This window comes from Quercus robur, chromosome 10 (genome assembly GCF_932294415.1).
Source record: "Quercus robur chromosome 10, dhQueRobu3.1, whole genome shotgun sequence".
NCBI lineage: Eukaryota > Viridiplantae > Streptophyta > Magnoliopsida > Fagales > Fagaceae > Quercus > Quercus robur.
The window spans coordinates 37,370,385-37,514,563 of record NC_065543.1 but is presented as its reverse complement, the minus strand read 5'-3'; the positions used below and the strand labels follow the sequence as shown (position 1 = coordinate 37,514,563).

Here is a 144,179-nt window from a genome sequence, read left to right as displayed (position 1 = left end):
TGCAGTAATGGTTAAAAAAACCAATGAGAAATGGAGGATGTGTGTAGACTTCACAGACTTGAACAAGGCGTGCTCCAAGGATAGCTACCCCCTCCCGCAGGTTGACATCCTGGTAAACTTGACAGCAAGACACCAGTTATTGAGCTTAATGGTCGCATTTTCTAGTTACTACCAGATCAAATTGGACGAAGCTAATTAGGAGAAAACTTTGTTTGTCACCAGTCAAGGCCTTTTCTGATATAAGGTGATCTCGTTTAGTCTTAAGAACGTGGGCACAACGTATCAGAGGTTCATAAAAAAATGTTTGCACATTAGATTGGAAGAAACGTCCAAGTTTATGTGGACGACATGCTAGTGAAAAGCCGAAGGGAGGATGATCATTTAGACGACCTCAAGGAGACCTTTGACACCCTCCGCTCTTACAACGTGAAGCTCAATCCAAGCAAATGCACATTTGGGGTGACGGCTAGAAAATTCTTAAGGTTCATGGTGTCTCAGAGAGGTATCAAAGTCAACCCAGACAAGATCCGAGCCATAATGGAGATGACACCACCAAGGAACACAAAAGAAGTGCATTGCCTCAACGGCAAGGTGGCTGCGCTGAATAGGTTCGTTTTAGGGCGATGGACAAGTGTCTACCTTTCTTTCGCACGCTGAAGAAGTCCTTTGAGTGGACGGCTAAATGCCAACAAGCTTTTGATGATCAAAAAGCATACCTCTCTTCCCCACCATTGCTAAGTCCTTCCCAACCAGGGGAAGAGCTATTTCTCTATCTGGCCATCTCCCTAGCTACCGTCAATGAGGCCTTAGTCAGAGAAGAAGACAAGGTGTAGAAGCCCGTGTACTACACTAGCCGGGCACTTCATGGTGCAGAGGAGAGGTAGTCATCAATGGAGAAGTTCACCTTCACTTTAGTTACCGCGGCTTGTAAGCTTAAGCCATACTTCTGCCCACATTATGGTCGTTCTGACAGACAAGCCTCTACGGTAGTCAATGAGTAACCCTAAAGCAGCTGGACAGATGGCGCTATAAGCAATATAATTAAGCAAGTCTAACGTACAATACCACCCGCATACTGCCATAAAGGGACAGGTGGTCACTGACTTCATTGCAAAATTCACCAACATGGAAGGCTAGGGGGTAGAAGAGCATACCTAATGGAGTATTCACATGGACGGATCATCTAATAGGCAGGCTAGTGGAGTAGGTATAGTGCTTCGTTCTCCAGAAGGAGACAAGAATGAGTGTATGATTCGTCTCGACTTCCCTACGACCAACAATGAAGTGGAGTACGAGGCTCTAGTTGCAAGACTGAATATCGCCAAAGTTGTAGGGGCCATGAGTATGGTTGTGTACTACGATTCTTAGGTGGTCACGAGTCAGGTGAATGGTGACTGCGAATGCAAAAGGGAAAAAGAATGAAGAAATACCTTGAGCAAGTAAGGAAATAGGTGGGTGAGTTTCATGCCAAGTTTGTTCAAATCCCTAAGGAAGAGAATGAGCAAGTCGACCATCTTGCGAAAGCTGCATCAGCAGAACACATGCTCATCCCTAGTAAGGTACTTTCTTTTGTTTAGCTCTTACTTTTAATAGATGGCATCGATGTGTAGGGCATAGACTTGGGAAGCAACTGGACTGCATTGATAGTTTCTTATTTGAAAGACAGTACACTACCTAATGGTAAGGAGGCCGCAAGAAAGCTGAAGGTTCAGGTAGCACGATTCCTCCTGATAAAGGATGTCTTGTACAACAGAGATTTCTCCTACCCGTACCTAAGTTGTGTAGGCCCCGAGGAAGCAGACTATGTCTGAGAGAAGTCCATGAAGGGATCTATGGGAACCATTCTGGGTCATGGTCATTGGTGCGCAAGCTGATTCGGGCTAGATACTATTGGCTCACCATGCAAAAGGATGCCCAAGCCTATGTCAATGCCTGCGACAAATGTCAAAGATTCGGCCACATCATCAGATAGCCAACAGAAGAGCTCACTCCAATGGTGGCCCCATGGCCTTTTCCTCAATAAGGGTTGGACATCATGGGCCCATTCCTAATAGCGATGAGACAACTGAAGTTCCTAATGGTAGGCAAAGATTACTTTACCAAATGGGTGGAAGTTGAAGCCCTGACCACCATCACAGAGAAGAACGTACGAAGCTTCGTCTGAAGGAACATCATTTGCAGGTACGGGATCCCTAGAGTCTTGGTCTCAGATAGCAGAAAACAATTCCACAATGACTTGTTCAGAGATTTTTGCTCACAACTGGGAATCAAGAATCACTACTCCTCACTTGCCAACCCTCAGGCCAACGGACAAGTTGAGGTCACAAACTGATCCTTACTCAAGATCATCAAAGCTCGGCTCGAAAGGGCAAAGGGTATATGGCCAGAAAAGTTTCCAAGCATACTATAGGTATATGACGACGACCAGGACACCTACAAGAGAGACACCGTTTTGACTAGCGTATGGGAGCAAGGTCATCATCCTAGCTGAGGTCAGACTCAAAGGCTATAAAGTGGAGAACCATGATGAGGATAGGAATAAAGAAGCCATGCACCTATAGCTCTACCTAATAGATGAAGGCAATAGTCGAACAAAGGTTAGTGCAGTACCAGGATTTCATGGCCAAGCATTACAACTCCAAAGTCAGATGCAGAGATTTCCAAGTTGGAGACCTCGTCCTAAGGAAGGTCACGGGCGCCACGAGAGATCCCTGCCAAGGAAAGCTAGGGCCTAATTGGGAAGGACCTTACAGAATCACTTCACGGTAAAGGAGAGGCACCTACCACCTAGAGACGCTAGACGAATAGAAGTTGCACCACCTATGGAACATAGGGCACCTGAAAAGATACTACCAATAGACAACGGCACAAAGAACAACACTCCTCATTTCCAGTTTACTTCATTTTAGTTAATTTTTACTATCTAGAGTACTTTTTAAACCCAAAGGGCAGCTTTTTATTCTTTCAAGAACAATTTTATAAATTATGCACACATTTATCACAATAAGAAGAGTTATTCAGATATGACATGTGTATGTATATATCTCTACAAACTACATCTTTGATTAAGTCCATAAGTGGATAGGTCCGTCCTAAGGGATGCCTAGAAATTATTAAGTCCACAAGTGGACAAGTTCATTACTACGTCCACAAGTGGACTCATCCCAAGGAATGCATAGAAATTATAAAGTCCATAAGTGGATGGATGTATTAAGTCCACAAGTGGACAAGTTTATCACTATGTCCACAAGTGGACCGATCATCCCAAGGGATGCTTAGAAATTATTAAGTCCACAAGTGGACGAATTCGCTAAAGACCACAAGTGGACAAATTCATTGCTACGTCCACAAGTGGACGGATCATCCCAAGGGATGCTTAGAAATTATAAAGTCCATAATGGACAAGTTTACATCCCAAGGGATGTAGTAAAATTATTAAATAGCTAACGAGTTCAATGCTGGGCCCGTGGGTAGACAGACTCATCCAAAGATACCCAAAAGCTACCAAGTCCTTAAAGGACAGGCACACCCAAATAGGTGGGTGTATCCTAACATGTATGCCAGTCCCAAGGTGGACAAACATACACATATCTCAAAATAAGAATCAACACATAACAAAAGCATACCAAAAGTGATGGATGAGATAACAAAGTGTTAAATAGACGCCATAAATAAAAGGAAGTGTTTACAACAAGGCCCAAAAACAAAAGGGCACTTAAATATTGTCTAAGGATATGATGGGATACATAAAAAGTTAAAAAAATAAAACTAGGTTGAAAAATTCTAGGCGTCATAGAGAGAAGGGTTCTCAGCATCTCTAGTAGAAGGATTCTGGGCATTTGGGGTAGAAGGAAGCATCATTGGTGGGAGGATCTTCAGCAGATGGGACCAAGGGAATGACGAGTCTCTCAAGAGCAGGTTGAGCAAGGACCACACCGTTGTCTTTTGGGTCGTGCTCTATATGAGTAAAGTCATCGATCTCTTCACTGACGGTGTCATCACCTACAGGAGTTTCCAGCACTAGGTCATCCATGGAGATCTTGGACAAGTCAAGGTCTGGATAGATGGACCCAACCTGCTTCAGCAAATCATCAAAACCTTCACCGTAGTAGATAGCGCACGCATCAATAAAAGACTGCGAGGTCCTAAACTCCACCACGACGTCAACTTTGGCCTTTTCCGTTTGCTCACGAAGGGTTGTCAACTCCGTCTCCAAGCTTTCCTTGGCCTTTTGCGCCTTTTCTCAAAGACAGGATTCCTCCTTTAGCTTTTTAGTAACAACCATTAGTTTCTTGTTGAGTGTGCAGATGGCTTCCTTGTACTGATCCATCTCCTTGTTGTGAATATCTTGACACTTTCGGAACCGACAGATCACTCCCTCTTGGGCAACACACTTGTCCTAGAGTGCCTTCATGTGCACCGTCATCTAAAATCAAAAACAACTGTGAGCAAGAGAATAAAACATGAAATGGAACAAAGTATGAGAAAAACATACCCTGGCTAGGTCAAAGAGACTTGATGCCCCTAAGTCTTCCGTTGTTTGCTCGGCACAAGGGTCCAAGTCCGTCTCCTTGATGATTGACTCAACCATCTTAACGGTATGTTCATTATGCGTAAGAAGACGACTAACGGTTACCTGGGTGACGGGACCAGTCGTCGTCATTAGACCTTTACCAGCTCCATGGCCGAGTTTGGGAGGCAACGGCTGCTTTGACTGTTTGTCACTAGCAGGAGTGCCCAGTCCTTTCTTGAGCGAATGGTCATCCTTCCCTTTGCTCTTTTGCTTGGACATTCCCTTACCGACGACCTTGGGAGTTAACGTTAAGGCCCCCTCCTTCTCCTTCTGCTTGCACGCCATAGCTGACACCCTTACCAAAACTCTTTGTTTCGCTACCTCCATTTCTGCAAAGGGTAAAAGTCGAACGTTAGATAAGCTGGCATAAGTATGAAGTAAACGGAAGGAAAGAGCCAAGAAGTAAGAACTTACACCGATGGGAATAAGCATTCAATCTCCAAGTTGCAGGCGTCGACTCAGGACCACCACAATATGCGTGCAACGTGTCGAGGGTAATGAGTTCCTTACACCTCTGTTCATTAAAAGGGATGTCGAGCACCCAACAGATAAAAGCCTCTTGCTTGTTAGTTATCCGCGGACAAACACTAGTTGAAAAAAGAAAGAAACGAACGATGTTAAACACTTAACAAATAAACAAAGAAAAAGTGAGGAGGTAGACGATACTAAACCTAAATCCTTGACAATACCCCAAGTATTGTCAAAGCCATGAGGCATAGTAACCCACTCCTCCCGTCGGTATACCTAGTCCGTCCCTTGGATGAAAAAGTACCTACTTTTCCAATTTCTATTGGAGTTAGGCATGTCCAACACCAACCTAAGTGACTTCTTCCTCACTGCAAAGTGACATATCCCTTTAGATGAGGAGATATGTTGGGGTTTGTAACACCAAAAGAACTCGTTAAGAGTAAGCCGACGATTCCCACCACTAAGATGACTCTAGATGACTTCAGCTCCTGTGAATATTCTCCTAGCATTGGAAGCTATTTGGCTGACGAAAAAACCTAGGAAATTGGCCAACTGACAGTGTAGTTCTTTCAATGGCAATCTCAATCTTACCGAAGACATGGCATCATACATGCAAACGTCAGCAGTCTTCCCAGAGTAGCACTTTTCAAATTTCCTGGGCAGACAGATTGGGACATTATCTGGGATTTGGTAACAATCTTGTAAGTTCTTAAAAATGTTGGTCGTCATCGTCGGCTTGAAATCATTGACGGTCTATATCATGGGAAGGATGAAGGGATGGGTATGACCATCCATTGGGCTTCCTAAATTTCCTCCCACAGGAGCTCTCTCATCGCCCTTACCCTCATCCTTGCCATCCTCTCCCTTATAATCCTCCTCGCTCTCCCTTTCCTCTCCATCCCTTTCTCCCTCCTCGTATTCGTCCCCATGCTCTTCTCCCTCTCCTTCCTCTACTTCCTCTCCGTCATAATTTTCCTCTTCATCAATAGGAGAATGGGCAGACGGTTCCCTCTCTGATGACTAGGATAAGCCCTCCTCGAGCCCATGACCTGACGGGTAGATTTTGTCGTAGCCTGCTCCTTCACGGACTAACAACGACTACTTACTCGTCACTTCTCTATCACCTGACATCTATTCACCTACAAGTGATGGAGGGATATTTGACGAGTCTCTCTATAGAAGTGACAATTGACTAGAAAAACGGAAGTGAAAAAGAAATGAAAGAAGAGGACTTACAGGATTAGTTGACGACTCTGTAGAGGTGATAGGATTTGCAAGTTGACGGCAACAAAGATGATGGAACGACAACTCTCCCTCTTAAAGGCTTGCAAAGATGAAATAAAAGAAAAATGAGAGGAGGAAATGAGCTATTTATAGGACAAAAGAGTGCAGAAAATGAAGAAATGCCTTTGTTAAGAAACGAGGCCAATCAGCCTGTGCCACGTGTCCTAGCATTTAATGACAACTGGTCAAAGAGCCATTAATGAACACCCCTTTTTCCAATGAATAAAAAATAATGGAAAAGCTACATTAAACTCCATGACCCGTCAGCTAAAGCCGATGGAGCCATGAAGTAGGGGGCAGCTGATAAGGGCAATTCTAGAAGAGAGTAAACTCGTTTACATATGAGGAAGCCGACAGGCCCCAATAAACTCGTCAGCTTCACTTGTGCATACATAGGGATGAAAATGATGATACCATAAGCTAACGACTTCATCTCAATACTTGACGACATTTGTTTGAGGTGACAGGTATACTCAAACGAGGCTAACGGAAAGAAGCCGACGGGAAGAAAGAAGCCTATGATGGGTCTAGCGTAGCCTTGCTTGGCCTCCACGAATGTCTATACAATGAAATATCTTGTATCCCACAATTAACCCTAATCACGAGAATCCCTTTTAGGAAAGGATCCCGCAAGATACATGTATTTATGAGGATCTTCCCTACAATAGAAGACCTTCTCCGCCAAGAAACGAATGTTAGCTCTTCGCTACTATAAAAGCCCCAAAGCCTTCACAAACCAAGGTACACATAATTTACCCCAGCTTTGACACTCTAGAGTTGTGAAAGTTTTCTAACTTAACATTCGGAGGGTATTTAGGTGGCACCACACCGGAACTCTCTGCAAGGTCTTCTTTGTTTTTGTTTTGCATATTCTGTCTAGAGCACATGAGGACCGTGTGGCTCACTGACGATTTTTGGCATCATCATTAGCAATCTAATTATAGAAAGCCGAGTTTATAATTGTACATTTCAAGCATTACCTTTTCAAGTTGTCACAAGTTCGTGCTTTTGGGACTCCATCCCCTTTTAATAAGAAAAAGTTAGATTTTAGTCCCTCCCAAAGTTTGATCCCATTCCCATTTGAATGCCATATATCATTTCCTTCAACTATAAAATAAAAAATGTAGATTGAATTGAGATCCCAAATTAGCAATTGTTAAGGCTTTAGACCCCAGTTGTGTCAGATTTAATCAAATATTAACAAAATAATTAATTAGATTAATTATACAACAGATCTAAATAATTATGCATTGAGATTCAACAGGACTACATGAAGTTCAATAGTTAAAAATCAACACATATATTTGTTATACAATTTATACCTAATAGAACGTTCAACACTACTAAAAAAAGTGTAAAATACATTTTTTTTTTAAATGATACTTTATGAAATTTAACAAAAATACGATACCATTTCACTGGCAGTACCAAATTGTGGAATGCAGATTCAAGATTCTATTCTTGTGTTAATCACCAGGCGAATGAATAGGAATAATTGTTATTCAATTCTAGCTTTCTTTATGTCGTGTAATACTTATTCCTATTACACTAAAATCACAATTATAGTGTACTAAACGTTCCCTAAATTTAGAAAAATTACCTTTTTCTAATCAACTCATTTTTCTTCTCAACCAAACAAAATAAATTTACATTTATTTTCTATCCTATCATTTTTTTCATCATATGTAATAAACACGCATGGTGAAAAGCTGAAAAGCTTGAAATCCTTTCTATATATCCTCCCAACATTTTCCATTTACTCACTTTTCTGTCTTCTCAACATAGAGCATGTAGAGTTTAATTTGGTACTTTTGAAATTAGATTACTAATTTGCTACACCCCAAATTATAAGATTTAAAAGGATTTCCAAAAACTAAGAAGACAATAATGAAGCTGTCGGTAAAATATAAACTCGGTCCCTATTCCTAGAGTCCAAATCTTTTGTCCCACTTTTCCTGCTCCATTCTATGCTCCACCAATAAAAATTTGTCACGTGTTCACCTAACTAATTAAATACTACCATTATTGACTTATTAATACTACCATTATTAATTAATGGTAGTAATTAATTAATTAGGTGAACATGTGACAAGTTTTTATTGGTGAAGTATAAAGTGGAGCAGGAAAAGTGGGACTGAAGATTTGGACTCCTATTCCTAACCGCCATAAATAAATAAAAAAAATAAAATAAAAAAAGGTCTGTTTAATAGGAGTGGTTAGATTTGAATCCAAAACACTTGATGCATATGTTTTGCGAGTGGTATTGTGCTCTTAGGTTTTATCGAGACCCAGGTGTGGGTAGTTTATCGTCACAGAAATTAAAATGAAAGAAGCACCATAAATATATATTAGATCTTTCGCTTATTTGAAAAAAACAAAATAGGGAGAAAAAACATAACAAATACTTCGAACAAAGGATCATAAAAAATAAAAAGTGCACACACACGTGAACAGGAATCACTCGTGGGTTTATTCCTGCACACTTTATTAACTACTAATTAACAAGAAGTAGTTCCTAGCTAGATGACAATGGAGCAGATGTTCCTACAAGAGTACAAACCGCCCATGCATCTACCAATTCAAACGTTAGATTAGGCATTAAATGTCAAGCCAGAACTTTTTAGTTTTTGCTCTGTTATCTGGTCAAGACGTGTAGCCATCGTTGGTGTAAGATAATTCTTCCAATCTCCAGTCTCACCTTTTCGGAAAAATAATCTTTTTTCAAACAAGTTTCCATGAAGATGTCCAGTTTTATTCACCTCTAGTTCGGACAAATTCTGAAAACTACACAGGTCTACAATCTTTTGGACCATTCCTTTTTCTTCTTCTTTCAAAGAGAACGGATAACCCATAAATTCAGCCATTTTCTTTACATAAAACAAGGCTTCTTTTTTTAAATCTTCAAATTTTAAAAATAATATCCTCTCAGGAGATTCTAAGCTTGCTTTCCAATACCCTAATACATGATCCCAATATGGTCCATAATAAGTTACCCCATCACAAAATAACTCAAATGCTTTCTCTAAGTCAATAACTTCGCTGGTTGAGGAATCCACACCCTTCAAACTTGCATTACGAGCAAATTGCCATAGAGATACAAATGTATCCTTAGGATCTCTACATATATAAATTATTTTGCACCCAGAATCTATTATAGATTTTGGCAAGGAAGTGTAGGGAACATGTGTACCTATAAGTGGAGTGTCTTGATTCCTGTGAAATGAATTGTGGGCAAGGGCACCCTCTAAGGAGAGTACACACTCATGTGGCATTGTTGTGAGCAAAGGGCTTGCAGAAATATCAAAAGAGGATCTTGTCATGATGGCAAAAGACAATGCCTTAAGCCATGTTGTGCCGGTTTTCGGAAAGCTGCTCAAAATAATGTCGTTGGTTTCTGGCTTGAAATGTTGTTGAGCTGACAAGAGCCCTTCCAAGTTGAAGAAATTGTGCCAAAATCCCTGATAATGGTAGAGTTCATCTGATTTCCATCCTTTTCTTTTTGGGAGGGTTGATATTATCTCGTTGTATAAGTTGAGAGTTTTTAGATCAGACCTATGGTCTTCTTTCTCATTACTTTTGGAAGAAGAGAACTCCATTGTCAGAATTTCTTGGAGGAAAACTATAACAAGGAAAATGCCATGCAAATCTTTCTTATAACCTGAGAGTAGATAGAAAATTTAGCAAAATGAAAAAGTGATACTGACCATCAAAAGCAATAATTTTTAATTGCGTAGCAATCCCACCCCAAAAAAATGGTTTTTTTTTTTTTTTTTACTGTAAAGATAGAAAAATGGTTAATTATTAAGTACTCTCAAAATATCATAAATACGTCAGTTCTTCTCTCACATAACTGTGAGTCTCACTAATTAAATTTATGGTAGATTTCACAATTCATGTGAAAGAAAGAATACACATTTATAGTACTCCAAAACCAAAAGTATTCAATAATTTTTTCAAAAAAAATATACACAGTAATAAGAAATCTATCATTAGCTATTAGTTTTTCTGTTAGGTTTGACTTCTTCTGGATTATGCTCTCTCACGTGGTAGGCTGGGAATTACCCAAATGTGAAAATTAGCAAATTACTCTACTTGGATTCTGCTCTCTCACGTGGTATGTTTGACTCATTATTTTGAAATGATGCTTTTTTTAAAGATAGCAATTTTAATAAATTGCGATATGGAATTGGATTTTTCTGTTAGGATTGACTTCTCTTGGATTATGCTCTCTCACGTGGTGGGCTGGGAATTACCCAAATGTGAAAATTAGCAAATTACTATACTTGGATTCTGCTCTCTCACGTGGTATGTTTGACTCATTATTTTGAAATGATGCTTTTTTAAAAAATAGCAATTTTAATAAATTGCGATATAGAATTGGATTTTATTTTTTTTATTTTTATAAAGCACAACATTTAGTACAAGTCACTTTTCCTTTTTCTTAGTCAAATACTAGTACGTGTGACGGCTTTTGCAGCTTATTATCACTTTTCGAAGTTTGATATTGGCTGAGCTATAAGCAAAAACATAAAAAAGTGGGACGATATATAAGCCCAAGTCTATGCATGTTTCAAGATCAACAAAACTATTGATTAATCATTCATGACAAGTTTGAAAATCGATTTACAACAATCACATAGATGTCAAGATTTTTCTCACAAAGATATAAGTGCATAAAGAACAGGCTAAGCTCGTAAATGCACAAAGCCATTAGTACGGAGATACAAGACTAAACATGCGTGTGACAATACACAATAATGCCAATCAAACTTTTTGGATTTTCTACTTTTTATGTGTTTTTGAACTTTGGACACAAAGCAAGTAAAGATTGATAAAAAAACAAACAAACATTCAAAGCTTTTAAACAACAAAAACTATAAGAACATGGTAGAATGAAAAACATAAGCAAACAACTAACAAAGTCACAACATATCAAAAGAATTAATGCATGGACATGTTATAATGTTTATGCATGAGTACCCTTCTTCACCCACATGGCACATGCATTTGGGGTGATATCTTTAAAGGATTGGGTACTTGAGTGACGGTTCTCAAACCTTAGGGTGAAGTTGGCCAAGCAAGAAGTGATGGTGTCTATCATCTTCATCACATCACCAACACTGGGATCTACTTCTCGCCCTTTTGATTGCTTGTGGTTCCCCTTGCCCTTTCCTTGTCCTCTTGGCCTTTGAGAACCCGCTTCCTTCAATGCTTGAAGCTTTTGGCAATTTGGCCTAGTGTGTCCTCGGATTCCACAATGATGGCAAAAGTGTTAAGTTTAAGGACCTCTTTGTGCCTTCAGAAGAGACTTCCCTTTTGCCTTGAGTATGACCACAAATGGATTTGGAGGCTTTGTCAAAACCTTTTGAATCACCACATTTGGTTTCTTTTCAACCTTCACATTCTCAACAAGTGGAATTGGTACCGATGTTCCTTGGCTTTAACAAACTTCATCTCCTTGGACACATTAGAACTTGAGCTACTTTCTTCGGTATATCCCAAGCCACTTCTATCAGAAGAGGGCTTTTGATAGGCAAACACCTCATCAAGTTTCTTTGAAGCAACATGCTCCACTTTGGCATTAGCTTGAATAACCTCAAGCTCAAGAAACTTTTTCCTAGAATAGGCATTCGTTAGCTCTTCATTCATCGCTTAACTTCACATTTTGTCTCTTTATACCTCATGAGTATGCACTTGTAATCCTATTCTGCTTTCTTCATTTTTCTAATGGTTGCCTTAGCCACTCTAGCATACTCTCTGGTCTTCTCAAGAAGGGAATTGTAGGATTATTGCAATCCCTTTGCTCCTTCATAGATGCATTCTTCATCTTCATCATCAAATTCCTCTCCAAACCCCATAGACTCCACTTTAGTGTGCTCTCCGAGCTCTTTCACTAGAGTGCTCAAATCTTCCGAAGAGTCCAGGGGTGCAATGGTCATAAATACGAAGTAGTTTCCTTCTCCATTACAACTTTCTTTTGAATCGGAGTTAGAGCTATCCGAGTCACTTAGGGTTGTAGCAAAGACTTTACCCTTTGCCTTCAAAAAAGTGGGGCATTCTTTCTTCACATGGCCATGCCCTTTGTACTCATAATAAGTGATTGCTTGAGATAGAGATGAGTCTTTGAATTCTTTCTTCTTGAAATATTTCTTGTCCTTCTTGAAATTTGAGAATTTACCTTTCTAAAAAGATTTCCCATCCTTCTTGAATTTAAGAACTTGCGAAAGTTCTTTGCAAGGTACACCACCTCTTTCTTAACCTCATCCTCATCCGAAGAATCTTGAACTTCAACTCTCTCATTGATCGTCTTAAGAGCAAGAGATTTTCTCTTCCTTTGTTGTATCTTTCACCTGCTTGGTGCCTTCATATGTAGTTTCCAAGATTTCCCATGCCTCCTTGGCAATTGTCACATGAGAGATCCTATGAAATTCATCAGGTGAGACACCATGAAATATAGCATTTAAAGCTTTACTATTAGCATTAGCCGCTACAAGGGCTGCCTTATCCCAAGTAGATTTGGCAGCCTCCAACCTAGTCCAACCATTCTCAACAGCATCCCAAACACTCTCATCAATAGAGTACAAAAATGCATGCATACGCACTTTCCAAAAGGCGTAATTACTCCCATCAAAGAAGAGAGATGCATTAAGGGATTGAGACCTATCCATCCTAGGGTTAAGGATCACACTTAGGATATAGAAATCTGACAAAGTGTACCCGCTCTGATACCAATTGAATGTTCACTTGGTGTGTAAAACACTAGTGAATGTTTAGATCCCCAATTTCAAAATTACCAACACAAGCTTATACTCAAACAATGTATGTGCGGAATGATAAGTACAAGCTATATCCAAACAAGCAAATAACTCTAAGCCATAATTTAATCACAACACAACAGTAATTAAAAGCAAATAGTAAGGGTTAGAGAGATGCAAACACAAGATAACACCGGCACGTGTTATCGAAGAGGAAACCAAAGAACTCGGCGAAAAACCTCCCCGCCGCCCTCCAAGCGGTAAAATGATCCATTAGAAAATTAGTTGGGATACATGAATAGCAATAGACCTTCCAAGCCTAATCTACCCGATGCACCTAAACCCTCCAAGCTTCTTGCTTCAACAAGGTTAAGCCTAACCTTGTCTTCTCTAGCTTACCGGATCCTGTAATAAGCCCATTGCATCAACCAAATGAATTAGTCCTCTCTGAATTGTTTCCCAAGCACCAAATAACCTTCTCACTGATATGAATATGGTGATGTAAGGATTTGGCTAAAGATCCTCTCAAGGGTATGACAATGGAGAGGGTGAGAGTAGAGGAATTTGAAAATCAAAGGTATAAGATTGTGGATGAATCAATCTTATTGTTCTCTAGGGTTTATCTCTCAAAATTCTCTCTAGAAGCTCTCTACATTTCGTGGGTATAAGGGTATTTATAGTAGGGTACGACAAGGAATGTGAAAAATCATTTTTCTGCAAAATAGGAGGCTTTGGCGAGTGACTCACAACTAGGATGAGTCGCAAGTTCCAATTGCCAACTAACATAATGGCCAAATTGTACTTTTTGTCCTGTAGTGATCCAGCTATCATGACCCTTCAACTTCTTGCATGCTCCACACGTGTGACACTTCTGGTGAGTCATCATTCATGAGTCAGTTGCAAGTTCCAGTTGCAAGAATGCTCTTGAATGCACATACTTGATCAATTCTTCACACTCTCTCACACACAACCCTTACATAATTCCCACCTAAATGCTGAGCTTCTAATTGCTGAATTACAAGCAAATTTGGCACAGAATAAAGCTAACACATGGTTGAATAAATTCAACCTTACAACATTTACATACAGAGAAAAATATATATTCATAAAATAATAGCTAAATTACAAATTACACTCTCTAACATAATTCAAATTCAACTTAATCTTGTAACTCTAATTTTGTACAATTTCAGTCTTCTAACTTGTAGCTTTATTCAATTTAGTTCTTCTGTTTAAAGGGGGAGATTGTTAGGACATTTAGGGGCTGTTTGGATTTGTTGTTTTCATTGCTCATAACTCTGTTTCCATCACCTATAACTCAAAAATGGTGGGACCCACAGCTGAGAAATCTGTTTGGTTTTTGTTTCTAGTTTTTGTTTCCATCAATCAATTCTCTGATTTTTGAGTGATGAGTTATGAAAACTGAAAACATATTTTTGTTTCCAATGGCATTTTCGTAATTAAACACACACAGAGGGACCCACTGTTAAAGCAACAGCCGCAACTTTCGACCTTCTTTTTTTTTTTTTGTTCAATGAGTTTTCCTTTCACACTGGTCTTCTTCATCTTCTTCTTTTCTTTTCCCTTTCACACTAGTCTTCTTCTTTTTTTTCTTTTCCCTTTCACGCTTGGCCTGGTCTGGTCTTCTTCATCTTTTTTTTTTTTTCTTCTTTTTTTTCCTTTTCACATTGGGTTTTTGGGTTTGGTTGCATTTTATTTTTTCCATTCCTTTTCACTGGGTTTCTAGGTTCTCTTTTTTCTTTTCTTTTTTCTTTTTTTTTTCCTTCCTTTTCACCTTTCTCATCTCAGACCCATAAAAAAATAAATAAAAATCAACGATTGGGGCAATGAATTGGTCGTTGTGGGTTTGTGAATTTTCTAGGTGCTTCAAGGATGCTAATAAATTTTTTGGGTTTGTGCTTCAAGCTCAAAACCGAAGTGGTTGTTATGGGTATTTGGGGTTGAAGGAAAAAAAAAAAAAAAAAAAGGAATGCCTGGTTTTGAGAGATCGTCACAGGTCCGATCTTTCTTACTTTTCTTTTCTTTTTTTCTTCCTTTTCGCCTTTCTCATCTCAGACCCATAAAAATAAAAAATCAAGGATTGGGGCAACGAATTGGTTGTTGTGGGTTTGTGAATTTTCTGGGTTTGTGCTTCAAGCTCAAAACCGAAGTGGTTGTTGCGGGTATTGGGGGTTGAAGGGAAAAAAAAAAAGGAATGCCTAGGTTGAAGTCTCTGGTTTTGGGAGAGTATTGGGGGCTGAAGGGAAAAGGAATTGAATAGTGAGTGATATGAAATGATGAAATGGTGTGAGGCGGGTAGGCTAACAAGAATGTCTGACATGGTGCTCAGGTATGGTCCCACAAAAAGTAGGAAAAAATTGAGTGATGAGGAGTTGAAAACATGTGCCAAACGGGTGGGTATAGGAAATTGGGGTATTTTAAGTGATGAGTAATGAGTGACGAAAATTGAGTGAGGAGTGAGGAGTGATGAAAAAAAAAAAAAAAAAAAAACCAAACAGGGCCTTAGGTTTTTAGCCAATTCCATGGCAAGTTTGGATGTAATTTTGAATTTCAATTTTACAATGTAATTAATGTAATGTTGTGAGTATAATTTTGTAATCAGTTGAAGATGGTTGAAGTTGAAAGTTGGAATTGAAATCTAAAGGAATTTGCAAGAGCAAACTTGGAGAGTCAGGTGAAGTATCGGGAGAATTCACAAAAATAGTTGAAGAAACAATTTTGCCCCACTTTCAAGTGAAAATGCGCGAACCTTGGCAATTCAATTACGAACTTATCTACAATACTAGACCTCAACTTCTCTTTATAAGCACCATTTTTCATGAATTTTCTAAACCTATTCCCCATATTAAAAAGGTAGAGAAAGTCCTAAAACCCTGGTGCAAATTAAAATCCATTCCATCTCTCTAAATTCTCCCTCTCAAATTGCTAAATTCTATGAGTGGAGATTCATACCATCATGCACATTTAAATACTCAAAGTTCTTGTTGTTGATTGGTGTTGGAGAATCATCGGAGCAATAATCCCATAATTGCCAATGAGACTTGGTCATTGCAATTGGAGGCTCGATTGTGGATCCAAAGACTATTAAGAAGAAATGATTCGAGGAATTGATTGTTAGAAGGAGCTGGAGGCTCGAGTACATAGTCATTCCTTAGCTTAAAGGGTATTGTAAGTGATATGTACCACAACTATTCTTGATTAGTAGATAATTTGCTGCAAGAGGATTTAGAGAGTCTTTTTTCTGCCTACTTATCGAGTTTTTCTCTTCGTACACACTTCAGTATTCTTGTGAGAGCTTGTTTTGTTTAGTGATTTGGATTGTTTTTATGTTTATCTATCCACGCTTATGTCAATTGGTTAATAATAACTTGAACTATTACCTTCTCAAAAAAACCAAAAAAAAAAAAACTTGAACTACTAGGGATAATGTCTCTAAATAGCTTAAAATTTGTTGGAGTATGTGTGTTTCAAACTCTTTAACCATGCTTGTGTCCCACATTGGTTAGAGATGTGTTCTCATGTAGGTTTATAAACCTTTGCACCACTTAAGTGTTAGCTTGAAAGTTAATGGGCTAAGAGTTGGAGTTGGGCTTGGGTTGGACTTAAGTTAGTCTCTATCTCTCTTGGGCCTCATTCTTTTTCCCTTTCTTTTGTTTTTCAGCCCATTTTGGTTCTTGCCGTTGGGCATTAAATAAGCAGCCCGTTGGGGCATTTAATGTGCAGCCCGTTGGCTTGCACAGTGACCGTTACATGCAGCCCTTCAGCCCTCACATTAGTTAGTATATTAAACCCTATATTCCCCTCTTTAGCTCTTCAGTTTTTTAGCTACAGCAGCCACCTCTTCTCTTTGTTTTTGCTCTATTTTTTTGCTCATCTCCACTAAAATTTCAACTTCAATTTTTAGTTTTAAGGAAAGGCAAATTAAGGTTGTTCCTAGTTCTTCTTGCTTGAGTGTGTGATCAACTTGAAGAAATTACTATAATCTAATCTTGGGGGGTTGTTCGGCCAAAAGAGCCACTCACACCGAGTTCTACTCCGGGTGGCATGAATCAACCTTTAAGAACAACGCATTTTGCGTGATTCTATAGTTTGTGAGATTTTTCTAACTCTATCTATTTATTTTTGTCATTGCTAATTTTTTAGGGTTTGTATTGTTGAATCAAAACTTGTTTATTTAGCCATATTTTCCAACAAAATTGACTAAGCCATAAAAGTTGGTTCTAAATCAGTTTCTTTCAGTCACTATTTTGTTTCTAGAAAGCAAACATGGCACAACTATATAATTTTATTTCCAGAAAGCAGATATTGGCAACTCTATAAATTGTTATTTCTAGAAAGCAATCCATAGACAGAAGCGCAATTGTTAAATTTGGACTAGCTATCTTAAGAGAATTTTATACAATGTACCGTTTTTAGAGTAACTTGTTTATAAATGTACGAATTTCAATATTGCCAAAGAAGTGAAGAACTCAAACAGGACAATATGTTTAGTGTCCAATCCAGTAAAAGTAGAGAGATTGACCTTCCTTGGCTGTTGCAAGGTGGCTTACAATAGAACTGTCTTTAGTGTGTATATAAACGGTGAGATGAAATATAAACTTGGTCTCCTTTTCCTAACCACATACAGCAGGCTTCTTCACATGCTTCTGAGGGATTATGTAAATTAACGTAGAGGCCCAGGAAATTGATATGCATGTTAGCTTATATTTTGGCCCAGCTCGCATGATGGAATACAAATCCTCTATATTACATTTTGTTTTCATTTATTTTTCAATAATTATAACTAACTGTGTGTTATTTTTACTTTTTTTTTAAAATAATTGAAGTTCATAATGAAAATAAAAAATTAAACAGATGTCATCCCACAATCTGTGGAACACAAAATACAGCCTAGAGGATTTGTATAATGTATATATGCATATGTTTTGCTAGTAGTATTGTGCTTTCAATTTATCAATTCCTTTTACAATTGGAATTGCCACCATATATCCAATAGATATTTCTTTTATTTGAAAAATGAAGGCGAAATTAGTCAATTACATGCATTAATGTCATGTATTTTCAATAAACAAAAAAGGGAAAACAAGTAACAACACTGAGGTTCAAATAAATATACAATTTCGATCAATAGTGGGCAGAACATCATATTTCGAACAGGGAATTGAAAAAATAAATAAGAGGAAGCTCGCACGAGTGTGCAGTACCCACACTTACAACCATCTACTAGCAGGTAACAGTTTTTCTTAGTTCAACAAAACTCTATGCGTACTAAAACACAATTGGTTCCAATTTGCCACGACAAGATCGGGATTAATCGAATTTCTCGTTACAATTCATGCATCAGATGAGACATTAAATGTCAAGCCAGAACTTCTAAACTTGTGTTCAGTTATCTCGTCAAGACGTGCAACCATCATAGGTTTAAGACAATTTTTCCAATCTCCAATCTCACCTTTCCTAAAAAATGCATTTTTTTCTATCAAGTAAGGTCGACCATGGAGCCACCCACTTTTATTGACCTCCAATTTGGACAAATTCTCAAAGCTACATAGATCAACAATATTTTCAATCATTCCTTAAGTTTCTTCCTCTAAAGAGAATGGATAACCCATAAATTTGGCCATTTCTTTTACATAAAACACAGGCTCATTCTTTAAATTTTCATATTTCAAAAATAGTATCCTTTCAGGAAATTCTAAGCTTGCTCTCCAATACCCTAATACATGATCACAATATGGTCCAAAAACAGAAATTCCTTCACAAAACAACTTAAATGCCTCCTCAAAGTCAAGATTTTCTCTGGCCGAGAGTTCCACACCCTTAGGACTTGCCTTGCAACAAAAGTGCCATAAAGATACAAAAGCATCCTTGGGTTCTCTACATATATAAATAATTTTACACCCATAATCTAGAGCAAGTTGAGTTCATGCATAGCATGGTACACAGGGGGACCAACAAGGCTACCCCCACTGCAATCAAATTTAGATCTCGTCTCAAATTTAGCATTATTCTAATTACATCATTACATGGGGACCATCACTAGTTGTGGCACAATTTGTTTCTGTAAACTTTTTCATAATCTGATTATTTTAGAAGAGACGCTTTTGTAAGGAGTGCGAAAAATTTAGATAATCGATTCTCAGCCTATAATATATATATATATATATATATATATTGCTTGGTTTGCTTGCAAGTGTCCTTTTGAATTAGACTAATTAGTCAGAGTGACTGAAGAAACCATTTGGGTTCGGTGAGGTTCTTTTTTATTGAGGGAAACAAAGTAGTAACAAACACGGTCTATTTCAATTTGGTGCTGTGATGAACCTAATGAACAAACACAGTCTTCATTAGATAAAATATGATGAGGCTAATGAAGCTACTGAATTTGGGGGATTATGTTGTGAGCATTTAATGGTGATGAATCTACCATAAAATGTATAAGCATGAAATATGGAGTGAAATTGGAAAAATTATATTTTACCATCCTAAATTATACTATTGATATTCTGCATCTCACCGTCATTTAGGCTGTTAATTTGGATGAAATAGCATGGCACTACGTGAAAAAATTCAATTGCCTATCTTCTCAAAAATAACGAATGCAAATTGGATTGAGATTTGAGATTTGAGATTTGAGATCCCAAATAAGCAATATCCCAAGAACAGTGACGATATTAATCAAAGGTTAGTCCACTTATCTAACAAATCCAGCCAGGTTGTGAGTGCATCTTCATTCCAGAGGCATGGACCTCTTTTCTCCAAAATTTGTAGAATAACCCTAACATTTTGCTGGAACATACTCTTTGTTGGTTTGGCAAATTTTTTACTCGCTCTCCCGACTTGGAGTCAGTATAATTTAACCCGAAGTTTCAGTATTTTTTTTTCCAGTTCCCTCCATCGGTGCCACCCCAACGACATAATCAATCCTCATATTATTAGGAGTAAGATTGTCTATTATGACATCTCTTCATTCCCACAAAAGTAAGTGTTTGTTCTTCTCAAAAAAAGTAAGTGTTTGTTTGTTTAGATCCCTTAAAACAGATTAGTTTAACCTAATGAATTAGCCAAATAGTTACTTAAGCTAATTATGATATCTAGGTTTAAATAGTGAAAAACCATATCATAAAAATAGCGAAAAAATAAATAACACACAAATATGATCACCCAAGTAAACCAATGAAACGAATTGTTTTAAGGTAAAAATCTAGGGATGACTTGACATAGCTATCTTTAAGGTAAACAAATCTACTAACAGAGAACTGAAGTTTTTACAAAAGATTTAAACCTAAATTTATTACTACCTTCAGTAGTAACTTATTGACACGACCATATACAAGCTCCGAATTCACAGACTCTTCTCTCTTAGATTTGCAGCACACAAGCTCCCACGCTTATGACTTTGAGATCTCACTCAAAGGTTTCAGATCACCACTTGTTGATCTTGCAGCAACTACATTCCACCAACACTTGATTATAGATCTTATTCTAGTAGACACTTGTAGAGTTAGAGGGTATAAAACCTCTCAAATCTCACAGGAATAACTCACAAGTCTTCCAGGAGTCTTTAAAACGTAGTTAGGGTTTTTCTTTTGTACTTAGGGTTTTTCTTTTGTACTTAGGAATGTTAGACTGAAACCCTAAACATTTTCATGAGCTTGGGCCTGATTTAAAATCTACAGAAATTATTTTTCTATGATTTTCAATTGGTCGAGCCTGACCTTCAATCAATCGAGCTTCACTAAAAATTAATTCTTTCTCCTGCAGCATGTTTTTGTTTTTGGTTTGCCAACATATACAAATTAGGACTCTAAACATTTAATCTTAAATCTTTAAAACCTAACGGTAAGAGTTTTGTGCATCCGGTCCATCTGCGACAAATTATTGGGACCAAATAATCAAATGACAGCCATTTTATGTTGTTTCTTTCCTAGGTTTTAGCTTGCCTCTTACTTGAGAATCTTTCTGTTGGGTTAAAATGAATTGACCCCTTGCAAATTAATTAATTACCCAAGTTAATTAATTAGTCAAATTACATGCAATAGCATGGTAGCACAAACAAATTACTAATTATACTAAATGCAACGAAAAATAAATTTGACACGGTGATTTGTTTACGAATGGGGAAAACCTCCGAAGCAAAACCCCACCGGGTGAATTTAAGATCACCACTCCCGTGAATCCACTATTATCAATCACAAGCGATTACAAGTATAAAGAATCTTACCAAACCCTTTGGCCTATCCCGAAATACCAACTTACAATTAAACCCTTACTCCAATACCCAATTGGACTTGTATTGTAGTGGCAATCTCTCCGTTCAATGCACGAATCCCAGTACGTGACTAACTCCACCAACTTGAAGAAAATTATGGGTTGCAAAGTTCTTCAGTTCATCAACAATGAAGATCAAGAAGCTCCTTGGTCACAAAATCCTTGGCGTAAAGACACAGTAGCTTCTACAGAGAGAATAATGAACTAGGCCATTTTTTGAATTCGGTCGCCCAAGCTCTTGTGACAGCCTTTTAAATAATCCTTATATATGTTTAGGGTTGTAAGAAAAGAAACCCTATACAAATACATAGGAATATGCATGTAATCAGATCTGAAAAGTCTGATTTCGTAATTCTCGACAGATACAACTTGTGTCGAGCTTCTGTCAAGTTTCAACATTAAATCTTGATAGAAAGGATTTTGTTGAGACTTCTGTCGAGCTTTAATGAATAGCACTTTATTCACTTCTTTTTCGGTCAGACTTGCATGACTTTAATACTTAACTTGAACACTTGTTTCTTAAAGTACTAAACTCATTCTAAATTTACCCAATTACACGTAAAGTGCATTTTGTTAAAGAATTAGCTAATTACCTAAATATGTCCCTGACACTTTCGTTTCAATATTGCATCTAGTGGAGTTCTATAACTTTAATAATTCTACTATGGAGATGCTTAGTTGAGTGCGATCAAATCTTTAAGATCAGTCAACTTTGCAATATTCTAGAAAGAATAAATTAAAGTCCAGTAATAAACTGACAAAAGCTTGCAATGTGATGCGAAATTATTAAGTTTTGGTGGAGGATAGCTGTTCATAACTTCATATAAAATGCTATGATATTATAAATTATAATGTCTGTAGGGCAGACTGGCAGTGGTGAGTTAGAAATTTCGGTTAATTGTACTTTGTCCCTCTAAACCATTGGGTCAAGTTCATTTCCTCATTAAACTATAAAACTAAGTAATGTCCCTAAACTAAAATAAACAAATTTGAAATACAAATTGTCCCCTACCATTACTAAAATTCACTTAAATACCAGCTTTATAGACACTCAAATACCAACTTTGTCAACTAGGATGCAATAAAGGAAATTAAAATAAAAAATGCTTTAGGCAACTGGTGTAAAGCTAACTAATACTGATGCATCTCAAGCTAATGCAGCTGTGATCAATACGACATGTAGCCTTTAAGTAAAACCCAAAGCTGTGTTTAGTTTAAGAGAAATCAGTCAGTGACAGATTTTGTAAGTGTAAAGCCATGTGTATTGTATGTATTGGTTCATTAAAATGTCTGTTAATATAGGTAGGGATTGAAACTCTTTATTATCATACCAAGACATCAATTGATTTTTAATATAGGCAGGGATTGAACTTTAGATCACTTATTCAACCATCAGAAATTTTACCAGTTGAGCTAACTAGAACCCACATAGAAAGTTTCAATCAATAACGTCCACTCCTTATAATAGCTTTTTATCATCAGATCAAGACACCAACCGGTTTTTGCTAGAGTTTGTTAGCTTATTTTGGTTGTATAAATATATAGCCTAAAGTCTCTTTGTAATCTTATTATAGTTTTAATACATTTCCCATTATTATATTGGAATCTCTTACTTTTCTCTCTAGAATTGCTTTTCCTTTCATGGTACCAAGGTCTTCTTCAATGACTTCCTCTGCAAAATTCAACTTCTTCTACTACAATCTCTAACACAAGCACCAATGCTACTAGCCATGGAGTTAATCCTTCACTCTTTCTCTTTTCTAACATGACGAGCATGATGAAACTGAAATTGGATTACAACAATTACTTATTTTAGAGGCACCAGATCGAAGTTATCTTGGAAGTCTATTCTATGGTCAACTTCATTAAAGATACCACTGGATCTCCAAATCCTAATTTCCTGAAACATAGTTCAGAAAATTACACCACTAACGCTAATCCAAAATTTATCTATTAGAGGAATCGTGAACAAGCTTTGTTCACATTCATCAATTCAACTCTCTTCCAATCTCCGGTCTCACCTTCTCAGAAAAATGCATTTTTTTTTTTCAATCAAGCGTGTCCATGAAGGTGTCCACTTTTATTCACCTGCAAATCATACAAATTCTGAAAACTACACAGTTCTACGAACTTTGGACCATTCCTTTGTCTTTTTCCTCAAAAGAGAAAGGGTAATCCATAAATTCAGCCATTTTCCATAAATTCAACCATTTTCTTTACATAGAGAAAAGGTTTTTTTTTTTTTTTTAAATCTTCATATTTTAAAAATAATACCCTCTCAAGAGATTCTAAGCTTGCTTTCCAATACCCTAATACATAATTCCAAAACGATCCCTGTTGGGTTAAGATAGATTGACCTCAATTAATTAATTCAATTATCAAAATTGATTAATTAGGTCAAATTACATGCAAATCGTGGAGACACCAACAAATCACCAAATAACTAAAATGCAACGGAAAATAAATTGACACGGTGATTTGTTAACAAATGGGGAAAACCTCTCGCAAGGTAAAAACTCCACCAGGTGAATTTAAGGTTACCACCCCTAAGAATCTACTAATCAATGATCAAGCGGTTACAAGTATGAGGAATCTTACCACTACCCTGGCATATCCCAATATATCAACCTACAGTTAAACCTTCACTTTAATACCTAATTGAAGTAGCCTTATTTCCTTTGTTGGACAAATCTCCAATCTGTGACTAACTCTTTTGCACGGATCCCAGTACGTGACTAACTCCATAGCAACCCTTTGATTGTTATAGTTGATTTGCAACAGTTTCACAAAGAAACACCAATAAGTTCTTCAATGTCGGTGCTAGAGACTTTGTTTGATTATAGAACCCAATGGCATACAAGAAACGCAACAATATCTCTTTCTTTTGTTGGAGGAGGCTAGGGTTTCAAAAGGAAAACCTTATGAAGCTTTCTAGGGTTTGGGTTTTCTTTCTCCACCTCCTTATTTAAATAGGAGCTTAATGGACCTTTTAAATAGGCTCTCCTATTCCAATTAGGTTTACACAAACCTTGACTTTCCTAGTCCTATAAGAATTATACAAACCCATAAACAAATAGTTTTTAGGAATCAAAATATTGCATGCTATATCAGAAATCCCGTAAACTCGATAAATCGAGAGGTATCAAGACAGGTATTGAGCTTTAATAAATCTCGATAGATCAACAGATATCGAGGAGGTATCAGGACCTGCATTTTCAACTTTTCTGGACCAGTTCTTGAATAATCTCCATGTCTTTAATGTAACCACTTGTAATGATCGTCTAAAACCTACATAGATTTATCCAAATATAAGTAAATTGTGTTTTGTCATAAGATATGTTAATTACATAAAAATATGAACCTAACAGTCCCTAATAAGACACTCCATTACAAAAGAACTCAAATGCCTTCTCAAAGTCAGTATCGTCGCTAGTTGAGGAATCCATACCCTTAAAACTTGCATTACGAAGAAAGTGCCATAGAGATACAAACGTATCCTTAGGAGCTCTACATATATAAATTATTTTGCACCTAGAATCTATTATAGATTTTGGCAAGGAAGGGTAGGGAACATGTGTACGGTGTACCTATAAGTAGGGTGTTTTGATTCTGGTGAAATGAATTGTGGGCTAGACCGGTTCAATATACCTATAAATCAATGTTATACTAGTTTAATATTTTTTAATTGAATGTGAATTTTAAGAAATTCACTATTAGATTATATTATCTCTTCTTATATCATCTGTACTTGAAAAAATTTAAGGTGGTCAAAAATTAATAGACATGTCATCAATCAATTGTTTAAATTCAAGTTTTCGTAGTTCAAAATAATGCATAAAAGATAACTTTAAGATTTGAATCATAAATAACATCCAATTAACATGTAAATTGGAGTGCATGTTAAGAATATAGAGAATGTGTAATCCAAAAGTGAATTTTTTTTTTAAAATTAATTTGATAAAAAAGTTATTAGGTGGTGTAACTTTGCCTAGAGCTTGTGTTACACCACCTAATAACTTTTTTATCAGATTATTTTTTTTAAAAGTTATCAGATGCATTATCGCTCATATTTCACTAAACAAAAAAGAGGGGGACAAAAAACAACATTGACATTAGATAATGATAATTGAAGGTACATAGTGCTTTATCATATCATAATTATTGGACATTATAGGTGAGGGGGAACTCAAAAAAACACATGAGGAGGGAGTACTCATGTGGTGTGTAGCAGCCACACCTTATTTACTAGAAAATAGAATGTTCTTATGAGGGAAAAAAATACCTAATATTTGTTTTCTTGTCTAAAATTACAATATGAATAGTAAAACGCTTTGTGCACATAGGCCATGAAACGAGTGTAAACTCATATACACTCATTCAAACTAGAACCTCTTAATTTTTGCTTCGTTATTTGGTCAAGACATGATGCCATTATAAGTGTAAGATAATTCTTCCAATCTCTAACCTCACCTTTCCTGGAAAAAAGAATTATTTTGAATTACAACAGGAGGAAGACAAAGCCTTCCATTTTTATTCACCTCCAAATTGCTCAAACTCTCAAACTAGCTAGGTCTACAATCTTTTGGACCATGCTCTTAACTTCTTCATCTAAGGAGAAAGAGTAACCCATAAATTCAGCCATTTTCTTTACATAAAATAGGGTGTTAATCTTCAATTCTTCATATTTCAAAAATAGTACTTTTTCAGGAGAATTCATACTTACTTTCCAATACCCTAATAAATGATCCCAATATGGTCCAAAAGGAGAGACTCCTTCACAAAACAACTCAAATGCATCCTCAAAGCAAAATTGCTCTTCGCCACATTGTTCCTTTCAACAAGAAACCATGACCTTAGGACTCATCTTGCAAATAGTGCCACAGAGATACAAATGCATCCTTTGGATCTCTACATATATAAATAATTTTATAACTAGAATCTCTTATAGATAATGTCACATTTGCATAAATGGCAACGTTTTATTGGTTAGAACGATTGGAAAAACCATTTCAACAATCCTCCTGGTGAACCTAATAATTTCTCAATGTGGTGGGTTTAGCCATTTAGAAAGCAACCCAATGTAAAAATTACTAAATTTGGAATGGAGGGACTACAAGAGTAAAGAGACTACCCCATTAAAATCGAATCCAGATCTCATTTCATCACTCAGTTACTTTGGCGTGTCTACTGACTCTGGTTCCTTACACTGGCAGCTCTACATGCAAGACAAGGTGGTCACAGGACCACCCTGACTTGGAAAAAAAAGCATATATACAATTGCCAAAAAAAAAAAAATTATATGTTAAACTAACCTATTGTGACCACCCTTATAAAAATGTTGAACACCCTGACTTGAAAATTACAAAAAGTTGGGTTCAATAAAAATAAGAATAATACTACATTCACAACATTTTCACAATAATTTTGCAACAAATCATATGTGGTAAGTTGTTACTGATTCTAATTTGGGTTCAATACTGATATTATTTTTTTACCCACCAATAACAGCTTTTTGCATAAGATTTAGGTTGCATTTGGGATCAGATTATAAAAACAGATTTTTACTATTTAGCTTATTTTTGCTACTATTCATGGGTCTCATTACACTCTTTGGTACTATTCATGTGTCTCACTGTACTATTTCAGCCAGTTTTTACTTTTATCTACAATATTTTCAGTTAAAAGTTTTCAGTTTCAACTAAATAAGTTGTTCCCAAACAGACCCTTATTATAAAAATATTGTGGACGTAGTATTACTCCAAAATTAATTCTACCCTCCAAACATAATCCTTAATCTCTTTTATTAAATTAAAAAAAAAATTAAATAACAACAATAAATATTAGCCCAAATAACAACAAACATAAACCAAACAAAAACAAGATAAGACCAAAGAACAACAAGTGATCTAATTATTCAACCAAAAGCCTACTATAAAACAAAAAAATAAAAATCGTTAAACATTCAAATTTGTAGTTCGTTTAACCTATATAATAATAATAATAATAATCTCTAATTTCATTTTTCCCTAAAAAATGGTAACAAGAAAAATATTGTGGTTATCAGTTTTCTTTGATGGTGATGGCAATTATATTCTTTTTGGCTTTGAAGTCACAACAATTTTACTCTCCTTAGTAACTCGACTCACAATTGTAATAAATATTTAAGTTATCACTTTATTAAATTTTGTATAATTTAAATTTCTTAGTGATCACCCCAAAAAAAAAATTCTTAAACTACTACTAGTTCCTTACAAACTAATCAAATCCCAGCCATTTTCTTTTACCCCTTTTCGCCACTTAGCTTGCCTTTTCTCTCACTCACGAATCTTTGGTCTCTGCATTGTGTGTGGTGGATTTTTTAACTCTAATAGATATACTCCTTCACAAAAGAACTCAAACCCCTATTCCAAATCAAGATCTTCCATGATTGAAGGTTCTGTGTATTTGTGGCTGACCTTGCGAGAATAAAGCTATAGAGAAACAAATACTTTATACTGGATTTTGGTAAAGAGGGAATATTTGTAGTCACAAAGTGGATTGTCTAGATTAAAATTTGGAGGGCTAAGTGAGAGAATTTCTACTTTCAAGATCTCGTCATTATCCTTAAGCCATGTTGTGCCAGATTATTGGTAATCTACCCCAGTGAAGAAAGTGCCATAAATATACAAATTCATCCTTAAGATCTCTACATATATAAATAATTTTACACCTAGAATCTATTATAGAGGGAACATGCGCATCTACAAGTGGGGTATCTAGATTCCGGTGTAATGAGTAGTTATGGACTAGATTACTCTCCAAGAAGAGTACGCAATCAGGTGGCATTGTTGTGCATAAAGAATTTGTAGAATCATCAAAACTGGATCATGTTACGATGGTAAAAAACAGGATAAAATGATGTTGTTGGGTTTAGGCTTAAAATGTTGGTAACAAACAGAGCGTTGATGTACCATTGATAAAAGACGATGGAGCGAGCATTAATACTTAACAGCAGGGAGCATATAGATATGCGTGGGATATATATATATATATATATAGTAGCCATTATCTTTCTACTGCTTTCCAAGGTCTTTAAGGAGTTTGAAGACACACCAAAACGGGATCGTGCCATAATAGTAAAACATAGGGCCTTAAGCCAAGTAAGTGGGCTCTTATATCAAACCTATAGCCTTCTTTCTGATTACTTTTTGGACCAAAGTTTATTTTGGAAGGACAGGATTCCATTGGTAGAAGTACTGTAAAAAGCAAAATTAGCTTGAAAGATATTGGAGATGGTATGGCTGGAATTGGATGGGTTTTTGGATGGCTAGTTGAGATCATCATATGGTGCATTTAAGGCCTCACTAATCACTTCACTGGACAAGTGGACTCAAGAGTGGAGACCTCTCATTCTTGGGAATTTAGCTGTCGTTTCATAAATACGCACATGTTCAGCTACCGACATGAAGAACAACTACGGATCACCAAAGGAAAAGGCAAAAAGAAAACAGAGAGAGAGAGAGAGAGCACTAGTCATTGTCGAGCTTTAAGTCATTTCAGAAATAAAACCATGAATCGTGAGACACATTTACAAATTACAAGTCATAGAATTTTTATTTTTATTTTTGGGTAGAAATTCGACTTTCATTGAACTATCTAGAGAAAATAGAGGTTTTTCTCAACCTCTCAAGGTACAAGCCCATATTTTCATAAAATAAATGCATGCAAATGTCCACAAGAACTATAAAAAATAATAAGGTTTTGACAAAGTGTCAATTATTTCCTAGCTAAGGCATCCCTGCACTTGTTAGTTTTATGGTAGCTAGTAGTGATTCATCTTTATTTGAGAAATTTGACTAATAAGAATCCTGCAATCCATACTAAAAAAGGAATTATGTAAATTACAATTGTACTCACTAGAAATCCAATCAAGAACAACTTTAACATCAATTTCAGTCTCCACAACCAAAATTTAAGAGAAATGCATAAGGGTAGCCCATCCCTTAAAGCCTATAATTTCGCATCCACACTAGAAGATATCCCAATATTATGGGTGAAGCCTTTAACCCAAAGTTAATTCGAATCACGAATTAAGCCCCCAGTACTAGCTCTTCCAGGATTACCCAACAATGAGCCATCCAAATTGAGTTTAAACCACTTGCCACCAGGCTTATTCCATCTAGCATTAATCACCAAACTAGATTTTTGTTCCTTCCAGCACAGAACAAGAACTTGCTAGCTGCATGAAATTAAGGATTAGGAATATTTTCATTTTAAACCCTAAAGTTTAAGGGTAGTCCAAGTTAAACCCTATAATTTTAAAGTAAGATTGGGTTCAAGTTATAATTAGTATTGTAGGGCCTTTGGGCCCAGGAGTTCATTATTTACCCATATATTAGGCCTACGGCCCAAGCCGAGAACAAGGATCTGCTCGAGGAGGAGAAGTCTTTGTCAGAGGAGACTGTGCTGATGAATAAAAGGTGGGTTTGGTCATGATAACTCAAGAGAGCTCGCTAAGGATGAAAGAGTCCTCGACTAGACAAAGCCGAGGTCCTATAAGATGGTTTATCAGCAAGGATGACGATCCCGGAAATTCAGTTGGAGCAGACAGGCATTGCAGAGACATTAGATAAGAAGGAGTCCTGAAATATCTTAGAAGAAAGCTACTGTCTTTGCATTAAATGCACTGCAGCTAACTCTCTAGCTGCATTAATGTGGAGGTGATAACTGAACAGTGGTTTTCAGCCTTACAACTACTACATGAGGAATTGTAGGAAGTGCTGATAGGACAAGTATCCAGATCAACCATCTAGAGTGCACGTGGAAGGTGGAAATGGAAGGAGAAGACAGTATAAAATGAGAAAGAGGGAGTAAGACAAGGGATCAAAAAATTCAGGAAAGAAACATTGTATCAATCTGCAATCAAACTTGTAACGTTACCTAAGAACTATACATAAGAACTAGGGTCCTCGGACTTCGCCAAGGAAGTTTTTTCTTCACATTACAGTTGTCTATTTTCATCTTTTTGTCATCAAACCTATCTAACTCGCTGTTCGATCAACCCAAGCCCAGTTTTCTAACCCATGCTCTACAAATTCATTGTTTTGGGCTTTCTAGACCTAAGTCCATTCACGTGTTAGGCTAGGAATTCAACTTTGGTCCTTACAAGTATAATTCTAAGCTATGTTACACTAGTCAATATTTCTTTATTAGATGCAATTTTTTTTTTTTTTTTAAATCAGTGTTAGATTAGATCTTCTTCTTATACTCTACATGGATGCAACATTTCAAGATGATATGAGATCATTATCTATGTCATCCATTAAATGTTAAATTTCAAGTTTTTTGTATTTAAAATTGTGCATAAAAGATGGGTCTCTAAATCAAATAGTAAGTAAAATTTGATATGCATGTTAAGAACACACATACACAAAATTAATGTGGGGACCACAATTCGACTCCTTACAAATACTCTAACAACAGTCCCACAGACACAATATCAAATATTATAAAAGATTTCAGTGTGTCTTTCTCATCACCAATTGGTTTTGAGATGTAATGACACAGCTCAAGGTCTAACAAATAGTATCAAAACCAAGGTTATAGATTCAAGTCATAGGAGTGTCATTGTGAGGGAGTGTCACAATCCGACCTTAAGTTTTTAAGTAGCACATGTGCATGCCCATTTGTATAATCAGTTTCTCATACTCTTCATGAATAACCTTATTAACATATCTACGTCTAATTGGAAAGAATTGAGAAAAATAATGTAAAAATATAAAAGGGGATTGGAGAAAATAACGACTTCATGCATCCCTTTAATACTTTAGCTTAATTATAAACAACCAAATGTGTTTTTTCATGGGTCGCTAGCTGAAATTGGCACAAAAAGATCCCAAGTTTGCAATGTATTTTTTATAGACTATATCCTGTAGTTGTGGTCTTTTGAAATGGCAAGTGAAAAGGAAAGGTAGGGTTACAAACACCTCGAAAAAAGAAAGAGAGAGAAAAGTAGGACTGCGATTCCACTTTATGTACAAGCTTACAATTTCAACAATACACTAGAAAATACATGGACACTTCACATAACAAACTAACAGGAATCAGCCAATTCATCGAAAAAACAGGGAGCAACCAAACCTTATCAAGTAACTTACTGGTGGTTCTTGCACTGAAAACCATTAGTCATGATGTTTGAAATCGTGAAACAAGCACTGGTAGATTCAAACCAATGACCTCCGTAACTCGCAAACGATTGTACCACCTTGGGCTAATGTCGCACTTTATTTAGTTTCCATACTCAACAATTTTGAGACTGAAATATGCCAGGCATGAAAAGAGTATAGAATCCCCCCTCATGCATTAGCTGAGATATGCAAAGTCAAGCCCGAACTACTTAGCTTTTGCTCAGTTATTTGATCAAGTCGTGTCGCCATTTCAGGTGTAAGATGATTCTTCCAGTCTCCAATTTTACCTTTCCTAAAAAAAGCATTATTTTTACCCACCAAGCCCGATAAAAACTGCATAGGTCCACTTTGATTGACCTCCAAACTAGACAAATTCTCAAAACTACATAAGTTTATAATATTTTGCACCACACCATTAACTTCTTCCTCTAAAGAGAAAGGGTAACCCATGAACTCAGCCATTTTCTTTACATAGTATATGGTCTCATTCTTTAGATCTTCATACTTTATAAACAATATCCTTTCGGGTGATTCTAAACTTGCCCTCCAATACCCTAATACATGACTCCAATATGGTCCGGCCATAGATACTCCTTCACAAAACAACTCAAATGCCTCTTTCAAATCAAGATCTTCCGTGGTGGAGGTTTGCACACCTTCAGGACTCAATTTTTGAGAAAAATGCCATAAAGACACAATCACATCCTTTGGATCCCTAAATATGTAAATAATTTTACAGCCAGAACTTATAATAGATTTTGGTAAGGAAGTGTAAGGAATGTGTGTAGCCACAAGTGAAATATTTGAATTGAAATTTTGGGGGTTTGACCCAATTTCCAGCTCTAAAAATGGTACGCAGTCATGTGACAATCTAGAGAGTAAAGGGTTTGTAGACTCACCAAAAGAGGATCGTGTCAAAATGGCAAAAGTCAGAGCCTTAAGCCAAGTTGTGCCAGATTTTGGAAGGCTACTCAGAATCACATCATTGGGCTGAGGCTTGAAATAGTCTTGAGCTAACAAGAGTCCTTCCAAAGGTTGTAAAGGGAACCAAAAACCTTCATACTGGTAGAGATCAACTATCCAATGACGTCTATTACTTCTTGGGAGGGTTGCAATGATCTCTTTGTATTTGTTATGGGTTTCTGGATCAGCCCCATCGTCTCTTTTCTCATTACTTTCTGTACCATGGTTCATTTTGGTAGGATAGGATTCCATTGACAGAAAGCGAAACCAGCTTCAAATAAATTGGGAAAATGGGAATGTATTGAGTTCAACCATTGTGCAAAACTTGATGACATTAATATATACAAGCATGGCCCGCGATGTCTGTCTACTTTTTTTTCTATAATGAAGCCTTGTCCCCACGTTTTCAAGAGGCTTTCATTTTAATAATGTTGCTAGTTGCTACACCAACCACTTGCTAATAATGCGTTACGCATTTGCATATTTATCATTCCATTATTCCACGAAACTTCTATTGCCCACTGTGCCACGAGAAAGTATTTGTTTTTAGGAAAATGCTAATCGATACTCTTAGAGTAATGATTAACAATTTATTTAAAGAAAATTTTCATGGAAAAAGGAAAAAATAAATAATTAATTAACGTTTTAACAGCTTTTTCTATTTCTCATAAAAATAATGTCAAAATTTCCTAAAATGAATTGTTAACCAATATCCTATGAGCACTCGTTAGCAATGGGATGGCAATTTTTCCCCGCCCCGCTTGACCCGCCCCTCCCCGCTTCACCCCGTGCGGGTTTTCCCCGCCCCGCAAAGGTGGTAGGGCGGGGATGGGGCGAGATTTTAGACCCGCACCACGGGGCGGGGCGGGGATGGGTTTACACTTTTTAGACCCACCCCGCCCCATCCCCGCATTAATAAGGGTTAAATTGTAATTTTATCGTACCCTAAAACTCTACTATTTAAACAAAAATATCATTAGCTTATTTTATTCTACCTAACATGACTCTACCTCTTTTTTCTCTCTAGCAAAATTGGAAATAAGGTACCAATTTTAACTTTTTTTTGTCTTTATTAGAAACAAATTTATATACTATTGAATTGCTGATTTCATTCATGATTCATACGATCTTTCTCAACTTACTTTTCATCATGAACATAATATAATTTTTTTTAATGAGGTACGGGTCTATGGCTCTAAATATGTGTCTGTGTCATTGTTTTTGTGATTTTGTGTGGGCATTTGGCTGCTTAACAACACTGCTTCTTTATGCTTGTTAAAATCCATATCTATTTTACAAGCTGGGTTTTTGTTTTTTAATTTTTGGAGAACAAGATGATGAGGGTCAGGGATATTGTCTTGTTAAACATTTAGATAATATTATTTAGTTTTTGCTAAAAATTAGTTTGATTTGATAGGATAAATTTATTTATAATTTCAAGTATATTTTTATTATTGAAATATGTCATTTTATTTGAAAAAATGGTAATAGTTGTAGGGAAAATTAATAAGAAATAAAGTTTTACGGTGTAGGGCGGGGCTTCGTTGGTCTTCGCGGGGCCTTAAGGGGCGGGGATGGGGCAAGAAATTTTCCCCATCATGCGGGGCGGGGCGGGGATGGGGCAAGAAAAATCCATGCGGGGCGGGGGTGAAGATCTCATCCTTCGGCCCCGCCCCGCCCCATTGCCATCCCTAAGCATGACCATTTATTTTATTGAGGTAAATCCATCAATGAACCACACATGATTAATTCATATATATCATGTTATGTTTTGAAGCTTGTCCTTTGTGAGCATTTATTTCGCAAATGGAATCTCATAACCAGACCAAAAGACTGATTTATGAGATACATATATAAGAGTATTCACATTGGAGACTTTATTTTTGCAAAAAAGCTATTTTAGTTCTCAAACAACCAAAATCCATAGGAGATCCCAAATGCTAAATCTATAATTTTTTATTAACTAGCTACAAGTGATACTTAAGAAACTTTATTTCATTCTATTGTCTCCCTCTTCTTTATTAAAAAAAAAAATCACTCTCACTTTTATCTCTTTCTTCTACTAGAAAACAACAAAATAAATAAATAAATAAATATTTAAATTTGGGAAATATTAAGGGTAAATTTTATATTTGTACTAGCAATATAAATTTTACATTGTAGTTGTACAACAATGTAAAATTTACATTGCAAGTATAATGCAAACTATGAATTTTCCAAATATAACTTTACCATTTTCTAAGGTATCAATATGGTTGCTGATAATGTGCTAGACATTTCTATTTCCATTTCCATCATTCCACAAACCTTCTATTGACCACCATGTTACGAGAAAGTATTTGTTAAAGATTTATTTAATTTTATTATTTATTGTATTATACCATAAATAATTTTCCCTAAAAAATATGTAATTTTATTTCCTTAAAATTTAATTTAAAAAAAAAAATATATCGAAATCACTTATCAGGAGATGTGTGTGTGTGTGTTTGCACGTATAAAACCTATCCTTTGTCAAAAAAAAAAAAAGTAAATGCCAAGGCTTGCACATCAAAGGAGACAAATGATTACACAAGGAAATGATAGGCCAAGAAGATGTATTCTATATACAAGGTATTCTCAATATAATTTGATGGTGAAACTAGGGGTAAAAAGTCTAATGACACAGTAATTATCCAAGATATGGACATTTATAAGAGCAATGCCAAAGGCAAGATTTGACTTTGAGATTGAAAAAAATTTCACTAACATACTTAGAGCACTCACCTTAGTCATTGTAATATAGAAAAAATTGTCAATTTTACACATTTTTACTCAAAAACTACCTGCATTAGCGGGTCTATAACATTGCATAAATACAAAAATTGCTACAATAACAATGTATATTTACATGGTTACTGTAGCTTTCTTTTTTAATTTTTTTTCTCTCCTCTCTCACTCTCGTCAATCTCTCTCTCTCTCTCTCTCTCTCTTCCCTTGTCTCCATTCAATCCACAAAAATAAGTAGGAGGAAGAAGAAATCAACCCAAATCAAACCAACTCAAACAAATCTGAAAATTCATCACAAATCCAACTCAAAATCAACCTAATAAAAAACCTATTCAAAAAAATCCCAATCAATCCAAAACTCAAGCTAACGCTATTGTCACCACTGCTATGGAGGCTCGGGTGGAGTACTCGCTATTGCCTTTGAGAAAGAAAGTGAAGATTCAGACCTTAACGTAAAGGACCCTAATCAGGTCTGTGATAGTTGGTTCAAGGGTTGGGTTTGCCTCGGATTTGTCTACAGATGTTGAAAATGGACTCGGATTGATATGGGTTTGTGTCGAAGTGAAGTTTGGAGGTTTGTTTATGGAGTTTTTCGGTGAAAGAAGAGTAGGAAGAAGAAAAAATGACGGGTAGAGAAAGAGAAATAAATTTCAAAATTGAAAGTGATATTGTGAGAGTGAGAGTGTTCTAGAAAATAGTTACTCAGACAGAAAATCTTGATTGTTCGATTCGAGATCCATATATACACTAGTGGTACAAGCATTGTAAAGTGGTAAATGTGGTGCAGTGATGTTAATTTATTGAAAAGTTAATCCTACTTGTTGGTCCGACCACATAATAACAATCATTTGCCTTTATTTTGGATAATACAGCAAGATATAAATACTAGTCATTTGCCAAATACTAAGAGTGAGTGACTCACAGTGAGTCATCTGAAGCAACTTGCTGGACTCAAGTAACTGAAACTCACCTAAAGCACTCAGTTTTGCACAGAAGGCCATATTGCAATCTCTGAATACCCATCTTCAGTAGCACAAGCTCGAAACATGCCTGTTGTATTATAAGCCATCGTGACTTCTCCTTTGGCTGAGACAGCAACCAAGCCAACATTGCCTCTTGGAACACACTCCTCTACAACATAAGCTGCAGCCTCCTTGAGAGAAAGACCTTTGAATTCCATAAGAGCAGCCACATCTCTTGCAACAGTGCCCCGCATTATTGCTTCACCTTTTCCTGTAGCTGAAACTGCACAGAGATTGTTGGCATATGTCCCTGCCCCTATGATGGGCGTGTCCCCAATCCGACCAACCATCTTGTTCACTAATCCACCAGTAGAAGTTGCAGAAGCTAGATTCCCATGACTATCAACAGCCACACATCCAACCGTCCCAATTTGGCTATCACCATTAGCTGTTGGTGTCTCTTTCTTCTCATCTTTTTGAATCGGTTGTGTATAATCAATCTGCCGATTTACAGAAGAAGTTACCAGCTTAAAGTACGAAAAAAAAAAAAAAAAAAAAAAAAAAAAAAAAAAAAAAAAAAACTATCACAGCACACTAATTGTTGGAAAACGGGTTTTAGACACGCAGACATTAGAAACTTGAGCAACGACTCATGTCAAATGATTTGTTAGCTTGCTCAATGTACTGAAAATTTCTAAAGAGCTTTAGGTTGTAGCCAAGAAAAAGAAATTGCTAGCAGTTGGGAAACCAAAATGGTAGAGATATGCACCATGCAAGTAAAAGAGGAAACACAATTTCACAAGCCAATATCAACTCAAAGAGCAAATTCAGCATAGTTATCTACCCTCCCAAAAAAAAGGAGAGAGAAGAAAGTACCTGAACTCTATTCGCTTCCTTTGCCTGCTTTAGCCTCTCAATATTTTCTTGAGTTATAAAATGGCTTGAATCTACAGTTTCAATACCCTGGACAATTTAAGAAGTCACAGTTAAAAGTAATTTGATGAAGATAACCTACAAATATAGGTAAACGCAATTCAAATAACAATGATTATAACAACAACAATACAGTTTCTGCAGTTATAATGGCTTGAACCTACAGTTTCAATATCCTGGACAATTTAAGAACAGTCACAAGAAATTTGATGAAGACAAATCACACATCTAGGTAAATGCAATTAAAATAATAATGATTATAACTAGAATACATACATGTATGCATGGATAAGCAACAACAACACTTCATCATCATCATTATTATTACAACTAGGGGGTGATCAGAGTGAAAGCATCAATGAACCAAACATAATTCCTATATATCACTTGCTCTGTTCCAATCTAGACAAAAAATCAAAAGCAATACCAGGTTTATTTTACTTAAATTCGAAATGTGTTATCCATATAACCATGTTTTGAAAGTTGGCCTTTGGTAGCAATTATTTCACAGAATGAACTTAATGAGATATATAAGGCTACATTCAGGAAATAATTAATTAACCATGTTCTGAGGCATCAACATGGTTGCTGAAAATATGTGCTAGACACTGATCTCAATGTTGATTTCTTTTTCCTCAACTCAACATGCTTAAATAGTAGTCACATGACATAAGAGGCATAGATTTTAAAAAGTCTGCAGTTGATTACAACTTCTCAATTTGAGGAAAATATTGCGCCTACAATAGTTTAGAACATGACCACTATAAACAAATATCACAAAAGATCCAAAAAATTTTCCAAACAGCTCAATAAATCATTTGGGATACATCTCAAGCCCAAAAATGACTAACACAGACAGTAGCACAAGAGACAAGGGGTAGGGAATGCAACAGAGGGTTTTTTCCAAAAATAGTTCAATTTAATATCAGAGTTAGCCAAAATTCAAAATTCCTCATCTTACTTAAGCACCCATTAAATTTGTGAAGTGACAAACTAAATTGAACCCAGCTGTTGAGTTCACAAAAAAGTTGGATTATGTTAACCTTTTTTTTACCCATTCCTTAAATTCAAGTTCTGAAAAGATTGATGGATGTCCAATATAATGACTGCACAGCTACAAAATTGGGTTTTCAGAATGACTGGAAACAAGAGACTCAGTTAAATGCCTATCTCACCCAATTGTTCTGACAAAGAAAAAGGAGAAACTGAAAAGGGAACATTAAAATTAAGTATTGATTCAGTAGCATGCTAGTGTAGCAATTCTAATATTGTGACCAAGAACAGAATAGAGATGCTGACCTCTAGGCAGCAAACCTTGTCAGCATTACAACAGAAGATTCTAAATTTTTGAAACTGCTATCCTTTTGCCATCAAAAAATTATTACTTTTTTCTGAATAAAGAAAATCATGTAATTGACTTCAATTGGAAACAGAAAATTAAGGATGCAACAGAAATAAGTTCAAGGCTAGCAAAAGTACACAGTAAGATTTTCACTCACTTGTTCCCTTGCAAATCTTTCTGCTCCATCAAAAGCAAGATATATATGAGGAGTTTTCTCCATGACAAGTCGTGCCAAGGATATGGGATTAACTACGGTAGTAAGCCCAGAAACTGCTCCACATCTTTTAGTGTTGCCATCCATAATGGAAGCTTCCATTTCAATTGTGCCTTCTCTAGTTAAGACAGATCCCCTACCCGCATTATAATGTGGATTGTTTTCTAGTTCACGAACCTATACATGGCAAATCATCAATGGTAGCATCAGAATGTGAATTAAATCAGGAACAAAGTTTAAAATCCTTCAATGAGAAACATAATACCAAGGACCATATTTAGCCAGAGATTTACTATTTCAACTGTATCTAATACTAAAAGTGCTAATTGAACATTTCTGTTATTCTCATTGCTGTAAGCCGTAATAGAATTATTCTCAGCCACAATGTGCTGAGAATTTGCTTATTTTGAACCATTAGGAGTTAGGACTAATGTAAAATAAATTTTTTTTAACTTTGTGGCTAGCCAATTAGGACTAAGAAACATCTATGAGTCAATTTCCAACAAAAGGAATAAGAATATGCATAACATTAATTAAATATTAGTTCAATTTTTTTTATTGAACAACACCTTCACTAAGAGCTGTTAAGAATATACACGAATTCACGTAGAGAAAATAACACACACACACATAAAAGGCAATCACACGACACAAAAAAATTACTTGGTTCGACAATTTCTCTACGTACAAATTATCATCATATATATTATAATTATATGATATTTGATACTATACAGAGGACTAGAGACATTTGGGCATGTTGGGTTGGGTCAGTGGTTTACGTACCACAAGTTCGACAACGTCGAGGGGAGACTTTTGGGCTTTGAGAGCATTCACACCGACCTTTAGGCAGTCGCGCAACGCTGCTTCACGTGGCTGGCGTCGCTCTGCCGCTAGTGAAACTGGGATATCCCCGGCGCCGCCGTGTAGAGCTATGGCCCACCCCATTATTCTCTCTTTTTGAAAAACGGAGAGAGAATCAGAGAGAGGTGAGTGGAACTGGATTGCGAAGCCAGTGTTGGAAGGAAGTATGTAAATATAGAGAGAAGGAGAGAGTGGGGGGACAAGGGGTATTGTTGTAAATTCTAAAGGTGATTAAGAAAACGCTTCATGGTAGCTGTCAATGTACCTGGTTCCAGGAACTTCGTTTTGTTGTCTTCAGATGCAGGTGTATCTAGTCGAGAGATGTTTCAACAAACATAAACCACTGTACACCCTTGATGCGATGGTCACTTTTCACAAGTGTATAAATACTTATAAAATGTGGAGAACAAGGACCGATTCAAGTCTTCAAGAAAAAGTTTCACACACATATATAATTAGATTAAGTTAGAATAGAATTTCTATCTTGTAAAAAAAAAAAAAACAGAAAAGGTTCTTCCTCCACCCTCTCAAATGAACGACATTTACTTAAATCCTACTTGTAACTCTCTCTACAAAGTACAAACAAAATTAATAATACTTATTAGAATAGATAAATGCTATGATTTTCATAATAAATTTTAAATAGTAGATTATTACTAACTATTATTGGTGAATAAAAAAAAGTGTAATTTTAATAATAAATTTAAATTATTAACAATAATTATTTACCACAATTAATTTGTTGTGAAAAATATTGTAAACTTAATGCTTTCTCATTGGAATAATGATTTGATAAAAATATGAACTTTTCAAATGCTTTACATGTAGCACTTCTTTCATTAGAGCAGTGATTGTGATGAATATGTTGACTTTCAAAAGCTTATGTTGCAGTATTAAGACGGGGTGATTTGAAAGAAAGAGAAAATGAATTTTTTTGAGTATTTGGTTAAAATGATTGTAGATTTGTATTGTAGGTGAAAAGTTGGTGGGAGCAGATATTTTCTCTCAGCGAGCCAAAAGGTCTTCTCCCCAGTTTGGGAAAAAAAATACTTGATTGATTTTGTGGAATGCTGCTTCAGCCGGTACATTTACGTTTTTACCCCCTCTTTGAAACAGCAACTACGCTCCCCTAGCCACACATCTTCTTTCTTATTTTTCTCTCTTTTTCCACTACATTCCACAGCTCTTTCTCTCTCTAGAGTCTTTACCCATTCAAATCTTACATATTTTGTTTTTGGGTTGTGTTAATGGGCACCGTACGGTGCCCGTAAAACACACTTTTTTCTGAGACAATTTTTGTCTTTGTTTTCAATTTAGGTCACTTTTTTAGTTTTATTTTTAATTTAGGTCACTTTTTTAGTTTTGTAGGTACAATTTTCAGATTTTTTTTACTTTTTCTGACAAATTTATAGAGTCCTTAACAATATCAATCTTTTTTTTTATGAGTCAATCTTTAATATTTGAAGCCCACCAGGGAGCTATATGAAATTATGAATAACTAGGAACTAGGAAGTGAAAGTTCAACAGTAACAAAGATTGAGTTTCTTCCTCTCCAGATTCTATAGAAACCAAATCAATTAGATGTTACGCTGCAAATATTTGCTTTTGGAAGTTGAATGTTGGCAACCCTTGTATACCAAGTATTTTGAAAACTCAATATTGAGGGAGAATTACTGGCAAATGCTATGCAAATCCAAAGAAGTATGTAATCTATTTATAAATACAGACACAAGGACATATGCATATGCATGTTTTGGCCCTTTTCAGGAAAAAATAGTAGTTTTTTGTTCTCTTTCCCAAATTAATTAGGAAAATGCCTCTTTTTTTAAACTTGATTTGTGATAAATCGAGTTAAACCCTATAGTGGCATTTTTAAAAACCTATAGTGACGTTTTGTAACTCAACCTCTATGAAATCAAGTTATAGGTAAAAAAAAAAAAAAAATGCCTATAACTTGATTTCATAGGGGTCGAGTTACAAAACGCCACTATAAGTCCTCAAAACGTCACTATAGGTCCTTAAAAACGTCGGGTTTCAGAAACTTTTTTTTTTAAAACTCGATTTATCTCAAATCGAATTACAAAATATGAATATTTCTCTAATTAATTTGAAAAAAATGACAAAACACTGCTTAGTTTGAAAGAAATGGACATTTACCCATTTTCTCCCATGTTTTGCTTATTGAATCTTTTTGGTTATATGATTCTTATTAAAAATAAATAAATAAAAGGTAACCAAAGAATCCTATGCAATCTCTCTTCTGCTCCACCAACCCTACTAATGGAAAAAAACAAAGAGATAAGGACAAGAATACACAGGAGCTTTTATATATATATATATATATCAACCGACCATTCTTAACATATATGCAGCATATGAGACACAGACACCACAATAAATGCAGAACACGTGTGTTTTCGTGGTGGCCGGTATGTATGTGCAGATGTGCTATAGGTAGTGTACTTTTAATCGAAGTTACACTATTTAATAACTTTTTATTAAATTAATATTATAAAATTTTTAGCGATTGAATAAATATTCTTTACCTTCTTTAACACATGCGAAATCAGCTATGCAAGTTCTCGCATGACAATACATAGACACCACTCCAACCCGGTTTCATATGCCATACATATATGATAGCATTCCCAAGTTTCTCTGATGAAGAATGGTGGTTGCAAAGAGCCAAAGATACCCCTCATGGTTTCACATGTTGTGAGATTCCCACAATATTCCACATCCCCCACCACCATACCAGTAAACGAAAAATAAAATACATAGAAAAATCCTTCTAGAAGGTAAGAAGTCTGCAATAAAATAATCTTTGATTATTTGTGCCTCCACCAAGGTCAGTTCCACTTCACATCAGTCAGCCTCCATCTTTCATGAATATTGGAGGTAATTGATTATACACTCTGGACGAGTTATTGAGCCTGATTGAGAATCAAGATCTACAATTCTCGATTGATATCAAAATTGTCTTGATCGAACGAAAAGTGTCAAACTATGTGTTAAGATTATAGTAACTTTTTTATTCTTGAGATATTTAGGACACTAGTCTTAAACTTGAAATTCACTCTAAAACCACACAAAAATTAACTTGTTATTCATATATTGTTTGCTAATCTATATACTATATATGAACCTAACAATTTAAATCCCAAAATTTACAAGTCATAACAATCTAATGAAAAAGTTTCAAATTTTGTTAGTAAAATTAACAAAGGTGCTTTCGGCCTAATAAGAAACCTCCCACATTTTGTCAGTATCTCAACCTTATGGATTCAAGTTGTTCCAGGGTGCAGGGTCTAATTACGTACTAACTCTTCCTACATAATCTGATAATCACACTTGCATTGGCACAAAATTGAATATTTAGGGTCTGTTTGGATAGAACTTATTTTGCTGAAACTGAAAACTGAAAACTGAAAACTGAAAACACTGTAGCAAAATAATTTTTAAATGTGTGAATAGTATTGTGGGACCCATTTTTAATGAAAAAGTTGATAAAAAATGGAGTTTGTGGGACCCGTGAACAGTGCACAAATGCACTGTTCACAGCAGAACTGGTCAACTATTGCGGCTGAAAAGGAAAAAAAAAAAAAAATTGAGGAAACACAGACACAGCATAAGTGCTATCCAAACGAGCACTTAATATGCTAGATATCGATGTAGCTAAAAGCAGTTCCCATAAATTAATTACTTTGCATTGGGCTTTTCTTTAAACATCAGTTGAACAATAATGGTTGGAGCTATGATTTTTTCTTTTTTCTTTTTTTTTGCTCTTGCACAGTATTTCCTCAAGGCTTTCAACCAGAGACTAATCACTGTTCACGCCGGATGGGCCCATGATGGGGTAAAGCGCTGGCCCAAGAAATTCTTTTCAAAGTGCAAGTAGCAGGACTCGAACTGGAGAGCACACCCAGTCGAGCCGAATACAAGCACCTTGAGACCGAGAGCCCAACCAACTCGGCCAACCCCCTGGGTTATATTATTTTCTATCACTATTCTAGATTTCTTACACATCCATCTTCCAATATTCAAAATAATCTCTTCCAAATCAAGAATCCAAGTAGTAAAATCTCACTTGTGCATTATTCCATCAAAGAACGAAATTAGGATTGAAGTAATTAGTTTCTTTTAAGGAACTCAATTCTTCATAATCTTAGTCACCAAAACGCTAGAGTCCTGTTTGTTAGCAATTAGAAGAGAAAAATAAAAGGCTCTAATATTAATTGATGTAGGATGGAATTGTAAGCTACATATTGTTCTAGCTAGATAAAAACCCATAAATCCACAAAGGCTTTTGTGTGGGTCAAATATTCTGTGGTGTGTAAACTCGCGAATCCTCGGTCATCACAATTAATTTAATAAATACAGTTGAACAGTTTACAATGGGAGAGTTATATAAGGAAAAAAAGACACTAAGGATTGATAAATACAAAGAGTTGGATTAAGACTGATATAAATGTTATGCCTCCGAGGATAAGTATTACCACGGACAAATACAAGAATCTATCTTATAATTCCCACAATACTTTCTCTCCTAATTTTCTAAACCCCAAAGGGTTCTATTTATGCTAGTTTCTCCCTCCTTCAGTAGTGGATAGTGACAAGGTCAAAAGATACTTGTCTCATCAGGCCTTTTTTCTCTCCTATTGGGAAGATTGAGGGGTTATTTTTTTTATACAAGGTAAAAATTCTACTTTAGCCTAATCTAAGTATATATGTGTGTGTGAACCCTCTTGGAGACTTGAACTCCGACTTTTACCCCCTCACACTTCACAAGCACTTATACTTGTGGAGTGACCATTGCACCAAGGATATACGGTGGTTGAAGGGTTATTAAGGGCAGGACACTGTTCAAGATGATCATTTAGTAATAAATGCATCTTCTATTAGATGGGAATATCTAATTAATGCAGAAGTGACTATTTTTAAATTTAGGCCTACCTCCTATCCTATGGTTCCTTGGTAGTGATTCTTGCAAGTGTTCCTCAACGTCACCTCGGCAATTTTTTTGGTTAATGAGCACCGAGGTTGATGATTTTGTCTGTCAGGCGTTGGGCTACAGGAAAGGGGCTTCTTGTGATGGCCCTGTCACATGTACAGGTTCAACCTCCTTTTCATACATTTTGGGCCAAACCCGCTCTTTCCCTATTCGCCATTTCCTCCGTGGGCCAATGGTCCACGGCCCATGCATGTCAAGATGTCGGTTACATTACTCCCCCACAGCTTCCTTGAATGTATAATGAAAAACGGTGCAATCCACCAGACAAGAGAAAGTTAATTGAGTAAAATGTTATTGATAATAGATTTCTGATCTTTATTTTTTAACTTAGGTGCCATTTTAAAGGCTTAGACAACTCATTTTTCAATTGAAAAAAAAAAAAAAAAAAGTGTAGATTCCCCGTAACTCTCAAACGATTGTACTGCTGCTAATGCCACACTTTATTTAGTTTCCATACTCAACAATTTTGAGAATGAAATATACAAGGTATGAAAAGAGTGCTGATTCCCCCCTCATGCAATAGATGAGACATGCCAAGTCAAACCAGAACTATTTAGCTTTTGTTTGGTTATTTGATCGAGTTGTGTTGCCATTTCAAGTGTAAGATAATCCTTCTAGTCCCCAACTTTATTCCAAACTAGACAAATTCTCAAACCTACACAGGTTTATAATATTTTGCACCACACCATTAACTTCTTCCTTTAAGGAGGAATGGGTAACCGATGAACTCAGCCATTTTCTTTACATAGTATATAGTCTCATTCTTTAGATCTTTGTACTTTGTAAACAATATCCTTTTAGATGATTCTAAACTTGTTCTCCAGCACCCTAATACATGATTCCAATATGGTCCACCCATAGATACTCCTTTGCAAAACAACTCAAATGCATCCTTCAAATCATGATCTTCCATGATTTGAGAAAAATGCCATAGAGACACAATCATATCCTTTGGATCCCTACATAAGTAAATAATTTTACAACTAGTATTTATTATAGGTTTGGGTAAGGAAGTGTAAGAAATATGTGTAACCACTAGTGTAATATTTAGATTGAAATTTAATATGGGGGTGTTGGGTTAAGATAGCTTGACCCCAGTTAATTAATTCAATTACTCAAGTTGATTAATTAGGTTCAATTGCATGCAAATCTTGGAGACACCAACAAATCACCAATTAAACTAAATGCAACGGAAATTAAATTTACATGATGATTTGTTGACAAATGGGAAAAACCTCTCACAAGGCAAAAACCTCCACCAACTGAATTTAAGATCACCACTTCTAATAATCTACTAATCAATAATTAAGTGGTTACAAGTATAAGAAATCTTATCACTACCCTAACCTATCCTGAAATACCAACCTACAGTTGAACCCTTGCTCCCATACCCAACTAGACTTGATCTTGTAATAGCATTCTTTCCCTTGATGCACAAATCTCCACTCTATAACTAACTTTTTGCACGAATCTCAGTACGTGATTAACTCCAGTAACTTGAATGATGTTGTTGGTTGCAAAATTCTTCACTTCATCAACAAAGAAGATCAGGAAGTTCTTGGTTACAAAACCCTATGTCATTAGTAAAACAACTTTTTTTCACTTGTTTCTTGGATCAATCTTCATGTCTTTAATACAACCACTTGTTGTAAATCAAACCCAACTTAGATCTATCCAATTTACAAGTAAAGTGCATTTTGACAAAAAATTAGCCAATTACATATAAAATATGACCCTAACAGAAGGTTTGACCAAATTTCCAGCTCCAAGAAGGGTACATAGTCATGTGACAATGTAGAGAGTAAAGGGCTTGTAGACTCATCAAAAGAAGATCTTGTCAAAATGGCAAAACTCAGAGCCTTAAGTCAAGTTGTGCCAGATTTTAGAAGGCTACTCAGAATCACATCGTTGGGCTGAGGCCTGAAATAGTCTTGAGCAAACAAGAGTCCTTCCAAAAGTCATAAAGGGAACCAAAAACCTTCAAACTAGTAGAGATCAACTATCCAATTACGTCTATTACTTCTTGGGAGGGTTGCAATGATCTCTTTGTATTTGATATGGGTTTCTGAATCAGCCCTGTCGTCTTTTTTCTGATTACTTTCTGTACCATGGTTCATTTTGGAAGGATAGGATTCCATTGACAGAAAGCAAAACCATCTTAAAATATATTATGAAATGGGAATGCATACAACTGGATGGGAAGGAGACCTATTATATAAACAAGAAGTAGAGTTCATTTCGCATTTCTTGTAAATCTACTTTTTTGATGTTGTTGACCACTTGCTGATAATGTGCTACACATTTCCAATCTTATCATTCCACAAAAATTCTCTATATCCAATTATCCATCAATGAACCAAACAGAATTCCTATATATATATATATATATATATAAACACACACACACAAATTGTAAGGGAAAAAAAATTAAAGAGGCATATAAAGGGGTGAGTTTTGGTGGGGGTCAAGGAGCAATTCGCCCCCATTGAGCCCTCAGCTCCACCTTTGTATAGAAGAGAGATTTCATAAGCAAATGCTACCAACTTGGAATATCTTTCTTCAATCTACTATGAGACAATTGAAGAAACCATCTATTTTTAGTATTAGTCATGTGACTTATTTAAATAATCAACATAAATAGTCTTATAAATAATCGTATAATATAGGTTGGAAAAGATAGCTCCAAACCAGTTTGGATCCAAACTTTGTACAAAAAATAATATCTTCACTATGCATTTGTCACCGTAGGAAAAATTGATCTTAAGACCTGCTAAATGTCAAAGAGAAGCTAAATTTAAACTGATGTCCAGGGTTTATATTTTTTAACTATTTGATTGAAAAAGCCCCTTGGGTTCATCTATGAACGATTTTTTAATTGTGCAATTCAAGATCAAATAGTACGAAGAAAATTTCTTAGATTACTTCACAATAGTTACTCAGACAAAGAGAACATCTTGATTGTACAATTCGAGATCCACATATACACTAGTGGTACAAGCATAGTAAAGTTGGTAAATTTGGTTCGATGATGTTAATTCTATAGAAAAGTTCATCCTACTTGTTGGTCCGACCACATAACAATAATTATCCTTTTTATTTTGGAAAATACAATAAGATATACTAGTCATTTGCCAAATACTAAGTGTGAGTCATCTGAAGCAATTTCCTGCCGGACTCAAGTAACTGAAACTCACCAAAAGCACTCAGTTTTGCACAGAAGGCCATATTCCAATCTCTGAATATCCATCTTCAGTAGCACAAGCTCGATACATGCCTGTTGTATTCAAAGCCATTGTAACTTCTCCTTTGGCTGAGACAGCTACCAAGCCAGCAGTGCCTCTTGGAACAGACTCCTCTATAACATAAGCTGCAGCCTCCTTTAGAGAAAGACCTTTGAATTCCATAAGAGCAGCCACATCTCTTGCAACAGTGGCACGCATTACTGCTTCACCTTTTCCTGTAGCCGAAACCGCACAGAGATTGTTGGCATATGTCCCTGCCCCAATGATAGGCGTGTCCCCAATCCGACCAACCATCTTGTTCACAAATCCACCAGTAGAAGTTGCAGAAGCTAAATTCCCATGACTATCAACAGCCACACATCCAACTGTCCCAATTTGGCTATCACCATCAGCTGTTGGTGTTTCTTTCTTCTCATCTTTTTGAATTGGTTTTGTATAATCAATCTGCAGATTTACAGAAGAAGTTACCAGCTAAAAGTCAATAAAACTTTCACAGCACACTGATGGTTGAAAAAACAGTTTTTACACATGCAAACATTAGAAAGTTGAGCAATCCCTCACTTCAAATAATTTGTTAGCTTGCCCAATGTACTGAAAATTTCTAAAGAGCTTTAGGTTGTAGCCAAGACAAAGGAATTGCTAGCAGTTGGGAAACCAAAATGGTAGTGAAATGCACCTTGTAAGTAATGAGGAAACACAATTTCACAAGCCAAGATCAACTCAAAGAGCAAATTAAGCATTGGTATCATCTAGTTTCCCAAAAAAAGAGAGATAAAAGAAAATACCTGAACTCTATTGGCTTCTTGTACCTGCTTTAGCCTCTCAATGTTTGCTTGAGTTATAAAATGGCTTGAATCTACAGTTTCAACACCCTGGACAATTTAATAAGTCAAAGTTAAGAGAAAAGTTGATGAAAATAACCCACACATATAGGTAAAGGCAGTTCAAATAATAATGATTCTAACAACAACAAAAATATACTTTCTGGAGTTATAATGGCTTGAATCTACAGTTTCAATATTCCAGACAATTTAAGAATTAACAGTCACAAGAAAATTTGATGAAGATAAATCACACATCTAGGTAAATTCAATTAAAAAAATAGTGATCATAACAACTAGAATACATACATGTATGTATGGATAAGTAACAACAACACTTAATCATCATCATCATCATCATTATTACAACTAGAGAGTGAGCATAGTGAAAGCATCAATGAACCAAAAATAATTCCTATATATCACTTGCTCTGTTCCAACCAAGACAAAAAAACCACAAGTTTTTTTTTTTTTTTTTTTTACATTCATTAAATTCAAGTTTTGAAAAGATTGAAGGATGTCCATTGTAATGACCACACAGCAACGAAATAGAATGACTGGAAACAAGAGACTCAATTAAACCTCGTCCACATCACATCATTGTTGCAATTCTAATAATGTGACCAAGAACAGAATAGAGATGCTGAACTCTTGGCAGCAAACGTTGTCCACATTACAACTGAAGACTCTAAATTTTTGGAAGTGCTATCCTTTTGCCATCAAAAAATTATTAATTTTCTGGATAATAAAAATCATAAAAGTGACATGGATGGCATAAATATATCTGAAAAAGAAAAATCATGTGATTTGACTTCCAATTGGAAACAGAAAATTAAGCATTCAATAGAAATAAGCTCAAGGCTAGCAAAAGTGCATAGTAAGATTTTCACTCACTTGCTCCCTTGCAAATCTTTCTGCTCCATCAAAGGCAAGATATATATGAGGAGTTTTCTCCATGACAAGTCGTGCCAAGGATATGGGATTAACTACAGTAGTAAGCCCAGAAACAGCTCCACATCTTTTAGTGTTGCCATCCATAATAGAAGCTTCCATTTCAACTGTGCCTTCTCTAGTTAAGACAGATCCCCTACCCGCATTAAAGTGAGGATTGTTCTCTAGTTCACGAACCTGTATATGGCAAAATCATCAACGGTAGCATCAGAAAGTGAATTAAATCAAGAACAAAGTTTAAGATCCTTCAACTAAAAAGAAAATACCAAGGACCATAATTTAGCCAGAGATTCACTGCTTCCAACCATGTCCATTTGTCACAGGTTTTTCCATTTAGTTTTTAGCTTATTTTGCATATGAACAGCTTTTTAAAAGCTCACTTTTTTCAAGTACAAATATACTTTAAACCTACTAAGCTAATATCAAACGAATACCAATTGGTTAAATTTAATTGCTGCTAAACTTATTTGCTTTAAATGTGAGATGAAAGTGTTAATCAAAAACGTTACTTTACCCTTTTTTTTTCCTTTTTATATACAAGATTACTATCATGCAGTGCCAAACAAGAGTTAGATCTTCCAAAGAACAAGGCTTTTTTCTAATAAGCCAATTCATTTGGGACCCTGCGGATCCACTTTTTTTTTTCCTATTCAAAGATCCAACAAGCGATGTGTACAAGGCCCGGAACGAATTCACAGCCATATGGCTGACCGGCAATTACTAGCGATTCTGGCTTCAACGTTTCGGAACCCCCCGGAAAGGGGGCCTTCTTCGCCCTCCACCTAAGCTGCACATTTTCTTCTATTATCTAATACTAAAAGTGATCATAGAACATTTTCATTATTCTCATTGTTGTAAGCTGTAGCCTGTAGTAGAATTAGTCTCAGCCTCAATGTGCTGAGAATTTGATGCTCCACTGAGCATTTTGGAAGCAATTTCTTAAAGATGATAATAAAGGACCATTAGGAATTAATTAGGCCTAATATAAAATTAAATCTTATAACTTGTGGCTAGCCAATTAGGACTAACAAACATCTATAAGTTAAATTTCCAACAAAACCTATAAGACTACGCAAAATATTAAATATTAATTCCTCAACAACAGAACCATATGAATCAACATATTAAAAAAAAAAAAAAAAAAAAGTAGATAAAACAAGACAACACATGTACAAGTTTACAACGATGTAATAGAATTATATGAAGAAAGGTAATATTAATAATATATATATAGAGAGAGAGAGAGAGAGAGAGAGACATTTGGTTTACGTACCACAAGTTCGACAACGTCGAGAGGAGACTTTTGGGCTTTGAGAGCATCCACGCCGATCTTTAGGCAGTGTCGCATCGCTGCTTCACATGGCTCGCGTCGCTCTGCGGCTAGTGTGACAGGGATATCCCCGGCGCCGCCTTGTACAGCTATGGCCCACCCCATTTCCACTCTCTCTCAGGCTGTTTCTCCTTAGAAAACAGAGAGTGATAAGAGAGCTGATCAATGGTTTGCGAATTTAGTGTTGGAACTTGGAAGTATCTATATATGTATAAAAGGAGAGAGTGGGGGACAGTGGATATGAATATGATATTATTGTAAATTCAAAAGTGATTGATTAAGGAATTGAGTCATGGTAATGGAATAGTTGCTGTCAACTTTTTCCATCAACTTTGATCTGATAGGTTCAGGACTTCATGTATACCTAACCAAGGCTTCTGGTTTATATTTGGTTGGCACTTTTTTATTTTCCTCCTCTTTCAAATCAAATGAATTGACATTTTATTAAATTGTATTTGTAACCCTACAAACAAAATTTAAAGGTGTAAATGCTATTTTCGTCCCTATATTTTTGGGTCATTTTTATTTTGGTCCCTAAATTTTCATTTTACCATTTTTAGTCCCTAAACTAATTAGCGCGTGTAATATCAGTCCTTGCCGTCAACCAACTAAGGGCGTGTTTGGTAGACTGTAATAAGCCTTGTAATGTAATAGTTATTCCTATAGTTTAGTTATTCTTTAGTTTGGTTATGTTTTTATTACAAGGAATAATCATTCCTTATGAATAGCTATTCTTCAAAATGAGGAATAACTATCCCTCTTTAAACTGTTGTATTAGTTATTTCTTAGTAAGTGCAATAATTTCAAAACTTAATATATTTCCAAATAAATAAACTTTCTATATACATCTAACAATTATAAAAATAAAAAATCATAAAAAATAACACATATCTCTCTTAAATTTAAAAATAACAATTTTTAAGGAAATATAATTGTATGAGTAAGAAATTTCCTAAAATAAATGTTAAGTTTTATTTTAATGTTATAACTCACAACCAAACTAATGAATAGGTTTAGTTATTACATTACAACACATTTTATTCATAGTAATAAAGATTACAATTCCTGTCGTAATTCTCATTCAGTGTACCAAACGTACCCTAAGAGAAAAAACTGACGTGGCTGACGGCACTATTAAAATAATAAAAAAAAAAATTATTTTGGCATTAAAAAATGCCACATCAGCATTTAATAAAAAATTAATTTTAACTAAATAAAAAAAAAAGTAAAAACAGAATTAAAAACAAAAAATAACATGAATTGAGATTTAAGAGTGCCTTGAACAAGAACAATAAGAACACAAATCCAAATTTAAGAACATGAAGAAAATTTTCCTTTATTTGACTTTTTTTTTTCTTAGAAAACAAACACAAGATTAAGCAAGAACAAATTCAGATCTAAGAACACAAACCCAAAAATTAAAATCCAAAAATTAAAAAATCTCAAAATTACCATTTTCTCAAACCCAGCAAAATCATCAAATCCCAAAGCACCAAAGTACCAAATCAATCCAAAAAATACAACACAACCAATCCAAACAAAAAAAATCTCAAACTCAGAAAAACCCATCTCTAAACCCAGTAAACCCACCTCACTCTCAAAAACCCAAACTAAAAACAACAAAAACAAAACATAAAAATCGAAATCAAAATGCTGACTCTAAAACACTGTGAAGATTTTTCTGATTCTCTCATTAGCTTCAATCTTATGCTTTTCTCTAAGCAATTCCATTGAAGACGATGTGATGTGCTTGCAAGGCGTGAAGAACTCTCTCTCCGACCCGGCCAACAAACTGAGTTCATGGACCTTCACGAACTCGACCGTCGCTTCAATCTGCAAGCTTCAAGGAGTTATGTGCTGGAACGAGAAGAAGAACCAGCTCATCAGCATTCAACTTCCGACGATGCAGCTTTCCGACGAGGTTCCGGAGAGTCTGTAGTATTGCCGGAGCCTCCAAACCCTATATCTCTCCAACAACTCCATCTCCGGTCCAATCCTTTCTCAAATCTATAACTGGTTGCCACGATCCAATCCCTTCGTGATCCCCTAGATCTGGGGTTTGTGGACCCATTTTTGCTCTTTGATTTTCTGTACTTCAGTTTCATAGATTTGGGGTTTGTGGACTCATTTTTGCTATTTGATTTTCTGTAGGTTTGGGTTGTGGTTTTTGTACTTTGGGTTTTTGATTTTCTCTAAGTTGACTTCTCATGCTTGGGTTTTGATTTTTATGTTCTTCTCGGGTTTGTGTCAATCTTCATTTTCCTGTGTTTACTTTTGTTCATGTTCTTGGATTTGGTGATGTTCATGTTTTTTTTTTTCCTGTAGGTTTTGATGTTCATGTTCTTTGATGTTCATGTTCTTTTATTCTGGATTTGCTCTTTAATTTTGGATTTGATGTCATTGCTGGGTTTATTTCTTGATTCAAGAAGAACATTGAAGAACAAGTTTTTATGTTCTCATGTTCTTAGATCTAACTTCATGTAATTTTTTGTTTTTAATTTTGTTTTTAATTTTTTTATTTAATTAAAATTAATTTAAATGCTGATGTGGCATTTTTTAATGCCAAAATAATTTTTTTATTATTATTTTAATAGTGCTGTCAGCCACGTCAGCTTTTTCTGTTAGTTGGCTAACGGCAAGGACTGATATGACACGCGTTAATTGGTTTAGGGACTAAAAGTAGTAAAATGAAAATGTATGGATCAAAATAGAAATGACCCCAAAATGTAGGGACGAAAAGAGCATTTATGCCAAATTTAAAATAATACATATTACAATAATGATGTTATAAGCATAGTTATCAAAATGTAAATCCGATTTTTTTTTTTTTTTATCTTGTATTGTATGTGTCGTGTATTATAAAATTAATTAATACCTAATAATATTTATATATATATATATATATATGACATATTCATTATAAATTTAAAATTTATTAATAAATTACAAATTTAATCATCACATACTAATATTTTACAAGATAACTAAATAAATCAAATTAACATGTTTTTATAACATTCACATTCAAATTTATTAAACTTAAAAGTGATAATACATTAATACATGAAAATTGACTCAAAATAATAATTTGTTTTCATCATCTTGTCTCATCAAATCCATCTAAATCAATGTTATCCTCATGTTTACCATCTTGCAAATTTATCTCTTCATTGAAATTTTCTTCTTCATCATCAACATTTACTACTTCTTCTTATTCTTTTATTTTAATACTTTTTTGTTGCATATTTCTTCGTGGCATTCCATCTTCTTAGACTTATAACAATAAAAAATAAAAAATAATTATATTGTCATTTAATACCTTATTCATAGTATGGAAAAAAATTTGCAAATATGAAAGTGAAGTGTGTCGAGGGCGGTTTTTGCGCATAGCCATGTGTCTCCTGCTGGAAGTGTGAATTTGCTAAGCCCAGATTTGTTTTATGGAGTTCAACCAGGAACTCGACATTGGGCCGCATAGACCAATGGCTTCCGGTGTATTTTTAAGATTACAAAATAGATGAAACCCAAAGTCTTAGAATCATGATAATGGTTGAAATAAATAAATAATATGCTTAGCATAATAGCTTTGATTAAATGGTGAGTTGATACGTTATTATTATGTATATTAAGTAATGTCCAATATTAGAAAATAATTAATTAGGTGTCAAATTTTCAACAATAGGATGAGTCCAATAGTCCATATCTAGTTGCAATTCATAGTTCATGTTCAACATAATAAGGTATGTCTTGCAATGGTCCATGTCCAAATAATATATGTCCAATGGTAGTTCATTTCCAAAAAGTACGTGTCCAAGGATGGTTCATGTCCAAATAATATATGTGCAACGGTGGTAGATCGATTTATTAATATGTATGTTCATTAATGAAGTATTAGTGAGATCATGTTCATTAAATAGTGAGATGATATTAAAATAGCTTGCATCCAGCGGTAAAATGATAATGAATAAAATATATTTAATAATATAAATTTGAAGATAAAATATAATGACTTATCTTCATATTTTGCAGCTCCAGCCGTAACATCAGTGGACTTAGCATTTCAGCAACCTTCAGACTTTTTCTGCTCTAGCCATACAACACCAGTGGACTCTAACATTTCAGCAGCATGGTGAAGTGAATCCTTTCATGGGGACTTCATGTTTGAAAGGGCAAAATGGGTGTAACCGGAGGGAGAGAGAGCATGTCCAGCTGTGTGCATCGGTTAGTTAAGTTTGTCCCCTTAATCATGCACTTAAATGATTTTTCTCATGTAATGCCCTTTTAGTTTTTAGTCAAACATGAGTGAGTTCGTGTCTTTCATAAGAATAGATTTACGTAGTAGAAATGTATGTCTTCAATGAGAATGATTTTAATATGAAGTCTTTGTGCCTTTTAAGAGAAAGGCCTTAGTATTGATGATCATATGTCTTCCATGAGAAAGGGATATTGTAATGTGTTCTTGGAAGAGTATTTTGATATGTTTTAAGATGTGTAAAGATAGTAAGAAATATATATATATATATATATATATTGTGAGATATGGTGTTTGTAATGTGTATAGGAATTATATATAGATACTTTGTTGGACATAGATCTTGTATATGTGTACTTTGTGAGACATGGAGTTTGAAGATATATGAGAAGTATGTATGGGTGTTTTGTGAGGAATGTGTTTGTAAAATATATGGAAGTGTGAGATAGATAATATGAAGGTTAAATATAGTAAATACATGAGATTATTTGTGTTATGAGTTATGTTGCTTTCTAAGAAGAGAGATTTTGTATGAGAAATAAAGAATGAGATGGAGATGTGTTTTTGGACAACAAAAATGATGAAGTTTTAGAATAATAGAGTGTGGGAAAAATGGATAATGGACAATGGTGTGTTGTAATATGTGTGTTGTGTTATTATCTATGAAGAGGGATTTTGCAAGAAAGATGGGGAAGTATGAAAATGTGTATGTGGCAGCAAAGTGAAGTTTCAGAATAATGGGGTGAGAAAGGGATGGATCGGCCTGTCCTTTTGTGTGTAGCTTAGTCCTCTTTATATAGAGTCAAGCTATGTAACTAGATCAGAACTTAATTGAAAGGAAAATTAGCAAATAAGGAAAAATCATTGACAAGGTAAGTAGTTTCATTAGAGGGATTTTGTTTTTTAGCCAAAAGAAAGCTAAAGACTTTAAGGCTGATGTTATAGCTCTACCTTCTTCAGTAAAAAAAAAAAGTTGATGTTATAGCTGTAACAGCTGTCAATCACAACTATCACAGCTAAATGATATCATCCAAATGACATCTTACTTGGAGGAAAAAATATTTGGCATTAAATTCATGGTTTGGCTAAAAATGGCAAGATAATTTTTATGGGATCCTCTTGTTTCTGGTACCACAGCTGGAGCCATTGCAAAATGTGCTGGAGCTGTTGGCTTCTGTAGAAGCTGTTTGCTTCTGCAGAAACTGTTTCTGCTTCTGAAGGAACTGTTTGTAGCTTCTGCTGGAGCTGTTTTTGCTGTTGGTATTTTTGACTAAGTTTCTTCTTTTGGAAAATTATATGCTTAGTCCATATATAATTTTGGTAAGTAATAGACTAGTTGGTTGATATTTGATGAAATTTTAGAGATGTAATTATGGTCTTTTTGTATTTTAACCAAATCTTGGAGAGTAAGGAGGGCATTTAATGCTAGATATGAGATATTAATATATATTTAGCCATGTGCTTGGAATTGATTTAGATGATAATAATATAATTTATATGCAATACTATAATTACATTTTTAAACTTATATTATATGATGAACATTAATTTTTATGTAAAGAGCATGGAGAGTTTTATCATTTTAAGTGTTATGTGATATGAAAGGCTTACCAAATGTTACTTATTGCACACTGATCTGTCAGAGTTCAGGGAACTGGGGAAGACATGCCAAGTAACATACTTTCCTTTATCAACTTTGAATCACTAGAGCTTTACTGAACATACTTCTTGGCCCTCCAAACCACGACTCCCAAAATTCCCCCGATAAGACTCTTGAGCTTGGATCATGAGCCAAAAAAGAGATAATGTGCTATGAGTTTGAACCATGGGCTTTGACGCCTTTTTTTGTGTAAATATGGGCTATTTTGGGCTTTAGAAGAGATTTTCCCAAAATCCATGATAGTGTTGACGTGGTGCGAGTCACCAATGAAATGAAGTCATGTGATATGAAAAATTTGTCCTCAACACAGTGTCAAGTGTGTAGTCCAAATTTTGTAGAAAAAAAAAATACCTGTGGACATGTTATTTTATTGGGCTCAATTAAGTAACTTAATAATTTTATGTTAAAATCAAGTCTAACAATTTGTTGGACTCAAATAAAAACACATATTTTGACCAAAAAATAAACTCATTTTAAAGTATATGTCTATGTATCGTATGATATGATACGATTCATAAGATATGTACTACTATACCATACGATTTATGAGCACTTCTGATACGTCATTACAATATGAAACTTTTTGTATAAGATACAATACGAATCATATGATACCGACAACTATGGTAATAAATATGTAGACTTTCAAAAGCTTATGTGGCAATATTAAGGCCTTGTTTGGTTGGAGGTGATTTTAGGGTATGGAAAAGGAGGAGAGAAATGAAGAGAAAAAATGATTTGTTTTGGTGTATGGTTGGAAAGATTATAGGAGGAAAACTAGTGGGGCCAAGGTGTTTTCTCCCTAAATCCACCAAAATGTTTGCACTTGGTTGATTTTGTTTTTGTAGAATGTTGCTTCAACCCATACTTTTACATTTCTACCCCTTTATAAAACATTCCACAAAAATATATATAATAACAGGTAAAAGTAATATAATATAATATTTATGATGTGTAAATTGTTATAAAATATTATTTTATTCATTTTAATTGATTATATAATATTTTTTTTGGAAAGGATTATGGGTCTGTTTGGATACCCTTTTTTGTTGAAAACTAAAAATACAATAGCAAAATAATTTTAAATGTATGAATAGTGCCGTGGGACCCAATTTTAAAGAAAAATTTGCTAAAATAAGTACTTGCGGGTCCCATAAACAATGCACGTGACCCACACAAAAGGACCAAACTCCAGCCGTGGGAAAACGCAAACGCTATCCAAACCAACGCTATAAGTAATATTTTTATTACTTAATGAGTATAAAAATTATTTTTTATATATTATATAAAAAGCAAGACTTAGGTACAGTATTTAAGTATTTTTCCTTAGGTTCCTCTTTTAAGATTCTATCATGTGGATTTTTTTCTCATAAGATGAGTGTGTATTTTTAGTTAAGTAGCCACATGGTTGAATCTTAAGAGATGAACCTAAGGAACAATACTTAAGATACTATACCTAAGTTTTGTTCTTATGTAAAATGGGCATAATAGGAAATTGATGTAAACTACATTTTTCATCCTCTCACATTCTCACTTTTCTACTCAACTAAAAAAAAAAAAATCCATATGTCCACTTTTCCACTCCTCAAACCAAACACATGGAGAGAACTAAAATATCTTCTATCTCCTTGCATTTCCATCTCCTCCCTATTTTCTATCTTCCCACATTTTCATCTCCCAACTAACCTAAAAGAAGTCAATAAAAACCAAAGGCTTTCATTTTATTAATGAACTTATTAGCTACTCTATGCATTAGGACGAAACAATAATATACAGAGTTTAGAAGAAAAAGAAACATACATACAAATACATACATGTAAGTACATATTTATGCATATATAGCTGCACAATCTCAACAATGATGCTAAATTGGAATAATTAAAATTCATAAGGCCTTAACTAGATCAATCTTTAATATTTGAAGCCCACCTGAATGCTAGATGAAATTATGAATAAATAGGAGGTGAAAGTTCAAAAGTATCAAAGATTCGGTTTCTTCCTTTCGAGATTCCATAAAAACCGAACCATACTTAGAGCACTCGCACCAATTGGTGCAAAATAGAAAATATTTGCTTTGGCAATTGTTTTTGGAAGTTGAATGTTGGCAGCCCTTTAGTATACCAAAATTTTAGTATTTTGAAAATGACTCTGTTAATTACGCACATTATTTTGCGCACACATCTGCACACACAGATAAGTTTGAACTGAAATCATGAGTTGAAGACAAATTTCAACACAATTTCAAGTTTAAAATTGTGCCTTCAACCCATGATTTCAATTATAAACTTAAAATGCACCTGTGTATAGATGTGTGCAAAATAGTATGTAATAAGTTTTACCTTTTTTGAAAACCTTAGTTTTTATGAGGTAAACAAAAGTAAATCGAAATAATCTTTGAGAGTGTGTCCCCACATAGACCACCATTACACATCTACCACTCACAACTTACCACGTAAACGTAACACTAGCATTACTCTTTCTTTATAGAAGAATGTTTCTTTTAACCGGCCACATTGGTAACAAAACATTCACCACGGTCAGTTCCACTTCACATTGGTCGGCCTCCATCGTACATGAATGGAGGAAGTTGATTCTGATTCATTTTCCAATTGGAGTACGTTAAGGCAATCTTTTGAAGGCGAGAATATAACAGGTCCTACATATATTGGGGAAAAATTATGGTGCCACACCCAATTACACAACTTTGCCCACAACTCGACACATGGGCGACAACTTTGCCCACAACTCGACACATGGGCGAGTTGTGGGCAAAGTTGTGTAATTGGGTGTGGCACTAGAATTTCTCTATAGTGGGAAGCTAGAAGCCTAAAAGTAGCAAAAATTAATAATAAAAATTGGACTTTTATTAAAATTGCCTCAACTGCTTAAACAAACTGATTCAACTATACTGTGATTTCAACCTTAAAGGGTTGCTTCGATTCTCACCCAAAAAAAAAAAACCCTTTTAAGGGTTGCCTTTAGCACACTAAATCAACATAACATTTCCAATTATTTTCAACTCACAATTAAAAAATCATAAATAATAAGTTGTTATCGATTCTAATTTAAACCCACAAATGAAAATGTTTATTGTGAAAATGTTGTGTACATAACATTTCTCTTCTAGTTTAGCTATGGCTCAAACCAAGCTAGAAATTAATCAGCCTCATTGTCAGACTAGAAAACAAGTTTATTTTCGTTGACTTATTAGCCTTAAAACAAATAATAAATAAAATAACAAAAAAACCTTTCACATGAACCAAATAACCCGAAGGAAAAATTATTACACACTATTACACTCCCTTTGAAATCATGTTTTGAAAACAAAATTTTACTTTCTATAACAAAGTGTGCGATAATCATTACCCTACTCAAAAAAAAAATCCACCAAGCTTATTTCATGCTTACAAGCTTATTTCAAGTTTTTTTTTTTTTTTTTTTTACTAACGTGTGCCATTAGGACATACATTAGTATACCATTTTAGAAAACTTTTTATAATAAATAAAAAAAAAAAAAAAAAAAAAAATTAACTATTTTGACAACTTTTTCAATTCTGCATAAAAAACTTTCCAAAAATAAATGGTTAATATATGTCCTAAGTCTTAAGGACATACATTAACCAGACCCTTTTTTTTTTTGGTTGCGTGTGATGCGCGAAGGCTTCCATCTTGGTATATATTCCTCCATTAAGAACAAGTAAAAATCTTTACAGCCCGTCCGTGGAAAAGTGGGCTTTGATTTTACGAATATCTAACTTTGTATATTGGCTACCTACAGTTTGGGCGATTTTTTTTTTTTTTTTTTTTTTTTTTTTGTGAGAACTAAAGAAAAAATTATGCTTTCAAATTTGACTCATGGGTCTAAGGAATGTTGGTTTTAAGAATAAAAGATTGGCACAACAGGATATTAGTTTTAAGATCAAGTGATTGCCACAACAAGATTGAATCGACCCTTTTTGCCCAACCCTCAGAACGTATAGTTAATGTGTTCCACACTTCCACTTATTGAAAAGGTAATACATAGAAAAAGTGAGAGATGGGGAGGGAAGCCAAAAGGCACTTACCAGATGCAGCCTAACAAATCATAATCATAACATCAATATCAGCATAAACCAATGGAGACATGGATAAGGCGAATGGCTCATTAAATTGATCACTTTTTGTCTAAATGCTTTACCCAGAAAAGAAAAGGAGAAGTTGAATTGGTTTCCTATACATGCATCAAACATTTTGGCAATGGTCCTCCACTCTAGAAGAGTCGGCAGATCCCCCAAAATACAATTTCTCCGCATCTAGAACGCCCTGAAAACACAAGAAATCCAATCAATGCCACAACATGATTATAACTAGCCTGAAGAGATCTGGATCCTTGAGATTCAAGTCAAAACCTTAATGATCATAATGGCTGCATCCTTGTGTAAAACCTCATTGTATTCTTGACAAGCAAAACTCTGCAAAATACCAAAACTTTAAAAGTTAAATCTTAAATTGAGAAAGAGGGATAAAGTACAGACAAAAGAACTTGAGGCTGACTTGGACACAATTAGGGCAACCAGCATCTCCAAAGCAGTAGCAAGAGGTAAGAAGTTCCAGAGCCGCAGTTAACAACTCCGTGAAAAGGGGTTGAACCTATTACATGTTCAAATGTATTCATATCAACAAGTAAAACATGTCTTTTGCTGGCAATTAGTAGACAGTAAAATAAGAAACAACCAGTCCATTCTGTCCAAAGAAATTAAAGGATCATCCATTACCATTGCAGCAAAGGGACAAAAGAGGGGAGAAGGAGGGAGTTAACCAGTATAAATTTTAAGATATACCGGAAATATCTTGAGCATATTGTGATGGAGATTTATCCAGAGGTCATATATGCCAAAGCTGTTCTATCAGCCAGTTTCAATTTAACTTTAAAGTTTTCTTAAATCAGGAAACATATATCAATCAAAGGTTAGAGAATTTGGAAGGAATGAATACTCATCCTACTTAGTTATAAGTTATTCAACAAACCTCGCATCCCTTTAGCATAAATGCAAAATGTCACTCACCTGCACTGATACACCAATCCCTCCTGGATGCTGATCATATAATAGAATTCTTTCTGGATAATATCGACTATCATGAGGGTTTGGACACTCTGGAGCCAAGTCAGATGTGTTGCATATTATATGTCTACACATCAAAGCATCATAATATAGTCAGATGCATACAGTGGCCTCAGACAACAAATAAGAACATGCTTGAATTCATAATATCAATGCTCCAGCCATTTGGCAAATTAATAAGCATAATTACAAAGAATGCAATAAGATACACTAACTTCAACTGCAATGGAAAATTTAAAAAAATAATAATAATTTGAACATACAAGACTTACAAAGGCACAACATTTAAAAGAGCATGTGAAGCAGCATGCAGGCCTCCACGAAAATCAAAGTTTCGCTTGTTGACTGCAGCTTTTATTAATTGTGGAACTGGAATCCAAACTGCCTGTTTAGATGTTGGGGCAAAATAATATTTATAATGAGTTCAGAAGAAAAAGAAACATACATACATATACAAATTTATACCGAGTTCTAAGTACATATTTATGTCTATATAGCTGCATGATCCCAACAATGATGCCACATTAGTACATATTTAACATCGATCTTTTTTTCATTTTTATAATCCAATATCAATATTTATTGAAGCCCACCTGCGAATTATATGAATAACTAGGAAGTGAAAGTTCAACAGTATCAAAGATTTGGTTGCTTCCTCTCCAGATTCTATAGAAACCAAACCAATTAGTTGTTACTTTGCAAGTATTTGCTTTGGCAGTTGTTCTTGGAAGTTGAATTTTGGCAACCTTCACTGGATAAGCCTAATAAAACAGCATGACATGCAGCTGTAAGTGTTTAGTATACCAACATTATAGTATTTTGAAAACACAATATTGAGGGAGAAATACTAGCAAATGCTATGCAAATATAAAGAAGTTTGTAACCATTCATAAATACAAACACCAGAACATACACATTTTTTGCTAATTAAATCTCTTTGGCTATATCTTGTAAAAAATAGGTAATCCAAGAACCCTATGCAATCTCTGTTCTGTTCCACCAACCCCACTAATGGGCAAAACAAAGGGATAAAGACAAGAATACACAGGTGTTGGTCATACATATCAAGCTGTGACCTAGGCATAATAATATAACCGACCATTATTTTAGAATACAGCATATGAAACACAAATCAAGATTTACCTGACATACTATCATGTCCAATACGTTTACAAAATATCTGTGCTCTAGGGTAGGGTTGCAACAGTTATGCAAAATAAGATCACAACAAAAAGATTTGGACAGAACTCATTTCTTGCATCCCTACATTTTTCTTGCATGCCTATGCCAATGAACACCATTTATGGAGATTGGACCTCAGTATCTTACTCCAAGTAGAAGCTGCTCCAACCAGGAGAGTTATGCTTAACATATTGGCTGTTCTCTAGGTATTCAAACTAATTGCATAATAAAGATTGCTCAGGAAGCATAGTTTCATCTCACTTAGACCTACATGGGAAAGTGGTTAATATGACTAGTGTGGATTCAATTTAAAATCTCAGAAGTGGATCTAATCTAATGAAAATGGGACGTCAGGTAAACCTTCTATTATCTCTTCAGGCAGGATACACTTCTTAGGGCCATTCACCTTTGGCACTATTAGTCTCAATCTTGTTAGATCAATTATGGCAGATGCCTTATTATTATTATTATTATTTTTTTGGAGAATCAATGCCTTTTTAAAATTAATATGCCTCAAGTTTCCCCATTATATATATGTATATATAGTTCTGTCATTCAGAGCATTACAACATTAGCAACATAAATGAAGCACAAACACATCTGAATCCTATCTACAGTATTCCAGAGAACTCAATTCAACAAGATACAAATGCATCTTGTGTGTCCAGGAACTAGATTAAGTCATAAGAAGCCATATATAGAACATGAGATCAAACAGTTGAGCCTGACATACAATTTTACCACCGTTGACATGAACATCTGTGTAATCTCTAGTTTTTGTGTAATACTTCAAATCAGCTTCTTCACACAGAGCAGTTTTAGTTGACAAATCTAATTTTTTAACCAGATAGGTCTTCCCTTGGCGCATATAAACAGCACCTTCATATACCTGAATTAAATAAAAGATGACAAAATATAGAGCAATTAACACTAATAAGAAAAATAGTTTCATTTAAAAATCAAAATTTTTATTTAATTTGGAGATAATTATAATACAAAAGTCAGATTAACATGCAAAGCACTTAATATATTTATAACAAGGAGCGCCAACCTGAAAGAAAGCCTTGCTTTCCTCGATCTCTTCAAGGAGTTTGTCACTACGCTGGTCTATTACTTCGTATCTCTCATTTTCTATTGCCCGGATACTAACTGAATGTGAGGGAAATTTCTACAAACATCATGCATGGCAAATAATAAATTTGAAAAGTTAAACCCTTATGGTTCCTATAGAATTTGCTGATACAAAAGCATATTCATGGAGTAATCATGCAAGTTATTCACAAAGTGATACAGAGAGTAAACATAAACCATGTTACAGATATCTTACCTCATGCCCAATATAGTTCCAAATTTTAGTAGAAGAATCACAAGATTGATCACAACTCAAGTATCCTGTAGTTTTCAGAGAATTTATGGCACTGCTTAAACCAGAGCCAAAATATTTCTCATCATAAAGCAAACATAATGAGTGTTCATGAGCAGCGCAGACCAGATGCTGTTCAAGAACCTTCAATGAATAAGGCAACAAAAGAAAAAACATTAAGTTTTGCCAATTTGTCAGACCTGAAAGGATTGATAAATAAGTAAAATATAATAAAGACAGAAAACTTAAAACCTGCTGATTTTGAGAATCAATATGACAGCACTCAATTGGGCTTCCAAAGAGTTTCTTAGGCTGATTCATAAAATATTGATCAAGAGGCCCTCCAAATGCAACATAAACAGCAAGAGATGGTTTTTCTCTCCTCCCAGCCCTGCCAGCTTGTTGCCACAAGCTAAAGATATGCATATGAAAGGGGGGAAATTTCACTGATCAAATCCACTCAAGCAAATAGTTAAATCACTGGAAACAAAGATAACTTGGAATCCTACCTAGCAATACTACCAGGAAAGCCTAAATGCAGAGTCACATCAATATGCCCAACATCAATGCCCAACTCAAGGGCATTCGTTGCAGCAATACCACAAAGCTTCCCATCAAAAAAATCTCTCTCTATTCTCCTCCTATCCTGTTTCATCACTTAGCCAATGTCAAGCTCAACAAACCATATGTTGATCAAATTCAAATATGCTATGCTCAGCAAGTTAATTTTTTTAAGTAATAATAGGTTTCATTAAGAAAATGAAAAAAAAAAAAAAAAAAAAAAAAAAAAAGGCACAACCCCTATACACAGGATTTATACAAGGGTAAAACCACAGAGAAAAATAATAATAATAATAAATTAAAAATAGAAATTACCTAAAAATTCCAAAATATTTGTTATAGAATGGGGAATCACAGCCTTCCACCTTAATTGCAATCCCCACCTCCTTCCTCATTAATGGTCTCTCAAATCCTTCCCTCTAATCAGGAATAAAAGAGAGAGACAAGGCACCAATCTTCATTTTTCTTGTAACTATTTTCACAGATCTCATCAGGAATAAAAGAGAAAGACAAGGCACCAACTTCATTTTTCTTGTAAATATTTTCACAGAAACAAATTACCGCATCTTTTACCTCATTCTCCACAGAAAATAAATTCTCTTCCACCTCTAGATAACCAAAAAAAATTGGATCTACTTTGACAAAGTTAATAGGAAATGAAAGAACCTAGTGTTATCGTCCCCTTCCTTTAACCAAAGTGCGCTCGACTTCTGTGTCCAGCACATGTGATACTTACTACTAACCTTTCTATTCTAAATTGAGCTCCTCCTTTGAAGCCTCTTTCTTTTGTGACAAACCAAATAGCCTCTCTTTGACATCATGTTTTTGTATTTCAACCAGTAATCTCTTTTTCCTCCCTTTTTTTTTTCTTTTTTTTTTTTTTTTTTTTTTTTTTTGTGAATAGATAGATAGTGGGGGAGGGAGGATGTGGGATTCAAAACCACAAACATATGGCACCACAAGGGATGTCATTACCGTGGATTACTTGAACCCCAACTAGCACACTCCATTTCTCCATGCCAACATCTCCAAATAGGCAAATACTCTTTATTACATATTTTGAGATTGTCTTTCAAACTCTTCAATTTTTTTGGTTAGATTAAAGCTGGTTTTCTCCATAATAAGGGAAAAAATTTTAATTAAAAAAAATTTAAAAAAAAAAAAACTGGGTTTCCCCTCAAAAGAATAACTATTCCACCAGTTTTGAGCAATATCAACAAAGCATTAAATCACATATTTTCAAACCAAAAAGGACTCTTCCATTTCTTTAGATTCTCACAATCCAACAAAACATGAAAATGATCAGATCTAGGCTGAGGAAGTAGATGTTGTATTGCATAGGGAAAGAATTTCTCCCACTCCACCAAAGCTAGAAATGACCCATCCAAGGGTTTTAATTCAGCAATAAACTCCAACTTAAATGTTTTGTTCATATTTCAAAATTAGTGGAATGGTTCAAAACCAGGATCTGACTTCATGCAGGAAGTTTACAACACACACACACATACATATGAGGTTTCAGATGCATCTACAACAAAAGGGCTGAGCCAGGATCTCATTAGCTTGGCCCAACCAAAAGAACTAGAAGGAGGATATCCAGGCGCCAGAGAACCAAGCTCACTCTTACCATTTATATATAGACATGAGTAGGATACTAGGCTGGCTTTCAGTCAATAAAAAAGACAATCCTTGACCAGGTGGGGTAAGCAGAAGTTTTTATGGTAGATCAACTAGCAGTTTCAGCTACTACTTATTAAAAAAAAAATGATAATTTTGATTAGAGAGATGTTTGACTCTTACTTTGATTAGGCAACACATTTTACTTATTCTCCTACAACTTTCTAGCTATTACGTCCTAAGTTGTAACTCATGCATGTGATTCCTGCCACCATAGAAAGTTCTAACTCATACATGTGATGCCTGACTCCGTAGAAATTTCTAACGCATGCATGTGATGGCCACCTCCATAGAAAGTAGCAAACCTGTCCAAAGTTACATCCTTAGGCATGTCCTCATTGCAGGAGGGGAAGATATGAAAGATTTATAGTCTTAAAGACCTCTCTCTCTCTCTCTCTATATATATGTGTGTGTGTGGGTGGGTGGGTGGGCGGGCATACTACATATAAGTACACACAATATAACACACTAAAATCAACAATCACTATAATATATAAATTAGAAATAACTAAATTAATAAATATAAAAACTAGTAATAAATTCTATTTGGTACCCTTATATCTCCAAAATCCTACTTATTCAACATCTTCAAGTTTACTTGATTAAATTTGTTCTTCAAATTTCCACTAGATTGCCCATTAAGTATCTCCTCAGAAGCAAAAGTGAAGACTTACCAAACTCTACTAACCCGCACTTTTATGCTACATTTGAAATTTGGGCATCAAAATTGTTATCCATACCAAGACTTGTCTTACACACTGAGAATCATCATCAACAAACAACAAAACCTTAGTCTCAAAACTATGGGGTTGGCCATGGATCCTCACAAATTAGTCAAGGTCATTCACATGTATTATTTTCTATCATTCTATGCTATCCAAAATCATACTTTCTGTCATTTTCTTAATTAACATGTCTTTTTTAATTACTTCTACTAATGTTATATTAAGTCTTCCTCTATCTATTTTCTTCCCTCAACATTAACAAATCAAAATTCCTCAATGATGCATTTATTGCTCTACCTTGGATATTAACAAACCATCTCAAGAAATTCTCCCTCATCTTTTCATCAATGGGAGACACCCGTATATTTAATGGACTTTCTTCAATTCATATCTATCTCTCCTTGTATTTCAGCTTATATGAAAGTAATTTAATTATGTACCATGATGTAGAGGGGCCAGTGTCAGATAACAAAAAGCATCAAAGAACAGTACTGACCTCAGCAATGTAGCCGGCACGATAAACGCATATGGAGTCAACCAAATGGGGTACTGTATCCTGAAGAATCTCACGCCTGTCACAATTTTATCAATTTAATAGTATCATTTTCTTACTCCAAAAAACTAAATAGACATTAAACTCTAATCTCAAAATCTACACCAGACAAAACAACAAAAACATGTCCCAAAAATGCCATAAATAATGTCACAGCATTGATGTACTGAAACATGATAATGATGTGACATACGTATAGCTTAGAACAATTTCACAAAGTTTACGCGATTTACAAAAAGCAATGCAACGAAGTCCATGCTGAACCATTTCCGCAAAGAGGCACGAAACGTTAAAAAGTGGACTGCAAAAGTAAATAAACATTAGGCACTGAAATATTGATTCCACACAAATGTTCATTATAGGGTACAGATAAATGTACCGTATTTACAAATTTTGCAACCTTGGCTAAAATGCTTTAACAATGTATTAATTAAGATAGAAACAATTATGAAGAGTCCTCAAGAACAACATTCCAACAACAACAACAAAAAAGTCTTAGTCCCAAAATTTTGGGATCGGATATGTTTTCCTCAACAAATTAGTTAGAGGCAACCACGTGTTCTTTTCCTCCATTCTCTTCTGTCTAAAGTCATACTCTATTACTTACTTAATAAAGATATCATTTTTTTACTACTTCTACTAATTTTTTTTTTCCCTCTACCTTTTTTCGTTCCCTCAACTTGGTTCAACTCACTCTTTCGTACCAGTTCATACGAAGAACATTACTTATTAAAATAAATAAAAATAAAAGACTCCTCAAGAAGAACATTAGTCCATAAAAAGAAGGAAAAGATTCAAATTTTTGGCTTTTATATTCTCAAATGAGGCATGTGATTCTGTGATGTGAAGTTCTCAATGTTAATGATAAGCAAGTAACATAGGCAGCATAAATAGCTCAAAGTGAAGCCTCTAACAGATAAGGGAAATAAAAATAATAATTTATAAAATAAAAAAAATAAAAAGAGACGAATAAGAAGCAAAATTTCACATATGCTACGCTATGCAATGAAAACCTAGTAAAATGCCCTTGGGTGATTGTTACCTGGAATGTCTGAGATTAGAATTTACATTTGTAGATCCACTAGTATCCATACTACTCTGTGTTTCCTTCAAAATCTGTACTTAAGTAGCACTAGAAAGTAAATAGATATGTCTTGACTACATAGTTATTCTAAGTAGAGCATGTATTGTAGCAAATCACATACAGTTTTTGGGGACACAACAGGATTCCAAAGGATGAAAAGCTTTCTAGCAGAGGGACTTCCATCACTCTGAATTAGCTCCAAGGTTGGTAGATTTGCAAGCTCCTGAATTATCAGAAAATTATTTGTCAAATCCATAATTTCATTTTATGTCCAAGATAATTTTTCAAAATACCCAAAAATTATTTATGAAACCCAACACTCAGAAAAAAATAAATTAAATCATAACTTTTCATATCAGAAATATATCATCCTCACATAGGTAAACTTTAATCTCCCAAAGTTTCAAAGAGAAACATTTTAGGGACTCCAGAAGTCCACAACATATGCTGAGGAAAGAAAAGTTCAAACAAAAAATTTGTATAGCAACTAAAGTGAAGCACACCTAAACAGAAAAATCCATCAAGAAGCTAGCTGGCTATGCAAAAGTGCATAATGCTGATAAGCTGTTCATATCCAGTATTCAGGCCAACTAAGCAAGTCAAAGAAACAACCCCTCCCCCCTTGCCATTGGTTCTTTCTCTCAATAAAAATTGGGTTAATATGTGCATGTCTACAACTTATAAATTGTAAATCTAGGGCAAGACATGCCACTACAAAATCCAAGCAAGTGTATATTTCTGAAAATATTACAGATGTGGTGACTAACATAATTCCTATCAGTCTAAGATTCTTGTGGGGGCAGGTGGGGGAAACAAACCTAGAAAAGGTAAATAATGGCAGTTTTTGAAAATAAATAACACCAGGAAAATCTAAATTTTCCTAACATAAAAAACTGCAAAGTACGTATTTACATTCAAGAAATCTTTACCATACAATGCTCAAGCGGATTTGCAGAAGTTGCAGTACAAAATACAAAAGAAGGATCACTTCCATATACTGCACAAGGAAGCAAACCACTGACTGATATCTCCATAGCAACAGAAAACTTTAAAATGCAAATGACATTCTTAAACATTTGTAGACTGTACTGAAAAAATTACCATGTGAACAGAGTCGACGAAGTCTCCTTATTATAAGAGCAGTGTGACATCCAAATGCACCCTTATAAGCATGGGCTTCATCAATGATCACAAACCTAATTAATAGGAATATAAAATGAATCTCCATGATAACAAAGAATGTGCATACTGGGGGGAATAAAAAAGGGAAGAAGTACATGAAAACAAAATGCACAAAATACTGAAAATAACCACTTAACACATCTTAAATAAATACATTGGTTAAAAAGGAGGAAGAGAAAAGATTAGTCACTTGGTGATAGAAAGAGAGGTTGTAGCCCACATAGATTACCTAAGATTTGATAAAATCCGCCTAAAACTTTCATGGTGTGGCAAGATTGATATGTGTAACATGTCTGGATTTGTGATCAACTGCATGCAAGTAGACAAAAGAGTCCTAGAAATTTAGGTGAGTCCCAGCCAGCCAAAGAAAACTGCCCTGTATGAGCCAACCAGAACTTACTAAATTACCAGTCTAGCATTATCACGCAGCCATGTCCTCTCCTTCTGAGAAGTGTCACCATCATATATACCAATATTTAAGCTAGCATCAATTCCTTTTGTCATATCTAACAAAGCTCTAAGTTGATCTTGAGCTAAGGCCTGCACACATGAAATATTTTCATCATATAATTACTACCAAATATCAAAAACCATGATGAGTTATTCCAAAGCATGTAGAAGTTAGACATTTACATGTTGCAACAAACCTTTGTTGGAAATAAATACAGAGCACATGATAACAAATTCTGCGACAAGACTTCAAGAACTGGCAGATTATAGCAAAGAGATTTCCCACTGGATGTCATTGTTGCCACAACAACATTCTTCCCAGCAAGGGAGGCTTGTATAGACTCTGCCTATGGATATAAAAAAAAAAATTAAAAAAGGAAAAAACATTAAGAAAATATTGCTATCAGAAGGAGCAAAGTATAGGAAACATCAGTACCTGGTGACTATACAATTTAGCAATTCCCATAGATTTAAGTGCAGATCTCAAGTTTTCTGAGAGTTGATTTGGGATTTCCATGTAAGTGGCTTTCCTGGCACCAATATCTTCAACATGCACCATCTGCATTTAGACAAGATTTTAGTGTAGCCCTATGCAGAGCCCTTCTACTAAGAAGAGTTAGACATGCCTGCAGAACAGAGCCTGCCTCACAAACAAATTTTTGAAAGATGAAAATAAGAAAAAATAATAAATTATACATTTTAAATTATTTATTAAAAAAACTGTGTTTAATGTTTACTTGTTAGGATGCCAGGCCTTGAGAAGCCTGGGTGAAGTCCATGTTAACACACTTCTCTCCAACCCAAAATAATTAATACAAAATAATTATATATAAAACCTGTCCTGTAGATCCAATTCCCTTCCTAAGATGTTCAACCATTTCCACTGGTAGCAATGAACTTGTTTCCTGCTGAGCAAAGAAGCTGTTACAATCGGGCAGATATCTTAAGTTGAACATACTAATTCCTCAACTTAAAAATGCTTTTTTTCTTTTTTGGGATAAATAACTTCAAAATACAAATATTGCAGTACAAAGTTCTAAATTGAAAGAAAATCTTAGAACTGATTCTCAATTTTATTGTATGAGGAGCCACAGAACTTTCTGTACTAATTATAGCCACCTTTTTTTCTCATTATGGAAAAAACTATTTACTCACAATAACACTGAAAAATAAATCAGTTATTATCACAAAGCAATTTTAAATGGATTGAGACAAAAATATTGGATCAATAGCATTCCATAATAATATAAACACAAGTCAATGACGTATCACAGCACAAAAAACCGGTCAAGTTTTAAAGTTAAAACTCAATCAAATAGAATCAATTTCACCATTTATTTTCCTCTGTCCTTTATCCTTTCCTGTGGGGTCTATAATATCTACAAAAATATGATATATGTGTGTGTGTGTGTGTGTGTGTGTGTGTGTGTGTCAGAATGAAGACCTACATGACATTTTAGATGGTCTGAATCAGAACTTGAAGCCGCCCTGCTTCTCCTTGCCCGTTTTGCTTCATTTCCACTCACAGCAGTACTACGGTCCTTCACTGATAAGATTAAGTCCTCCAAGGAAAATGCCTCGGCCATCTCAGTTTTCTTTTTACACTGCATAAAAAATCTCAGATTATTCAATAGGCCAAAGTTGTGGCTGTGAAGCACAACAATAATTGCTTAACCATATAAGTGTATTTTACTAATGACTACCGTAATCTTAGTGGCAGTGTTAAGAGTAACCCATTTACTAAGCACAAACAGTGGCAAAAAGGTTATTCTGTCATATAGAACATATTTTCATAGACGCATTCATTCATGAAGAAAGATTTAAGGTTTAGGTCGTAAGAAACTACTTGGGAATATTAAATATGCATTGAAGATATGGATTTGTTTATGTATCATAACCCTGAACAACCAAAAGAACCTCTATACCAAAAAATCAGAAGATAGGATGAGAATGAGAATGACACGTGTATGCTTTTGTTCCAGACTTCCAGTCCAAATCCATGATATACCATCTACAAGATCTCATGCCAAAAACACCATCAAAAATATTACTGATTAATTATCAGTATGCGACAAACTGCACTCTGACTTTATCAATGACAATTGAATGCAATCAGAAAACATGTCAGAAACAGGACTCTAAATCAAACTGAGAATACAATAGACAAAGGTTAGATTCAAAAAAGCAAAGAAATCAGGAAATAGGGACAAAATTTGTATCAAGTTCATACAAGTTGACAATTAAAAAGAAGTGGGAGCCTGGAAAACATGAGTAAAAATCTACACAGGATGTCTGCCTCTTTGTATAGTTGAAGTCCAATTCATGTATGCACATCAAATCAAGATTGTTACGGTAATGGAAGGGTAACCATATGAAATATCTGAAGTGTTACAAGTTAAAATATACCACTAAAACCTGAACAGCCTCTGACAGGATAGTTTTGAAAGAACTTTCACGTTTCTTCAATGCACTGACAATCTTTGGTACATATAACCGTTTGTGAGCTATTGAACAGAAATTTGAGGCCAAGGCAAAAAAAAAATTATTCAGTTCGAAGCCAATAAATTTATAATAAACTTCCGAATGAAAGAAACAAAAATGCATATCTTCAAGAGTACCAGTTTTAGGATTATCAACTTGATCTTTCCTTTCTGTTGAACAATTAATGATAACAAGGGTATCACCAAAACTTGATTTCTCCATCTCATTATCTGAAAAGCGCACCCCCTGAGAAACAACATTTATGCTTAAAGCAAGAAAATTAAAAAATAAAAATAAAATAATCTTGGAATTCAATGACATCTGGTTCTAAGTCCTTCTAGAAATTCAATGTAATACCTTAGGACTAAGAACAGAAAGATGCTCTATGTCCTTCATACCAAGTTTAATTCCAGATTTTGCTAGCTGATTTAGTGCTTCTTCCAAATAAGCAGTGGTCATACTCTTCTGCTGAAAATGAAGAAATGCAGAAAAAATGTTCAAGAAAGCAAATGCCTTCATGATTATCTTCAACCATGCAGGACATAAGCAAGAACTACTATTGTTAGCTCCCACTCCCATGTCACCAGCCCAAAATTTTGCTTTTCTTGACAACAAGCAGAATCCAAAACGTGGGTCCGATAAACAATTCACTGACTCCAAAACCTTAACAAATACATCACAGTTGTGCTCATCAAGAACACCCTCGCTAGAAAACTGCAACGAACTCAATATTAAGTCATAGGGGAGCCCTATCCCTTTATCAAAATCAAAATCCCTTCCGCGTTTTTCCCCAAAAGAACGAAAATTTGAAATTTCATCCATTGTATCTTTCCTATCTCCAGTACTAAAACTCGCTGCCATTGTTTCTGTCCTATCTCCAAGACTAAAACTGCCCACCTTGTCATTAGTAGCAGTTTCATCATTCGATGTTTCGCGTAAATATGACAAATCTTGCATCATATCAGACCACGCCAAATCAGCAAACTTCGAGATTGAGTCATTATTAAGACCATTGTTCAAAGAAGTTTTAGATTGTTCGGATTTCCGGGTCTGACTTGGTTCCTTCCTAGTAAACGGAACAAGTACTAGAAAGTCTCCAGGCTCAATGCAGTGAGTACTTATCAAACTCTGCAATCTCAATTTAACACCCTGGCACAAGAATTACATACAATGCCATAATAAGGAATTTGCAATTACAACCATATATATAAAACACACACACACACACACACACACACACATCATATAGTGTCTGTGACTAAGTTTAAAGCAAAAAGTTACGAGTAAAATCAGTTGGTTCAATAAAAGGGTATAGTAGATTGATGGGTTATCGAAAAAAAAGGGGTTGAACTCAAAGTGAAACATAAGACACCAAAAAACACTAAAATTTCCTGTCTCTACTTTATTGGTTTTCTGGGCAACCAAGAATCATGGTGGAAATGGAAAAAAAAAAGTTGAAACTTTGAACACAAATAGAAAGAGAGAGAGAGACTTGCCTTGAAGAAAAGATGGAAATTGGGGGAGTTAGAGGCAGGAAGGAAAGATTGGTTGAGGAGGAGCTTCTTGAGGTCTTCAATGGTACTATGACTCGAAATCGAAACGGTGGTTGATTCGCCGGTTATTGTACGGACTTGGATTTCTCTGTTACCCTCTGCCTCCTTCATATTTTCAGGGTTTTCTCACTGTTTTAAGTGTCATTGGAATTTGGAATTGAAGAAATAGCCTTATACTTTCGAATGTATTTAGATTTATAGAATTTACATTTCCTAGGTTTGGCGGGGATTTGGTTTGGTTTCTCATTCGACAGGCCACAGTCACGTGCGCTCCTTTGCAGTAAACACCTCTCCTTTTTTGTCATTTTCTTGATCCCACGTTTTTTTTTTTTTTTTTTAATAAATAAAGGTAAATAATTTACGTCTATTATAATTTAAGGTTATAATATTTTTTAATTATAAAAATACTTAGAAATGTGATAAAAATTTATTTCACAATAACACTCATCATACCCAAATATATTTTTATAATTAAAAAATGAAGTAATCTTAAATTATACTAAATGCAAATTATTAACATTTACCTAACAAAATAACATTTGCAATTAACTTGTTATGCTCAAAGGCTTTTATATTGTTTTGTTAATTATTTATTTATTTTGTACTAATAAATTTTGTAAGCTTATATGTAATGGATACATGATAAAAGAGGAAAATTATCTTATAAGAGATTCTCATGAAACCTCTCTCCTATAATATGTGTGAGTTTCTTATAGTGTACTTACATATCTCCCACAAACCCACCTTAAATGTTTTGCCTTTTGATATCAAATTTAATGGTTACTAAAATATACTCAAGATTATCTACATCACTCCTAGCTAACTTGCACTATCAAATGACCAAAAAAAAAATCAAGAATTCAATGCAACATGAAATGTTTTAGGTGGGAATTAGAGATATATTCTTACAATGTTATTTTCAAGTTTTGTCTCTGCTTAAACTTAGGATGAAGGAGTATTTTTGAACTACCGAAATCCATTCCAAATCGAGAAAACTCTTAAATAGTAGTATAGATAATCATAAAGACATAGACTAACTTGTTTGTGTTTGTGTTTGGTTAGCTAAAAAATTTAAGTGAGAAAAAGAGAGAACCTTTGTTCTTTGTCTTTTTACTGTGAGTGCTGAAGATTAACATGCCTTCAACTGATTTGTGAATGCTATCTTGAGCATCCCTTGTAGAATTTTCTGATCTTTTGTTACCTTTTTTTTCTCTGTCAATTTTTTACAAATGGATATTTTGTAAAAGAGTTAAGATTTTTTCTATCTTTTTGAATGTTGCGAGTTAAGGTTGTGTGAATTATTTGAACATGAGTTAGTAAAAGGCATGCATGAAGGAAACTGTTAAAAACTATTCATTTTGAAATTTATCACTTTGTTTTTTAAACTTGATTCTTTTTGCTTGAGATTAAAAAAAACAAAAACATGTTTGATTTTTTTTTTTTTTTTTTGATGAAAAAATATGCTTGATTTTGATAGGAGATTTTGCTTCTTTTCTTTAAAGTAACCAACTAACCATATATAATTCCCTCAAAATAAATAAATAAATAAAGTAACCGAAGATAAAGAGAAGGAGAAGTATAGGCTAATAATTTATTAAATTTAGGGGATATGGATGGGAAATTATAGTAATATTTTTCTAATATGAGTGTTTTTTTTCCTTTAAATTCAAAATAAATAAGAAAAGAAAAAAAAAAAAACACCAAACAAACGGTGAGATCATGGAGTAAGGAAAGCAAATTCTATGAAAAAAAAATTTAAAACGTTTAACCAAGAGAATGGTCCTATTTTGTAAGCAATGTTTTAGTGAGAGTTAAAGATGTATTTTTACCTAGTTGTACTTTAATTTTGTCTCTACTTAAACTTAGGGATGTGGGGGTAGTTTGAAACCAAAAACATGTCTAGTCCAAACAAGGAAAGCTCCTTAAATAGCAGTATCTATCTGCTATTTAAGGGGGCTTCCCCTGTTTAGACTAGATATTTTTTTTGTTCCAAAATACCCTTACAGCCTACGTTTAAATAGATGCAAAACTTGAACATAACATTGTAAAAATATATCTCTAACTCTCACTTAAAACATTTCTTACAAAATAGGATCACTCTCCCACTAACCCACTTCTTCAAAGCAATTATATGTTTAATGTTCTTTTTTAAAAAAATAATAGAAAAACAAATTAAAAAAAAAAAAAAAGTTAAACAACCCCACGTTGCTTTTTTTTTTTTTTTTTTTTTAAAAATCATCTTCACATTTATCTTCCTATAAAAATAAAAAAATTTAAAACATCCTCAAGTTTATCCAAAAAAAAAAAAAAAACTAAATAGATATATACATATTTGATTAAAATTTAAACTGCTTTTAACTTCTTTGTATAATTATTATCTATATTATTATTTAAAGAACTTCCCCGGTTTGGATTGGACATTTTTTGGGTTCCAAAATACACCTACAGCCTACGTTTAAGTAGGGGCAAAATTTAAGGATAACACTATGAAAATATATCTCTAATTCTATCCTAAAACATTTCCTACAAAATAAGATTATGTGCCTCATTTTCTGTTCATGCAACTTCTTAAAATGAGAATCCTTAGTTCAATTTCCATAAAAACATGGTCCTTGACTTACCCTTGAGATTAAAGTCAATTATCTCGCCCAAAAACAAAATTAAGTCAATGCTTAATCAAACACCAAGTATTAAATTTGACAAAACCATATTTGAGAATTTTAAATCTAAAACCTCAAATTAAGAACTACAAATTGGCTTGATCCCCATCAAGGGTACGTAGGCAACCTAAATAAATTATTAGGTGCAGTCACAAATAAATAAAAACACATATCTCCTCAAACACACACACACACACACAAATATATATGCAGACAGTCAACGTGATTGGAATCAAAGGGTCTTCTCTTAAAATAAGGAATTGTAATTAAGAGATACATTATCTTGAATGGACATTACTCACATCAATAAAACCTATACGCCAAGGCCTATGGGTGAAATTATGTTTGATGGACTTTATTAAATAACAATTTTTGTTAAATATTATTTAACAATTTTCGTTACACATAATTTGACAATCTTTGATAAACATAATGTAACAATTTTCATTAAACATAATTTTTTATTAAACCTAATTTAAAGATTTTTGTTAAACTTAAGTTAAAAGATTTTCGTCAACATAATTTTTTGCACATCTGGTGGGACCCATTCTCCTTTTCATCTCCAACTATGTCTTATACATCAATTTTTGTGTTGTAAATAGGTTTTCCAATGGCTCCACAAGTGATTGTTTACTTCCACAAACTTCCTACAACTACACAAGGAGCAATTGGTTGTCGCATGACATTCACCATTGATTGCCCTTCCATCAAATTTGAGGTACCAAATGATGAACACATGACCATCATCCAAGTTTCGTCAATTTCAAAGACTTCAAGGAAGAGGAGGACAAGGAAAATTGGTAAAGCTAAAAAATCTCAAACTGAGGGTTCAAATGTGAATGACCCTAATACCATGGGTATGACCCCAAGGCTTCTCCCCATTTAGATGATGATTGGCTCTATCCCAATCACTTTGAGAACAACTAAGTCAGTGATGGTGACGTCAACAAAGATGAAGTTAGTAAGCTATGGAACGCTTGAGTATATTCTTCCAAAAAGGTATGTACGTTTTCTAATCTATGTATTATGGTTTTGTCTATGGTTTTTTTTTTTTTTTTTTTGGAGCCTCTGTTTATGGTTTTCATTCTCTGTGAGGTATTTTTCCTTTTAATGAATATATTTCCTTTGTACAAAAAAAAAATAAAATTAAAATAAAATTAAAAAAACAACTAACTAACTAACCTCAATTTGGTTCCTCTTCCTCTATGTAAAATACTAACCTCCACATTTGTTTTTTTGTTTTTTTTTTTTATTTTATAAATACTAGCCTTTGAGCACGCGCTCACACACATGCTTAGAAACTCTTCTATTATGATTAATAAAAATTAGTAATTTGCATCCCAAATTATAATGGATGCAAATTATTAAATTTTTACAAAAAAATAGAAATGTCTCTGAGCACATGCGTAATTTTTGTTACACATAATTTGACAATCTTTGTTAAACATAATGTAACAATTTTTGTTAAACATAATTTGAGAGTTTTGTTAAACATAATTTGAGAGTTTTGTTAAACATAATTTAACGATTTTTGTTAAACATAATTTAACAATTTTTGTTAAAGATGTGTTAACCATTTTCTTCAACATAATTTTTGGCACACCCGGTGGGACCCATTCTTCTTTTCATCTCCAACTATGTTTCTTATACATCAATTTTTGTATTGTAAATAGGTTTTACAATGATTCCACAAGTGACTATTTACTTCCACAAACTTACTGCAATTGCACGAGGAGCAAGTATTTGTCACATGACATTCACCCTTGACTGCCTTTCCGTCAAACTTGAGGTACCAAATGATGAACACATGACCAATATCCAAGTTTCATCAACTTAAAAGGCTTCAAGGAAGAGGAGGGCAAGGAAAAATGCTAAAGCTAAAAAATCCCAAACTGAGGGTTCAAATGTGAATGACCCTAATACTATGGGTATTGTCCTAAGGCTTCTCCCCATTCAAATCATGATTGGCTCTATCCCAATCACTTTGGAACAACTGAGTTGGTGATGGTGATGTCAACTAATTTGAAATTAAAAACCTGTGTAACACTTGAGTATATATTTCAAAAAGGTATGTACGTTTTCTAATCCATGTATTATGGTTTTGTCTATAGTTTTGTTGGTTCTTTTAAAAAAAAAAAAAAAATTGGAGCCTCTGTTTATGGTTTTCATTCTCTGTGTTGTATTTTTCCTTTTAATGAATATATTTCCTCTATACAAAACACACACACACCAAAAAAAAAAAAAAAAAAAACCTCAATTTGGTTCCTTTTCCTCTATGCAAAATACTAACCTCCACATTTGTTTTTTTGTTTTGTTTTGTTTTTTTAAATAATAGCCTCTGAGCACTCTCTCACGCGCATACTTAGGGGCTCTTATATAAATATATATATATTCTTTTGGTAAAGGTTAATAATTTGCATCCATTATAATTTGGGATTATTACTTTTTCGATCACAAAAATACATAGGAGTTTGATGAGTTTTATGTGCTTTGGATGAAATACTTTTTTCATCACAACCTTAGGTATTTTTGTGGTTGGAAAATGTAGTAATCCTAAATTATGCCATTATGTGCTTAGGGATTTTTTGTCCAAGGATGTGGGTGATGTGGCTTACGGCAACACCTAATATTATATGGGTGACATTTTTTTTTTTTTTAATGATGGAATGGGTGGCGTGTTTTAATTATTTAGTATTCATCTAGCAATTCACAATCAGACTATTAACCAAGATGAGCGGAATGGCCAAAATGAAAATTTTAAAATGTTAAGAGAAAAAAAAAATCTTAAACTATAAAAGGCCAATAGTCATATTATTAGCAATATTGCCTCACTATCTAATAACTTTATCCTCTCTCTCTCTCTCTCTTATTTGGTTTGGCTTGTGTCCATCTATGGTGATTGGTGATGAATGACGATGGTGTCCTAGCAATGGTGGAGAGTGACAATGGTGTCATGTTAATGGTTGGGAGCATTAGTGGGGGAGGAGAGATTCGACTAAAGTGCATTGATGGTCAGGAGTAGCAATGTGGCCACAACAATGCACTTAAGTCGAATCTCTCCTCCCCCACTGATGCTCCTAACCATTAAAATGACACAATTGTCGCTTTCCACCATTAACCTACCAAATCGAACTGTTATGGTGCATTGCACCTTGTGTAGATCAGTGCCCACCCTTCCATAAGTGAAGTGCAATTAGGCATGAGGGAAAACCACCCTTGTCGGTGTGATGCAACCCCCCCCCCCCCCCCCCAAAAAAAATAATAATAAAACTAGCCACTTACATTGTGAATAGCCCTAGAAACACTTATACTTGTTTTGCAATATGGCACTTGGTGCCCACATCTATCTTAGTTTCTCCCCACATAGACAACATTGAACCATCTTTTAAGCTCATTTCATCTATAATTTATGTTGGAAAAACACATGTTTGTATCGCACACAAAATATATGCAGCGGAAAATTAATGGATCTACTTCATTCGCAATAAATAGCATGTACTATGTAAATTTCATAATATAAAAATAAGAGAGTGTACCTTGATGCAGTGAAATTCAAAATCAAAGATTAGAAATACTTGGGAACACTTTTAATTTTCACTCCAATTCCACTTGTGCCCAAGAAGTGTGGTCTCTCAATCAGTTTATACGAATATGTTCAAGGGAAAGTAAGAGAGTGTCCAACACTCACATACAAACCATTTCATTCTCTTACCAAATTCTGTATGTTTCTCTCCTTATAACTGATTATCTAATTGGACTACCCTTTTGGGCTATACCAATTGGGCTTTAGTATGTGGCTTGGAGTAGGATCAAAAGGGAACAAATAAGACACTAGTTCCAATAGGCCTTGGGCTTTTCTGTCAACTCTTGACAAGTCAAAAGTTACTATTAATTATATTTAATACTACTATATAAATATAATTGCACTCTATGCCTTATTAATAAATTATATCCCACGACTTTATTATACATACAACCCCTTCATAAAATATTCATAGTAATACAAAGTCATGTAGGTTGACTGCCACTTTGAAGATTACTACATCTTAATTCTTGAGTACCCGGTTTAATCCTTTAAGTTATTCATCATATATTTATGAAATCTAATTTCATAAATATATACTTTAGTCACTCCTTACTAAAGTGGTTATGCCTAACACTCAGAATAATTGAACCCTTTAAACTTATATCAGGGAAATATTTTATATTTCCGTTAAGAGATTATAAATTCTATCCTGAGAATATATGTTCCATCAACACTAAATGTGGCTACCCAACATACTGAGATTTTGATCGTAACTTTAGATCTCACTCCTAATATATCAAAGTAACCTACACTTCATGATCGGGTTCATTATTCTCTCAGGATTAAGGGTTTATGTAAATAGAAGTCGTGAGATTTATTATTCGTTTGACAGTCGTTAGGAGAATAATAAATCTCACAGCGGTCCAGTTCAATATGTCTTAACTCTTAAACATATCAACATACTAACTAGAAATCTCTACTTCCATGATCAAAACAAATTATCTTAGTTGATATATTATAGTCTTCGCAGATGAAATGCCTAATTTCATCACCGATTATGAACTAAAATTATGAGTTTACAAAGAACTTGTGATTTATATCTTCTGTGACTAAATCACATACTATGCATCCCATGGACTATATGATAATGTCCAAATATTCATGTTACCACTATTTTAGATAATAATAAAACAACTTTATTAATAACAACATTAAGTCATACATAGCATCATACAATAATATTTAGGGGCACTAATCCTAACAATTTCATCTATAATTTGTGTATTTCTCTAGAAAACCATTGAAGGCCTTACCCTAACCCCCACCTCTCCCCCCCCCCCCCCCCCAATCCAAACAATTCGACTGCAACATTAGCATTGTTTCCACCCACAAAACCTCACTTATGGAAGGGTGGGCATCGATCTACACAGGGTGCGATGCATCGTACCAGTTCAATTTGGTAGGTTAGTGGCTTTGAGCAACAAAGAACAAAGAGGGGAAAGGGCTACATGGTGGCAATGGAGAATAGTGGCTTTGAGCAGTGGAGGCAAAGGGAGAGAGAGAGAGAGCGACTAACTGAGACTGTTGGTTTGTCAAAGTGATGTGAGAGAGAAACTAAGAGCATTTAGTGTTTGTGAAAAATTTATGAGGTTGAGATAAGAGAGATTCAAACATGCGGCAGAGAGAAAAAGAGGTAAAAATTATATAATCTAAATAATGTTGTTTCAAGTTTAGTTTTGTTTCTTAAAAAAAAAATATATATATATATATATATATATAATACTAAAATGACGTTGTTTTAGACCTAAAATAAAAGATTCCAACTCTTATTTTCATATTTCAATTTTATGAAAATATATTATCTTTTAACAAAATTGTCAAATGGATTGAAAATTTTTCAAAAGACTTTTTATCCCATTGAAACTCTTTTAGACCGCCCAAATGTGAATGGTCTATAATTTCTCATTAAGAGACTAGTTACTTCTATATGTTCATAATTATTGCTCAAGGTTGAAAGGACAAGCGAATCAGTACATCGGTCAAAACACAAAATACAATTTTTTTTTTCTTTTTAAATTATAATTCGATTGTTATAATAAGTGAATGAGATAAACTCCAACCTATCTAATCGATATAACTGAGCTAAAAGGCTCTTGTACAACACAAAATCCTATATTACTCTCAAGCACCTAAATTTCATTGGATATGGATTGTTTGTAATATAATGTACCAAGAGTGCTTTTTAGCAGCTTCTAAATTTTGTATAATAAAAAAATACAGAGAATAGAACAATCAAGAACAATTGAAAGTTTTGAGTTTTCTCTGTAACATTTTGTGTGGTGGGGGGTTTGCCCCCTCTTTCAAGTTCCAACTCCAGGCTTTGAATTGTCCCAAAAATGATACACTCATTAATTCAAATTAATCTACGTAGACTTCAAGCGGATTAGGTGGGTTGTTACCGGTTGTATGACTTTGGAATCTTCCTCTTCTTTATCGTGCTTCATGGGCTTGAATCATAAGGAAGTAAAGGAAGGAGAGAAGCTTCGATCCAATGAAGAAACTAGAAAACTAGGAAAAACATACAGCCATCAACATCCACCTGCCCCTGATTTGGGTTTAATCTTCAACAAAATGGGCACTCAACCACTGGGAACTTGACAAATGGCCAATTTCATTCCCACATGCGTGGAGGCATAGAGCCTAAAGTCATTGGCATTATTCCAAATAGAAAATATGTTTCCACAACTTGGAAAATGTTGCAAATCCTGGTCAACCCGGAACCAAGTTCCCCACTATATATATGAATATACATTTCTTCTCTAAACTTACATCTAAAACAATTTTCTCTTGAGTGTATTAACCATGGCTGTACCCAGCAAACTTGTGCTTCTCATTGCTGTTCTTGTTGCTTCATGCACCACAGACACAGAGGCCTTGAAACACAAAAAAACCCATATCCAATTCTACATGCATGACATAGTTGGTGGCCCAAAACCAACTGCAGTCCAAGTTGCTCGCCGGTTGTCCAACTACACTGGTTCAGACCCAATAGCAGCCATGTTTGGGTCTGTTTCAGTCATGGATAACCCATTAACAGTCACGCCCAACCCAAATTCAACAGTGATTGGACGAGCTCAAGGGATCTATGCCATGGCCTCACAGCACGACGAGTTCAGCCTTCTCATGACACTGACATATGGGTTCATCAGTGGACCATATAATGGCAGCTCTTTTAGCGTGGTGGGCAGGAATCCAGTGATGAATGAAGTGAGGGAAATGCCAATTGTTGGAGGCACAGGGATTTTCAGACTTGCTCGTGGGTATTGCTTTGCTAGGACTTATTCAATGTACCAAATGGATGCAGTGATTGGGTACAATGTGACAATACTGCATTACAATGAGACAGTGTGACCATTTGTAACAATTTAGACCAGTCATGGGTTAAGGGTTTCTTATACTATAGAGAAAATAATACTAAAAATTATGAGTGGAATGTTTTTCTTCATGAAAATTGATTTATTATTATTAAGTTTATATATTTAATAATATTAATTGCATATTACTTCATGAATTTAAACAAATTTTGAAAGTTATACATGTTTACTATGGTGTAGAGATTTGTATTATTTGATGGGACAAGATCATCTAATCGTATAGTAAAAAAAATATATATATATATAAGAAATCTAATTGTATGGTCAATTAACCAGTTATATGAAAGATCTTCTCAATTCGGAGTATGAGAGCTCTGCCCTTCTATCCTCGATACACTTTCAACTTGAGGAGAAATGAAGGGATAATCCAATAACCGAATGAGCGATGAGTACGTTTCCCAAAAGGAAAGCGAGGCATTAGCTACACGAGCTATGTCCGCCGGGAATTAATTACTAGAGGCTGAAACCCTTGCCATTATCAAGGTATCTTCCCCCAATCTTGCCCATGATAGTGAAATCAACATCCTTTTGACCACAAACATGGTTATGGCTAAAATTAAGGAGTAGCCTGTGCCATAATCAACCCTAAAATTTCCCAGTACTTCCACCATAATTTAGTATGAGACAACTATTATATTACACTAGCCTCATCGCTCATCACATGCGCGATGAGGTTTTTTTTTTTTTTTTTTTTACTAGTGTCATAATTTTTCATTCATTCAAATTTGAGGTTTACATGTTTTCTCATTAATATTACGCATTTAGAGCTACTAATACAATCAGGAGTGTCATGAGATTAGTTTCAAAAAATAAACAAATATTACACATTTATTTTGTAGCAAAAAAAAAAAGAAAAAAAAAAGAAAGAAAAATTGTGTTTTATTTTATATATATATATATATATAATTTTTATTTTGAGAATCTAATTTATAAATGGATAAAGCAATTTAAAAATCAATAAGAGAGTGGCCCTATTTTTTAGGCAATGTTTTAGTGGGAGTTAAAGTTGTATTTTTACTAGATTGTCCTTTAGTTTTATCTCTACTTAAACATAGGGGCATAGTGATATTTTTGAACCAAAAAAATTAAAATCTCAAATAGGGAAAATTAGGGGTGTGCATAGGTCATGTTGAGTCAGGTTAAGAGTATTTTTTGACCCAACTCACTATGGTGGGTTAAAAAAAATTCAATCTAACCCAACCCATTATATAAGTCCAACCTAACCCAACCCAACCCACATGGGTCGGGTTGAACCCATGGGTTGGACAATTTTTTTTATTAGTATTATTATTAAATTGAGAAAAAAAAATATAAATATAAATATATTAAAAAAATTCAAAGATTAGTATCAATATAACTCTTTAAAGGAAAACAACACTAATTACTAGACAACAATAGTAATTTACTAGGATTTGTGTAACTAATTGGCTATTATATAAGATAGGAAGTACTGGTTATTTAAAAAAAATATTAATTATATAATATATTTTAAATATATATTAAATATATGGGTGGGTCGAGTTGTGTTTGGCGAATTTAGAATTATGACCCGAACCCAACCCGACTCGTTATCAAAAAAAAAAAATTGTAACCTAACCCAACTCACCAAGTCCTAAAAACCAACCCAACCCAGCAGGTTGGGTTGGATTAGGTCGGTTTTGGTGGGTTGGCTGCACACCCCTAGAAAAAACCCTTTAAATAGTAGTATAGACATATAGATATAGATACTGTCTATAATATTCCTTGGAGATTACTAATTAAGAGTAATTCTTAGGTACTCCCAAAATACGGAAAATAGTACTCCCTCCTCTCACATTCATGTTAGGGTCCACTTATTAAATTTGTTGTGAGGTTCACTCATTAAATTCATGGTGGGATCCATCATGAATGTGAGAAAAGAGAACACTATTTTTCCGTATTCCAGGAATACCTAAAAATTTTCCACTAAGCATAGAGTGCTTAGGTTAATGCCACCAAACCATCATCTTTCCTTTTTCAGATGTCCAATTCTAGTAATATTAGAACCATAAACATTTTCATAACAAGGTAATGTAATATAAATTATGATTGGAGTATCAATTTTACATTAGTTTACCATTGACCCTGCTTTTAGTATACATTAATCACAACATGCCATATTGGAAGTGGTGCAAAATGTTAGGAAAATTTTTTGTATATGAGATTTTTTTTTTTTTCGATGCATTTTATACGAGATTTATTGCTTCCTTCGAGTGAAAAATTATTAGGTACTTCCGGAGTACCATAAATGTATAGTCCCCCTCTCACATGAATGGTGGGTCCCACCTATGAGAAGTTTATTTCCAAGTTTAGCCATGTAGTCAACTAGTCACTAATTCATCATCAGTATTAATTGTTGTATCTATAAAAATGAAAAAAACAAAAATCTCATCATTAAGGTGAAACGCAATCTTATCCTAATTTATTTATCAATTATCATTTGAAGTAAATATTTACTATTTGTTATCATTTATGAGTTTTTCATTTCCCGACTATTCATTAAAATTAATAATGAATAAGAATTGAAATTTATGTTTTCGTCAATTAAGAACAAAATTGTGGACAGTTGTCAACTGGGACTCCACAAATTTCTCTCCTTTTTACCATGTATAGAGAACATAACTGACTCATTACTCATAATGGGTTTAACACTGTAACTCCCTTGGTCATGCAGTCCCTTTTTCAAATTCAAATGGTCATTTCCCTCTCCCATAAACCCAATTGGCCAATTCCCTTCTCTCCTCATTTCTTTCTCTCTGATCATTAAACTGTTTTTGAAAGACCACAATTAAACCATAACATAAAAGAAGGTACAAAATGTGCACACCATGGACAATTCCAAGGTTTGTCAGATGGAGAGTGAGGGACTGGGCTTCTTGTTTCTTGGCTTGCAGGTTTCCTATAGGTAACCGATAAGAATCTCCTCTATATATCTTTTCTTTTTTGAAGTTTCTTTCTTGCTGGGTGATAATCTTTTCTCTGTCAGAAGTGAAAATCATTATAACCATAGAAGACCATTATTAATTTTTAGCTTTTTCTTTTTTAAGCTTGCTATAGTATTCTTTCATTCATAACATGTTTGATCATGTTGGCAATTAATTACAATTCCTTCCCTTCATTTGATTGAATTGTCATATATTTCTTTCACAGATGATGAACCAAATACATATCGTTCTTCATCACCTCAACCAGTGAAAAATATGTCTTTCGACAAAAAGGGTGATAGTAAAGTCAATCAGAATAACAAAAAAATGTCATGGCACAAAAAACGCAGCAAAGAGAAACGACCAAAACTCAGTTCCACACAACAACCTAAAGACTCCAACAACAACATTCCAGTTGAAAATGGCGCTGATGAAGCACGTTGGCCACATTTTTCAGATGAAGAATACATAGTATTCTGCTTTAGAGAGGATGGAGCATTTGATGTAGTCAAAGATGGAAAGCCAGAAACTTCCAAACCCTTTGACTGCACGTCCAGAAATTCAAGACCTGTAAACCGAAAGGTTAGCAACAGTGCTGTGTCTATGTCCTAAAGTTGAGACCAGAAAAGCAGAAAACAAAAGTTAGAAAAAAAATATATATACTTTTGATTGATGTGATTGATGACTTTGTTTATTTCTTTGGTTTTGGACAAACAGCTTAATTATGTTGACGAAGCCAAAACAGTTGTAGAAAGGTATAGCAATGAGGAAAAGTTGAAGAGAGATGGACATGATATTTTCCCTACAAATGATGGAGGTGTTAGGATCTCTGACCAAAAGGTATAGTAGTGCCTTTTCTCTGTTGAATTCCCACTGGACAAAAAGTGTCTTTTTATGAAGGTTGTAACAAAGAGTTTGACATAGATTCCCTACCTTCACCATCATTATTTTCATGTTAGAATGTGACTTGAAAATATAATTTGTTGTTTTTATCATTGTTGTTGTTATTGTTGGTAGGATGAGGAAGAAGATTGCATATACTTCGATACAGAATCGCCTACACATGGATTCAGAAGGAGATATCAAAGTGAGGAGGTTGAAGACCGTGGCCTGGTATCAGTAGAATCAAGTGAATCCAATCTATCAGATGGCAGTTCACGCTCTTTTGCCTTCCCTGTGTAAGTTCAAAATTCTTTGTTGTTGTTTCTAAATTTCATGTGGTTAATCCAAGTTATATATAGTTATTAATAAGTTTAGGGACTATTTTTCACAACTGCTAATGTGATATGTTGTAATTGGTGTATAATACAAGAGATGTCAGTAGGGACGAAGCTAGGATTTTGAGTTACGGCGGCTGGATTATAAGCAAAAAATAAATAAATAAATAAATTCCAAATACGCATCATTAAGTATTAACCCACTCACAACAAAGACATAAGATAAAGACACAAAACGTCATTGTTTCCTACTACATTACAGCAATTGTATCAGCTCTTGCAAAAATTATTGTCTATTTTCACATAAGAACCTAATTTTCCTATTTTACATACTCAATTTCAAAACACTCCAAAAGAAATTATCTATTTTACACTGCTTTTAATTTTAAAAAAATTCCTCATCAATTTTTTATTATCTAAAATCATATCTCTCTCTTCCTCAACCAAAACCCACTACCGTCAATCTAAAGAATTACTAAAATATTCATTTGCATAGCTACAGTAACTATGTAAATTTAGACCGTTATAATTGCACAAATGTATTTTTGCACAATAATACATAAACGGATGTGAATGTATTTTGGGTTGATTGGCCAAATTTGGGGCCTTATGCTATTTCATAACAATGAATGAAAATGTTCTTATAATACAATCAGTGAAAAATTGTAGGGAGTGGGTCAAATATAAAGTTGTAGAGAATATACCTACTTTTTATTTTTTTTAAAGGATAGGAGGTCGGGCCCCTATCTGGCTTCGTCCCTAGATGTTAGTGTTAAGTTTATATGAAAGTAATATTGTTTCAATTACAGCCGGTTGCATTAGTAAGTTGTGAAAAAAAGTTGTCCCCTAACATTGTTGCTATTGTAGTTGTCATGAAGTTGGTGAAACCATGCAGGTTGGGTTGGGAATGGATGGGTAGTCCTGTGCAGATGCCAAAATCAGAAGGCCTGCAGTTAAGGAAGCACAAGGCCCGTTTTGTGGGCTTTCAGTGTTGTAAATTCTGAAGTTTGCTGTCTCTGTCTCTTTCTCCGTTCTCTTCCACTCTCCCTCAATTTTGTCTCACATAGGATTGGATTGAACATCAAGAAACTACTTGTACTTATCATTCATTCGTACAAATAGAAATGATTTTAATGTTTAAGATTTTTAACCATATGTGAATATCCCACTTTTAAGTTTTAACTATTTTAGTTCACGAACCTACTCGTACGATTGGAATGTTGGATGTATTTTTCCTGTGTTTGACAGCCAAAAGCCACATAAACATTGCTTTTCAAAAGCAGAAAAAAAAAAAGGTAGTTCCAAAATTTATGCCAAACAATATGGGATTTGATATGATTAATGAGGGAAGTCAAAGCTGCCGACGAGAGCCATGCCTCTAGGCCCCAAGTAATGAACCTAATTAAGTTGGCACACACCATTTAAGCTGAACAAATTTGCCAACTGGTCCAACTGAAGTTTTTTTGGACATTCCAAAGAAGTTGAGTTACTTAGCAGCGGATTGCAATTTTGCATAGCATTTATATTCAACCAGTCTGTAAACCGTGCAAAGTTTAGGATGTTATGATTTTTTTTTTCTTTTTTCTTTTTTTGCTTAAATATTAAATTTGAATACATTAATAGTCATTTGTTCTTTTTTCTTTTTCTTTTTTAAAGAAGAAAACCTAAGAACTACATTAAATATAAATTCAGCCATAATCTACTAGAAGTACATGATGAAGGTGAGGATGAACATCTTCCATCTACACAGTTAAACCACTAGCATGTCTCGCATGCATGACTAGGTTATGACAGAAAAAGATATTGCTGAAGGTATCTATAGTTTGTTTGGTTATTCAATCATCAAAAATTTTACCAATTTAGTTAACTAGAATCCACCAATATTTTAATGTAAAGTCTAAATTCATAATGAAATTTAGATTCTTAAAAGCTTATATGACATAATATTAATTAATCAATCAAAAGTAAAATGTTTTTGGTTTTATATATACTAGATATTTTAACATAAATATAATTTTTTTCTCTCTTTTATTATTATTATTTTTGTCTAATTATGAAATTTCATAATAATGAAATTTGATAATTAAGGTAACTATTAATATGCATTTATTGTGATTGTGTTTTATATGGATTTAAATATTATATCATTAGGCATTTATTATGATTATGTTTAAATATGAAATTATATATTATACTATTAAAAGAAAATATGATGTATCGAGATTCTAATGGATGGTTTAATTATGGAATGGAATTTAAATTCAATTAAAAAATATACATGAGAATAATGAGTTAATGACATGTAAAATTGTTATGACTCAAAAGCTGATGTGGCACAATATTATAGAGTGAACTAAAAGTCAAACAACTTCAATTTTATATTATATTGATCACATGCACAAGTATATGATGCATTGTGTATGTGATCAATATATAATCTAGGGGTGTCAATTCAAGTTATCGTGTCGGGTTTGTGTCATGTTAAGGTAGGGGTATTCAACTAAATGCCTTAACCCAAATCCAACCCATTTAATAATCATGTCATAACTCTTTAACCCTAACCCAATCTGTTAATGAAGCGGGTTGACACAACTTAACCCACTTGACACGCTTAATAAACGGGTCGTGTTGAGTTGACATGAATGTGACACAACCCATTTTAACCCGCTTAATATTAAATATAACATCTATATAGAAACAAGTTTTTTACATCTCGAAAGTAACGCATACACTTCAACCCAAATTCAAAATAACATAATTCAACAAAAATATAACATCCACAGAAATGTTTTCTAGTATTCAAATATAAAAGATGGTAAATTAACTTACTAGAAGCAGCGATATGTTAAAACTAATTTCACTAGAGGGAGTTGCACAAATAGTTGTTTAGCTGAGCTTTAGGCCTTGAGGGTTGGGCTTAATCTTGCTTCAAATCTAGGAATTATGAATCTTATTATTGAAATTAATGTTGTCTGTTGTCCAGCTTATGAAGAGTTCTGCTTCTAATCACCTTTTGGACCCATTACTTATAGTTACTGATTGTAAGAATCTGCTGATGACCATACCTTCGACTTAGATTGACCACATCTACAGAGAAGCAAACCAGTGTATTGATGCATTGGCTAAGTTAGGCTCTAGCATGGACTCCATTTTTGTGCTTTTTTTTACTAGCCACTAAATGTGATGGAGAATTTGCTTGCCATTGATAAGGCAACTACATTTCTAATAGACTTATTTTCTATTTTTGATTAGTAGTATATTAGCCCTCTTAACCAACCCCACACTCCCACACCCCCCACCCCCCACCCCCCCTCTCTAAAAAAATCTAATTTTTAAAAATATAGTTGAGTAGGGGTGTGTGCATGCAACCCACGTATCTATCCGAAAATCCAATCCAACTCAACCCAATGCCTTGGGTTTCTTTTTCTGAGTTCATGGGTTAGGTTGGGTTGTAAAGTTTTTATGAAGCTTGGGTTAGGTGGGGTCGGGATCGAATTGGCAAAATTTTAAACTCACGTAATCCAACCCAACCCAACCCACAATGTCAGGATCATTGCTGCAAAACGGCCACCCTCTACACCTTCCAGCAGCGTGCCACCATCCACACCTTATGACCCTCACAACCCATTAGCGTTGATGATGTGAGTGAGAAACTAATGAGGGAGAGACAAAGAGACGTTGAAATATATATATTCTGAGCTAATCTACAATGCTAGTCAGATTTGATTATGCATTGTAGCTCACATTTAGTTTGGTTGGCAACAAGCTAGCTCAATACTGGTTTTACTTTTCTGGGTTTGCTACCAAAATTTTAGCTGAACTAACTGGATGACTGATCCAGCGTTAATGCTATGAAAAGCCACAATATTCATCAAAAATATAAAAAGTAAAAAGAAGTTGATGACTCAAACAAGAAGAAATGCTGGCCAAGTCAAAGCGCATAATACAACTGTCAAGCTGTTTTCTCCTTCAAACAATCTAAATAACAGAAATGATCTGGACCTCAGATGCACATATTCCATCTATCAGTTCACATAAACATTTAAGAATAGAAAAGATATTTGAAAAAATACAATAAAAGTTTCATACTTACATCATCAAGATATAATTATCAACAGCCCAGCAACACAAGTAGAGAAAAACAAAGGGAGGGGGGAGAAAGCAATAAGATTCCTTTTCTTTTCTTTTCTGCTGAGAGCATTAGAGCAATGATTCACACTGAGAAGCCTATCAATACCTAAAGAACTAGTGTAAAAATACTTCAAAAGAGCCCAAGAAATCCCTGGCTTAACATTTTCTTTCAGAACTAATTACTAATGATTGAAGAAATAACCTTGCATTGGCTGCAGCAGTAATAGATTCTTCATCTTGCTTCTCCTTTGCAGCAGCAACAGCTGCAATATAAGCTTGTCTTGCTTCTTCCATTCTCTGAATCTCCATCTCATCCAGATTATCCTGTTTAAGCAAACAAAAATGTCAGAATTGCATAAGATACAACAGCTAACAAGCTCAATAGAAAAGTTCCTGCAGACTCAAATCAATTCCTTTCAACAACTTATATAGGCCATTACTCCAGAAGCTTAATGTTTCAATTAAAATTTACCCAGCTTATCATCCTCTAATCTCTTTTTTTTCTTTTTTCTATATTCTTTTTCTGTCTATACTCCATATATCATTTAGAGAATTAATCACAAGGCCAGCTAAAAAGATACAACGAAGCAGTACAGATAGATAAATGCCAGAAGATTTGTAGATTTTTAGCTAATAGCATTTTTTTTTTTTTTGTGGATAACATAGGGAACCTTCCTAAAGAAGAGCCATTTGGCCTCGCCTCTGGCCAATAAAACCTACTGGCAACTAACCCCACACACCATAGCCAATTGCTAGGTAACCCATGGGCATTCACCCCTGATGGGCTAAGCATTTATGCTTATGCCCATGAGCTAATAGCTTTTTTCTTTTTAATATGTTTTGGCCCCAAATGTAAGGGGAAGGGGAAATTCAAAATAATGACTTCTGCTTCATGAGGTGTAGTCCCCAGGCGATTGTGCTATCCATCCCTTGAGCTATTCATTAGTTTATTATTTGTAACAATAACCATCCAAAAAGAAAAAGGAAAGTAGAGTATATTCAAGGAAGAAAAAGAGGAGACTATGGGCTTACAACATGAGAGAGAGAATCCAAATAATTTGGTGTTATGTCATAATCAGCAGTATGAGTAGCAGAATCATTCTTTGTCAAGCTTTCAAACAACAGCATAAATGATGAAATTTCTCCTCGCAGAGAGTCAAGATCTTCCTGGAGCTTTTCCACTTCTCTGTTGGATGTCATTGCTTCCCACTGTATCTTTTCAAGTGCAGCTTGCTTGTCTGCAAGCTTAATCTGTGGAAAAGAAAGGAGATATTTTTCAATTTTTTTTCTTTACAAAAACATGCAGCTAGGTTTCAACCTGATTTGTTAGGATGTTAGAGCAATTGCATCAGTCTTTGTAAAATTTGCTGTCAATTTTAGCATAAGAACTTACTTTTTCTATTTTACATAGCTACTTTTACAAAACACCCACATCAATCTATCTATTCTATAAATTTATTTCAATATAATATGCATTTTTCATTATTTTTTATTACCTCCTCCTACAGTTCAACTTTCTTTCTTCTCTTCAATAAAAAAAATTCAGATTCAAAGACATGAGAGCAAGGTAAACAAGTAGCCATCAAATTATCTTCCATACATATAATGCATAGTGTTTCAAATCTTCAACTTTAACCTTCTCCAATGCCTCAACCAATGATTTACTTCCACAAACTGAGCTTGTATTCACCCAGGTATCCATGGATTCCCTTAAAGCCTCAGAAAGTTCAAGTTCTTGATCAAAGCCTTGTATGACAGTAAGAACCACCATCATTGAACCACCATCATTGAACCACCATCATTGATGGTTGAACATTACCACCACCGCCACTACAACCACCATAATACATACAACACCATATCCAACCCATGTTGAAGCAAAACCCATATCAGATCTCACACCAAATCCATCATACCCGAACTGAAGCTGAAGCTGAAACCCATAATCAAACCAAAGCCAAAACCCAGAACCCATTTCAAAACCCAAATCAAGCTTCAAACCCGTCAAAGCCCATCGATTCAAAGCTCAAAAGGAGAAAAATTTTCTTATGATTTGCTTCTGGGTTGATAACAGATCCTAGAGTGAGAGAGAGATTAATTTCTGGGCTTGGGGACAAATCTAAGAGAGAAAATTTCTGGATTGGTGAGGAAGAACCAACCGAGAGAAAGAGAATTTCTGGTTTGGGTAGGAACCAACTGAGAGAGCGAGAGAAACGAAGAAAAAAAAAAAAAAGAGAACAAAAAAATATATACAAAGCTCAATAACTGTGTAAATATACAGTTACTGTAGCAACTTTGCATATATACACAATTATAGCTTGTCTGATATGGGTAGTTTTTTAGTCAAAATGTGTAAATTTATGCACTTTTTGTATTATACACCAGCTGGTGTAAATGCTCTTAACCTGGTTTATTTAAGGGGGTGGGGGAGGGAAGCTCTATTTTTTTAAAAAAGAATCAAATCATAGAACATCAAAAACATTTAGTGCATTTATTAAAAGGATCAAAATTTCAAAATTGTTATTTACACTTGCAATACAATCAAGCCTTAGTCCCAAATTTTGGGGTTGGCTACAAAATCTTCAACACAGTCAAGGTCAAGCACATGAATTATTCTCTGCCATTCTAGTCTACCCAGCGTCGTTCTCTTTGTTACTACCTTAATTGACATGTTATTTTTACTACTTTTATAATGTTATTTTTGGTCCCCCTCTACCTTTTTTTGTACCCTCAAATTGAATGAACTCATTCTCTCTCTGGTGCATTAACCTCTCTCCTCTGAACATGACCAAATTATCTCAAGCAATTCTCTCTCATCTTTTCATCAATAAAGACCATGTCTATCTTTAAGCGAATGTCCTTGTTTCGAATCCTATATTTCCCTATATTTTCTCTCATCCATCTTAAAAGTAATTTAAGCTACACTCATTTTATGAATATGTTATTGATACTTACAATCCTTTGTAAAATTATGTAACTATTGGACTAAGACCAAGACTGATGTCAAAACTAATATTATAACCTTGATTAACAAAAACCTTCAAAAGTTGAATTCATATTCAACCTAACACTTCTGTCAGATTTTCTAAGATCCCAATTGAAAAACTTAATCAAGTATATCCCAGTGCAACAACAACATGTCAGACAACTGCATATTTTCTTATACATCACTGTTGTCAAATAATAAAACATAAATCAGCACCCACAACGGTAAACACTTGACAGATTCAATATGCTAGTAAAACAACATAAGCAATAGTTTGGTACCTTAGCATCAGATAGTTTTCGCTGAGTGGACTTTATTAAAGAGTCCTTTTCCTCAGCCTGCTGTTTCAGTTCATCAAGTTTTACTTGGACAGCATTCATCTGATTCTTTGAAATCTCCGCAGATTTCAGAAGTTCGTCTTTCTCTGATATTTTCTTTTGCAGATCCTCCACTTGTTCCTTTAACATAACCAACTCTTCTCTGTCCTTTTCTGCAGCTGATGCCCTTGAGGAAAAGGATGAAAAGCTTTCGGCATCAAAGTTATTGCTAGCATTCTTACTGTGGTCCTTGTCTCCTGGATCCCTTCTCTTTTTTGTGGGAATGGATTGAGTTGCATTCCTCCCTTTTGGTTCAGTTATCTTCAACAGATAAAAAGAGCAATATCAGCATCCATTTGATGATCAAAACACAGCATCCATTTGCTGCTGCAAAAGTGATACTTCTCAACAGAACAAACTATATAAACTACGAACATATAATCAGCCATTCAAATATACAAGGAAAAATTGCAAAACAATTAGAAACAATAAGAAGATTGTGTAATACTAGCAATTATGTTTGTAATTGGTAATCTGCAATTAGCTATAAACTTCAAGGTATAACTAAATTTGATATAACTTCCAATTATAAATATGATAGACACCGTATACATACACAGATATCGCTGATAAAGTATTTGTTAAGGCAACACAAAGTATAGAATTATTAATAATTATGCCAGCCCTTAGGAAAGACCATGGCTACATATTGGTATTGAAACCTAACAACCAAATGGTCCCAAACAGATTTAAAGGATAATTCTCTCAGACCTACTTGAATCCAGGTCTTACTTTGGGGTAGGAGGGAACCACTCCTAGTCCGTATCAACAAAATAATGGATGGGTTTGTATTTCCTAACTGCTAAAAGTTCCCGCTCTTAAAGCGTTTTCATCAAAATCAAATTTCAATAATCATTATCCAAATATACAACCATATAAAAAACTAAGGGTATGTTTGGAATGAAGGGAGATGCGGGGAGAGGAGAGGAGAGCTGAGGAGGATGTGGCCAGGTATTGAATATCAAACTTTGAGGCCTGAATATACTCTTGGAAGGTGAGGAACCTATAAGCTTTGTGATTGATGTGTTCAATGATAAAGGTTCTTACCGGCATAGAGTTAAAAGGTAGGTAGACTGCAGACTTCAGTAATGGGATATTTACCATCTTCTGGAAGATAGTTAACTTCATACAAGCAGTCTATCTTGGAGGAAGAAGTGGATTGGAAAAATGGACTAGAAGACAATCCCGGTTGTTCCATTATATAAGAAGACTTCTGCTCTGGCCATCTTCCTCTCTACTTTCTTCTCCTCTCCTTTCCCACTATCTCATTCCATCCAAACATTGGGCAAATGGCTTTTCTCAAACTTCTTCAAGATCTCGTGATCAAATTTTTGAGAAAACAAAGTGATCAAATTATTTCATTTAGTTAATTTCTCCTCAATTTTACTTGAATTTCTTATCATACTCTATATTTATAAAGTAAGCCTTATATTTCAATTTCCTTTTGTTTTTCTCTTTGTAAAATGAGGTTCTCGATGCTATCCTACGCACAACCACAAAAGATGACAATGCATCTCAAGGATAGGAAGATTTTAATATAGATCAACTCTTCCACTTCATTTATGTCATGACCCTTACACATTCCAGCAAAACAACAGAAACTTGTGAAGGTATAATAATTATTATTAAAAAAAACCCATTAACTATATTTATGTCTGCTATGCACAACTTGGCTTTGCCATACCAAGGGGGACCAAATGTGCATTTCCTAGACACTTTGACCTCATTATACTTACTGCATTATTTCCACTTGACTGTTCCACAATAATGATAATAATAACATTCTATACTTGCAACTCATTCTTATCTTAAATCCAACACAGTTCTAGACTAAATTCAAACATAAAAGACCCGAATTTCAAATAATTCTAAACAAAAGTAAAAGGCAAGCAAGGTATATTTAATTATTTACTTTTAAAAATGTACAGATCAAGAGCAAGAGTGTAAAATCTTACTTTCTTGGATAAAGACTCTCTTGAAGGTGTCTTTGTGTAGATCATTGAACCCCGCCGCGTAAACGAACTGCTAGCTTTCCGATCCTAACCAATCCCATTATTCCAAATATTCAAAAAACCCAAACAAATGCTCCAACGTTATTGTTAAAGAAACTCCAAATTCTGAATTCTTGAAACTCCCAATATTTTAAAACCCGTGAAACTAAAAATAGAAAAAACATATATATACCACTAATACAGAAATCAAAAATAAACAAATAATCCACACCCACACACACACACACCAATAATTAACCTTTGCTTAAAAAATGAACGTATTTCCATTTTTTTTGGGTTCAAATTCTCCATCTTTCAAATACCCATCAAAGGAAAACCCCTACTTTACAAAACCCAATTAAGGAAACCGTAAAAAATGAGTGAATGAAAATGTCCCGTTGACTTTCTATCCCAATATTCTCGGAAAACAAACAGGAGTAAAGAGAATCAGAGAGAGTACAATGAGGGACTGGACGAGAGGGACAATCTCGACGAGGTCTTTGAAGAGGACGCGATCGACATTGCTGCCAGTTGGAGTTGGAGCGAGTGAGGAGTGAGTTGTGGGGAGGTGAGTCGGGGACGAGTTGATGTTGATGTTGTTGTTGTCGTTGTCACCTGAAAGCCATGACTTTGGGTCTCCGAAATTCGGCTTGTCTTGCAAATCCATCAAACGCTGTGCCTCAAACATTCTTTGGTTTTCTTTTGTGCTTTTGTTTGTGGATCAGTTTTTGTTTACAGAAGTTTGAAGAAGAAGATGTGAATTTTTTATTTTTGAAGTGGGGTAAGAAGTATTGAGTAAGAGTGAGAGTGGAGAGAGAGAGAGAGAGAGAAAAAGAGGTTTTTGATTTTTGAAAATATTGTGGCTTTTCCGGACATGGATCTTCAACGGAAAGTGGACGAAATGTCGGGCTTACGAAAATACCCCCCTTCCATATTCCATAAACCTCTATAAAAAAATAAAAAATACCACTAGATGAGGCTTTTTTAAAGGCTAAAAAAATAAGTATAATTTTTTTTTTTTTTGAGGTTTAATGTAAAACTCACATTTTTATGTTTATTAGAATTAATTTTAGTTCTCTAATTTTACTTTTTGTTCATTTTAATTTTTTAAATTTCAAGTTTAGTAAATTAAGGCCTCTGACTTTTGAATTTTGCTTTCCGTTCATTTCAATCTTTTATGTTTTAAGTTTATTCAATCTTTTATGTTTTAAGTTTATTCAATTGAGGTTTCTCCGTTAATTTTTGTTAAATATTGCAATTAATTATCCAAATTTTTTATTTTTTTATTTTAAATTAAAAAATTCAATTAATGATTAAATAAAAATTCATATTTTTTTAAAAACATTTAACAGAAGCTAATGTAAATGTCTTAATTGACGTAGATGTCTTAATTGAATAAATTTGAAACTGGGAAGACTAAAATGAATGAAAACAAAGTCAAATAATTGAAATGAATTCTAATGAAACTTAAAGAGTAGGTTTTGCATTTTAGCTTCTTCTTTTTCTAATTACATAATCATCCATGTGTTACTATTTACCATCTTTTTTATATTTAAAAAAAAAGTTACTATCTTCTCAAAAAGGAAAAAGAAAAAAAACACTTCAATAATTACTAAAGTATTATTTAAGAAAAAAATAATAAATTGGGTGGGAAGGATTTTGTTTGGGATCTGCTTATTTTGCTAAAACTGAAACTTTTTTGCTAAAAGTACTGTAGATAAATGTAGAAGTTAGCTAAAATAGTACAGTGTGATCTATAAATAGTACCAAAAAGTGCAATGAGGCCAATAAATAATAACAAAAATAAGTTGAATAGTAAAATAAGTTGGCAAAAATAATCTTTGCCAAACAGACACTTAATGAATCTCATTTGCAAATTCTTCTAAAAGGGAAAGGGTTTAAGGGAATTTGGATGGCATCTTAGGGTCTGTTTAGTAAGAGATTTCTAGTAACGTTATTTGTATTTTTTGAAAACACGTGTGGGTGAAAAAATGTATGCAAATACGTGTAATGTTGTTTAAACACTGAAAACTGTTGTTTAAACAATGGTAACAAACGGCTCTTACCCTTCCAAGCTTTTTTTTTTAATATATAATGAGTTTGGTTCTTAGCATTTGCACTCTAAGTTAATTTAGTTTCTAAAATTTCAAATGTGTTAATTTAGTCATGTTAAAAAAGTCTCTACCATTAAGTACTAGATGAAAAATGATGACATAGCTAATGATTTTATTTTAGCTTATTATCTTTCTTAAAATAACATGCGAATTCAATGAACAAACCTAGAATGGTAAAACAAAAGGAAAAGGCAAGCTAACTTTTTTTATCCTCCCAAATTGGAAGGAAAATGAGGAGGGAAAAGTGATGAGAAATGCATTTTATACAAATATCCACACTTTATTACACTCACCTATCCCTCTCACTTTCCCACTATTATATAACAAGTACATAATAGTCAATTTATATAAACTACGTTTTATATCCTCCCCTTTTTCTATCCAACCAAACAAAAAAGTTTTTCACCCTCCTACTTTTCCACCCCTCCAACTAAACATGCATGAGGGAAAATCAAATCTTTTCTATCCTCCCACTTTTCCATCCTCCCACTAATTTTTCATTCTCTCACTTTTCCACTCCTTCAACCAAACAAACCCTTAGTTCTCCTCTCTAGTCATGTCTAGGGATTTAGTTCCCAAATTAATCCTCTCTCTCAATCTCATGTCATGTGATACATCTTGTATTTAGTTGGCTGAGTGTTTTTTTTTTTTTTTTAAATAAAGGACACATGGCAGTTTAGTTGTAAAAAAATAATATTTTAATAACTCCATTAGTCACATTATCATTTTCCATCCACTACTATTTTGACATAATATCAAGAAGTTATGGACTAAATTGACAAATTTAAAACGTTAATGACTAAATTGACATACAATGTAAAGGTTAGAGACCAAACTTGTAATTTACCTTATATAATTTTATTTTATTTTTTTTACAAAACTTAGGTACAGTACCTTAGGTTTCCCTTTGAAAATTCAGGCACGTGGCTTTTTTCTCATGGGATGAAAATATATCTTTAATTAAGTAATCACATGGTTGAATTTTAAAAGAATAACTTAAGAAACAACACCTAAATATTGTACCTAAGTTTTGACATTTTTTTTATACAAGATTAAAATTATACTCTAACCTAATCTAAATATATATGTATATGAAACTCTCTCTTGAAAACTTAAAACTCAACTTTTGCCTCCCACCTCATAAGAACTTTGTACTTGTAGAGTGACCATCGCACCAAAAGTATGTAGTAATCATATAATTCTATATTTGAGAGTGGGGGATTTGAATATTAATATTTCCATTGGAAACACTAGATAGTACTAATTAAGCTATAAGATAACTGGCAAACCACCCCCCTTTCTAATTCTCACAAATTGGAGGAAGAAAGAACAGGGACAAAAGGGTTCCATTTATACTTTTAGTAATTATAACACACCATACAAACAGTCATAAGATGGTTCAATCTACCTGGCCCGAATATATGTGGGGTATCCCTAAGTCCTTTTTATTTTTTTATTTTTCCACGAACCTAAAACTTTCCCGTGGGTAATGGCTTTGCATATTGAGGGCATCAAGAATTCAATGATATATCAATATACGTATATCTCGAATGGAAAGTTGGATTCCAATGATACCCTGTATCACGAAATGTGAGCCGAATAGTACAAACAAAAAAATTTCAATGGAAAAAGCATTGCAAATACTGAATTAGGTGGTTGAAGTGCCAAATTGCATGACAATCCAAATTTGGTACTTGAAACACCAAATTGCATTGCAAGAAGTGCCAAAAGGCACAAATTTCACCAACAAATTAGGTGGTTCATGATCATGACTTGGATTCCATGAGGCAAATCCGCGACAACATTTTCCCTCCCTTTACATGGCAAGTTGGCACCATATCACCATCTAATTTGATAATTTAGGAGCAAAATTCCTCAAGTGCATGAATTGTTTTATCTTTGTCCAAAATTTTAGTTTTGTTTTAACAATTTTTTAAGTACTATTAGTTAGATATTGTTCCTTAAATTTGCTAATTAAATTCAACTATGTGGTTACAACAATGAATTTAATTCTTATTAATGATGTGTTTGAATGGAGGTTGAGGAGATAAGGGATGTGGGTGTTTCATTAATCCTGTTTGAGTTTTTAAATTTTTACTTTTTAAGGAAGGGGGGCAAGGGATTGAGGGGTTTAGAGTTGTACATTTTTTTTTTTGTTAGAAATATTGAATGCAATAGTATTGTATTTTTCAAAAATAGAATATACATGAGTGTCTTTATATAAGAGGCATATATGTGCAATACAAGCAAGAGTGTAGTACAAGAATGTGTACTATATAAGTAATCTAGTTGGGCCTAAAGCCCACAATACTATATATATTAACAGCCCCCCTCAAACTCAAGATGGATGTGAGACCAGCTTGAGGTTGTCAATAAAATCATGAAGACGTCCCTTAGAATGTGACTTGGTGAAGATATCTGTAAGTTAATCTTTAGAGGAGATTGAGAACAGCTTGACAGCACCATGGACAAGATGATAATAGATAAAATGACAATCGATCTTGATATGTTTAGACCGTTCATGAAAGACATCATTGTGAGCAATATGAACGGCACTCTGGTTGTCACAATAAAAAGGAGTAACAGAAGATGTGAACACACCTAAGTCTTTGAGAAGTCATCGTAGCCAAAAGAGATCAGATGTGGTATCAGTAAGGTCACGATATTCTGCTTTAGTACTTAAGCATGCCACATGAGTTTGTTTCTTGCTTCGCCAAGAAATCAGAGAAGAACCAAGAAGAAAGTAATAACCAGTGGTGGACTTGATATCAGTGGGATCTCCTGCCCAATCAACATCAAAAAATGCGCGAAGAACAAGAGGAGATTGAGCAGAGTAAAAAAGACCATGAAAGAGAGTACCTTTTAGGCATCAAAAAAATGCACAGAACAGCAGCATAGTGAGTCGATTGTGAAGCAAACAGATACTGGCTCACCTGGTGAACAGCATAAGAAATGTTTGGACAAGTGACAGTGAGATAAACTAAGTTGCCAACCAAGCGTCTGTAAAGAGAGGGATTAGACAATGGTATCCCTCCTGAGGGAGTTAGGTGCGCATTAAGCTCAACTAGAGTGTTAACAGTCTTGCTATCAGTAAGTCCAACTTAAGACAAGAGTTCAGAGGCATACTTGGCTTGAGTAATATAAAGTCCATCTGTAGAATGAGTGATTTCAAGACCCAAGAAGTAGCTGAGATATCCAAGATCTTTCATCTCAAATTGCTAATTAAGAAAATCCTTGAGTTCTTGAATACCACTCAGGTCATCACCAGTTATGATCATATCATCCACATACAGGAGAAGTAAAATAGTGTCTTTGTCAGTGCGATGAAGAAATAAGACAGAATCATAATGACTGGCCGTGTAACTCAAGCGAGAAATGGTAGAACTGAATTTGGCAGACCAAGCTCGTGGAGCTTGTTTAAGGCCATAAAGTGTACGTCAAAGGTGACAAACCTTATTTGATTCAAAAGAGAGACCACAAGGAGGTTGCATATAAACTTTTTCACTTAAATCCCCATTAAGGAATGCATTTTTGACATCCATCTGGAAAATGTCCCATTTACTGGCAACAGCAACAGCTAAGAGGGCACGAATAGATGAGATACGAGCAATCGGAGGAAATGTCTCTTCATAATCAATCTCATACTCTTGTGTAAAACTTTTTGCAACAAAATGAGCTTTGTAGCACTCAATGGACCCATCAGAGCAAGTCTTAATCTTGTAAATCTACTGACAACCAACCACAGATTTCTCAGGAGGAGAGTCACCAAATTCCAAGTATGGTTTTTTGATAATGCATCAAGTTTCCCTTTCATTGCAATCTACTATAAAGGGTCAGTGGAAGCCTCACAATAGGCGTGAGGCTCGTGCAGTGTAGTAAGGGCAGTGTAATAATGATAGTCAAGTAAATGTGCAGGAATGGATCTTACCTGAGTTGAGTGACGAGGTGAAATGTCTTGTGCAAGATCTTCAAGCATAACAAGAGCAGGGGACCCAAGCTCAGGGTTGGATAGCTTGTCTTCGACCTGTTCATCTTCCACCTGTTCATTAAAGGGTGAACTAGGAAAGGGATTAAAGATATCTGGTGGTTGGAAGAGAAGTCTACAAGAGGATCAGGAGCAGCTACAAAAGGAATATGTGCCTCATATGGAAAAAAGATCTAAGATAGAGGAGGAAGATAGGGAGGCACGGAAGTGAGAGAGCTCGACAAATGAGCGATGTTCCCAAAAGACAACATTGCGGGAGATACGAAGACGATAAGAGACAGAATCATAACACCGATACCCCTTTTAAGTTTCGCCATAGCTAAGAAAACAACAAAGCCTTGACCGACGCTTAAGTTTGTTATGCTCATGTGACTGAAGAAGAACGAAATAAGCAGAACCGAATGAGTGAAGGTGGTGATAGTCTGGAGGTGACCCAAAAAGGTGCTCATATGGAGTTTGATTTTGGATAACAGGACTTAGAATGCGATTAATAGCATGAACAGCAGCTTCGCTCCAAAAAGGAGCAGGAACTTTGGCAGAGAGAAGGAGAGCACGAACAGTGTCAAGAATATGACGAAATTTTCGCTCAGTTCTACCATTTTGCTGAGAGGTACCTGGACAAGTTAATTGATGAATAGTGCCATAAGAATGCAAAACAGCTTGAAAAACATATTAAGTGTATTCAAGAGCATTATCAGATCAAAAAATTTTGATGCGTTTGGAAAACTGAGTTTCAACCATTTTTGCAAAATTAGAATATACTTGCAATAATTTAGAACGATGTTTCATATTAAAAATCCAGCTATAGCGAGAGTTATCATCAACAAAGACAACAAATATATCGAGACCCACCAATACAAGAGACAGAGGAAGACCCCCAAACATCAGAATGAATAAGGTCAAAGATATCAGTGGATATTGATTCACTAGTATTGAAAGGCAAAACTGGTTGTTTTTCTAACTGACATGAAACACAATCAAAATTTTTTGTAGACACTGAACCTAACAATCCTCTAGAAGCCAATTGTTGTACCCAAGAGGAAGATGCGTGATCAAGTCGAGCATGCCAAAGTGCAAAGGAAGGAATTGAAGAAACTATAGCAATTGCAGCAACAGAAACAACAGCAACAGAAACAAAAGTAACAAGTGGAAGACGAAGGTTGTCCACGGGAAACATATGCCCAACTCTGGGACCAGTCCCAAGCTCCTGTCCTGTCCTCGGATCCTGCACAATACATCCAGAATAATCAAAGATAATGCGATAACCCAACTCAGCTAAGTGCCCCACAGAAAATAAATTGTAAGAAAGGTCAGGAACATTAAAGATCTCAAGAACCGAGAGGTTGGAGGTTGAAACGGAACCTATATTATGACCAAACATTGTGGAACCATTTGCTGTGTGAATATTAAGGAGGTGTGATGCAGGTTTAAGTTCAGAAAACAATAACGAGTGAGGTGTCATGTGATTGCAACAAGCAGAATCCATAAGTCAAGAGGAAGGAGACATACCAAATAAAGCTAAGAGAGAAGAGGAATAAGATACATTACCAACCATATGAATGACATTAGCGATGATGTTTTTAAAGTCATCTGTGGACATGGTGAAAGTGTGTCCTGAAGATTTAGATTGTGTAAAGACGGGAGCCATTGGCTGGACACTCTTAGTGTTAGCAATAGTAGTAACAGAAATTGAAACAACTGATTTGTTACGATGATAGCAAGTCTCAATATTGTGGCCAAAACGTTTGCAAAAATTACAAAAATGTTTGCTGGATTGTCGGCGACGATTATTGTAACAAGAAGAAGACCTGTCCTTATTCTTCATTTAGAAGCAAAATATGCAAAAACGGACTACAAAAATGAAATCTACACGAAAAACTGGGTAAAAAGCACTTGGACTGCAAAAGTCAACCCTGGAGAAAAGTCAATGGTCAAAGTCAACCTTCAGTCAAAGTCAACGCTAGTCACAGTCGGTCAATGATGACATCAGCTAATGTGGCGGGTGACGTTAGTAGAGGATGGATGATGACATCAGCCCTAGATGACGTGGCGGCAATGACGTTAGCAAGAACAGAGGCCGGCGTGTGATTGAGACGCTGCTTCTTTAGGTGACGCGTGATGGTGCGTGTAGGCTTCGTTGAGTGCGAGACTTCCACGGTTGAGTAGATCGAGGCGAGTTCATCACTATGGTACTTGCAAAACACTTATCAGAGCAAGATGCACGGCTGAGACAGTGATGTAGTGGTCTATGTGATGCGGGACTTCTCAACGACGACGGCTATAGGCCCGGAACCCAAGGACAACGGCTAAAAGACGTCAGAGGTTCAACGGTGAGTGGCTGCAGCAGCTATTGTGACGGCGGAAGTGATAAGAGTGGAGTAACACTAAGAGAGACAGGACGGTTAAGGGAAAGGTCAGAGTAGTGGCTCTGATACCATGTTAGAAATACAAAATGCAATAGTATTTTATTTCTCAAAAATAGAATATACATGAGTGCCTTTATATAGGAGGCATATATATACAGTATAAGTAAGAGTGTAGTATAAGAATGTGTGTTATACAAATAATCTAGTTGAGCCTAAAGCCCACAACACTATATACATTAACATTTTTTTTTTTCTTTTTGCTTTTTTTTTTTTATAGTTTAATACTTGGGGGTGAGGTTTCAAATCCTAGATATGTCCGTAGAAAACACAGAAAGTGATAATTTTTTTTTTTTAATTTCCTTATATAGGGAGAATTTGGAGGGATATGTTCCACTTATATAATTTTAAAAAAAACTTGTCAACTTTGCCCTTATAATGTCATTATATCTATTTATTTAAAATTAACAAAAAAAAAAAAAAAAGTAATTGTCATTTTATATGATTACTTATCATTTCCTCTATTTCACATTTGAATTTTTAAAACTTTCAAAAAAAGGAAGTGATATATATTCGCCTCCCATTTAATTTTTACAACATCTACTTGTGAAGAAATAAACATTTCCCTCTTCTCTCATTCTCTTTCTTTCTTTTGGTGAACTATTCCCTCCCTCCAAAGTAGCTTCCAAACATATTGTAAGAGAAAGAATAACACTTTTTGTGTTGCAAACACATTAGATTAAATTGAAGAATTTTCCCCATCAAAAAAAAGAAAAAAAAAATGAAGAATTTTAGGTACAATGCTATAGAGTTGTACCTAAAGTATGAATTATTTTTCCTACTCATATGCAAGTAGAGCCAAGGGCACAACTTTTTCTTTTTCCTAACATCATATATTACTCTCACACGATTTTTTTTAATATTATACACCAGTAACAACATCCATATCATCACTTGTGAGAAGAGCAATACATACAAATTCTTATCCAAGTTTATCACTAAATTTTACAATAACAACTTGACAACTCGCAATTGTTTTTTTGTGGCAGTGTGTGTAGACTTATTGTTGTGAGAATTATGAGTGTCTCTCTGACTTGTCGGCACAGAAGAACATATCTGAGGTGACAGACGCAAATTAGAAATTAAAATTGGAAAGAAGTACAAGAAAAGAAATGACAGAGATAGGAAACCATTTTCTGTCGTCAGACTGACATTAATGCTTTAAACGGTCTTTTTATTACACGCTTTTGGCGTTGGCCGTTCCTCGTTGCATTGAAAAGTACTTCTTTTTAATACCTTCTACATTGTACTTGCATCTCTCTCTATATGTGTGTGAATGACTGAATGTTATTTCCTTAAATTCCTTTGGCTATGTAGTTTGAGAATGTACTAACCAGGTTTACGCATGTGCAAGGATTGCGTATCACACAGACAGCAGGTTTGTGTTGTTTCTGAACAAAGTCAAAACCTCAAAGGTAAGTTTGTGCAGTCATTTATTTTAGTTATTCAATTCCAAAGCTTTTCATGCATTATTTTATTCATATAGAATCTTTATGTTGTTCATATATGTATTCTTTAAATTGGGCTTTTCTTTTCTTTTCTTTTTTGCACTTGTCTTGGTATATTTATGAAACTCCAGGCTCTGTTTGATTGCTCCATTAGAGAGAGAGAGAGAGTGAATATGTCAATTTGGAGATCCATGAAAACGAAAAGCGTTACTAAACTCTTCCTATTCCTCTAATATAACAACAGTGGTTCACTAGGATGAGTTTTACATTACGAGGAGGAATAAACATAATTACAAGGAGGAATAATGGAGGATGTCCTTTACAGACTGTTGTGGAAAGTGGAACCTTTTTGGTGAACTCTTTCCATTAAATTAATCAATGAAATCCTTAGTTTAATAATCTTGAAAATTTTAGTAATGGAGATAAAGAAAGGCACATGAATGTTTGATCAGTTATGTATTGGTGTCCAAGCTGATTGCCTTTTGCTTGGGCTGAAGGAATCCTCGTGACCCAAATGCCTAATATGCTGTTTCTTTTATTTTCTTGATGACAAATCATTGTTAATTGGTTTGCTTTTTCTTTGACTCTAGTGGTAGACAGTTTGTAAGCAATATTTTATTGTTTAATGATGATTTTTGCTATTGCCCATTAAGTGGAAGCAAGGGGTTCAGCCAATCAGCCCCTTTAGCTCACATTGTCGGTTCTTTCTGCATAATGTAGAAGAATTCACACTCTGCATGTTGGCTTGCCACAATGATAATGACGAGTATAAATCAAACAATTAGCATTGAAAGCTGGAAGATTTATAACAGCTTAAGAAAAAAGAATATTTTATATCGAAAAAAAGAAAAAAGAATATTTTACCATGTTAAGTTTTCAAATGAGATGATTATTTTATAGATCCCATAATGCAGTTCCTTCAATTAGGTGAACAGTACTTAGTTAAATTTTAAGTTATGTAAGTGCTGAGTTTAAGAAAATGGCTCTATAATTGCTTAGTTTAATAAAATGTTTATTTCTTGTGCCTCTGATTCATAAACCTTTGGATTGTTTAGTTGCCTATGGTAGGGAATGATCATATTGATTAGGGGCAGTTCTATATTTTGATTAAATATAGCAGATGTTTTGTCCTTTCTATTGAAGGAGCTGACCATTCATATGAAGGCACAGCAGACTGTGATGTAACTAGATGAATCAGAGTGAGTATTGTAAGTGATCTTGAGCTGGATTTTTGACCAGATTGGGAATATGCTTTGATGCCTACATTGAGCTAGCCACAGACATCTGCTAGAAAACTATGTTTTGCCTGAAAAGTACTGCGAGCATTGGTTACAGTTAGAGATTTATTTCCATCTTACATTGAAAATGGAGACTAGTACGTGTCTGATCTAATCTTCCATTAAATTTGAAATGATATCATGCCTTGACATTTCATGTTGGGATATTCATTCCACAGCTGCCTACAATTTATGTAGATGCATATCTAATCTTTATTTCTATTTTGAATTGTAAGTTCATACAAGGATAAAATGTGAAAATTTGAGTAAGCTTTCACAGTCTTGGCATTTATGAGCAAGAAGTCTAACTATGACATGGAACGTCAAATATAAAATTGATGATGGTAGACTGAGTTTTCTATGGTATCAAAGCACCCTTTTCAACATATCAAAAAAAAAAAAAAAAGCACCCTTTTCAGGTAACATTTTGCATGCCTTTCAGCGAAATGCTATTTACTCCTCATATCACTTTTGTGTCACTTATTAAACACTGAGTGGTACATATGCTTTACATGCACCACAAGAGAACAATGATCCAATTGCCTTTCATATAGGCTTCAGTTCATACAAAAGGCCAAAGGGTACCAACCCTTCTCACTATGTCACCCTGTCTGCACCCACTGATGTGGTATTTTACTGTTTTTCTAGGGATTTTATGTTACGGACCAATCTGTTATTTGCATTAGATTCCTGCATTCCATGTTCTATTATATGAACCTTTTAGCCTGTAGAACACTTTTTCACTTCTCTTTCTTTATGTCCATATGCTTTTGTAATTACATTGCTTGCAAGGTGACAAAGAATCTGGATGCAATTATATAGAATACTATTCTAACTTTTTTTCTTTTTAGTTTTGTGAATACATGTACCTGGAAGATGATGAATCCATGTCCTCTTCAACTGTTGCCTATAAGTCTCATTTCAAGTCCTTCAAATTCAACAGCAACAGTGGGGAGATGAGAGGATTGAAGACAAACAAAAAGACCAGTTTAGAACTTAAAAGTTCAATCATCTCTGGCCTAAAAACTGAATGTTATGAGGTGGATTCAGATTTACTTCCAGATGATTGTCAGAACAAAGATGTAGTCAGTAACCCACCAAAAGTCAGTAGTTTTATGGCTTGGAAAGATTCAGGGAATACAGGGAACCATGTAGCGCACAATTCTGATTGTCCTAGAGACTCAAAAGGAAGTGAGGAAGGAAAGAACCTTTACACCGGAAAGAGTATTATAGAGTATGAATTGCCAGAGCTGGATGTTTTCCTTCATGAGAGCAGTTATCAGTTTGTTAAGGACATTTGCATTGACAGCGGAGTGTCTTCTCAGGGCAAGTGTTTGGTTGAGAATTGTGAGTTGAACCATAATAGTATCTCTTGCATACTTAACTCTGAAGTGGATAGCAATGGTGAATTAACAGAAGAAACACTGGACACAGCATCATCTGCTTCAAATGGGTCACGATGTAGCACTGACAAAGACTGCAATAAGGACGCAATCAAGCAGTGTGGTTCGGAGGACTTAATTATGGAAGGTGAAGTAGATTTTGATGCGAGACAAGATATTTCTGATAATTTCACTAAGAAGATCATCCCTAGAATTCTGCTCCCTGTTAGAGAGGTAAAATACCACTTACTCTCATTCTCACTAATTTGATCCCCACAATCATATAATATCTGATTATATCTTCTTTCAGATTTATTGCTTACTAAAGCAGTTTCACCTATTTGTGAGTAGCATAAATTATCTTCCTTAAAAACACACGAGTTTCCTAAGAATAATTTATTCACCAGTCCTGGTAGTTGATACCCTCTCTAGGCTATTGTTATCTTGGCTATCTTGTTTTTTGGTTGTGTGATTCCCATGAAGAGAAGATTGCAGAATGTAAAATTTCCAAATTTTAATATTATACACTAGTAGAAACCGCTATTTGGATGCTCAGAAAAGAACGAGTTACTGGATTCATATCAAAGATTTCTGTCCTGCCATATGCAATTGTAAAAGTTGAGGAGATTGAGCACTAGGTGGCATGCCACTGAGGATGATTGGCCTCTACTTTTAACATCTACACTGAATTTACCCATATGATGGAGCATAACTTAGAGCAACATCAGGTGAAAAATCCTACCAATGTTTTGATGAACGTTATCATGATTTATAGTTTCAAGCTCACTCATAAAAATTAAATATATAAAAAATAAAATAAAATAAAGCTCTTAGGGCGTTTTATCAAACTCCTTTATTAGTTAAAAAAATTAGTATCTATTTATCAATGCTCATATTTATAATTTGCAAATTTTGGTTTGTTCACCCTTAGTATCAGAGCTTCCATATGTAGCTTGTAATTCCTGTTCTACTATCTTAAAATCATGATCTGTGACGCCTCTTCAGAAACTGCCTTAATAGAGTTATAAGCTGGTTCCGACCTGTGAAACTTTGCTTTACCAAAGAGAGTGCAGAATCCCATATTTGGTTCTAGGAAGAGTTTGTCTCTGTAACATAATCGAAGAATTATTTAATGACTAGACATGTACTGCGTACTAGAGGAACATTTTCAGTTAGTATTTATGTTAGATTGAGCTATTACAATGTGCCTTAAAAATAAAACAACATTAACATTGTAGTGGCACCTTGAAAAACTGTTTACAACCCAGTTCATAAACTAGCAAAGACGTTTCATTTTGCGTAGGTTTTCTTCTGGTTTAGGATATCCTTCACTAGTTGAGTAGGACACACTGGCCAACTGGCTGAGGCTACTTAATTTGATTATAGCGTTGCTCAGATAACCTGCTGATGCAGTGTTGTTCTAGTTGTTTTTCGTTTGTTTTTTGTCTTCACTTTAACTTCTCAGTTGGTATTTTTAAATTCTTGACCAACAAGCACTCACTTTACCATCTGATCGAAACGACCTGCTGAAATGGAATAAAGCGCATGCTCTTGCCTATTTTGTACATATTGGGGTAGTTGCAATGAACTGGTTGTGATTATGCATCGTCATAACATTTACATTACCTTTCCAGCCAGAGATCAAATGCAAACAAGGTTGGATGGTTAAAAAAATCCTTAATCACTGCACCATTTCCCCTTCATGAATGTTAATGTTATGAATGTGAAGAAATTGTAGATAGATCTTTGGAGTTCTTTCTCAAAAAAAGAAAAGATTTTAACTTTTGATAGCTTGTAGGCTCCAAGTAAGGAAGCAGGCTCGGCAAACTCTATGGTATCATCTACAACTGAAGCAATTGATCCAAGCAAGACATATTCAAGAAGTGAGGAGGAGGATGAAAATATCACTAATAACCTTGATTTGGCTAACACCACAACAAGCACCAGAGAGGAATCCCAACAATTTGCAGCTTGTCAACAGCCTCCCCAATCTGGCAGTATATCTCATCGGTCAACTAGCAGCAATGCCAGTTCTCATTCATTTGCATTTCCCATGTAAATTCCTTCTTTTATGTTTTCATTTTTTTCATACATATTGTTCTGTCTTTCAGTTGCTGAGTTTGGCTGGTCACTGTTTTACATATACATGGACAGATTACCTGCTGAGTGGACTGGCAGCCCAGTAAGAATGGTAAAAGCTGACAGGAAGCAATCACAAAAGCAAAGACGTTGGAGGCTATCTTTTCCCTGCTTTAAATTTTGAATATTCTATATTCCTTGGTGGCTTTCTTAATTTATTATGCTTTCTTTTCTTGTTCTTTTGCTCTGGCATTGGTGCATAGTGTGTCATACAGATTATGCATGTCCTTGTGATTTTAACATACTAGTGGTTGGAAATTTTACCCACTTCTTGGCTAGAGTTAATAAAGGTTAGTCACAACAAATAGCAATGCTAAGTTAGGTATACACAATGCATACAAGATATACGTGGATTGGCAATAAACCTACATTCATGGGTTAAACTCTAAATGATCTGCTATAATCAACAGGTTATAATGGTCTTTTATTCAAATTTTATCACATATTTGAGCTCACAACAACAAACTTGGAGAAAAACAAAATTACCTCAAAAAGCTTTACTAAACCAAAATTCACCACAATAGAATTTCACAAACAACTTGTTGAAAGAAACCCTAAACACCTTATAGACACTTCCTTCAATAGGTTTCAAATGACAAATGGCCATGGAATGAGGAAGAAATCCTCACACCATCCCCTTATCTCTCACCCTCAAAGAAAAAATTTTGGCAACTTAGTTTTTGTGTATGTGTTGGAGATTCTAAAACTTTGTTATAAAAGCTTTGAGAACTTGGAAAAAATGTTTCATTTTCATAAAGTCGGTTTGCCCGTTTTTTAAAAGGTCCAAGAGGGTACGTATATTGGACCCTTTGAGACAATTATAAATCCCAAACAAGGCCTAATATATAGGAATAATTATTTAGTATTCTAAGATTAATATTTTTTTTCCTTGTAGATCCTACTAATTTTATTCATGGTATTTTTTTTAAGGATTATTCATGATATTAACACAAGAAGATCTGAAGATGGATTCTCAAAAAAGGGAAAAAAAGTAATAATAATAAATACAAGAATTATCTATTACTATTATTATTATTATAATCTATTGTTGCTTGGGATTCATACTAGGCAGGTTAGTACATTGTCACATACCCAACCAGTTCCTAGGAGTCTCAGTCTTAATTCGTTCCTAGAATACTCCAACAAACTTATTACAGACATGTGTTTTGATTTGGAGGATGTTTGCAACAATCCTAGTGAGACATGAGAGTGGGACATTTATACATGGCACTAATTATGATTTCACTAGTACAATTACGTCCTAAATGAGAATACTCAGAATAGCATTGCAATTGCTTTGATTTTCAAGTTCATATTAACAGACAAAAAGTATTGTAATTTAGTGATACTGTCTGGCTTCCCTTTATCAAAAGATCAAGATTGGAATCTCTCATTCCTATTATTTTAAGTACTGAATAAAAAACAAATCCTTGAAAAAAAAAAAAAAAGAGTTTCACATTTTTTGATTCCTAAAAACTAAAATTGAATAAGAAAATGGACCATCTTCGTTTTGAGGCAAATAGCTAGAGAGGATCTTTATCCCAATTTTATAAAGATGGTTGGTTAAGGTCAAGGGAGAGCTTTTGGAAATAGTTTTCAACCATCAATAGACGTGCCTTGACCCTTATTAATGAGAATCTTACTAGTTGGGTCATTGTCTTATTAGAGTATTCACATTAGTCTCAACAAACTGGTCTAAGGTTAAAAATAATAAAATATAGCTAAAACCCCACAAAAATTCCCACATATGAGTTTTAATAAACTAACCAAAAAAATTTAACAGTCAGTGTTGATCACCGCTTGTAGCGAGATAGTTTTCCTCGCTAGTCCTAAATTTTTTCTTTTGTTCTCAAAACTCTCTCCTCACCTGATGAATCTTACTAGTTGGGTCATTGTTATATCATCATAGTATATGCTAGTCAACATATATCATAAAATAACGTAATGAGTTTCAATTAACTTATCTGATGGTTGAATAAGAAATTTTGAATTCAAACTTTGCGTACACCAAAAACTGATTAATGTTTTGGTTACGTCATAAGTTGAAACTCTTAAAAAAAAAAAAAAAAAAAACGTGGCAAGATCTGAAATTGCCAGGCATAAAGAATAATGTTTATATATATAATATGCCCATTTCTTATTTTTTAAAAACACTAACAATCAAATAATCACAGCCCAAAAAGTAAGGCAGTGAAGAGCGTGAGTGAAAGTAATTGGGCTTTTTCTTCAACATATGTTTGCGTCGTAATCCATATTGCCTGCCTAGCCTGACATCTTTTTGCATCAGATACCCAATCAAACATCAATTGGCCCACTACCACCCTTGGTGAATGTACTATGCTCAAATTTCTAATCTCACTATCGGACTACCTTACGTACTAGATTGGACCAGTTCCGGCCAACTGGGCTTGTGAGTTGTGAGTGGTGCCTGTTAGTGTGGTCCAAAATATTATTATTATTTAAAGAATAAAACTTTTTTTTTGGAGAATTAAAGAATAAAATTAGGTATAAATAATAGATTAGGTTTTCAATTGAATTTAAATATTGGTTACATTAACCAATAAAACACAATATTATTATTACTATTTCTAAGGATAATTAAATGCAATGCAACTAGATCTTCAAATTCAATTAAGAAACCTAATGTATTGTACTTAATATGTCTCAGTTTTATCCATATTTAAATACAAGAGGATTTGAAATTTTTAACCTCAATTATAATTACTCTTTATAATCAAATTAATACATCGGATTTTTTATTTTTAAATGTAGATAGGATTGGAATATAGGTCTATTATTGGTCACAAAAATTTGTGTAAGTTGAGTTAACTAGCTAGAAAAAGATAATTTATTTATTTATATAAGATAGAAATTCCACTTTAACCTAATCTAAGTATATATGTGTGTAAAATTTTCTCCTAGAAACTTGAACCCCGATTCCTACCTCTCACATTTCATAAATATTTATATTTATAGAGTAACAATTACACCAAAGTTGCGTGATGGTGGTAGAAAAATATACTTGATGGCCGAGACAAGGTGCAATTTATTGCACTGGGGGAGTTAGATCAGTTTTCTCCAGAAATATCTAAAGCTCTTCCAATTCCCATTCCCATACCATCATTGTGGTCAGAGACTTTGTGGTCATCTTTATTATACCATCATTCTTAATGGCTTTAGCCGAATTTTCAAATGCTTAGTTGAAATCCAAAGAAGACCTTAAATTGGCAATGATAATAGGGCACGTCAAGATAACTGCCACAAACTAAAGGGCCAACTGCCAAAGGCCATATCCTTATATATTAGGAGAGGACCACTTCCAAATTTCCAATTCCAAACCCATGTGCCCCAACTCTCTTAAGGCACTCCTCAATTGTCAATCACAATCAATGCTCCTATATTGCTCCGCCATACCACGCATGGTCTAGTACCTATAACTCTCTTATTAATCCTTCTCCAAGGTCTATTCACCCAACAACATGGGGCTACTAGGTCCCTCTACCAGTCAGATATCTGACCAAAGGTTAAGGAGAAAATCTTGGATCATAATTTTTAGAGTCGCAGTTTTGTCATAACTCTGATATAATACATTGTGATTGATAGAAAAAAAGTAGTGAGACAATTAATTAGTCACTATCTAGAATAATATTTTTGGTAACTTAATTAGAAACTCGTAGACTCGTGGTCTTTTCAATAAACTCCTCCTCAACAATTATTTAATTATTGAAAATAAGCATTGAACCAATAACAAACAATTATGATAATGTAGTCAATACTATGTTATTACAAGTGGCATGTACCATAAAAGTCATTAAGCTAGTACTAGTACTCTTTGAAACATACTAGATTAAATATCACTAGAGATTTTTCGAGTGTTTCAATTGATACAGTAAAAAAATAATTATAAAATATTATTTAAACTAAAAATATCTGGGCTTATAAAATATAATTACAGTTTATAAACATATAAATAAATACATACATACATAAATACACACACATAGGACTAAAATATTGATGATAGCAAGGGAAATAGTCATTCAAATTTATAAGCACTTCTCTTGGAATGGATCATTGACAGACTATTAAAGAAGCCAAGGGCAAAGATTAATGGATGGAAACGTGAGAGGAAAAAAATTCAAAAAAAAAAAGGGTTACGTTTGCTTTGACAGCCTATATTTTGGTTTAGTTCAGTTCGATGTGTTTCTAGGCCTTCTTGATGATTTCCTTGGTTAGGCAAAATTGTGACTGTGTTCACTGCATATGCTTACAGAACCTTCTTGTTAGAAAACAATTTGCATGTGATTGTTTTAATTAATTTATAATTTTTTTTAATTTTTCTTTCCGGATTTTGTGGAATTTTTTTTCCTATATGTATAAACAATGAATTTCACCAAAAAAAAAAAAAAAATTCAATTGTTAAAATGATAGATTATAATTAGTGCACAATAAGAATTATATCAAAGGTGTTCTAATAAGTATTACTATTTACTTAAAAAAAAACTTTAGACACCTAGCCAAAAAACCAAAACATGACAACTGAAGAAAAAAAGTTATATCCTTTACCATTACATTGATTACAATAGTTTTGAACAGAAGAAGTCAAGAAGAAAAAAAAAAAAAAAAAAAAAAAAAAAAAAAAAAAAAAAAAAAACCTAAATAGTAAATTGTTATTGTTATTGCTGTGTTGTCATGGGCCTAATTTCACATGGTAATGGGGTCAGATACTAATCAAATACACGATGGGAATGAACAAATGTTACCATCTTAAGGCAAGGCTTGCACTCATGAACTGAATATATAGGACCATACCATTACGTATCAATGGTACCATAGCTTGTTAGGTACTCCTGTGTGGTTTTCCTCTTACCTTTGTTTTCCAGCGCTGTGCCTGTACGGTGGGGTCTCGCTCAGGCACATTCTATATATTCAGACTAGGAAGTATGGATTGGCTTCACCTAGGACTACGAGGAAGTTTGCTCTGTTGCTTTCTGTGAAATTAGCATGACAAAACAGTGCGTGCTTACTTGAATGGTTGAACACTTGAACCCTTCTTCTTTCTCTTCTTTTGCCGTTTATAATAAAACCTAAATCCCTAGGTACGGTAATTAAAAACCTAATTCAAGCAGTCCTTCGACGGTGCAAGCTTAGCCACTGAGCCATGATCGAGTTTGTGGAGATAGACAAGTCACAAGTTCAAGTTCATTGACTCATTTGAGAGAATTGAGACATACTCATTCTTACACCCAAATTTACACCTTACTTGTGTGTTAACTTTTGATTGGTTTCAACACTCTTTAGTGGGTTTATCCCATATACTTAAAATAAAAATAAAATTAAATCAAGATTTTGACAAATAAGTACAATGTAAATTTGAGTGTGTTCGTAACATTACGGATATTATAATTAGAAAATATCTCTTACACCTACTTTAGTCGTGCAAAAATGAAGTGTATAATAAACGTTGCCGTTATAATAATGAATTTTTAACTTTATCCAGAAAGGCCCACTTGCGTTAAGGCAAAACTAGCACACATGTGCTGTGACTGTTTAAACGGGTCCTGTAGTCACACGCAGTACATTCATATCAGATTTTTTTTTTTTTTTTTTTTTGGGAATCAAATCTCCTTTTAGTGAACAACCGACAACAATTTTCCATGTACAAATATTTGTACCAAAAGAAATGACTTTCACATTCACTTCAGTAGCAAGTAATACCAAGCTTCAAATTGAAGCCACAACTTGTGTGGCTTAGACGAACTACGGGTTCAAAAAAATTCAAACACTGCTGCCCGACATAATTGCCGCACCACACCTCACCAGTCACCACACCGTGGACTAAAAAAGAACAAGACATCTTACCTTCCCACAGTACCAAAGAATAGAGAGTGTTTTTGTGCCCCAAAAGTCCAAGCTTTCACATTTATTACAGTTTCGAGTTTCCCATATTATCGCACAGGAATATGGGCACCGATTAACATGCATAAAAGTTTGAACACACACACACACACAGCAAACTCTATTATGGGAACTCTGCAAAAATTAAAAGACTCCGGCTGGACAAAAGGTCCCAAGAAAAAGAGGGGGGGGATCTTAAATTTTAAGGGGGTGACCACTTTTGCTGCACATGCCCCAAATGGGGGTCCACATACACACCTGTATCTCACAAGTAACAACACCTAACGTGGGTCCCAATCCACATAATCAGGGGCTCCACATCATCATGAATCATCTCCCACGATCAGACTTCACAGTACAAATATGTACAAATTGTATAATAATATCTATACCCTGTTCAGCACTCAATTGCAGCTTAATTTGTCATCGAGTGTGTGTGATTGTGAATGTGAAATGTGTCCATGTTTAAGTATAATGTGTATGTGTGTGCGTGTTGTGTTGTGTTGTGTCTATGAGCCACGACAAACCGACCTCACTAAGCTGTCACCCTATCACGTCAGCCCACGTGGCCCCCTCACCCATTAAGAACCATGCCACCACCCCCCAACCCACATATCAACATCGCCATCGCCACGTGGAGTCATAATCGCGCATGGGGACTGGTCACTAACATTGTGGGTCCCCTTCTCTTTTCCCCACAACCCAACCGACTTCTTCTTCTTCTTCTTCTTCTTCGTCGTACTCTCTCTCTCTCTTTCTTTCTTTCTTTCTTTCTCTGTCTATATCCGTACACTTTCCGAGTATCAAAGTTAACACCATCCCTTAATTATACAAACATTAACAATTTAATAACGACGTGGCACATTCCAAAGCCAATGTTTGACTCGTGTTTTAAGCCACTAATTAAATAGATTAATAGATAAGCTGATGTTTGGCAAACAAACACAAACAGTGATTAAGCATATCAATCAAACAAAATTTAAAAGAAACACACTATATATATTTCCTCTATATATTTGATTAATTTAATTCAGATACATTAGGAAACAAAAACCCCCCAAAAATAAATAAAAATTAGAAATAAGAAAAAAAAAAAAAAAAAAAAAACTAACTCAAAAGTTAGTTCCACTTCCACATGCACGTCTTGATCAAACCCAAACATATTCCAAAATCATCAAAATAAACCCAAAAAAAGAAAAATTAAAAAAAGAAGAAGATATGAACAATTTACATAGAAAAATAGTCATATGCATAAAAACTTCATATAACTCTCTCAAATTCTTTTCCTCTTTTTTTTTGTTTGCCTCTTTGATTTTGTTTGATATGTTTTGAGAGTTTTTTGGTTTTTTTTTTTTCCTCATTTTAATGGTTAAAAAGTGTGACTGAGAGAGAGAGAGATTTACGGGAGATAGAGAGTAGGGTGGTCCTGATCAGTCCACTGACTCTGACTCCAGTATGCTTGATCAACGGTGTTAGGAAGATCAAACAAAACTTGATCACCAGTACTCGCTTGCCAATCCAACGATCCAAAACCTCCACCACTTGATCTGTTCTGTAACGATGACAAATCAACCTGGACCGTCTGATCAAGCAGCCCACCCGTGATCTCCTCCTGCATCTTCAATTCATCGCCAACCAAACCCATCGCTTTCTGCTGCTGCTGATGATGATTCTGCCACTCTTGATTTTCACTCTGACTCTGATGATTATTCAACCTAAACGGCGTCGTCGTGATATCCGGCATAGTATTGAACCCAAACGCTAATGTTTCATTCGACGGCGCTGTAATAAGGCTCGTGAAGCTTCCAATCTCCGAGAATATCCCACAGTCCGAGCCTTGTTCCAGCAAACCCTGTTCATAGCTAGAACTCGAAACGAAGAGCTTCGAGTCTTGGACGTTCAACAGGTTCGAAGCTGAGTTTAGAGAAGGGTCTGTGACAGCCGAGACAGCTTCGGTGGCGGTGTTTGTCGTGGCGGTGAGGCTTGAGCTCTCGCTGCTGGAATGAGAGTTGGACTTGGGCTCTCGCCGCTGAGTCTGAGGAGTTGATGCATCAGATGAATTGGGTTTTGGTTTGGACCGCTTGGCTTTGCGGCAGCCACCGCCGACGGGGACGTTGCGGAGGACGCCGCCTTTGGTCCAGTAGCGGCGGCAGCTCTTGCAGAAGTGGCGAGGCTGAGACAGGTTGTAGTTGTTGTAATAGCAGAACTTGGTGTTGAGCGAGTCGCAGCGTGGGCACTTGAGAGCTTGGTGGTTCTGGGTCTGGGTGTGGTGGTGATGATGGTTGTGTTGGTGGTGGTGATTTGGACGAACCCTCCGGTCTCCTCCGCCGAATAATCGCCCACTTCCGATCGCCTGGATGTCTTGCATTTCGATTCTCACCGAAGAATCTCAACTTTTTTTTGGTCTGTATTCGTGGGAATTGCAAATTATGGAGGAGTTATAGGGAAGTAGAAAGCTTGTGTTTAAATCTTTGGAGAGATTTTCCGGGAATATGTTTTCCCACTTGCTGACCGTGACAGGGAAAGTCTTCTCAAGTGTTATATCATTATATGAGTGTGGGGAAGTGTTGTGAGAGTGTGTGTGTGTGAGAGAGAGAGAGAGGGGCCTAGGCAGAGAGAGTTTCTAAACACTCTGACAAATATCCCTTCATATCTTTCCTACTCTACTTCTAATATGTTCGTCTTCTTTTTTTCATATTTTGAAATTACTGAAAGAGCCGTGTAGTACCGAGAAAATGACAATGGCCCATATTGTTTTGCAAAATTACTGAATTGGGTCTACTGATATATAGGTGTGTCAATTTTTTGTTTTTTTGGGTAAATACAAATAAAAACAAGAAGAGGGGTGGCAATCGTATGTGTGCTTAAGGCAATACAGAGAGTGATAGGTCCAATGAGTTCATTAGCGGATATCAAGGAAACTCGAATCCAAAATTGAAGTCTCGTTCACCCGGGGCCTAACCACTAGATCACTTGCCAACGAGATAAAAACTCAATGCGCTCGTTAGTTTGAAATTAGGGGAACTTGTACCCAAAGATTAAAGGCTTGTTAACCCAAAGCTTGGCCACTGGACCAATTGCCGTGTTGGCGTGAAAGCAATTCTCCTATGATTAAACTATTTGTCATAATTTTTATCACAACTTAATAATATATGTAACTAACTGTGATTGGCATACCATTATTTTCACATGAATTCGTTACTTATTTCCATCAAATACAGTCACACGTGTCAGGTTTACGGAAAAAATTGTAGTACAAAAGTTGCATCACTAAACTTTTACTGCATAAAAATAACATAATAGTGTAGGAGTTAAGGAATTCATTGGTTTGGAACTTGATGAGAATCTAAAGTTCCAAATTCAATTCATTATATTATCAATTAATGGAGCTTTTGAAATGAGACACATGTTCGCTACAGTATACTGAAATAGATATGATACCGACATGTATTCAATTTTTATCACAAATTTATATTGTGTCAGCTTTAATGCGCTAAAGCTAACCCTTATCCTTTGAAATGTTTCATTTTACGCGAAGTGAAAAATACTAGCAACTCTGTCCCCAAGAGATTGAAATACCGATTTCTCATGTATTATTAAAAAAAAAAACAAATAAGTGTTAATGTAAGTGGAGGTGTGATTTGGGAAATTTGGTGGGTTTGTAGAGAGAAGGAGTAAGGGTTGACGAGGCACGGGGTTGGACTGGGGAGGAACGTACGACCGAAAAACGAAATCTGGCCGTCCGTGGTGGACACGTGGACGGAGGAGAGTAGAGAGGAGATGTAGTCCACAAAATGGGGTTGTCGCCTTGTCGGCCACACTAAATAATAAGGGCTCTGTGCTATCCTGGTGTCAGTCACAACTGGTCCACTGAACGCCACGTCGCTTAGTATTATTCGTGAGTTGTCACCATGATTTTTGTTTTGATAAACACACATAATAAACTAGGAAGTTTTTAGTATGAAGAGAAGAGGTGTTTTGTTTGTTTACCGTACAGGCCATGCATGCATCTGACCAGATACTGTAATCTTTCTGTGCAGCGTACGTCCACCACTATTCCCATATACTACTATTTGTTTTACTCTCTCTCTCTCTCTCTCTCTCTCTCTCTTCATTAGGCTGCTCATTGCTTCATGTTGAGTTTAGGGACAATCTTGGGCCCAAGCTGGATTTTCCTTTTTCTTCTATTTTTAAGAACCAATTCTTATATTTTCATTTGGCAAAATGCATGTTGTATATGACATATTCATACTAAAAACAATTTTTCACAAAGTGGCGACGAAAGGTTTAACATGTATAAATATTTTCATTTTTTTTCAGTTTGATTAGATCTATTTAGTTGTTGAACTATTTACTTGATTGCTGACATTTTTGAAATAATTCTAAATCTCTAATAGAGACATAAACCTCTTTTGGATACTAGTATATTTGATTTGAAGGGAAGGACTTGCAACAGTATCTCAATTTCAATACAAATGGCTTGATGGAGTGTGAACTCCAAAGCTTGACTGAAGAATGAAAATCAAAAGAAAAGCAAAGTATGGAAAAGACTAGAATAGAATAGACTAGATAATGTCACTTCCTCGCAACAAAAATTCCAATACAATTTTGCTTTAACTTATAAATTAATTGTAATAATAACTTTGGAAGAAGGAAACTTTTTAAACAAACAAATTTAAAACCTTAGAATAGGCTAAAAAAGAAACCATAAGATTGAGGTTACTTGATATAGATTTTATTTAATATAACTTATATAAGAAGATGCTAAAAAGGCACCAAACTAGAAATTTACTGCAAGAAAATTAAATGCCAACAGACATGTTTAGTACAAAGCCAACAAGGCAATGACTTGGTACTGCTCCTCCAGACTCCAATCCAAGCCTCACATTCTTTCTGAGTCCTATTATATCACAGTAATGCAAGGATGCATAATGCATTTAGCTGTGGGACAACCTAGAAATAAAAAGTTTGGACAATCGAAGCTGGGTTCATCCTAAATACAATTGATTAGTCCACAATCAGACTTTAATGCCCTGGGGTGTGACTCACTATATATAGGTAACGTTCTTTCAATGTTTTGGCAAAAAAAATAACGCTCAATTTGTCTGACCGTGTGGCAACAGTGAGGCCACATATATACAATTGTGGTCGCAAATTCAATTAAACAATTGTCTTACCTAATTTAGTTGCGAATCATTTGGGAACCTTATTAGTTAAGAGCTACACAGAATATATGATGATGATCCACCATCTCATGGTATTAGCAATTCCTCAACTCCGCAGAGGGGTGGGTTTTAGTTTTGGTGAACTACCTTCATTATGAAGCATGATATAAAACATAAAGGCTAAAATGCAAGACCCACCTCTATGTTTTACAACAATTCATTTTGGTCCTCTAATTTTGTTTTTGCTTATTTCGATTCTTTAATTTTCAAGTTTATTCAATTAACTTTGTTTTTGTTCATTTCGGTCCTTTAATTTTCAAATTTATTCAATTAAAACTTTTCCGTCAAATTTTGTTATATGTTATGGTTAATTTTTCAATATTAAAATTTTTTAAATTAAAAATTTTAATTAATGATTGAAAAGTATTTTTGAGATTTTTTTTTTCAAAAAATTTTAACAAAAGTTGATGGAAATGACTTAATTGAATAAATATAAAACTTAGAGGATTGAAATAAACGAAAGCAAAGTTAGGGGACCGAAATGAGTTCTTAAAAAACTTAGTTTGTATTTTGCATTTTAGCCAAACATAAACTTACAACACTTCTTGATAATTGTAGAACTAGAATATTAGGCTAACTGGCTTACCAACCTTTTTTAAAAAAAAGAAGAAGCTTACAACCTTTATATTCTTTCTCCTACCCCCACGTCTAGTTCAGTTTTTAGGCTCAAGGCCATTGATTCCAGCATGTCTAACTACTACAACATATATAATTGTAATAATTTGGAACAAGTGAAGATGTTTGTACTGGGAAAAAAAATTTGAGCCAAAAACGAAGTCAAGGGTTCTAGTTAAGGCTATAAAAGAGTCGAGCTAAGTTGGGTATCAAAAGTTTAAGATTGTTCTATCAAACAAGATCGACTTGTTCATGAGTTTCTTGATTAACTTTTTTTTTTTTTTTTTCCATATATAGTACTAATCATGGCTAAAAGTTTTTACTTGTTCACAAATTTATGCAAATAATTAACAACTAACTTGTAGTTGAAGTTGTATTATTTGAGTTAATTAGATAGACCAATATTAGTTTATGAACTCGTACAAATTAGATTCACCAACCTTATATTGTTAAAAACTATATATAATCGTTACTAGAAAATGACTATTTATATTATCAATAAATTACAAATAATAATTTGATATTTTAATTAACTTATTTACAAAGTTGAACAATCTAATCCCAAGTCTATATAAATAAATTTTTTTTATAGATGTACACATATATTATATATACTTAAATTAAGCCTCATACTCATGAGCTTAGTAATGAATAATTTTATTATGTTTAAAGTAATCAAGCCTAAAGTTGGACATGAGCTTTTTTTTGTTTGCTAAACGAATGAACATTAAAAAAAATATTTTCCTTAGTTGAGTTTGAGCTATTCATAAGCAACTCATTTTATTCACAACCATAGTTTAAGTTTTTGGCCATAGTCGATGGGATGGTCCAACGAGGTTAGGCTCACACTAGGTCTCTAGGTTTGCTCATGAGACTAGCCATCTTGGCATTATGCTATCCTCTCCCTCCAAATAATGAGAAGAAAGAAAAAATTTTCCAATCAATTAGGTATCATACATCATAAAGCAAAGATGAATTTCTTATTCCCTTTTCTTAGAGTCAATAAGCTCTAGTTTAAATGATATCTCTTTTCATTGTATGAAAAATGTGATGGATGAAATGGATATCTTGTAATTTACTAATAATTCATGTTATGTTATGAGTTATTTCATATAATAGGTCTGCTTTGCCTTGGACTGGCAAGAAATTGACCTATTGTCACCTTCAAATGACAATCTAAAGGTAAAATTAAAGTCATAGTAATAGTCATACAAACGAGGCTTGTGAGCAAAAAAGATGTACAAAATGAACGACAAGGGATCAAATGATTGAAGCTTTTCAAAAAATACATGTCATGAAACACAAATTTTTGTCGACCTTTCTTTGTCAAAAATATAAGAAATTAAACTCCCCTAAACCACATCCCCCATACGTATATAAATGGAGTCGTCGCCACAAACTCCATAACAAAGGCTATGAGATACGTTTGTTATCTATATCTTTTCTTTTCTTTTTTTCTTCACTCTCACTCATTGCGTTGAGAAATTTGAGATGATGGGTATGCATATATAATTATGGTGTGATTTTCTGAAGAGAGACAATATATGGAATTCGGACCCATGTACGGGGGAAAATCAGCCGCCCATAGATGCACTAACCGGCGAGATTCTTGCTTGATCTTTTGCCATCCACTCACTGATTTGTATGCATTTGTCAACATATGTATACGGATCAAGCACACTGTTTTTGCTGTCCTACAAGGTGTGACTAATATGGCTCTTTCATTCACATCTTTTGGCCTATATATTGGCTATTTGGCTTGGACAAGTTTATCCATTAGTGGGTACGTTTCAACAATGGAACTTTGTGTGGTGGGGCTATACGATGTTCTTACAAGAAAGTTAAAAATTGTAAGATTGAAGTGAGCTTAAATTCATTACTATAAAGATTCAAAAAAAAAAAAAAAAAAACACTAGATATACCACAAAGGTAGAAAAATGAATAATCCATCATTGTATAAGTCTACATAAGTAAATTATAAGATATTCTTATAAAAAAGTTAAAAATTGTAAGATACAAGTGAGGTTACATTCATTACCATAAAGGTAAAAGGTTCAAAGACACCACTAGGTTTATCATAAGGTAGGAGATGAACCCATCATTGTATATGTTTGTGTGTATATTAGTCTATACTTTATACTCTAAATCATTCATAGTGTTTATTAAAATTCTTTCCCATCAATCAATTATACAAAACTTCTTGAATAGTAAACTCACAACTTTTAATTTACATATTTATGTAACTTTGGACGAAGAATTTAAAACTTTCTTTTAGAATTTCATACGTATGAAATTTAAATTGATGTGGACTTTAATCTTACTAATTTGAAATTTACTTAATTGGATGAATATATCTAAAAGTTAAGAAATCAAAAATGTATTGACAGTTGTAGCAAAGATGATGGCAAATACTTAGTTATAGTAGTGGTAAAATATAATGATGTTCACGATGGGAGCTATATGATAGTGGTGGTGACATTGGTATGACCAATTTATTGATCATCGACTAAAAAGCACAGACACTTCATTTGGAGTGCCGTATCCATGTCGTACCAATGTCGAACATGGAACATACCTAGAACACCTTTGCACCCATGTCCCAGTTGTATCCTATTTTTTAAACCAAAAAAAAAATTACGGGACACGAGCGACACTTATTTTTTATTTCTTTTTAGTTTTAATTGTGAACACTTATCTAGTTATCTTTTATTCACTCTTTTAGATCTTATTCTTTGGTTAGTATTCTAATTTCTAAATATCATATATTAGTCATGAATTCACTTTATTATCCTTTATTACTCTTAAATTGGTATATTTAAAATTATATGAAAAAATAAATTCTTAATAATATTTAAAAATATATTAAATAATTAATTAATATACATATCCTCACTGTATCCATGAACTAATTTTTTAAAAACTACCATATTTCTCTGTTGTGCTTGTACTCGTACTCGTACTTGTGTCTGTATCCGTGTTTGTGCTTCATAGATCAATGATGATAGATTAACAGTAATGGTGGTGATTTCATTGGTTGGTATATAGATAGTAATGATACTGGCTTCTCAATGTTAACCCATATAAAGAAAATCAATATTGCAAATTTCCAAATTTCAATTTTGAGTAAAATTACATCTCAAAATATATGATCCTTAACTCAACATAAAATAACTTAAAATTCCACCATCATATATTGTTCTATAGCTTAATCCAAAACTTAAAATGTAAATGTTTTTTTTTTTTTTTAATTTTTAAAGAAATTTATATAGTGACAACGGGAACAGGATTTGATAGTAGCAAATTGTAAGCCAGCCACTCATAATAACAATGAACAACATTGCAATTTGCAAGTGATTCTGATTGCTTGAGTGAACAGGTAATTGATGGAAACCTGGTCACAACATCACATGCACATGGGACGGTGGTGGGGGGGGGGGGGGAAGCTTGGAATTAGGTCTTCTGGTATTTGTCTTTGTCCACATCTCTCTCTCTCTCTCTCTCTCTCTCAAAATTTTCCAAACATCTATGTAATAAGTACTAGAAGTAGCCCTAGAATAGCTATCCCTGGTTTGGGGTTTGAAGCCAAAAAAAAGAAAAAAGAAAAAAAAGAGAGAGTGAATATTTGATATTGGGGGTCCTGTACTGTTACGTGGGCTATCCACAACTTATGCAGCTTTCACAATCTGTAAGATTGGAAAAGATATGGTCTTTGATGAGTCTTCAAAAACCTTTGTTGTATCTTCTCTCTCTCTCTCGGTAATGGGTGTCACTTTCCTAAACCACCAACTTTGGGCTCAGCTCCCGCGGCCCAGTCGGTTGGAGTGTAGACATCTCTTCCGGTTTTTGACCCCACCCATTTTCTCCCGTTTACTAATCAAGTGCTTTCTGGCCCCCACCCCATTCTTTACCTAGTTTCTCTCTCTTCCCCCCCCAAGTTACAAAGATAAAAAGATATATATCTAAAAAAATCTAAATTATTATGTTATTATGCCCCAAGTTTACCTTATAAAAATTAAGATGTAATCTTTTGAATAATGAATAGTTTTTCAGTTGAGCCTTACATTAAGATGTCATCTTTTGAATAGTTTTTCAACGAAGTTCAATATAAAAGCTTTCCAAGTTAAAATGAATTTTTCTTTAAAAAAAAAAAAGACATAATTACATATTTTTAAAATCTAACCATTGAATTGCATGCTCTTTATATTTTTGACACACATACCAAAGTTTATGTGAATCAAATATAATTTTATGTTCGATCTATAAATTTTTTTTTTTATACATAATTTTAAACTACAACAATTTGAAATTTAAACATTTGATTAATGATATAGTTATTGATTTTTGATTTTTTGGAAAAAATTTCAAGCATAGAAGATATAAGAAGAAAATGTAATTTAATTGTGAATTTGTCAAAATTCACATCCAATAAAAAAAAATATTGAGTGAAGTTGTAATTTTAGGATACAACCAAGTTTGATACCAAACTTTGTCTTTTTTTTTATAGAATATACGAAAGTTCTTCAATACAACTAGATGTTAATATACTTGTTAGCATTATAATTGTTTATTGTATATAGGTATATTATCATATACAATAATAAAATTACCAAATTTAAATATTTTTTATTTCTATGTTTTACTATGTATTAAAATCTAGTTAAATCCACTTGAAAAAATTTAGTTCAATCAAGGTTTTTCAGAGAGAGAGAGAGAGAGAGAGATGGATCCTAGACGTCTCCACTAAAGAATATTAAAAAGTTCCAATTAAACTATAAAATATAAGCTTTTAAACTAGTTGATTCAAGTTGAGATTTTTGCTTTAATAGCGAATGATTAGTTGAGGATGACTGCCTACGAAACCATACAAAAATTTGACTTTAGACTGGAAATAGTGTAATCAAATTTAAAAGTTAGATAGCAATGGGGTCTATACAAAGATTACCGTGTAAGGGGAAAAAAAAAAAAAGTCCTATGTCACTTTTTTTTTATATTTACATTTTAAATCTTATAATTAGGGATACATTCAAATTAAACTATATGATTTAGGGAGATTTCAAATAAAATTAGATATTTATAAGAAAGTTTAGAGATTTAGGGTTTGTAGGGCTTAAAGATCTAGGGTTCGTAAAGTTTCAATTTACAATTATATAACTTATAAATTTTTGTAATTACTCAATTTTCTTTTTAAGTTTAAAATATAGATTAAATATAAAAGATAATTGAAAAATATAAAATAAAATGAATATTTATTTGTTATACAAGTTAAACGGATTGTGTTAATGGGTAATTTTGAGTTGATACAAATAAATTAACGTGTTAAACGTGTTTATTGCGAGTCAACCTGCCTGACTTGCTAATGATACATTTCTTATTGCGTCACTTTCGGATTGACCTATTTATGACCCAAACTCGCTAAGACCAACCCTAAACCGCAAAACCTATGTCATGCTCACGAATCCGGTCAAACATTGACACCCTTAAGTTTAATTTGAAACCCTGTAATTTATATAAGCTAGAGGGTTAAAAATGTAAATCCCTTCCCTCCTCTCTTTTCACCCTTCCCATCAAACTCTGTTATTCTGACTAAGCAAATTTGTCAAGTCCTTGAAGTGGGTCTCCCTCAAGTCCAATTGGAGACTAAAAAGTCCAACCCATTTGAAGAAAATTGCTTTAAAATTTTAAAAACTAGTTTCAGAAAGGAAATATACATATATTAAACAAAAATCGAAGTAAAACAATTTGTAGTATTTTGTACAATAATTGATCATGTTTCTTAAAGCATATTGGTGGAAGTAAGAACATTTTGCGAAAGGTGTCTAGTTTGCATCACGGGGCAAAGTTCTATATTGTATTTATATATAAATATATATTAATATAATTGCCGTCAATATCTAAAACTTATTATTATTATTATAAAATAAAATTGAATGTTTCTGGTCCGTCCGTGGTTTTGGTGTGGAATTTGATATGCTTTGGACCCCATTTTCTTTGTATTATTTTGTGTCGGGATGTGCCGGCTCCACGCGTCCGATCGGGCACTTTTGGAATTTAATAGTTTTATACCCGACTTATCTTGTTTTCTCATACGCTATTGGACAATTTCTGCACTCATTTAAAAAAAATCTGTAGTACTCCAATTGACTAAGATTATTTCTTGTTGATATTATTTGTATAAAAACTTATAAAAAAAAAAAAAAATTTACAACCATTGTTGTTAGAGATATATTAGCCCATTAATATAGGCTCAAACCTAATTCTACTTTATGTGCAAGCTAAATCTCCTATTTGTATTACAAGTCTATTAGTCTAGGGTTTATTCTACCATATATACACATGTTATAATTCATTGTAATATAGAATTTGTACTACACTCTAATATATTATTGATATAACCGTTTAAGGTTTCCTTTATGGATGTAGACCGTTAGGCTAAACCATGTAACCCTCATGTATTATTATATTCTAAACTTTATGATTTCGCTTCTGCATCCATACTAACATATTCAACATGATGTATCAATACTAATATTTAACATGGTATCAGAACCACCTTATTGTGATCATGATTTTCTGTCCTTACAGTGTATTAACAATAATCTTTGTCTTTCTCGGTGTTTCATCACTGCGTTCATCTTCTTTGGCTTCTCACTGTTGTCGTCAAAACTCTTCGGTATAGTCATGCTATTATTAGAAGTTGTATCAACACTGTAAGACCATTGCTTTACTTAAACCACCGTCACAGAGCTAAACTTCATTTAAAGAATCTTCTTAACCTTATCAAATCTCAAGATTTCATCAAACTTCTATCTTGAGTTTGAGAGGGGGTGTTAGAGATATATTAGCTAATTAGTATAGGTTTAAGTCTAATTCTACTTTGTGTGTACGTCAAGTCTCTTACTTGTACTAGAAGTCTATTAGTTTAGGGTTTATTCTACTATATATACACATGTTATAATTTATTGTAACACAGAATTTATACTACACTCTAATTTATTATTGATATAACTTTTTAGGGTTTCCTCCATGGATGTAGGTCGTTAGGTTGAACCACGTAATCCTCATATATTATTGTTTTCTACACTTTATATTTTCACTTTCACATCCATACTAGCATATTCAACATGATGTATCAATGCTAATATTTAACATGGTATCAGAACCACCTTACTGTGATCATGATTTTCTGTCCTTACAGTGTATTAACAACAATCTTTGCCTTTCTCGGTGTTTCATCACTGCGTTCATCTTCTTTGGCTTCTCACTGCTGTCATCAAAACTCTTCGGTATAGTCATGCTATCATTAGAAGTTGTATCAACACTGTAAGACCATTGCCTTACTTAAACCACCGTCACAGAGCCAAACTTCATTTAAAGGATCTTCTTAACCTTATCAAATCTCAAGATTTCATCAAGCTTCCATCTTGAGTTTGAGAGGGGGTATTAGAGATATATTAACTAATTAGTATAGGTTTAAGCCTAATTCTACTTTGTGTGTAAGTCAAGTCTCTTACTTGTACTAGAAGTCTATTAGTTTAGGGTTTATTCTACTATATATACACATGTTATAATTCATTGTAACACATAATTTATACTACACTCTAATTTATTATTGATGTAACTTTTTAGGGTTTCCTCCATGGATGTAGGCCGTTAGGTTGAACCACGTAACCCTTATATATTATTGTTTTCTACACTTTATATTTTCACTTTCACATCCATATTAGCATATTCAACATGGTGTATCAATGCTAATATTTAATAGTTTCTTATTGGTAATTCACCCCGATGGCAGGTGATATGAAAACATAATTACTATGTCAAATAATCATCTAACATATGGAGCATTGGCATCTGAGGATGAAAAAAAACACTATTTTGCATCTTCAAATACTATTTTATCAACTCATTTTACCATTCACCTTACATCTCAGTTTTTATTTTTATATATAATCTAATAAAATAATATAAATTACCTAATAAAATAATAAAAAGTATTCTTATCTCTCTCTTTCCTCTCACTATCTTTTTCTCTTCACACACATCTATATGCAACCTTACTATTCATAGGTTGCAAATTTTTTTAGGTATACAAACTCAGATGAAGTGGGTTTTTACTGTCTTGGATTGTAAAATAGCAATTGAAAGGTGTTTACACCCCCCAATGCTAGTGCTCTAGTGATGTTATTTGACAAGAGTCTTGTAATACTGTTGACAGCCTTTGATTTTTGATTTTTGATTTTTGATATATATATATATATATATATTTTTTTTTTTTTTTATGGGAAGAGTGTGAACTTTATTGATCTTGAGAAATGGAAATTACATTATGGATAAAAGTTTGTTCAATAAAACAAGAAGTCTTTTCAATTTAATCTTCTTACTCAATGTAGCATTCACAAAACCCTGAGCATCTCGAATAATAAAACTCAAGCTGACCTTTTTTTTTTTAGCAGCAAACACAGCTCCATCCACATTCACTTTAAAAAAATGAATTTGGAGGGGGTTTCCTGTTACACTTCTTCACCTTTGATTGTAATGTGCCTGGTATGTTTGCAGCTCTATATTCCTCTAACTATTGGGTACATCATTCCACCACCTCCAAACAATTCTTCTTGACTCCACCATGCCTTACCTTGTTTCTAGTTGTCCAAATTGTCCACACCACAGAGATTACAAGCTCGACCATCTCTCTATCACTTTGCTTGACAATAACTATCCAAGATTCAAATCCTCCCATCTTCACCTATTAAATTTTAAATTAAAAAAATTATATTGTTATTTAAATATTGAAATAATTATACAAACCACCTAGATATTGTGTCCAAATCAAAACGTTCCTCTTTTGTTTTTAATTTAGAATAAGAACTCTTAAATTTTTGAGAAATGACCAAATTGGTGTTCTATTATCATTTCTTTAGCATATTAATATATGGAAAATGTGGTCACATATAGGGCATGTGATGTCTATATTTATTTTTATAAAGTAAAATTTAATAAAAATTTTATTTTAAAATTAATTTAATTTATTCCTTTCTCTAAAAAAAATTTATATGAGACAAGTGTATAAGACACCCCTCTTATTGATATGTAGGCCTCACAGTGTTAAGCCAAGACTATTCATATAGTAGTGGAGAATGAAGTAGAGTTGGGTATCAAGAAAGTAATTTATAAAGAAGACGTTCTTAATGTGATCCAACCACTTCAAAGCACTATCAAGACAAAACTCCACACACGTACACACACATATAAACCCTTAATATTTTAATACTAGAGTGTGTGTATATATATAAATATAATTTCTGGGAGCCTAAAAATATATAAATATAATTGCTGTGACTGAGACTAATAATTTTGTATCTTCAAAAACACTAAATTATAGATTAAAAATTCATTCTTCTCATTATCCATCCGAATAGTCTTGCATAAAAATCGATGGCAATGTAAGAACCCAATATTTATTATCTAATAATTGAGGTTTCTGGAAGCAAACGCGTGTGCAAAGGAATAGATGACAGTGATAACATTTAAAACTACATCATATCTCACCAATTGGGCATACTCACACCATTGAAGCAATAAACTAATATGCCAATCCCACTACTTTAAAAAATAGAGCTTTTGTGAAATCTGAACGATAAATTTCTACTCAATGCATTGTCCACTTCTATAGAATATACAGTTTTTCTTGTTCAAATGATGACATTTTGGGACCTAAAACTCGTGGCACACTCTTAATGCTTAACATCGAAGTGTCTCAATGTTAATGGAGCTGTGTGATCTTCATGGTATTTGACAAATGTCACAAAACTATAACCATCCAAAGTTAGATACAATACAAGCATTGTCTTGTTTGTCTACTATGCTTGTGTTTGTGAGAGAGAGAGAGAGGAACAAACAAAACAGTATGGCCATGGTGATATGATACTAGTGACCTCATTGACACCTCTTCATGTCCCCATTCCCACATGACAACAAGATAGTAAGCAAAATGTTGTTGTCCTTTTCTTTTTGTTAAACAAGCTTTGATGTTAATGGAAGATGAACCCTAAGATCTCGTGGTCACATCTAGCTGATATTATTACATAATTAGATACAAATACAACCAACAACTCCTTTCTAACACTGTCATGTCACTTTCTTCCACCATTAATTCTTAGCTTAATGTATAATTAAACTTAGATACCAAAATATTCAATGCTACGCACTAATGTTGCAATTAGTCGTTGATTAGTTGTAATCATGCATAATGGTACAAAAACGATATTTGATACTTATGGGTCCCCCTCTCCCTAGCAAGAATTAAATCTGTCTACTCTAATATAGGACCCAAGAAAAAAAACATACAATTTAACTAAAATATCTTAGTAGAGATATCTATGTGCCCTTGTATTGTTCCTATTCTTATTCCAGCATCTATGAACAAAAGTAGATACCTCAATAATGACATGCAAAAACCTAATTATGATAAACTAAACTCATCACATGCATGCGGGTACAATAAGGCTCTTTTTTATTTTTTATTTTGGTTTGGTGAAATAATGTTTAAAAATAAGATAAAGATAGTTTCTTAATTTGTAGGATCTTAATAAAAATTTGAAAACCTAAAACTTAGGAACTCTTTTAAAAATAATAAACTACTTTTTTAACCAGTTTGTGTTTTAAATTTAAAAGTATTCAATTAAAAGATAAAAGTATTTTAAAAAGTTTAAAAATTTGTGTGAAGATATTTTAGTACATAGTATAGGTAAATGAAAAAAAAAAGTGAATGTAAATGGGTCAAATTAAATTCAGCAATAATTGGCAAACAATTATTAGGAGTAATATCTTATGAGAAAAGATGAAAAAGTGGATTGAAATGGTTTTGTACTGCAAAACTCATGGCGTCAAAAAGTTACGCTGGCCTATATATATATATATTGATGTCACCAATGACGTCTAGTTCAAATTAACCACCTTTGGTGTGTTTTTACTTTTACCTTTGTTCGAGGGTGGTTGTCAATATGTTCAATTTACAATGGGAGATTGGTCTGTTGAATAAATTAGCCATCCAACAAAAACACATATGCAAAGAGAATATTTTGCCCAATTGTGCCTGTTCATATTGATCATGTGTTGTCACAGTGAAGGTTGGTATACCAATCTATTACTAGGGAGTGTCTATTACACACCCACTTGCCTACATAGCTCACACACTTTCCAAAAAGTCGCGATTTCGAGGTTTGTGACTGTGTATTACAGTGTGCAACACATTTCCATTATTACAAGAGTGGAAGTTTTTATACCGGTTTCTTGCAAGAAAGAGTCTTCAGAAGCAATCCCACTTAATTAGTTAGAGCACCCACACTAGATGTGCTAAATGTGCCAAATGTCAAATATTTGGCACATTTAACACACCAAACACCAAAAAATACCAAATATCAGATGTTCTAAATCTCATAATTTTTACAACATGTTACAGTGTCATCATATATTTGGCACGGTACGGAAATATGTGGCATATGATTTTTTTATTTTTTTATTCCTCTTTCTCTGTCAGTCGGTCAGTCCCCATGTTCTAAGCTTTTAATTTTGTGACATCTGTGGCTACAGTCCCCAATCCCCATCTGTGGCTACAGTCCCAGGTTTTAAAATAAGAATTAAGAAATAATATTTAAATGAAGTGATAAAAATATAAAACATCTGATAAATGAGATATTGTAAAATGATGTGGTAAAATAATAAAGTAGGCTTTTGATGTGGTAAAATGGCATAATTTTTACAACAGCTGCTACGGATGCTCTTATGAAACCAATAAGTTTTTTTTTTAAAGGGAAACCAATTAGTTTTAGAAAGGCGAGCTCACAAACAAATAATAGGAATAAAAGAAACTAGTAGGAAAAAAAAAATACAAAATCATCAAAGATTTACATAATTCAACAATAGCCTACATCAACAGATTGTCGGAGATGAATTTACCATTTCAAAGAGAGATTAAAAAATGTTTACACACTCAAAAAAACACTTTAAAAAATAAAAATAAAAACTCTCTAGGCTCTCTCAAACTAATTTAAAGTCTATCCTAAGAAAACTCTTAAGCTAAAACCACTAATATATAATTGTCTATTTATAAAACTACGATACCCATTTTGTAGTGGACAAGAAATACCAATTTACTTTTATAACAATGAATAGACCTTTTTTTTCCACACGAGTCTTCATTTTTTGGGTGGGTGCCATAATTAAGTAACCAAACTAATATTGCTTTTGAACCATCAGAGTAGTTTATAACCTTAACATGAGATTATTACTCCTTTCATTTGATTAGAACACATCAGTTAGTGAATTGTGCTTTTTTCAGTTATTTATGTGTAGAAAAGATGCCACTTCCAAAGAGTTGTCGGGGAAAAATAAGACAGTTAAGGGCAAACATATAAAAAACTTTGATTGAATTAACATGTTTCTCTCGTTAACTTTGAAAACCAATTTTTCTTTGTGATGAGAGTGCAGCCATCAATGGTAGGTAGGAAAATTACATTTGGTGGAAGAATTGACTGGATAGTGAAATAATGTTTTGGAATAAGATTATAAGTTTCATTTTATTTTTCCTCTGCCTAAGATTATGAGTTCCTTTCTAAAGAGATGTTGCTAATTGTGGGTTGAAAAGTTTGGTTACATTCTAAACAAATGTAAGCTTGTTAAGCCTTATGTTATTTCAATTATTATACTTTGATGAAATGTTATTTCAGTTATTGAACAGCTAACAACTTCAAATGCATGTGCTTGGTTGGAACATGGATAGGTGACCCAGTTTTCATCCAGTACTTCAATGCATTAGACGAGACACAAGCATGACATATGGCATTTTTGGACACATCTTTGTCTATGCCCCATCTATTTTAGTGAAGGGGCACTTATCACCCATCGCATAAGTACAAGACACAAACCAAGTCTTACAACCAGAAAAAGACATAGAGAATGGCAAGGACAAAGGCAACACAAAATTAAAAGCATGACAGTATGACACCAGTGGTATACTTTTCCACAATTTGAAATCTGTTTGCGCAACGTTTATGTTTAAATTGTTGATGGATACAACTCATACAAGTATAAGGGCCTTTATATGGAGTACAATCACCATTCCACCTGCATAAGAGTTCAATGAAGTACAGCCAGCCCAGGCCATAGTTGGATTTGGAGACACCCAGCCCAGGGCTTGTGATTTTTGAGGCTCTGAATTGGAATGGGCTGAGGTTTTTTTTTTTTTTTTCTATGGGACCCTCTCACACATTTACGGTCTTTTTATCCAAAGTTCAGATTATTCCAATGGAAATTTAGTTAAAGAGTAAACTTTAGGATAAATTCTAGACATGTTTGTTATGCCCTATAGCAAAGATCTCTCCCCAAAATTGAAGCACGGATTTTAAAAGACATCTGACATATTGCTCATGTTTTTAACTTCAATTATGAAAAAGTCAAGGCCACCACAAAATCTCACAACATTCTCACAACACTTTTATTTTAAGTTGTATAATCCTTTTTTCTTTTTCCTTTTTGGACCCACGGTGAGCTGATATCTCAGCTTGGTATGAAAATGTTGCAAGATTTTGTACTCAGGAAAAACACATAAGTTTATATAGCATATGCATGTTCAATCTCCAAACGACTTGTAACACAGATCTTTCATTGCCCATACACCGCGTGCAGCACAAATTTCTAATCAAACTGACTTGTGGCGAAATTTTTTCTACAAAAATGACTTGCACAGATTCTTAATTAATGACTCCATCTCAATAGGATACTGAAGCGTAATCATTTTGTTGATGAGTAGTTGTAAGAAGTTCAACCATAATGAATCTTTGAACAATGAAAATATGCTCAATTGCTCATTCTCCTTAAAATGGTTATAAAAGCATTAAACTGAAAGAGAAAACAATTAGAACATATCAAACTAAATCAAACAAAGCCAAAAATCAAGTATCACGAAATCGCGGTAACAAATTCATTCAGAACTAAGACAATTTCACCCAACTTGTCCACCAGATCTATAAGCCAGCTGTAACAATTTATTATTCATGACGATGACGATCGAATTACACTCTGGGAGATCCCTGTCAATCAGTACTTGAAAGTTGAAACTACACAACAAAGATCTGCAATGGGTGAAACTGATAGGTCCTATTACTACCGAAATTCAACATTCCTGCAGCAATGGAAACAGAAAATTCCACACACAGCATTCATATCAATGCAAAACCCACCTCTAAACTACTTGCAACTTCACTAGCAACAAGGAATCACCTGTAAACCACTTGCACCACCCAAATCCTTCATATTTTTGGGTATCCTAAGCCGATAAGTAATCCTGAGTGTTATTTCATTTGCAGGACTGTTAATTGGAGAGGGGGAACAAAAAGAGTCAATATTGAACGCATGTTAGGATAAAGAGTTTATAAGACCAATAAATTGTCCAACATGAAATGTGTAAACAACTTCCAACTTGAAATAATTGTATGGAAAAATCAAGTTTCAAAAACCAACTTTCCATCCAAAAAGTTAGGGCGGAAGGGGAGACAAGGAAGAGATTCAGAAAAACAACCATCCTTCTGCATGCAAATGTCTGCATTACATTCAAATATCAATTGTGTAAGAAAAACTTTGCAGTTCAGTTAAGAATCATAACAGAAGACACACCATATACATGAACTATTAATGCACAGAATCTATGTTCATCTGCATTTGAAAACACAAAATCCCCCGAAAAAGAGATTTTACAAATTACACTAGCAATAACTATCAAAATCAAAGCAGTAACAAACTCTAAAGAAGGATAAAAAAACATCTAAGATCAAGTTGCAGAGAGGCAGATGCTAAGTCAGAATGAACTACACAGTTAGAAGTACGTATGAGGAAGGTGGAGGTTGCGCTCTCCAAGCAAAACACAGTGCACAACAAGGAGAAGGAAGTGCAACTGTTCCATTACCAAATGATACGAGTACCTCCTTTTTAAACAATTTTTTGTCATAGTTCAGATATGCCTTGAAGGCCATTAACAGGCAGTTGTTGGTCTGCATGCGAATGGACACATACACCATTCAGAAGAAGCCTCAGTCACACTATTAACATGTTTCAACAGACAATTTGTCGTTCTTGAAAAAACATTTTGATCAACGTATGCAACAAACAGAATCATTATATAAGATTCATGCTATTGTCACAATAACTCATTTAAACCAATATACATAAAATTATTTACTGGTCAAATACTTCTAACTTCTAAGCACCATAATATTGTACATACAAAACACACAAGCATAAATGTTCTTTTGGTGCACAAGTGAAAGCTCCTAGCAGAGTAAAGTATTAATTTTACACACACAACACCAATATCTATTAAATTAAACTTGAACAAGATTTGGAATACATGAAATTCTAAGTTAGCAATTATGGGGGTTTATAGGCTCACCATAATCCTATCAAACTTGTAATTTACCAGTAAAAGATGATGGTGGATTACCTCAAAAGTTGAGTCTAGCCCAAATGTTACAAAATTTAATCAGAATTTGAGAATATGAGACCTCTCAAGCTATCATCAATATAGTGTATCAGAAAATAAATTATGGAAACACATTACAGAACCAAACATCTGTTGTCCATTGCTGATTCTTATAGAATGTATGTCCCAGTATCAGCCGTTACTGAATTCTAAATGGGAGTAATAGACAGACCCACTCATCATTTTGACATTTTAAGCATAAGAAATAGACAACGCTGAAATGTTGGTTACATTTAGTTAACAACATGGAGATACAAGTGATCATTATTCACATGAAGGGAAAAAAAGTGTATTATTGTCTATGATATACCTTCCAATGAGGCCAGAAGAGTTACCACTACCAGCAGACAGATACTCTTTAACTCATAAAAGTCTCTCTCTCAACAAGTCACCAGTTCATCTGTTTAGTAGGCACAATGTTTTGATTCAAAATTCATAAAGTTAATGAATTATGAAGGGGAAAATGTTTATAAAAATTTAAAAAAAAAAAAAAATGCTACAAGAGCAAAAAGTATGAAATATGTAATCTTATCTCATTGACATAAGTAGCAAAGCCAGAAAGAGTAAATGTGTTAGAAGTCCAAAAGGTTACATACATCTCTGACACTTTTTCCTGCACAGAAGTGCTAGCTAGTACAAGCAACATTAGCAAGTTTATCTACATACTCAGTTGAGTATACCGTCATGCCAAATCATCTTCTCCTTTCAACTGTTGAATTGCATTGAACAACTTCCTTCGAGGGCCAACAGCAAATACACCCATCTCTTTGAGATCTTCAAGAGTAAGTAGTGGCAAAGCTTCTTCATCAACCTCGTGTATTTCAAAAACACTAGCATACTTACCAAACCCGAGCTCCTCCAACCATCTCTTAACACCATTTACATCACTACCTCCAGATCCCATCTCATCCCACGCACCGCCAGATTTAGGAAATGAGTTGTTGTCTTCATAACAAGCATCCTCCTTCCAAGGATCATTGAGATTGCCTTGCTGCCGTGCATCATAAGTGGGCTCATACATATCATATTCACAGGCCTCTTTGCTTGTAGCTGGCGTTTCTCGATCCGACAAGTCCTTAGAACCATTATCAGGGAAATCATCCTCCCACACATTTGATGTGAACCCAATGAAATCTTTCCCACCACTCTCTCTCCCATCTTCACTACTGAATTCAGGACTAAGTTTAGAACTCCAAGTGCCACCAAAAACCGAAATGTTGCTTCTTGCATCCCGGCCTCGTCGTTTCATTACCCTACACTTCCGGGTTATATTACTGAAATCCAGTCCAGACTTGGTCATACCAAGCTCCTCTGAAATTGCAAATTCAGAAGCCATGTTTGATGAGTTTGGATTCTTGTTCTCTCTATTCTGTTGCAAATCAGCTGAAGTCCTTGGAGAGATACCAGGTTCTGAAGCTGTGAACTTTGAGAATCCACATATGAAATTGTTTTCAAATTCTTGAGGGTTCACAAAATCATGTCTCCATCTCTTATGCCCCAATTTTCCCTCAGTTTTTTGAGGAAACCTACATGCAAAAGCTGCAGAAACATCACCTATTTCCCCTAACCTAACATTTGGGCGCCTTTGTCTCTTTGAACTCATGCTTAGAACCAACATCATATACAACACCCTAGAATTCAAAATCTGAACAAAGCCCTAGAAACACAAACCCAAACCCAAAAATTAAAATTTCTGTCTCTAAAAGAACTAATTTAACACAATAGCACAAACCCAAAAATTAAAATTTGTCTCCAAAACAACAATTTGACACAATAATACAAACCACTATAGAAAACCCAGATACAAAAATTCCTAAAAGCAACTGTAAATGTTCACAAAACTAAGTACTTGTTGGAGCTCTCAGCAACACTAAAAATTAAAAGATTACAATTACAAGCAAAAGTCACATTCAAGAACTGAAAGTAAAAATCCTAGTACCACCCAAAACAAAGCAAGAAAATTTAAAGAAATAGAACCTTGTGAGACAGCAGCAGTTCTAGCCAAGTTTGAATTTTTGCATGTTACCCAAATTAGAAATTTAAGAATGTCTGATAGATGGTGGGATTTTTCAAACTAGAAATAATGGGCAAAATACAGTAAGTTAAGGATGTTGTTCACTTGTGTGGTTTGTTTTTTTTGTTTTGTTTTAGAGGCAAAACTGAAAACAGAGGAAAGGAATGAAGGTTTCAAAAGTCTACACAATGGTTTTTCTGTGTGTGCCAGATGGATTGGATTAGAGAAGAAGTATATAAAGTCATATAGGCATCGACTGGGACACTTTTAAATGTTGGGGGGTCCAATGGAATTACCTGGAAAGTTTGAAAGTTATCCTTAATAGAAGCTTCAAATTAAAAAAAAGTCGTTGAGGAAAGTTCTGTGTACTAGCGTGTTGAGGGTGTTTCTATGTGCTTTCCATAACATGTGGCTGTTTTTGGTGAAGAGAACGTGTCCACCAAGAATTTGATAATAGATATTTCACACGGTTTGTAATTGCATTGGTGTGCCATAAAATAAAATAAAATGATAATAGGGATGGTACAAATATAAATGATGTTGCCACAAATTTTGCTAATTCAATAAATTATAATAAAAAAAATTGTGAAATTTATTGTGCCTTTAACATTTTTTTTTGTGTGGATAAGATGATATATGATAAATGTTTAATAATATGTGGGATCTATAAATATATGTTCTCCTCTGACTTAGGATTATTTTTGGTGGCAAACTTAAGTTTTAATGTATCTAAGCTAAAATTCTTGCACGGTTAAACTTCAAATCCTCTCTCTCAATTATTAAATTATTATTAAAAAAAGTTTAATGTATCCACGTGTCTCTAGATGAATGGTAAAGTGTATTGATATTTATAATGTTCTTGGAGCATAAGATGATTTTTTTTTTAATTTTTTTTAAGACAAAGGGCTCGAATTTATGTAAGCTTCGCTTCTTTCTTTAACAAGAATAAAGAATTTCTAGTAAAGAAGATTCTTCTACTGATTTGAGTGACAATTTTTTTTTTTTATTTATAAAAATGGTGGTACTTGTGAGTGATTTTTTTAATAAGTTTTGGGACCTATGAGTATGAATGAGGATATGTTCGAAGCTGTGCTGGCAATCTTACCAGTTTACCAACTCCTCTTAGCTATATTAACCTATGGGAAAGACCGAAGAAGCAACTTTTTATCTGCCGATGCTAACTGCTAAAAGATAATGTTTCCAGTGAAAGTCGGCAAGCTGGCTAGATACAGTGTATATGAAAATTATCACTTTTTAACTCTTATCTATAAAGCAAATGTCACATTAAATATTAAATGCATCAAATTTTGTAGGTCAAGTATAAATGTATCACCCCTCAAAAAAAAAAAAAAATATATATATATATATAAATAAATATATTCATTTTCTTTTTTTGACATGAAAGTATCCAAATCTCTTTGAATATAATTATTTTTCAACAATGTGCAATTTTTATATTGGCTTATCCCACACACTTTCAAGTTTAAAAATCGAATCAATTTCATTATTAGATCTCAATTTTCATTTAAATTTTGATAAAAAGTAATGAATGTAGCAACATGGAACATATGTTAAAAGGTTATTGTGAAAACTCTGGAAAGTATAAATTTTTTTTTTAAATTAAGTCAATTTCAACTATTAGTAATTTTGTTAAGAATGATATTGACCTGATTTTTATAGTTGAGACTTTGAGGGACTAAATTGAACTTTGTCTAAACATTAGAAGCCCAAATTAGTAATTTCATCTAAAATTCTAAATGGAACTTTTTTTTTTTAATTTTATGAAAAAGATAGAAAACAAAATGTTTATTGGAAATTAAGAATGAAGCTATGAAGAAAACACCTTTAGGATGAATTTTGCATATTAAAATTTGTTGATGTACAGTAATCGCACGACCAAATCTGGATCATGAGACATGGACACTTACAAGCCAAGATAAATTTCATTAGGAGGCATCACTTTGATGTCGGCCTAAGCTTCTTTGAAGCTTAAGGTATTCGCAGTGGTATTTTTCTCTGTGTTTCTAGTTTGGATTTCTCATTCACAATCATATTCTTGTAGTGTTTTTCCTTTATTCTAGTGATTTTCTCTTGTTTTGTA

At 34.3% G+C, this 144,179-nt stretch overlaps 11 protein-coding genes and 1 pseudogene across 17 annotated transcripts; 3 read left to right on the top strand and 9 right to left on the bottom strand.

The window, feature by feature from the left end:
• Positions 1-8,894: 8,894 nt before the first annotated feature.
• LOC126704114 (flavonol sulfotransferase-like) lies at positions 8,895-11,974 on the bottom strand. The gene is made up of 3 exons (XM_050403146.1): positions 11,751-11,974; positions 11,306-11,559; positions 8,895-9,983 (listed from the first exon to the last, which is right to left on the bottom strand). The coding sequence occupies exons 1-3, from the start codon at positions 11,972-11,974 to the stop codon at positions 8,917-8,919; spliced, it is 1,545 nt and encodes a 514-aa protein (XP_050259103.1). The 3' UTR covers positions 8,895-8,916.
• A 6,214-nt stretch (positions 11,975-18,188) lies between these two features.
• Positions 18,189-28,704, bottom strand: LOC126704113 (cytosolic sulfotransferase 17-like; annotated as a pseudogene).
• Positions 28,705-31,352: 2,648 nt separating this feature from the next.
• LOC126701933 (flavonol sulfotransferase-like) lies at positions 31,353-32,874 on the bottom strand. The gene has a single exon (XM_050400390.1). The coding sequence runs from the start codon at positions 32,751-32,753 to the stop codon at positions 31,707-31,709; it is 1,047 nt and encodes a 348-aa protein (XP_050256347.1). The 5' UTR covers positions 32,754-32,874; the 3' UTR covers positions 31,353-31,706.
• Positions 32,875-36,029: 3,155 nt separating this feature from the next.
• LOC126704112 (isoaspartyl peptidase/L-asparaginase 1-like) lies at positions 36,030-39,807 on the bottom strand (the record flags this gene model as incomplete). Its single annotated transcript, XM_050403145.1, has 4 exons — positions 36,030-36,729; positions 37,106-37,192; positions 38,662-38,895; positions 39,505-39,807. Coding segments are annotated over 4 exons (1,107 nt in total), but the record flags the coding sequence as incomplete, so codon positions are not given.
• Positions 39,808-47,488: 7,681 nt separating this feature from the next.
• Positions 47,489-51,161, bottom strand: LOC126701934 (isoaspartyl peptidase/L-asparaginase). The gene is made up of 4 exons (XM_050400391.1): positions 50,881-51,161; positions 49,551-49,784; positions 48,621-48,707; positions 47,489-48,279 (listed from the first exon to the last, which is right to left on the bottom strand). The coding sequence occupies exons 1-4, from the start codon at positions 51,040-51,042 to the stop codon at positions 47,797-47,799; spliced, it is 966 nt and encodes a 321-aa protein (XP_050256348.1). The 5' UTR covers positions 51,043-51,161; the 3' UTR covers positions 47,489-47,796.
• A 9,733-nt stretch (positions 51,162-60,894) lies between these two features.
• LOC126701930 (uncharacterized) lies at positions 60,895-75,007 on the bottom strand. 3 transcript variants are annotated; one of them, XM_050400386.1, is made up of 27 exons: positions 74,706-75,007; positions 73,567-74,358; positions 73,347-73,455; positions 73,135-73,232; positions 72,177-72,332; positions 71,565-71,633; positions 71,165-71,287; positions 70,926-71,075; positions 70,687-70,818; positions 70,508-70,587; positions 70,198-70,292; positions 70,026-70,093; positions 69,218-69,319; positions 69,055-69,128; positions 68,206-68,313; positions 67,956-68,031; positions 65,006-65,142; positions 64,749-64,908; positions 64,461-64,640; positions 64,185-64,301; positions 63,867-64,022; positions 62,545-62,712; positions 62,224-62,336; positions 61,895-62,018; positions 61,383-61,478; positions 61,238-61,300; positions 60,895-61,151 (listed from the first exon to the last, which is right to left on the bottom strand). In XM_050400386.1, the coding sequence occupies exons 1-27, from the start codon at positions 74,871-74,873 to the stop codon at positions 61,071-61,073; spliced, it is 3,795 nt and encodes a 1,264-aa protein (XP_050256343.1). In that variant the 5' UTR covers positions 74,874-75,007; the 3' UTR covers positions 60,895-61,070. The 3 variants fall into 3 exon arrangements, with proteins under 3 accessions (XP_050256343.1, XP_050256344.1, XP_050256345.1); XM_050400387.1 differs by having other exon boundaries at positions 73,144-73,232; XM_050400388.1 differs by lacking the exon at positions 68,206-68,313.
• An 8,760-nt stretch (positions 75,008-83,767) lies between these two features.
• LOC126701936 (dirigent protein 22-like) lies at positions 83,768-84,441 on the top strand. Its single transcript, XM_050400394.1, has one exon. The coding sequence runs from the start codon at positions 83,811-83,813 to the stop codon at positions 84,357-84,359; it is 549 nt and encodes a 182-aa protein (XP_050256351.1). The 5' UTR covers positions 83,768-83,810; the 3' UTR covers positions 84,360-84,441.
• A 2,616-nt stretch (positions 84,442-87,057) lies between these two features.
• LOC126701935 (protein BREAKING OF ASYMMETRY IN THE STOMATAL LINEAGE) lies at positions 87,058-89,723 on the top strand. Its single transcript, XM_050400392.1, has 5 exons — positions 87,058-87,305; positions 87,551-87,906; positions 88,042-88,164; positions 88,342-88,502; positions 89,437-89,723. The coding sequence occupies exons 1-5, from the start codon at positions 87,218-87,220 to the stop codon at positions 89,543-89,545; spliced, it is 837 nt and encodes a 278-aa protein (XP_050256349.1). The 5' UTR covers positions 87,058-87,217; the 3' UTR covers positions 89,546-89,723.
• A 2,738-nt stretch (positions 89,724-92,461) lies between these two features.
• Positions 92,462-98,896, bottom strand: LOC126701931 (protein MICROTUBULE BINDING PROTEIN 2C). The gene is made up of 5 exons (XM_050400389.1): positions 98,487-98,896; positions 97,991-98,074; positions 95,940-96,296; positions 93,705-93,923; positions 92,462-92,996 (listed from the first exon to the last, which is right to left on the bottom strand). Exons 1-5 carry the CDS (start codon positions 98,712-98,714, stop codon positions 92,829-92,831), a joined length of 1,056 nt encoding a protein of 351 aa, XP_050256346.1. The 5' UTR covers positions 98,715-98,896; the 3' UTR covers positions 92,462-92,828.
• Positions 98,897-107,826: 8,930 nt separating this feature from the next.
• LOC126703384 (uncharacterized) lies at positions 107,827-113,097 on the top strand. The gene is made up of 4 exons (XM_050402341.1): positions 107,827-107,963; positions 110,125-110,889; positions 112,454-112,710; positions 112,810-113,097. Exons 2-4 carry the CDS (start codon positions 110,137-110,139, stop codon positions 112,916-112,918), a joined length of 1,119 nt encoding a protein of 372 aa, XP_050258298.1. The 5' UTR covers positions 107,827-107,963; positions 110,125-110,136; the 3' UTR covers positions 112,919-113,097.
• Positions 113,098-119,924: 6,827 nt separating this feature from the next.
• On the bottom strand, positions 119,925-121,358 carry LOC126701799 (dof zinc finger protein DOF5.4). The gene has a single exon (XM_050400167.1). The coding sequence runs from the start codon at positions 121,058-121,060 to the stop codon at positions 120,092-120,094; it is 969 nt and encodes a 322-aa protein (XP_050256124.1). The 5' UTR covers positions 121,061-121,358; the 3' UTR covers positions 119,925-120,091.
• A 17,128-nt stretch (positions 121,359-138,486) lies between these two features.
• On the bottom strand, positions 138,487-142,304 carry LOC126701471 (uncharacterized). 5 transcript variants are annotated; one of them, XM_050399586.1, is made up of 5 exons: positions 140,661-142,304; positions 140,375-140,464; positions 139,050-139,128; positions 138,810-138,897; positions 138,487-138,711 (listed from the first exon to the last, which is right to left on the bottom strand). In XM_050399586.1, exon 1 carries the CDS (start codon positions 141,683-141,685, stop codon positions 140,747-140,749), a length of 939 nt encoding a protein of 312 aa, XP_050255543.1. In that variant the 5' UTR covers positions 141,686-142,304; the 3' UTR covers positions 138,487-138,711; positions 138,810-138,897; positions 139,050-139,128; positions 140,375-140,464; positions 140,661-140,746. The 5 variants fall into 5 exon arrangements, with proteins under 5 accessions (XP_050255543.1, XP_050255541.1, XP_050255540.1 ...); XM_050399584.1 differs by having other exon boundaries at positions 139,050-140,464; XM_050399583.1 differs by having other exon boundaries at positions 138,810-139,128.
• Between the last annotated feature and the right edge of the window lie 1,875 nt (positions 142,305-144,179).

Coding starts and splice junctions, on each gene's coding strand:
- LOC126704114 (XM_050403146.1), bottom strand. CDS start 11,974: ATGAATGAAGAGCTAACGAATGCCTATTCTAGGAAAAAGTTTCTTGAG. Junction 11,560..11,750: donor GTTAAAGCCAAGGAACATCG/GTACCAATTCCA, acceptor AGGACACACTAG/GCCAAATTGCCAAAAGCTTC. Junction 9,984..11,305: donor TGCCATGTGGGTGAAGAAGG/GTACTCATGCAT, acceptor ATCTACTCTCAG/GTTATAAGAAAGATTTGCAT.
- LOC126701933 (XM_050400390.1), bottom strand. CDS start 32,753: ATGGAATCCTATCCTACCAAAATGAACCATGGTACAGAAAGTAATGAG.
- LOC126701934 (XM_050400391.1), bottom strand. CDS start 51,042: ATGGGGTGGGCCATAGCTGTACAAGGCGGCGCCGGGGATATCCCTGTC. Junction 48,708..49,550: donor AAAGATTTGCAAGGGAGCAA/GTGAGTGAAAAT, acceptor TAAATTGTCCAG/GGTGTTGAAACTGTAGATTC. Junction 48,280..48,620: donor AAGAAGCCAATAGAGTTCAG/GTATTTTCTTTT, acceptor GTAAATCTGCAG/ATTGATTATACAAAACCAAT.
- LOC126701930 (XM_050400386.1), bottom strand. CDS start 74,873: ATGAAGGAGGCAGAGGGTAACAGAGAAATCCAAGTCCGTACAATAACC. Junction 68,032..68,205: donor GAAATTGTTCTAAGCTATAC/GTATGTCACATC, acceptor AAATTGTGACAG/GCGTGAGATTCTTCAGGATA. Junction 64,023..64,184: donor AAAGCAAGGCTTTCTTTCAG/GTTGGCGCTCCT, acceptor TATTTAATTCAG/GTATATGAAGGTGCTGTTTA.
- LOC126701936 (XM_050400394.1), top strand. CDS start 83,811: ATGGCTGTACCCAGCAAACTTGTGCTTCTCATTGCTGTTCTTGTTGCT.
- LOC126701935 (XM_050400392.1), top strand. CDS start 87,218: ATGTGCACACCATGGACAATTCCAAGGTTTGTCAGATGGAGAGTGAGG. Junction 87,907..88,041: donor CAAGACCTGTAAACCGAAAG/GTTAGCAACAGT, acceptor TTGGACAAACAG/CTTAATTATGTTGACGAAGC. Junction 88,165..88,341: donor TTAGGATCTCTGACCAAAAG/GTATAGTAGTGC, acceptor TATTGTTGGTAG/GATGAGGAAGAAGATTGCAT.
- LOC126701931 (XM_050400389.1), bottom strand. CDS start 98,714: ATGTTTGAGGCACAGCGTTTGATGGATTTGCAAGACAAGCCGAATTTC. Junction 98,075..98,486: donor CTCTCGTCCAGTCCCTCATT/GTACTCTCTCTG, acceptor GGGATTGGTTAG/GATCGGAAAGCTAGCAGTTC. Junction 93,924..95,939: donor GAAAACTATCTGATGCTAAG/GTACCAAACTAT, acceptor TCTTTTCCACAG/ATTAAGCTTGCAGACAAGCA.
- LOC126703384 (XM_050402341.1), top strand. CDS start 110,137: ATGTACCTGGAAGATGATGAATCCATGTCCTCTTCAACTGTTGCCTAT. Junction 110,890..112,453: donor TTCTGCTCCCTGTTAGAGAG/GTAAAATACCAC, acceptor GATAGCTTGTAG/GCTCCAAGTAAGGAAGCAGG. Junction 112,711..112,809: donor CATTCATTTGCATTTCCCAT/GTAAATTCCTTC, acceptor ATACATGGACAG/ATTACCTGCTGAGTGGACTG.
- LOC126701799 (XM_050400167.1), bottom strand. CDS start 121,060: ATGCAAGACATCCAGGCGATCGGAAGTGGGCGATTATTCGGCGGAGGA.
- LOC126701471 (XM_050399584.1), bottom strand. CDS start 141,685: ATGATGTTGGTTCTAAGCATGAGTTCAAAGAGACAAAGGCGCCCAAAT.